The 142,968-nt window shown below is 45.3% G+C and overlaps 2 protein-coding genes across 5 annotated transcripts; both read left to right on the plus strand.

The window, feature by feature from the left end:
- Nucleotides 1-9,338: 9,338 nt before the first annotated feature.
- On the plus strand, nucleotides 9,339-86,484 carry MARCHF6 (membrane associated ring-CH-type finger 6). 4 transcript variants are annotated; one of them, XM_032861869.1, is made up of 26 exons: nucleotides 9,339-9,579; nucleotides 31,036-31,132; nucleotides 31,896-31,969; nucleotides 35,916-36,059; nucleotides 41,161-41,233; nucleotides 45,270-45,438; nucleotides 47,823-48,012; nucleotides 49,643-49,704; nucleotides 50,250-50,282; nucleotides 51,426-51,477; nucleotides 55,360-55,418; nucleotides 56,610-56,690; nucleotides 56,937-57,005; nucleotides 57,086-57,160; nucleotides 58,643-58,777; nucleotides 59,987-60,106; nucleotides 60,860-60,960; nucleotides 63,884-64,021; nucleotides 65,243-65,447; nucleotides 67,234-67,303; nucleotides 70,237-70,433; nucleotides 72,066-72,200; nucleotides 77,998-78,087; nucleotides 80,297-80,429; nucleotides 81,460-81,595; nucleotides 84,366-86,484. In XM_032861869.1, the coding sequence occupies exons 1-26, from the start codon at nucleotides 9,561-9,563 to the stop codon at nucleotides 84,454-84,456; spliced, it is 2,748 nt and encodes a 915-aa protein (XP_032717760.1). In that variant the 5' UTR covers nucleotides 9,339-9,560; the 3' UTR covers nucleotides 84,457-86,484. The 4 variants fall into 4 exon arrangements, with proteins under 4 accessions (XP_032717760.1, XP_032717762.1, XP_032717759.1 ...); XM_032861868.1 differs by lacking the exon at nucleotides 9,339-9,579 and adding an exon at nucleotides 29,344-29,431; XM_032861870.1 differs by lacking the exon at nucleotides 9,339-9,579 and adding an exon at nucleotides 29,346-29,431 and having other exon boundaries at nucleotides 70,252-70,433.
- Nucleotides 86,485-93,875: 7,391 nt separating this feature from the next.
- ROPN1L (rhophilin associated tail protein 1 like) lies at nucleotides 93,876-107,042 on the plus strand. The gene is made up of 6 exons (XM_032861872.1): nucleotides 93,876-93,918; nucleotides 94,108-94,282; nucleotides 98,067-98,190; nucleotides 99,659-99,820; nucleotides 105,191-105,366; nucleotides 106,866-107,042. The coding sequence occupies exons 2-6, from the start codon at nucleotides 94,152-94,154 to the stop codon at nucleotides 106,924-106,926; spliced, it is 654 nt and encodes a 217-aa protein (XP_032717763.1). The 5' UTR covers nucleotides 93,876-93,918; nucleotides 94,108-94,151; the 3' UTR covers nucleotides 106,927-107,042.
- The last annotated feature ends 35,926 nt before the right edge of the window (nucleotides 107,043-142,968 follow it).

The raw sequence follows: 142,968 nt of genomic DNA on the forward strand, positions 1-142,968 counted from the left end.
CAAGAAGGAAGGAGAATTTCACAAACAAAAATACCATGTATGTCACACGCTTTGACGGTTTGTGCTCAAAAAGATTTAGGGACACCTGGGTGGCTCAGTCAAGTGTCTGCCTTCAGCTCAGAACATGGTTTCGGGGTCCTGGGATTGAGTCCCCACATCGGGCTCCCTGCTCAGCGGGGTGTCTGATTGTCCCCCTCTCTCTGCCCTGTCCCTGCTCTTGCTCTCTCTCTCTCTCTCAAATAAATAAATAAAATCTAAAAGAAGAAGAAGAAGAAGATTTAAACGTAAGAAATCCTAGTTAGACTTCAGAATTACATCTAAACAGTCAGAACGGAAATCATTACATGGGAGCCCCAAGTGAGGTTGTGATGCTTTCCCGGTAAACCTAGAAAATGTTTTTGAATTCAATGGCAACTTCTTCAGGGACAGGAAGTAAGTCTTTGATCTGCCTGATCCGCCTGACCTGCTTATCTCCAGGATCTAACAAAGCAGATTCTACAGAAAAACCACTCTGTGAATGTTTGATGGTAACGAAGAAACTCAATGGGGAAGCTGAATGTTTTCCATAAACGAGGAGGGTGAGGTGCTAGCCGATCCCTAAGGATTCCTCGGGGTTCCGTAGGGCTAGGATAAAATCTCTAAGGGAGAGCCTCGGTTTAGGGCAATGACACAATTTCAGGATAGAAGCCAATCGACTGAAATGTATGTTTCAAGGGACACTCCAGAGAGAGACTCCCCTGGGGACCCGGGAGCTGCCCCAGAATGCTGGGCAGAGGGGGTGTGGCAGAGGGACTTGAAACTGGGCACAGGTTGCAACCAGCCGGTCAGTGCTGAAGCGGACCCTCGTGCTGGAGCTCGAATATTCCCTGACCACCATGTCAGTTTTCTGCGGTTGCCGCAACCAATTACCACAAACACAATAGCTTCAGACAACAGTTGTTATTTCACATCACAGTTCTGGGAGCCAAAAGGCTGAAATCGAGGTGTTGGGAGGGTCACGTTTCCTGCAGAAGCTCCAAGAACCCGTTCCTCGCCTCTTCCAGTTTCTGGTGGCTCCAGTCGTTCCTGGCTGTGGCTGCACTGTTCCAACCTCTGTCTCATCTTCACAGGGCCTCCTCTCTGTGTCTCAAAGATCTCTCTACCTCACTCTTTTTTGCTCTCTCTTCTTTTTTAAGATTCCACTCATTGAGAGAATGAGAGAGAGAGAGAGAGAGAGAGAGCGAGCATGAGCAGGGGCAGGGGCAGAGGGAGAAGCAGGCTCCGGGCTGAGCAGGGAGCCCAATGCAATATGGGGCTTGATCCTGGGACTTGGACTTAACTTACTGAGACACCCAGGCGCCCCTCTTTGCCCCACTCTTTTTTATTATTTTTATTAATATATAATGTATTATGTGCTTCAGGGGTACAGGACTATGAATCATCAGGCTTACACATTTCACAGCACTCACCATAGCACATGCCCTCCCCAATGTCCGTCACCCAGCCACCCTACCCCTACCCCCCCACCTCCCAGCGACCCTCAGTTTGTTTTGTGAGATTAAGAGTCTCTCATGGTTTGTCCCCCCATGATCCCACCTTGTTTCATTTTTTTCCCTCCCTACCCCCCAAACCCCCTGCCCTGCCTCTCAAATTCCTCATATCAGGGAGATCATGTGATAATTGTATTTCTCTGATTGACTTATTTTGCTCAGCATAATACATTCTAGTTCCATCCGCATTGTTGCAAATGGCAAGATTTCATTTCTTTTGATGGCTGCAGAGTATTCCATTGTATATATATATACCACATCTTCTTTATCCCTTCATCTGTTGATGGGCATCTAGGTTCTTTCCATAGTTTAGCTATTGTGGACATTGCTGCTATAAACATTAGAGGGCATGTGCCCCTTTGGATCGCTGCATTTGTATCGTTAGGGTAAATACCCAGTAGTGTGATTGCGGGGTCGTAGGTAGCTCTATTTCCAACTTTTTGGGGGACCTCCACACTGTTTTCCAGAGTTCTCTGCCCCACTCTTATGAAGACATCTGTCATTGCATTTTTAGTCCACCTGGGTAATGCAAAATGGTCTTCTCATTTCAAGAGCCTTGACTCAATCACCCTGCAAAGACTGTTTTTCCAAATAGGGTAACATCCACAGGGGCTGGGGATTAGGGCATGGACGTATCTTGTAGCCTTCTATTCCACATCCCAAAGGTCAGAACATGACGTTTATAGCTCATTCCTGAAAATGCTTGTGGACTGCCACAGAGCTCCTGTGATACTCCGGAACTGACTCTGCAGTTTACACCAGGCAACCCAGCATCCAGAGATGGGATGGGGTTTATTACCAGCCTGGGGTGTCTGTCTTAGTGTGGGAAATCCAACACAGTTTCAAGGAATTCCTGGGCTATGGGATCCTCTGGATGTGGAAGATTTCATGGCCAGTTGAGGAGCTTTTCTACTCTTAAGGGTGGACCTCTTGGTTCATTTATCCTTTGGGTCCCATGGATGGGTCAACATTTTGCAGAGTGCATGCTTGGACATTTCAGCTGCATGAGATGGCCTTTTAGGGAAGGGTTCAATGGCCAGATACTTGTGGACACTGCTGGTGACATTCCCTTTTTTGCAAATCCTCAACACATTTTGAGAGATTAAAGGCACCCAGAAATCTTACAGTAGAGAAGAACTAGTATTTCCCAACTTGCTTGGAACAGTTGACAACTCATACCTTGCTCTGGAAGGGAGACCTAGTAAAGAGGAAATGTACGGGTATGGATTTGGCCTGTGTGTCCTCTGGGTTGGCAGCATGAGCGAATGCCAGATTATTCCTCATTTCTGATCCTCTTTGCCATCCCAGGGCTGGTGCCAGCTGCTGACTCTAATGGGCTCAGGTCCCCATTAGGTACCTGCTCACCGGCTGACGTTTCACTTCGTCCCAGGATTCCGCCGTGCTTGCCCAGGACTTATTGATCCTGCTTTGATGTTGCAGCACAGAAGGCACAGTCCTTGGTTGTGCTGAGTTCTCCCGGCCCTTCCCACATTCTGCCCTTTCCCCACAGCTGGGGACCTTGCCTTGTTTGTGGGTGAACTTTTGCGTACATGGCATTAAAAGGCCTCTTTAATCAGGCTTCATTGAGTAGTAAGGTCGGAAACGTGGCAGTTCAATCTGAATTTGTATGTGGCTCAGAAGGGGTGAAGGGGTTCCTAACTTCTCCTTTCCCTTCTTTGGTCTCTCTAGGAGGAACTCTCAAGGCCTGGCCTCCATCACATGGAGAAGCACTCAGGGCCCAGTCACTCAGGAAGACCAGCGGGAGTCAACTGTAGATTGACTTCCTTCCTTCTTTCCTTCCTTTCAGAATTTTATTTATTTATTTGGGAGAGTGCGGAAGAGGTAGAGGGAGAAGCAGACTCCCTGCTGAGCAGAGAGCCCTGTGTGGGACTTGATCCCAGGACCCTGGGATCATGACCTGAGACAAAGGCAGATGCTTAACTGACTGAGCCACCCAGGCGCCCTTTCCTTTTATTTCCTTCCTTCTTCCCTTCCTTCTTCTCTTCCACCCTCCCTCCCTCCTTCCTTCCCTTCCACTTGCTTGCTTGGTTTCTACAATTAGGAGATTAATACAAATTAGAACAAGGCTTTATTTCACTGGAAAAATTAAGGGAGAATTTCATTATAAAGAATGCAGGAGATCTTGTCAATTATACTTGTTATTGGGAATATCAAGAATGTTTTTAATGATAACATGCAATTTCAAATATAAGAATAATTTTAAAACCTAGCTGTTCTCCTTAATGAGGGAGATATGAATAAAAGGATATGAAGGACTGTGGCTTTTTCAATCTGTTATTCAACAGATTGTTAATAAACGGTGAGACTTGTAACCGTCACTTTAACTGAAGGATCGAACTCAGTCGCATTAGTAGCGGCTCAACCTGACTTTTTGGCCTCCCCGTGTGCTGTTCTAAGAAAGATATGACACCACCTATGAGATATTCTTTCTAAAGAAATGTTTACTATGGTGAGCGCTGTGAAATGTGTAAGGCTGATGGTTCACCTGTACCCCTGGGACTAATAATACATTATATGTTAATAAAAATAATTAAAAGAATATTTAACCCTAATCAAATCAAGCCTCTAGGCCAACTTCCAGTTTACAGGAAACAGGGGTTAAAGTAACCAGTTCAATGACAACAGGAAGAAGCAATCAGACAAATCTAGAATGAGAGATATTCTATGAACAGCTGTCCTGTGATCTGCCAACAGACATGTCATTAGAAAACAAAAGGTACAGGGACTGTTTTATTTTCATTTTTTCTTATTTTATCTTATTTTTATTGTTTATTTTATTTTATTTTTTTAGAGAGAGAGAAAGCATGAGCATGTTTTGGGGGGTGGCAAAGGGAGAGGGAGAACCTCAAGGAGACTCCATGTCCAGCAGGGAGCCTGATGTTGGGCTCAGTCCCATGACCCGAGATCACGACCTGAGCTAAAATCAAGAGCTGGATGCCTAACCTCTTGAGTCACCCAGGCGCCCCCTTGGGACTGTTTTACAATAAGGGCGGAGACCATATAGACTTACACCAGTGGTGATGCATGAAGCTAGATTGGGAGGATCCTTGTGTTACAATGTTTTTTTCCAGGGGCGCTTGGGTGGCTCAGTCCTTTAAGGGTCTGCTTTTGGCTCAGGTTCTGACTCCAGGGTCCTGGGGTCAAACTCAGCATGGGGCTCCCTGCTCAGCGGGAAGCCTGCTTCTCCTTCTCCTTCTGCCCCTCCCCCACCGCTCCTGCTCTAGCTCTCTCTCAAATAAATAAGTAAAATCCTAAAAAAATTTTTTTTTTTTTTTTTCAAAACAAAACCGTAAAAGGCCCTCTTGGGACAATTACAGAAACTTGAGATTCTAGATATTATTATGGGGTGCTAAGGATTTTAAAGGATATTATTCTAACTCTGGGAGATACACCTTAACCTGTTCAGAGGCAGGATTGTTCAGACAGATACTACCAAATGATATGGAAAAGAAAAACTATAGTTAAAATACATATGGCTACATGTTAATAATTGCTGAATCTAGGTTGAGGACGGATAGTTGCTCATTGTACCATTTCTTTACCTTTTCAGTATGTTTGAAAATGTTCAGAATAGATATCTGGGAAAAAAAGGAACTGTGATCTTGAAGGCCTTTTTCTCAGCAACATTGTGGCTTAAATTGTGAAGGATTTTTACGTGAATTTCATACCCAGATAATGTCAGTAATACAAAACTCCTGGGCCTCTACTTGATAGTTTGATTTGACTCACTGTACATCCTTGTTGAGAACAACTGCGTGAAATATTGAAATTGAACTTATTACAACCAAGAAGTGCAGCTGTAAAAGAACAGACCCACTAAGGTAATAATGTATGAGTGTTATTCAAGGTGGGCTATGATATGAATTCATCTCTTCCTAAAAAAGGCCTTTATATACCTATTGTCATTCCAGCTCGGAAAGCATCTCCTGAAAAAGTATACTTAATTTATTCAGCCAATGTTTATTGACATGCTACTACATGTTAAGGCTTATGTTGGCCTCGAGGATCCATTGGTAAATGAAAAGTGACTAGTGAAGGACCACAGTCTACAGACCTCCGTAGGCACTAGGACAGGAGCAGCCTCATTCATGCTAAAGTACAGAGTTCTCTCAAGATTTTGCTTGCATACTCCCTCAAAAATTATGTATACCTTTATTTCTTGATCAATGAAAAAATGTTCAGTTTTTGGTTAAATGGCGGCAAAAGATGTCATTATGTTATAAAATTACCATTTTAAAATAAAATTGTTTCATCACCTTTTAAAAAATATCCTAAGTGTAGTTTCTTTATCATCTGTGTCTAGGAATTTCCGTATCTGTAGTTTTTGTAGGGTGGTTTTGCTGTTATGTGAGTTCTTGCTCAAGGCATCTTGTGACATATATACAACACATATATAAACATACACACACACATACATTTGTTTAAGTTTATTGTGTGTAGCCCATGGTCCTTGTAAACTTATTCAGGGAGGTTCTTTGAGGGCTGGTGTTATGGACTGAACTGTGTCCTCCTAAAATTAATTTTTGAAGCCCTCAGTCCTGATAGGACCATATTAGCAGATAGAGCCATCAGGGAGGTAATTAAGATTAAATGAGGTTATGTGGGTAGGGCCCTAATTCAGGAGGACAGCGGTCCTTGCAGGAGGAAGAAGAGACACCAGGGACATGCACACACAGAAGAAAGACCATGTGAGGACATGCAGCAAGAAGGCAGCCATCTGCAAGCCAAGGGGAGAGGCCTTGGGAGAAACAGCCTTGACGGCATCTTGACCTTGTACTCCCAGCCTCTAGGACCATGACAAAATAAATTCCTGTAGTTTAAGCTACCCAGTCTGTGCATTCTTTTATGGCAGCCCCAGCAGAGCAAGACAGCTAGGAAACAGTGCATTCCTCTAGAGGGAATCCACATCTGCTTCTACCAGGCGCTTGGGGCTCCCAGTGATCCAAGATCATTTTGAACTGAATTCACTGTCAGAGATTATTTGGTCACTGGGGTGATAGAAATTTGGGGTACAATTTGTGCCAGGCCTGGTTCATGGGTATCATCAGCAGACTTTTCCTAGATGTCTTGGAGGGGGTCAGATTTACTTCTGGCTCACCATTCCCCAGAGATAACAGGCCTATGGGCCTTGGGAAGAATCCTGGTGGAAGGTCCCTTAACACAGTCTCGTGCTGGGCAGGTTCTGGGCTTCCATGATTTTTCTTGCTTCTGGAAGCTGTCAAAACACAAGCTCAAGTTTGCCTTGCTCAGCAGAGCATAAGTAACTTCCACGTTCCATTTATCTCCTGTCCTTAGATTTTGGCCCAATAATTTCCTTACCGTTTTTCTAAACGTGTAACAATATGTTTTTTATATTTCACCTTTTAAAAAAATATTTATTTATTTATTTGACAGAGAGACACAACGAGAGAGGGAACACAAGCAGTGGGGGGTAGGAGAGGGAGACACAGGCTTCCCGCTGAGCAGGGAGCCGGATGCGGGGCTCGATCCCAGAACCGTGGGATCATGACCTGAGGCGAAGGCAGAAGTTTTAACCCACTGAGACACCCAAGCGCCCCCCCAAATATTTTTATATAATGTTGGTGTTCTCATTTAAAAAAGGTGATTCTAACATAATGAGCATCTATTATTTTGTCCTCTCCTTTCTCAGGGGAAATGTTCCTTTCTCCACCTCAGTAATGTAGTTCAATGACAGTGTTCATGTTCTCACAGATCTTAGCTCTTCAGCACAATCATTTGGTTCAGGGATGGGCACCTACCTGGACCAATTACCTGTCCTTCCCTGGGACAAGTTAAAAAACTTGGCACTAGAGATCGTTACTCCCTGCCCATCCGATGGTGAGGTTGAAGATATAACCTTGAAAGCTACCGGTGGCCTTTTCTCCAGCGACGTGGAGGAAGCGGGCCTGACAGCATGAAACTCACATGCAGAGAGAAGCAGAATTTAGGGGTGGAGGCAGAGAAAGGGACTCTGGTTCTAGTAGTCCTTCAGGCCCCCCGGACCACTACCCCATTAATTTGCTCAGATCAACAGTACATTCCTCCAACATTGTCTGCAAGTTTAACTGGGTTCCTGCGAATGGCAACCAAGAGAAGTGTGACTGATTTATGTGTCCTAAAAGGCTGTTGTGAGGACCAGTGCTTGGCACAGAGCAGGACTCAACAAATGTTGGTTCCTTACTCTTATTTTTAACTTCCAAATGCTTAACGAAAAAACGCTGGGGCAATTCTCAATTCTACAAGTAATGTTTTTGAGCATCACTAAGCAAGACACTTAGAGATGAGAGGGAGCCCTCTACCCTACCACATACACACATTTCCCTCCAGTCCTACCTCAGCTCTGCTGTCCTGAGGTTCAGATACCTGCCCTGAAATATTACCAGTACTTCTCAGCCTGTCTCACACAATCCCTCCCCGCCTGTGCATACAACATGAGACTGGGTTTGGTGTTCCTGAACTGTGTCCCTGGTCTGAGCTCAGGGAGAAGTGTTCCACCACAGGCCTTACAGGGGTGAGAGCTCATGATGGGATTGGGTGGGAGGGATGCGGGTTGGGGAAAGAGCCTCCTTCAAATTCAATTTTCTCGGGAGAGAGCATCAACATTTTTAATTGATCACTTAAATGTGATCAATTCTTAAGTTCAGCCCTTGGAATCAGTGGGTCTCCATTATCGTGTCAAGAAGAATTTACCTTCCTACGTTGGGTAACGAGTGAAATCCGTCAAATCAGTGACATTAGTTTTCAAGGGCTGCTCTGTTTTTGGACTACGTTTCATTATTTGTATTCTAAATCTCATTCTGATTTAGGAGGCTTGGAGGAGGGATCTTTCCAACTCCTTTAGTCACACAGATGGAAATGGGATTGCTAGCATTCTGGAACCTATTTCTACATATCATCTGCATATTGTTTAAAATATTTGGGGGCGGAGTTGAGATACAACTTTGCTTCTACTCAGGCGATTCTATGGTGGCCTTTCTAAACCGTGTTTTCTAAACAGATCTTCATTTAAAGAAAGGGTCAAGCTACGGTGAGGAAAGATGGACTACTGACGGAGCAGAGGTCAGCCTCTCCTAAGGCCGAAGCAGGTCAGCTCCGGCCAGGCAGGCGTCCATAATTCAATACACCAAATCCTGTTCGCCTCCGAACCGACAATAGAGGTGGATGTTTCAATCTTCGGCCCAAGTGGTTTACTGAAGTCCTTCAACCAAATGCGGAAGCCTCCCCGGGAGGCATTTTGGCGACGTTAACGCGCGTCGTCTTACATTTCAGGGCTGTTTCAGTGCTTCTCGAAACGCGCACCGGAACTACCCGGGTGCCAAACAAAAACGCGTATTCCGGGGCCCACTCCAGGCACGCGGGACTTAAGCGTCTCGTGGCAGGAACAGGGGGCGCAGAGCCCGTATTTTCGCCCAGAAAATCCCTAAGCCTCCCAGGGACCGGCCTCTGTCGTGCACGGCGACCGGGGCCCTCGCTGCGCTCGCGGCCAGGCGCCTGCTCACGCTGCTCTTCACCGCCCCCCATCCCGCCCCCGGTGTGCGCCTCCTTTGTCGCGGTCCTCGGTGCCACCAGAGCTCGGCTCCCGCTCAGGTTTCCGCCCCGCCGCCCACAACACCGAGGTGGCCCGGAGCCCGGGGTCTCGCAGCCCCGCCCGCGCTCAGGGAGCTCAGCCCGCCCCGGCCGCGCGACCGCCAGCGGCGGAAGTGACGGCACGCGTCGTTGGGGCGCTCCCGCCCCTTCCGCCCCGCGCCCCGCCCAGGCCTGTCGGCTCCGCTCTCCCCGCCCCTCCCCCTCCCCTCTCACGTCCGCTTTCTGTCAGCAGGTCTCCCTTTCCCTCTCCCCCTCTCTCCTTCCTTTCGCTTCCTCTTTCGCACCTGAGCACACGCACCTGCCCGGGCCCGGCTCCGCTCCCTCCTCCCTCCTTCCCCTCCCTTCCTCCCCGCCCCGGCCGGAAGGCTCCGGCCCCGGCCGCGGGAGCCTCGCGGCTGCGTCACCGCCGCCCCCCCAGACAAGATGGACACCGCCGAGGAAGGTAAGCGGCGGCGCCCGCGCCCTTGCACCGGCGCCTGGGTTCGGGCCAGGCCCGCGCCCCGGTCGCGGAGCTCGAGGCAGGCGGCGGTCCCCCCTCCCCCTGGAGGCGCGGCGGGGGGGGCCCTCGCCTCGGGGCGGGGGCGCGCGGTGACAGCGGCGGGGCCGGCGCCTGAGGCCGTTTGGCCGCCGCGCTGGGCGCGAGGGGCGGCGGGCCGACGGGCCGCAGCGGGGAGCGAAAGGTGACCCCTCGGCGCCCCCCGCCGTTTCCCGCCGGTGCGCTCGGAGGGCGGGGATCCGCCGGGGTCGGGGGCTTCGGGCCGTGGGGATCGGGGCCGGCCTGGCCTCCCCGCCCCCTCTGTCCCCCCCAGTGCCCGGGGGACACGCTGTGGTCGCTGCTCCAAGTATGGGGGCGTATTCCACGCCCTTCCCCCGCCCGGTTTTGTCTTTCTTACTGTCGTTTCGCGTATTGCTGCTGTACGGGCCCTACCCCCCGACAACAAAACTTCTTTGTTGACTCTGAAACTTCGCGAAAAATGCCCCGCCAGGTGACGGCTGAATGCAGTGGACTGAGCCCAGTTGAAGAACCTCGCTCGGCGTCCCTGCTCCCAAATAACTTGCTCACTGACCGAGGAAGAGTCAGGTCCAACGAGGGTATTAGGAGGAGGGAGGTTGTTGAGAATTCTTTTGTTTCGGTAGTTTATTTTGCGTGGAGTCCCTGACTCCGGCAGGCAGGGTTTTCTGTGCTTTGTTTCGTGAGCGCGTGTGTGTCCGAACTAGCTGAGCCTCGTAAACGGAGTAGGTAGGTACGGACCTCTGTGGAGTGTTTAAATGCATTTGCTCGTCCGCGGAAGGCGGGCTGTTTCAGCGCGCTTTTATCCTTGTAGGATGAGCAAGTCATTTCGTGAGTCTGTAGAGGAAATTAGTAAATTGCCCTGCTTCTTGCTGGTTTGGTTATCAGTGAAGATACATTTATGCCTCGGGTGTACTTATGTGGGGGTATGTCTTTCAGTCTTAATGGGTTTTGATTTGGGTGGTTTTAGAGGAACATCGTCGAATACTGCCATGGTTGTGCAGTAGTGAGTAGTACAAGTCTGATACTGCCTGTGTATGGAATGGATTGGTAGATCTCAGTTTCTTGTGTTTTAACGAAGTCTGTCTTCAGTAAGAACTTCAGCTGTAATGACGTTTGTGTGCGACGGTTTACAGAGCACAGTCACACGCGTGTACGCTTGATGTTTCAGAGCCGCCCCAGCCAGTGGGTAGGTGGTAGTATCTTTTACAGATGTGGAAGTTCAGGCTCAGTTATTTTAACAGCTTGTTCAGGTGTCACACACTAGTAAGAGATTTGAACCTAGATACTCTGATTATAAACAGAGTTTTCCTCTCATTATGCTTCAGTTGTGTTTATTGTACACAGTGAGTGAAAGCTAGTGGCTGCAGGAGACTCCCTTGGTAAAAATAGTAAAGTGCAACTGCTGAGGGGTTAGGAATTATTTGTTTTTGACAGTTGGTCCGTGTGTCGATTTCTGTCTGCATAGATTTCGGGTCATTTTGGATTCACATTTTAATGACTCAGTCTGGTAAGGCAAGTACTTATTTATCCCAGTGTGTGCAGGCGTATTCCATTATATTCTGTTCTTCGAGCCTGGGTACTCATAGCACTTGCATACACACTTACGGTGCTGTAGTTAGTGGAAACTCAGGAATTGCAGGATCTCAGAGTTTATATGGACTCATGAAAAAAAAAATTTTCAATGTACTTCTAATGCTTAAACGTTTTTTTCCTTGTAAAATTATAATCAGGGTAAGATACAAAGATTTTTCTTTAGTGGCTTGAACCCCGTTTCCTATTGAAGTAACTGTGAGCACGTGTGTATGGCATTTATTTTGCTAAAACACTTTATACACATCTTACTCAGTTCTCTCAACATTTTAAGGTAGGCAGTATCCACTCTTTATGGAGAGGAGATGGCCAGTTGGTATTATTAGTGACTGGCCTAACTTACAGGGAACAAGGTCAAAGGTAAGATTCAGACTTGGGTCTGTCAGACCCCGTTGTTAAAATAGATAAAATAACTTATTTTTGTTGCTCCCTTTATAAGATGAATCATTTACAAATTTTGACAGAACCTTTTTTTTGGCATTTGTTTTATGAAACTATTAGTCATGAAATGAAAGTGAATTTTAATACTTCTCATGCCCACTTTTGCTAAATTCCAAATCAGAAGACTTCTGAAGTTTTCAAAATTAAATTTAAACTTAACTTGAAAAACCATTACAGAGGATTTCATGATAAAGTGCGGAACAGCTTGGAAATAACTGCTGTTTGCTGAATTGGTTATTACAGATTATTTCTTAAATTGAAAAAATACAGTTGGGTTTTTTATGTGATTACAAAAGAAGCGTTTTTTTGTTTTTGTAGGAGACTTAGTAAAAATGGAAGAAAATTATAAAAATATGTATAGAAAATTAAATTTAAAAATTGTTACCTATTAAAATCGCTGATAATGTTTATTTTTCTATTTTTTAAATATGCTAATCTGAGCCAACAGACTAAGAATGTTACTAAAATACCAACCATACAAGTAGGATGTAACTCTTCCCAGTCTTAAAAATAGCATCTTGCATTTCCCTAGAGGACTATATATGATATTATAATGCTGAGAATGTTTTGTGTTTGTAGTAAACAGTATTGAAATCAGTTAGAAAATTATTTGCCAGGTGGATTTTGGCCCTTCGTATTAAGTGTTTGCTAGATTTTAAAGGTCTCTAAAAGGTGCTTGGTGTGTTAAATTTTATTTTTGTAAAATCAACAGGTTTATAATCCATTCTCATTGCACAGGATATATGAGTCACTCATACTGTTTGTATGTAGTTTGTATGGGTGTAGATAGTTTATATAAACAGTTGTCATCAAATCTTTAAACTTCAGAGGATACCTTAGATATGCAGCTTCTTCATTTTATGGATTAGGAGTCTGATCCTGCAATGCGCTGAGATTTTTCAGCTTCAGGGAAAAAAATACGTCTTTTGCTCAAGGATACTCATTTTTTAGAAGGAAAGCACCACACTGTTGGAATAGATGTTGGAAGCAAGGGTTGGTGTATGAAACCCTCATGAAGATATTAAATACATTTTGCATAGTAGAGTGTTCTCATTTCAGTCCACTGATGCAGACCTGACTTTTTAAAAAAAATTTGCTAAATCTCTCCTTACTGTAGCAAAACGTAATACAAAATCTCATCAGTAATTTTTTTATGGGGTACCAGAAGACTTCTTTCTGCTTTATGAGATGTCCTGGGGAGGTACGGGGTTGAAGTGCCGTGCAGTTGATCATGTTCTGTGTTTACCGTGGTAGAACCTCAGGTGGCATAGATTCGGAAGAGATGAGTTAAAGGGATGGGAAGTTGTCAGAACCAGACAGCTAGTTATCATCTTTCTAGAACCATGTGGTCTTTCATCTCTGCTTTCAGACATGTCTGCTTCATTCTTCTCACCACGGATCACCTTTCACTGCTTTGGCATGCTTGTGACCACCAGGCAGACATGCACTTATTTGACAAATGCTTATTGAGCACCTGTTACAGGCCAGGCACTATTTTATGCTTTTGGGCTAGGCAGGGAACAGAATAGACAAAATCCCTTATTTCGTTGAGTTTACATTCTTTTTTGTTTTGTTTTGTTTTTGTTTTTTTGAGTTTACATTCTTTTGGCTTGGTAGGGGAGAAAGGGAAGACAAAAAATAAGTTATATAGCATAACTGGAAGGTTATAAATGCTGTGGAGAACAGTAAATCTGTAGGGATTAGGAGTGCCAGGATAGGAGGATGGTGCTGCAGTTTAAATAAGACAGTAAATGAAGGCCTCACGGAGAAGGAGCAAAGTAAGACAGGGAGTTAGACATATCTGTGGGCAGAGCATTCTAGGTAGAGGCAATAGCCAGTGTGAAATATTTAAGATGGGAGTGTGCTGGGAATGTTTAAGTAATAACCAGGAGACCAGTGTGAATGGAGCAAGTTAGTTGGGTAAAGAGTAAGTAAAATATGAGGTCAGAGAGATCATGGGGCCAGGGGAGTGTAGAAGGGGGGAGCACGTATGTAAGACTTATCTTCACTTTTACTTTTCTGAGGTAGGGTTTTGAGCAGAGGTGAGGCATTAATTGTCTTGCCATTCTGTTACTGGCTGTTTCCTTGAATATATCTCTTTCCGGACCAACTTAATCTTAAATCCAAATTTCTGGTAGCTAGAATCTGATTGGCCCATGTTGGGTCAGGTGCCTGCCCATGATCCAGGTAGCTGGGTGGTGGTGGGGAAGATAGTGGAAGAATAAAAATCATGTCAAAAGGCACAGACTGGGGTGCCTGGGTGGCTCAGTGGGTTAAGCCTCTGCCTTCGGCTCAGGTCATGATCTCAGGGTCCTGGAATCGAGCCCCGAATCAGGCTCTCTGCTCAGCAGGGAGCCTGCTTCCCCACCTCTCTCTGCCTGCCTCTCTGCCTACTTGTGATCTCTCTGTCTGTCAAATAAATAAATAAAATCTTAAAAAAAAAATGGCACAAACTAACAGTTATAAGGCCTGAAGATAATAGTATACAGCATGGTAACTATAGTTAATACTATCTTATATATTTGAAAATTACTAAGAACAGATCTTAAAAGTTCTTACCACAAGAAAAAATTGCATGTGTGATATATTTAACTAGACTCATTGTGGTGATCATTTCACAATATATACATATGTTGAATCTGTGTCATATACTTGAAACTAATGTCATATGTCAGTTACATCTCAATAAAAAGAAAATGAATAAAAGTCATGAATGGCTACCTCTGTTCTTGGTCAGGGCAGACATCCCAAAAGGTGTCTGTCTCTTCCATCGTTGAACTAAATACCTTCTAGGCTGGAATGCTATGAGTGGTTAATATGGGGCTTCCTGGGTATTATCTTCCAGACCAGGCTTATTTTTGTTGGGCTTTACCTCTCTCCTGTACGGACATGAAGATCACTTATTTTTAGTGTAATACGGGTAAAATGGAAAGAGTTCTTAAAAAGAGAACAGGAAGTAAAACCGCAAGGGAAAACTTTACTAATTCAGTTTATATTTTAGAATGCTTTCACACTGGGCAAGGCAAGATATATTACAGGAGTTTAAGTTCAGGCAATGGAAATGGAAAGAACGAGAAAGAAACAACATCAGGTTAGAATTAATAGAATATAGTGATCGATGAGATGATAAAGGGAGGAGGATTTGAAAATGAATTCTACTGCAGTTTCATTAGCTCTGAATGGGAAGAGAAGTTCGGTTTTGGATATTGTATTTGTAATGGGTGCCATAACAAAGTAGCATAGACTGGGTGGCTTCCACAATAGAAAGTTACTTTCTCACAGTTCTTGAGGCCAGCAGTTTGAGAACAAGATGTCTGCAGGGCTGGTTTCTTCTGAGGTTTCTCTCCTGGGGTTGTAGATTTTTGTCTTACTGTGTCTCTATATGATTTTCTCTCTCTGCATGTCTGTGTCCTAATCTCTTTACACAGAGGCACCTCATATTGAATTAGGGCCCACCCTAATGACCTTATCTTTAACTTAATTATGTTTTTAAAGATCTTGTCTACAAATACAGTCATTCTGAGGTTCTTGGGATTAAGACATCAATGTATGAGTTTTGGTGGGGCGTTTGGGTGGCTTAGTTAAGGGTCTGCCTCTGGCTCAGGTCATGATCCCAGGGTCTCAGGGATCCTGGGATTGAGCCTGGGGTCATTGGGCTCCCTGCTTAGCTGCGTGTCTGCTTTTGCCTCTCCCTTTGCTCCTTCCCCCCACTTAAGCTTGAGTGCTTTCTTTCTGTAATAAGTTAAAAAAAATACATATACACACATATATATGGGTATATATGTGAATTTTGGTGGAGCTGGTGGAAACAACACAATTCAGTACATAAGAGACATGGTGAGTTCTTGAAGGCTTGGAAGACATTGAAACATTTTCTGTATGCTCATTTCTTGTAACAAGTTCATTATAATCTTACTTTTTTCTCTCTCTCTTCCCTACCCTAGTTGAGTATTCTTTGATGATGGGTTAGTGAGGTATAATTTACATGCAATCAGATTTAGCATTTTCACTGTAAAGTTCTATTATAGCACTTCTGAGATAAAAGATTGGTTGGAGATTCCTTTTTTTTTCTCTATTTATCAAATATTGAATACTTGCTCTGTACTTAGGCCCTGTGTCAACTGTGTTTCTTGCGTGAATTTCATTTCCCCCATTCCTAGCCATTTCAAAGTTTTTGTTTTTTTTTTTTAAGATTTTATGTATTCATTTGACAGACAGAGATCACAAGTAGGCAGAGAGAGAGGAGGAAGCGGACTCCCCGCTGAGCAGAGAGCCCCATGCAGGGCTCGAACCCAGGACCCCGGGACCACGACCCTAGCCGAGGAGGCAGAGGCTTTAAGCCACTGAGCCACCCAGGCGCCCCCTTGAGGCACTTCTATTAAATGGACCAGTTTGAAGACCATTGCTCTTGGGATTCCTTTATACTTTTAAATACTCAAGACCCATAGGACTTTTGTTTATGTGGAGGATATCTTTTTAGTATATTAGAAATGAAAACAGGACTTAAAAATTTTATTTTATTTTATTTATTTATTTTTAAAATATTTTGTTTATTTATTTGACAGAGAGAGATCACAAGCAGGCAGAGAGAGAGGGGGAAGCAGGCTCCCTGCTGAGCAGAGAGCCCAATGCTGGGCTTGATCCCAGGACCCGGAGATCATGACCTGAGCCGAAGGTAGACGCTTAACCCACTGAGCCACCCAGGCGCCCCAGAACTTTTTTTTTTTTTAAAGATTTATTTATTCATGAGAGAAAGAGAGAGAGAGAGGCAGAGGGAGAAGCAGACTCCCTGCAGAGCAGGGAGCATGATGCAGGACTCGGTGCCAGGACCGTGGGTTTATGACCTGAGCTGAAAGCAGACACTTAACCGACTGAGCCACCCAGGCGCCCGAAAAGAACTTTAAATGCAATACATGTTAAGAAAAATAACTTTATGATAAACGTATTTTCCAAGACGAAAACCTTAGGGACAAAAGTAGCATTGTTTCAGTTTTTTGCAAATCTTTATGTCTGACTTGTTAGAAGACATTTGGATTCCTATCTCTGCCCCTGCAGTTAGTCTTGTGATATGTTTTGGTTAAAATGTATGAAGAAGATTGGGCTTCACACAGATAATTTGAAAATGGGAGTTGTATTTTTAGGTAATTTTTGATGTCCTCTGATACTATGGCAAAATTTGACAAGTGGTCATTTCTTTTTTCTTCTTCTTTTTTTTTTTTTTAAAGTGGTAGTTTCTTTAAGTGCTATTAATCTGAAAGCGTACACATCACCTTTTAAAAATTAAATCAACTGGGGCACCTGGGTGGTTCAGTGGGTTAAAGCCTCTGCCTTTGGCTCAGGTCATGATCTCAGGTCCTCGGGGCTTGGATCAAGCCCAGCATCGGGCTCTCTGCTCAGCAGGGAGCCTGCTTCCCTGTCTCTCTCTGCCTGCCTCTCTGCCTACTTGTGATCTGTCCGTCAAATAAATAAATAAAATCCTTTAAAAAAAATTAAATCAACTTAAAATTTATTGGTTTGATGTGTCAGAATAGTTCAGAAATAGACTCATATATATGTGGACAATTGATTTTTGATTAAGATACAAAAGCAGTTCGGTGGAGAAAGCATAGTTTTTCAGCAAATGGTACTGGGATAATTAGCTGTTCATAGACAAAAAATTAACTTTGAGGCATACCTTTCACCATATACCAAAATTAACTCAGAGAGATGTTAGACCTAAATGAAAAACCCAACTGTGAAACTTTTAGAAGAAAATACAGGAGAAAACATTTGTGATTTTGGGTTAGGCTACGATTTCTTAGATAAAACACTAAAAGCCTGATCTGTAAAGGAAGAAATTGATAAATTGGATGGCATCAAAATTCACAAGTTCTGCTCTTTGAAAGACACTGTTAGTAGAATAAAGACAGGCCACAGAATATGTTTGCAAAATGTCTGTCTGATAAAGGACTTACTGGACTATATAAAAAATTTTCCAAAACTTAAAAAGAAAACGAATGACACAGTTTAAGAGGCCCAAAGATTTGGACACCTCACCAGAGAATATATACATATGATTTATAAGCATATGAAAAAATGCTGAGCACCACCGGTTGTTAGGTACATACATGCACATTAAAACCACAGTGAAATGATTCACACCCACTAGGATGACTATAATCAAGAAGAACATACAGAGGAGAGGGAGAAGCAGACACCTTGCTGAGCAGGGAACCCTGTGTGGGGCTCGATCCCAGGATCCTGAAATCATGACCTGAGCCACCGAGGCGCTCCCCCAGTGAAGCTGTTTTTAAAAAATACATTGGTTTGTTTTTCAGTCATGCGTGGTTTTGTAACATCATGTGTTGTCTTTTGGTGGATAATCAGTCATTGAGTTATGCAGGTCTTCCAAATGTTGACAGGTTTCATGTGTATTATAAAAGCTTACATTCCTTAACGTCAATACCTGTCTCATCTTGAAAAGCCTTTTAGCAGTTGGGGAAGCAATCATGCTCATTGTGGTGGATATAAGTTTTCTAAAATCCTAATTTTTGCTTGAAAGATTGATTTTTATTATTGGCAGCAAATATGGTCGGTTTCCTTGGCTCCTAGGCTCACTTCATTCTTTTGTGATAAAATGTTTGCGGAATACCCAGATCTGTCTGAATAACTTGTTGTTTTTGTTTTTCTTTTCAGTTTTTTTTTAGCCATGGTAAAAATTATGTTTCAAAAACAAACATGATGTTTCTTGGGAGGAAAAAATAGTTCAGCTGGTAACTCCAAAGAATTGTACAAAGTACTTTTTTTTTTGAGGCAAACATTGGTGTTGAGCTCAAGTCCAGGAGTGATCCCACACTCCCTGTATTTTCCAGTTCAAAACTTTCAGTTGGTTCTTCTTTAAGTATGTTTTTTTGCGGTCTTGATCTAGTGAAGAGATAGATGACACACAGTTAAGTTAAGCAGAGGAAGTTGAATTACTAAACTATGGGAAGAAGGTAGCTGTAGAGATGTAAACAATACAGTAAAGGGAAACTGGGCAAGAAGGGAAGTATCCAAGTAGACACAGACTCGGAAGAGGTGGGGCAACTCCTCACAGTTGTGGTTTAGACACGAGTGGAGGAGTGTGGAGTTGTCCAGAGCTAGTTTGCAGTTTCTGGGCTAGCAGGAGGCAACCCTCCAGGGTGCAGGAGAGTCAGAGGTGGTGGATGGGCATGTGGGGGCAGTTGGATACCACTGTTGGGTACAAGACCTGGTGTGTCTTATATTCTTGGTGTCTTGGATTCTTACCAGTAGTTGTGAAAGGTGGTCATTATAACAAACCTACTGACAGTGAAGCAGGAGCCAGAAAATCACTTCCTCCTGTGTTGTCCCTCCAGTATCTTCTAGTGACAATTTTTTTTTTTTTAAGATTTATTTATTTATTTGACGGATAAAGAGAGCACAAGTAGGCAGAGTGGCAGGGAGAGGGAGAAGCAGGCTCTTCATGAGCAGGGATCCCGATGCAGGGCTCCATCCCAGGATCCTGGGATTGTGACCTGAGCCAAAGGCAACCACTTAACCAACTGAGCCACCCAGGTGCCTCACAAATTTGTTTTTAAAAAAAATGTTTTGAGTTCAGTACCTGATGAGGTACTGAAGGAGAGATTGGAACTGAGGTGAAATAAGTTGATACCTGGCACACTCTTCCTGTAACTGTTGGGAGCCACTGCCTGTGCTGCAGAACTCAGGGATGCCCACTGCTCCTGGCCGAGTCACCACAGGAGGCGCCTGGCTGGCTCAGTTGGAAGAGCATGTGACTCTTGATCTCAGGTATGTTAGTTCAAACCCCACGTTGGGTGTAGAAATTACTAAATAAATAAAACTTGAAAAAAAGAATCACCACCAGGATCTCTGTAACTACTGCAGGAGTTCAAAGCATTTGCAGTTAGCTGCCACTGCTGTTTTTAGAGCCAGAAATAGAAAATGGCTTTACCTTTTCCCACAAAAGTACTCCCTTTGATTCAGTGCAACTCACGCCTAGTCAGCAAAGAGGCCAAAAAAATGTAGGTTTCAGGCTTCTAGGAGCAACAGTACAGGTGAATGTTAAGTTTGTAATTACCAGTAATCTGGAGAGAGAAGAAAATAACTAAACTTTGGGATACATGTAGATTTGGGACTTTATGTTTGCAAGGCCTAATTAGCACATGCATATTTTTTAATAGGTAGTATTTTCTTGTAGTTGTGAAAATAGCGATGAAGCACTAGAAGCTTGGGGAGAGAAGGCAAGAAAATCACCCATGTTCTCATCTGACCAATTATAATGGCTGTTTTTTTCGTATTTTCTCTTTTAGGCTGTTTTGATGTTTTTACCTAGTAGGAAGTACAGTGTGTATTCTGTTCATTCTTTATTTTTGCTTTGCTTATTTAGCATGGATTTTTTTCATGTTCTGTGTAGTCAGTGTACCACAATTTAGATCCCCACTCGCCTGGTTTGGGATATGTAGGTTATTTACAGACATTTTGAGTAATAGTTTTCAATCATAGATTCTTAATATTTACTTACTGTGATCAGTAAGTAAATACTGATCAGTAAATGTGATCAGCTACTAACTGTAAAAACTTTTGTTGGTGGGGCGCCTGGGTGGCTCAGTGGGTAAAAGCCTCTGCCTTCAGCTCAGGTCATGATCCCAGCGTCCTGGGATCGAGCCCCGCATCAGGCTCTCTGCTCAGCAGGGAGCCTGCTTCCACCCCTCTCTCTCTCTGCCTGCCTCTCTGCCTACTTGTGATCTCTGTCTGTCAAATAAATAAATAAAATCTTTAAAAAAAAATTATAAAAAAAAAAAACTTTTGTTGGTAATCAGATACTAGAAACCCTTGTGACTTCAGCCAAATGAATCAAAGCCAGCAGTAGCCGTCATGATTCATGGTAATGGTTTACGCTTGATATGATGTGATGAAAATGGCACTTTGCCTCTGTCCTTTACTTCCCTCAAAGCCATAGCCCTGTTCTAGTCATGAGCGAAACATAAGACCAGTTCTGTTAGGGGGCATCTTACAAGGTGCCCGACCAGTACTCCTTAAAATGACCAAAGTCATCAAAAACAAGGAAAGCCTGAAAAACTGCCAGAGCCAAGAGAAACTGTCTTAGTCAAACTAGGAAGACATGACAACTAAATGTCAGGTGGATTTTGAAACAACAAAAAAAGGACATTAGGTGAAGACTAAGGAAATCTGAATCAACTGGATTTTAGTTAATGATACGTGAACATTGGCTCATTAAGTTTAACAAAAATACCATGCTAATGTGGATGTTAATAATAGGGGGTACTGGGCACTGTGTATATGGGAACACTGCACTATCTTTTCACATTTTCTGTAAATATAAAATTGTTCTGAAAAATAAAGTCTACTGCTAATAATTTAACAAGTCCTTTGTTTATTGAATTATTACCGGAAGGATAATTACGAGAAGGAATTTGCATACACTTTGAAATCTAATGTGGAAAAACTTCCAGGTTAGATAATGACCTAAAAATTATGACATATACCTAAAGTTTTTAGGTTTTTTTTCTTCTTTTTTTCATAGTTGGTACTTAGGACATATTTGGTGAGCTGAATTGTTGGCTAGAAAAACTGATAGCATGAGCCAAACTAGCGTGGGTGTGGACTTCCAACAGCTGGTTCCAACTTGAGAACCTACTCTTACTGATTGTTCTTTTCTCCTCCCTCTCATTTCCCGGGCAGTCTCCATACTCAGTCACTAAGGATTTGAGATTTTTCATTAAAACATACAAACGAACAAAAAAACCTTTATATTTATTGAGCTTTAGGCACTGTGCTAGGAACTTACAAAAGGTATGCCTTGCGAAGATATTAGGTATTCAAATAAAGCAACAAAAGTTCCCACAGGATTAAACAGAAGAAATTTGCTTTCGAAAAGCAGGAGGAGCCTGGAGAACTGGAGGGGGAAAAAGCAAAGCAAAGCGGGAAGAGTTGCTTTACTGTTTCTAAGTTGATTTGCATTAATAACAAGTGCAGTGCTTTTATTTTGACCTGAGAGAGATTTGTAATTTTACTGCATGTAAATCTAGCAGGAACCTTATCCTACCTCAAAACTTCATTATTTCGGTTTTAGTAAAGGGCCTCAGACTGCGCCTTTTGTAGATAGTCTTCTTTTATAACCTTGGTGGTGTTACTCTGTTGAGGTTTTGGGTGGCGGGATTGGTCTTCATATACAAAATAGGTTTATTCTCTCATTGACTTTCTGTGTTGGTAGTAGTTGTGCTTGTTTTAGTCCCCCCTGCCCACCCCCAAGCTGGAGACCCTTTATGAAACACTACAGGCTAATTTATGTCTTTGTTACAAACCGACCCCAAACCTCAGCAGCTTAAAGCAACAAAAGGTTCCTTTCTCACCGAATATTATGTCTACTGCAGGCTAGGGGGAGATGCTGCTAACTGTAGTCACTTACCGACCTAGATTGGTGGAGGCTCCATCTTAGGGTATGTTTTCTTCCACAGTCATTGAGGCAGGAAAATGTAGTGTGATGTGTTCACTGGCTCCCAGAGTTTTCTACCCAGGAGTGATATAGGTTACCGTAGCTTGTATTTCATTGACTGAAGCAAGTTGCCTGTCCGTATCTAATTTCCAAAGTGTCAGGGAAGTGCAGTCCTGCTCTTAATCCAGAAAATGGAATGCCAGAAATACTTGATGTCCAGTGCTAATGATTTCCTCCGCAGTCCCTAACAGCATTAATTCTTATCTGGCTGGATGAAATTAATGTGCTTATTGGGATATATTTCAGTGTACAACTTCATTAGTGAGGAGAACAATAGTTGCTTTTCATGTCATTATCCTTTCTCATTTGTTCTTATATGTCTATTTAGACAGTCTTTAGAAGTGTTTTAAAAATTAAACTGTAATGTAAATATAGTAAAACTTACCTTATTTAATGTTCCTGAGGTTTTTGTTGTTGTTTTGGTCTGGGATAGTTTGATTTTTTATTTTAATTCCAGTGCAGTTAACATACAGTGTTACATTAGTTTCAGATGCACAATATAATGATTCAGCAGTTCCATATATTATTACTCAGTGCTCATCAGGGGAAGTGGACTTTTAATCCCCTTCACCTATTTCACCCGTTCCCCTGCCCACCTCCCCTCTGGTAACCATCTGTTTGTTCTCCTGTAGTTAAGAGTCTGTTTTTTGGTTTCTCTCTTTTTTTCCCCTTTATTCATTTCTTTTGTTTCTTAAATTCACATATGAGTGAAATCCTACAATATTTGTCTTTCTCTGGTTGACTTATTTTGTTTAGCATTATACCCTGTAGCTCTGTCCATGTGGTTGCAAATGGCAAGATTTCATTCTTTTTTATGGCTGAATAATACTCCATTGTATATGTGTGTCTTACACACACACGTCTTATATTTTTACATAAAAATATTTTTATATATACACACATCACATATATATGTATATATATCCTTTATCCATCTGTCGATGGTAGTGTCCATGAGTTTTTGACAAATGCATACAGTCATGTAGCCAGCACATTCAAGAGGTGGACTAGTTCATCCACCTCTCAAATATTCCTCTTCCCTTTTGTGATCACTCCCACCCCCAGACCCTAGCAGCCACTAGATTTTTCCAATGGAACATGGATTGGCAGGGAAGAAGCTTCCATTCCTTCCTAATCCACAGAGAGACTAGCTCAGGAAATTTAGTTGAGGATATAGAGTGAGAGCAGGTGCAGTCTTTTACTTTGGCCACTTTTCCCAGGTTCCAGTTTCCTAATAAGGTATGACTCTGCCCCTGGCGCAGTCTAAGCTGGGGTTGGGGCCTGCTAAACAGCCAAATGTTTGCCTTAACAAGTATTTTATAGCTAGGGCTTATTGGCATTCTAGTTTGTTTATATCAACAATCTATCTTCACCTTTCCATTTAGGGTGATACTTATATTTGAGGTGCTTTTGAACAACACTCAGATCTTCGTGATGTGGGAAAAAACAGGGTCAGTACTGCAAAAGAGATTAATGATATTTTTTGGACCAAATTTCGTTTTAAAGTCATTTAGATTGGGACGCCTGGGTGGCTCAGTTGGTTAAGCAGCTGCCTTCAGCTCAGGTCATGATCCCAGCGTCCTGGGATGGAGTCCCACATCGGGCTCCTTGCTCTTCAGGGAGTCTGCTTCTCCCTCTGCCTTTGCCTGCCGTTCTGTCTGCCTGTGCTCGCTCTCTCTCTCTCTCTCATAAATAAATAAAATCTTTAAATAAATAAATAAATAAATAAATAAAGTCATTTAGATTAAATGGTTTAGATTAAAGGCATTTGGATTAGGGGCACCTGGGTGGATCAGTGGGGTAAAGGCATTTAGATTAAATGATTTAAATTAGAATTGGGCTGTTGGTTGCACAAAATGAGGCTTTTAGGAATGTTGAGACCTATTATTTAAATCTTACTCTGCTTTCCCCTAATGAAGATGTAGCCAATGAAAGCTTTATCACATTTTTAAAATTGTGATTAGTGAAATAAAATCTAACATGAGTTTTCAGGTTTGTGTGTGTGTACAAGTGTGCACATATGAAACACATCACATGCTGGGCCCTTGGGTGGCTCAGTAGCTAAGTGTTTGCCTTCGGCTCAGGTTATGATCCCCGGGTCCTGTAATTGAGCCCCACATCAGGCTTCTTGCTCAGCGGGAAGCCTGCTCTCCATCTCCCACTCCCCCTGCTTGTATTCCCTCTCTCACTGTCTCTCTCTGTCAAATTAAATTAAATTAAATAAAGAAACCCCACATGCTAATAAGCCTTCTTGTTGAAGAACTTCATTGATAAAATTGGACTTGGTAGTGTCAGTACAATGAAAGTTCAACTGTGATATTTGTAAAGTGCATGGTTAACCATTGCTTATTTTTAAAAAGTTTTATTATGTAAAATTTTACTTTTAAGATCTTATTTATTTACATATTTAGAGAAAGAGAGCACGCACGTGTGAGCCGGGAAGTAGGGCAGATGGAGAGGAAGAGGGGGAGAGACAATTTTAAACAGGTTCCATGCTCAGTGCGGAACTGGATGCAGGGCTTGATCTCATGACCCTGACATCATGACCTGAGCTGAAATCAAGAGTTGGATGATTAACCTAATTAGTCACCAAGGCGCCCCTAGAGATTTGATTTGACTGATTTTCAGAGGTAGAATTTCGTGATTCATCAGTTGCATATTACACCCACTGCTCCTTACATCAAGTGCCCTCCTTAATGCCCATCACCCAGTTACCCCATTGCCCCACTCACTTCCCTTCCAGTAACCCTTAGTTTGATCCCTGTAGTTAAGAGTCTCTAATAGTCTGTCTCCCTCTCTGATTTCATTTTATCTTTTCCTTCCCTTCCCCTGTGTTCAACTGTTCTATTTCTTAAATTCCACATGAATGAAATCTTATGGTATTTGTCTTTCTCTGACTGACGTATTTTGCTTAGCATAATACCTTCTGGTTCCATCCATGTCGTTGCAAATGGCAAGATTTCATTCTTTTTGATGGCGGAGTAATTTTCCGTCATGCATATACACCACATCTTCTTTGTCCATTCATCTGCCAGTGGACATCTGGGCTGTTTCTGTATTTTGGCTTTTGTGGACATTGTTGCTATAAACTTTTCAGTGCAAATGCCCCTTCAAATCACTATGTTTGTATCCTTTGGATAAATACCCAGTAGTGCAATTGCTGTGTCATAGGGTAGCTCTATTTTTAACTTTTTGAGGAACCTCCATACTGTTTTCCAAAGTGGCTGTCACCAGTTTGCATTCCCACCAGTAGTGTAAGAGGGTTCCCCTTTCTCCACATCCTTGCCAACATTTGTTGTGTCCTGAGTTGTTAATTTTTGCCATTCTGACTGGTGTGACATGATACCTCATTGTGGTCTTAATTTGTATTTCCCTGATATCTAGTGATGATGATCATTTTTTCATGTCTGTTGGTTATTTTTATGTCTTCTTTGGAGAAATGTCTGCTCATGTCTTCTGTCCATTTCTTGCCTGGATTTTTTATTTTTTGGGTGTTAAATTTGACAAGTTTTCTTTGTAGGTTTTGGATACCAGCCCTTCATCTAATAAGGCATTTGCAAATATCTTCTTTTATTTGATAGATTGTCTTTTAGTTTTGTTGACTGTTTTCTTTGCTGTGCAAAGCCTTTTTATCTTGATGAAGTCCCCATAGTTCATTTTTGCTTTTGTGTCCCTTGCTTTTGGAGACATGTCTAGCAAGAAGTTGCTGTGGCTGAGGTCAAAGAGTTTGCTGGATTTTGATGAATTCCTGTCTCACACTTAGGTCTTTCATCCATTTCAAGTTTATTTTTCTGTATGGCTTAAGAAAAAAAATGGTCCAGTTTCATTCTTTTGCATGTGACTGTCCAGTTTTCCCACCACCATCTCTCTCTCTCTCTCTCTCTTTTTTTTTTTAAGATTTTATTTATTTATTTGACAGGGAGAAACACAGCGAGAGAGAGGGAACACAGCAGACAGTGGGAGAGGGAAAAGCAGGCTTCCTGGCAAGCAGGGAGCCTGATGTGGGGCTCGATCCCAGGACCCTGGGATCATGACGTGAGCGGAAGGCAGACGCTTAACTGACTGTGCCACCCAGGTGCCCTTCCAACACCATTTCTTGAAGAGACTTTCTTCTGTTGGGTATTTCCTGCTTTGTCAAAGATTGGTGGACCATAGAGTTGAGGGTCTTTTTCTGGGTTTTCTGTTCTCTTCCATTGATCCGTGTGTCTGTTTTTGTGCCAGTACCACAGTCTTTTGATGTACAGCTTTGTAATACAGCCTGAAGTCCAGAACTGTGATGCCTTCAGCTTTGGTTTTGTTTTTCAGGATTGCTTTGGCTATTTGGGGTCTTTTGTGGTTCCATACAAATTTTATTGTTTGTTCCAGCTCTGTGAAAAACGTTGGTGATATTTTGATAGCGATTGCATTGAACGTGTAGGTTGCTTTGGGTAGCATAGACATTTTAACAGTATTTGTTCTTCCAGTCCGTGAGCATGGAATATTTCTCCATTTTAAGTATTTTATTTTTACGTAATCTCTACACCCATTGTGAGGCTCAAACTCATAACCCTGAGACCCAAGAGTTGCATGCTCTACTAGCTGAGCCAGCTAGGTGCCCCATCATGTAAAATTTAAAACAAAATAGACTAATGCAATAACCTCTAATAACCAGCATTTTATTCAACAGATAAAGCATATGGCTGATAATTCTTGCAGCTCAACCCTTTTCCTTTCCCATCTCCACACTTCTCCTGCATCATTTTAAAGCACATTCCAGGTATTAAATCTTTTCACCTGAAAATATCCTAAGAGATCACTTAAAAAATATACACACAACCATAATACCAGCATCATACTACTTACTGGGTGTATCCTTCCAAGTGTTAAAATTATTACCAATATTATTGCTCTTCACACCATGATTACTGAATTCTGTTTAAGGTTTAATTGCAGTTTCTTCTGTCTTAGAATATAGCCTGCTAGGCATATGTGATCATATTACTGTTTTAAAGTTTCAAAAGTAATTCTTTTCTGTGGTTAAACTTGAGATATATTTATTATATATATATATACACACACACACACACACACACGTATGGTTCATTTGTTGTAATTTGTTTTTGGTTTAGGGGTTGCTTATTTTCCATTTTGTTATAATTTTGTTTTGTAATTATGTAAAAAATCTCCATGGTTCTAAAATGAGGCAGTTGAGATGTCTAATGTTCTCTTCCCCTTTTTTTTTTTTTTTTAAGAATCAGTGGAGGCTTGTTAAACTCCTTACAAAATAATGAAAATTTTGTCTATTTGTGTATTTTGAGAGAACCATAGTTATTCTGATTTTTTCCAAAAGTTTCACAAGCACACACACAAAAAACATTCTTGAAGTTTTTGGCCTCAGGATCCCTTTACACTCTTAAAAACATATCGACATATCGTAAGAGCCTTCATTTGCCATTAGAAAATGAAACAAAATTTGGAAATACTAATTCACTTAACACACCTGTTATATGTTAATATCTTTTTTTTTTTAAAGAAATAACTATATACTTCAGACCTAAAATATTGGTGAGAAGAGTGGATTTGTTTTATATTTGCAAATCTAAATGTTAGATTTAATGGGAGGCTGGTGGATTTTTTTTTCATCTTGGCTGCATTCAGTCAGTTGTGTTAGGTAGCATGTGGAAAACTCCACTGTACCCTGGCAAGACAATGAGGATAAAAGGCAAAGCCTTAGGGTTACGTTGAAAATGGTTTTAGCTTTATAGAGGTGGGTGGGTCCAGTACTCTGTACTGTGTTAAGCAGAGCCCTGCAGTCAATGTAGATTGTTGTGCTTGCTGAGTTTTGTGTTTGTTGGTTTGTCGTTGAATGTGGTCTTCTGGAGATCACTGTCTTGTGCACATGTGTTCCCCCGTCTCCCCCCCCAACCCCCGCACTGTGCCTTCTGCAGCCCCCCACCCCAGTCTGGCCAATGCGTGGGCCTCCCCATAGCTCTCCTGTGCCACCTGGGGCTGGGCCACCCTTGTGAGGCGGGGCCCCTCACAGGATGAGCTACTGGCATCAGCCGTTTGCACTCGTGGATCTTCTCCATTGTCCCTGCATCTTGTTGGCAGCTGTGTGCTAACAAGGAGAGTCCTTGCCCAGTCAGTCACCTTGTTTCTGGAGGGCAGCATAGCAACCCGCATTTGTGTGAGCGCAGCATTGTCTCTGCTGCTTTCCTCTACACTGTGTCCCAATGCAGGACACACCTTGCCAGAGTTTCGCTGCTGTGCCCTACTTCTGCAACCGCCTGAGCACTGGCTGCGGAGACAGGACAGTGTGGGACTGCTTCACCCTATGTCTGCACTGGCTCACCCATATTTGCCCCCAAACCACCCTACCTGGATAACCCCTCACTAGCACCTGCCTGTCTTTTAAAGTTAATCTGTAGGCATCCTGGCCCTTGGGCCGGTATGGTCATGTTCCAGATGGCTTTAAGTGCTTGTTCTGCTCCTACCTGGGTAACTATGGTAATTGTGGAACTAATGGATGCCCCAGGCACCGGCAGCTCCGGTGAGTCTGGATAACCAGGATCAGTTGCATGTTCCATGGGCCTGTCAGCTGTTTTAGGTGGAAGTCGTAGTGTCTACAGTGGCAGCCATGGCGACTGGAAATCCAGGTTCGGTACCATAAAGGGAGCTCGATGATCAACTTCCCCATCCAAGAAAGGCAGCAATGTGCAGATTACCCACTTCAGACCTGGGAGAGCAGTGATGAAAAATGACACCGGACTCTTGTTGAATGAGTGCATTTTGAGTGCTTTAAGGAGGATCCGTGCAGGGCAAGCCTGGTTGCTGGCCGCTGTGGTCATCTCCGCTCCAGGGCCGGTATTGAACCCGGCGCCGTTAAAATGCTAGCTTGACGCTGGATCTCCCGTGCGGGCAGCGGCAGATCCACCACAGGGGATGGTCCTTCCAGGTCTTACCCGCCCCCTTGGGTGAGCTCCTGGCTCTTAGTCCAGTTTCCCTAGGCTGAAGTGTACACTTGGAGAAAATTCGAGTGTTCAAAGCAGACTCAAGCTGCCAGGATACGGCCCTGAGAATCATGGAATTCCAGTGTGGTTCTGTTTTATTTGTGTCAGAACTTTGCAGAGGCTGCTTAGGCAGGATCGTTGGGACATTCATACTGTGTTGCTAGAGCCCAGAGTCTTAGACTGGTGCAAGACGGACCAGAGTGAAAGCTTTTGCCAAAGATGTTTTCATTAATCAAGGACGAAGGTGAAAGTGGGCGGTTGGAAGAGGCTTGGATCCCATGTATCCTGTGTAGTTCTGACCGTAAATGAGGCGGACGCCAGCATTGTTCTCATGACCCACAGGTTGCTTCCAGGAGGCCGGCTCCTCGGCTGGCGGTAGTAGGGGTGGGGGGGTAAGGTTCTAAAGCTCACTGAGAGACACAGCCCTGGAGTGTGCTTGATTTGACTCAACCTGGACAACCCTTCCTGGCTCTCGTGTAGGGAGAACCGGCACAGCAAAAGCTCTTCTGTGGGTGCTGGTGTGTGGCTTCTCCATGTCGGCAGTGATTCGCCTGGCTTATGGATAACTCTTGGGATGAGTGCGCTCACCAGTTAGGCAGCCCGAGTAGTCATTATCCCTCAACTTTGATAAGTGGTGCTCAGCCTTCCTAGGTTGAGGAACACACTGCTTTTTAACATTGGGGGCCGAGTGCCACACTGCTCGGTGTATGTGCACCCCAGTCCCACCGGGTGCCGGGGGCTGGTTAAACCCATTAACAGTGGGCTTGGGTTGCAGTTATTCCCCACGAACGAGGAGCTCCCTTGAGAGAGTAGATCAGAAGTTTTCCTTAAGTCCCTGTCTCTAATACACTGCTTGTTGCCCCTCACGTTGCCCACTTGGGGTGGGCACTTAGCACTGCAGATCACAGAGAAGAAGGTCTAAATAAAAGTTGTGACCAGTTTCCATAGGTTGTCCTGCAGAGGGAGCATTACGGAACCTGTGAGTGGGATGGTTCTTGGCATTTTAGTTTTTCCTCAACATATCATGGGTCACCCCAGGCAAGATGGGCAGATGTGCTCAGAACCATGTGGGGCAGAGTGTAGGGTGCGCTCTTGCCTCTGGCCTCTGACCAGGTAGTCCTGGGCTCCAGTAGCTTCTCCTTAAGGTGACCTCTGGCTCATCTCTCTCTGACCTGGCACCTTTGTAGTTTTGGGGTGCAGAACTCACCCTATTAGTGTGTGTCTTTGTATCTCTGGTGGAGTGAGGGGAGGCTACAGGGGTGTCTCCAGTGCTGCCCACTGCCATTAAGTCCTTGGTTGTGTTTTGTGGAGTTTAAACTGTGAGGACTGGACTTAGGATTTTAAATTGTTAGGATTGGAGTTTAAAACTATTAGGATACGAGTGGTGACTTGATTTTGTGTTTTTCTATTTAGCATTAGTTATGGAAGAGTACAGTTAATGAGTACAGTTCTCACTGAAAGGAACAACTGGCCTTTTTATATACTAGGAAATTTTTTGGTCTTGGAATATATATCTATTTTTGAAAGATGCTATTTATTTATTTGACAGAGAGAGAGAGAGATCACAAGTAGGCAAGAGGCAGGCAGAGAAAGAGGGGGAAGCAGGCTCCCGGTGAGCAGAGAGCCCGATGCAGGGCTCGATCCTAGGATGCTGAGATCATGACCTGAGCTGAAGGCAGAGGCTTAACCTGCTGAGCCAGCCAGGCGCCCCTAGTTTTGGAATATACTTGCTTATTATCATAACCCTTTCATTTCTCTGCTGCTGATGGATTCTTTCTTTAACACATTATTTTTGTTTTGGGTTTTTTTTTTTTTTAAGTTTAATCAATTTATCTTTCTCATTCACAGACATATGTAGAGTGTGTCGGTCAGAAGGAACACCTGAGAAACCTCTTTATCATCCTTGTGTATGTACTGGCAGTATTAAGTTTATCCATCAAGAATGGTGAGTCATCCTTTTAGAAAATTTTATGTCTGAGCTTTGGTTTTGTCATTTATATAGTAAGGGGATTGTTTCAATGAACTTTTTCTATAGTAGTTTTTTTTTTTTTTTTTTAATTTCTCTTGTGAAAATTTGGAAATTACCCATATTCCTTCTTACCATTCCCTGTCATTTTGGTGTTACTGTTTTCCAGGTGCATTTGAGTACCAGTTTGTTCGTTTCTACCCTGGAGAGCTTATTTTGTTCATTGGAAGTGTTAAAAGTTTTCTGATTCTGCTTGACATGACAATACCTTACGTTTGTATAATGCTTTGTGCCAGGTGGTGCTCATGCTTTTATAGATCTTAAATCATTTAATCCTTAGAACCATGAGGTGGGATGTTTTTATTATTATGCAGATAAGAAAACAAGCATTAAGTAACTTGTTCTGGGTACACAGCCAACAGGATTCAGACCGAGCTACCCATGGTAGCAGTGTCATCAGCCCAGTGTGAGAACTCGGGGATTCTTTCATAGTTGAGATTAGCCTTGAGGACATACAATTTAGTTAATAGAACTTTTTAAATAGTAGAAACATATCTGTTACAGTTCTGTACTTTCAGAAGGCATTGAGTTATAAAAAGTAAAAAAGAATATTATAAATACGAAACTGTTGAAATTGTAAAAGCTCTGTAAACCTTAAGTTTTAATAGAACATTGCTTTTCAGTGAAACCTTAAAATATCTTCATTGTAACACTATACTTATGAATATGTTTGTGATTGCAGCTTAGTTCAGTGGCTGAAACACAGTCGAAAAGAATACTGTGAATTATGCAAGCACAGATTTGCTTTCACACCAAGTAAGTTCTTTAGAAGTTTACAATGCATTTTTGGGTTATAACTGGGTGCAAAAAGGTTTTTAAGCAGTTTTAAAGTAACTATTTTTAACTTTGTCATTGATCATAACAAAGTATTGCTGTAACATTTGGAAAATATTTTTTAAAAACTACATGTCAGTTTTTAATACACAGACACATATGTATGTGAGAAAGTGATTTAATTTGTAGAATATTTCTTTTTTATTTTATTTATTTTTTTATTTTATTTTATTTTTTTGAGAGAGAGCATGTGTGCCACTAGTGGGGGAGGAAGGGGCAATGGGAGAGGGAGAATCTTAAGCAGACTCCATGCTCAGCACAAGCCCCACTCACGATTTGATCTCAGGATCCTGAGATCATGACCTAAGCCAAAATGAAGAGTTGGACGCTTGATGGACTGAGCCACCCAGGTGCCCCTCTTTTTAAATTTTTTATTATGAGCAAGATCAAATGTATAAAAAAGGTGTAATGAGCCCCCATGTTCATATCTTTTAGTTTGACTCCTTTTTAGCTCATTGCCTTTACATGGTATTCCTTACCTATGTTCTTGTTCCCCACCTCTCTATCCATTTTAAAGCAAATGCCATCATTTATAATTTCATCTGTACATAGTTTAGTATGTATCTCAGTCAGTAAGGATTCTTTTTAAAAACAGCAACTATGATACCACCATTTACTCAGAAAAATTAGTAACGATGCCTTGATTTTTATCAAATATCTCCTCACTGTTCAAACTTGGGTTATCTTTTGAGTTAAAATTGTGTAGGTTGGAAAATAATAATAAAGAGAAGGTTCAGGAGTCACATGTTCTACTTATTGAGCCAGGCGGATGCCCCCTTAATTCACTTTTTAAAAATGAGACTTTCTAAGCTTAATATTTTTGTAAGCCAATGGCACATACTTTGTAGGTCTTTAAAATTCCAGTTATATTTTTTGATTCCCGTGCCTACTGCTTGATATTTAATGTTATTCATCTTAAGTAGAGGACTAAACTGGCAGCTTGTCAAGAATTTGAAGTATACTTTTCATTCTGGGAATATAGTACATTGCCCTCTTCTTCCAAAGGTTTTTTGTGTTTTTGTTTTTGTTTTTAAATAGTATCTTGAGCTGCTGAGTATAAATGCTCTAACTCCGTTAACTGAGTCTAAATGTTCTGACTTAGTTTTACTTTGTTTTTATGTGAGGGATTATAAATGATTAAAGTCATTATGGTTTTATTTTTGGAACTTTATTACCATCTAAGAAAGGTCAAGTCATTTATTTTGTATTCTTTAATTTTCTATAGGGTGTAAAAACTCTACAACTTAAGGTTTATAGCAAACTAATTCTAAGTAATTGAGTATTTTCATGACGTTTCCTAGGAAATACTTTTGTGAGTTTTTTTGAGACCGATAAAAGCTTGTGTTGGTACATTTTAGTTAGGATTTGACATAGGCCATTCTCTTTATCTTTCTCAAAAACTTTATTTAGTGGTTTAATGACTTGTGTATCAAGTATCCTCTTAAAATAGGTGATCTTTGTGGGTATATTGCGAAATTGCTTATTCCTTAATGTTTGCAGCTGTGAATAGTTTTTATAATAGTTCATTCATTAGTTTTAGATCATTGATTTTAAAGCTTTACACATCATAATTCCTTATGTTGGCCTCACTGGAGAAATGTGTTTGTTCCTCCCATGTGTTCTTTCTGAGACCTGTGGTAGAGCAGTGGTTTTTTTCATTGGAACCATTTAAAAAGAAAGTCTTTCTCAAACATGGCAAAACCTTTCTCTGAGTGTGTTGAACCACATCTTACAGAGAGATGGGAAGATCTGAATTTACTGGTTGGAATATTTATTACTGTTTGAAAATTGGGCGAGGGGGAATGATTGGCCAACAAATGTCAGTAGATGATTTGCTTCCACATGAAATGACTTCGCTACAGATTGTACTTTTTGAGTGCTGGGTCTAAGGCTTGTATTTGGGAGGAGGACTTACTCTTTTTTTTTTTTTTTTAATTGAAGTATAGTTGAGACACAATGTTAACATTAGTTTCAGATGTACAGCATAGTGTCCTTGATGTTGTGCTCGCCACAGGTGTGGCTCCCATTTTTCACCATACAGTCCTTGTATAGTTTCCCTCTGCTCTACCTTTCATCCCTGTGACTTATTCCCTTGTACCCATTTTGCCTGCCCCCCCTTTCCCTTTTGCATCTGCCAGTTTGTTTTCTGTATTTGTATGTCTGTTACTGCTTTTCTGTTTGTTCTTCTCTTTTGTTTCTTAGATTCCATATGTAAGTAAAATAATATGTTCTTTGTCTTTCACTTACTGACTTAATTTCCTTAGCACAGTACCCGCTAGGTCCATCCACGTTATCACAAATGGCAGGAGTCTTAATATTTTTCATGGCTGAGCAATATTCCATTGTGTGTATATATACACACTATTCTTTCTTTATTCATTTATCAGTGGATGCTTGGATTGCTTCCATACCTTGGCTGTTATAAGTAATGCTGCAATAAACATAGTGCATATGTCTTTTTGAGTTAGTGTTTTTGTTTTCCTTGGGTAAATACCCAGAAGTGGAATTACTGGATTGTATGATACTATGTATTTTTAACTTTTTGAGGAACCTCCATACTCCTTTCCACAGTGGCTGCACCTGTTTACATTCTCACAACTAACAGTGCACAAGGTTCCTTTTTCTCTACCTCCTTGCCAACACTTACTATTTCTTTCTTTTTTTTTTTAAATTAAAAGATTTTATTTATTTGGCAGAGAGAGACACAGCAAAAGAGGGAACACAGGCAGGGGTAGTAGGAGAGGGAGAAGCAGGCTTCCCACTGAGCAGGGAGCCCAATGTGGGGCTAGAACCCAGGGCCCTGGAATCACGACCTGAGTTGAAAGCAGACGTTTAACCCCTGAGTCACCCAAGCACCCCTATTAACTTTTTGATACTAGCCAATTGGCCCGTATATGGTGATATCTTACTGTGGTCTTTACTAAGGAGGGTTCTTTCTTGGTAACATGTCAACAGCTTTACCTTTTGCTCCTGTTGGCTTTAATCTGATACTTTATAATTTGGGAAGCCAGATAATTGCATTGTTTAAATGCTAAAATATGTATATGTTAGCTTTGCATGAAGTTCATGACGATGACTGAGGGTTGTGAACTGTCCTTGAACCTTTTTTCCTGCACAGAGGCCTTTTTTGTTGGTTTCTACATTTCACGTGTGATTTGCTTTCAGATGACTTTTGGGTAAATGTGGCATTGTTTAAGTATTTTATTCACTTTTTTCTTTAAATTTCTAAAAAGATTTATTTATTTATTTATTTGACACAGAGAGAGAGAGATAGAGGGATAGATTACAAGTAAGCAGAGAGGTAGGCAGAGAGAGAGGGGGAAGCAGGCTCCCTGCTGAGCAGGGAGCCTGATGTGGGGCCCGATCCCAGGACCCTGAGATCATAACCTGAGCCGAAGGCAGAGGCTTTAACCCACTGAGCCACCCAGGCACCCCTGATTCCCTTTTTTTTTTTTTTTTTTTAAGATTTTATTTTTTTGACAGAGATCACAAGTAGGCAGAGTGGCAGGCAGAGAGAGAGGAGGAAGCAGGCTCCCCGCTGAGCAGAGAGCCTGATATAGGGCTCGATCCCAGGACCCTGGGACCATGACCTGAGCCGAAGGCAGAGGCTTTAACCCACTGAGCCACCCAGGCGCCCCCTGATTCACTTTTTTAATAGGAAAAGATATTCAAGTGAAATAGAAAGATTGAGAGTTAAGCTAGCTGTACATGCCTATTTTTATATTTATGAATTAAACTATTATTGAATGTTTATGATTCAATATGTCAACTATATGTATTATGTTTTATATGTATTTATATTTATATTATATTATGTATTGTATGTATATGTCAATTCAAATTATATGTATTTTTTTTTCTCTTCTAGTTTATTCTCCAGATATGCCTTCACGGCTTCCAATCCAAGACATATTTGCTGGACTCGTTACAAGTATTGGCACTGCAATACGATATTGGTTTCATTATACACTTGTGGCCTTTGCATGGTTGGGAGTTGTTCCTCTTACAGCATGTGAGTATTCATTTCTCTGTGATTGGATTTATACAACTTAAAAAGTTGTATAAGTATTCGATTTTGTGATATTACATCATATTTTTGTTTGATATTTATTTGATGCTACAATTTCATGTATTAGGAAAGCCTCACTTAGAAAACATTGTCCACCTAAATTAAGAACTGTTTTAAACAGATCATTTTCTTGAATGAAAGTGGGAATGAAAAACAGTATACAGAGGCTAATAATGAAAGTTCATGAAAGAATTGAAAAAGCAAAACCAAATTATAATTAGAAGGATCTTGATTTTTATTCTTTGAAGTGTATTAGAACTTTCAAGGATTGCAGAAGTTGGATTATTTTTGAGATTTTTTTTCCCCTCCCTTTTAAAAGACAACTCCTGTATCTGTAATAGTTCTGAATAATTGGGAGGCTTATCTTTCAAGATACAGGAAGTTTTCTGGGAGGTTGGTATACTATCCCTTAGTTGATCCCTTTTGGGTTTTTGTTTTTAGAGATATGCAGAAGGGTAGATAGTAAATGGTGCCAGAGTATGTAGCTATGATTCTTTGGAGTTAAATGCAAGTGAGATTTAAATAAGTATAATTAATATCCTTGAGTCCCTTTAAAATAAATAAAATTGATCATTTATGAAGATGAAAATCTTTGGGGATACATTGAGTAGCAGAATAGGTATTGTTGAAAAGTGAAGTAGTGAACTAGGAGATTGAGCAAGGGCTTCTCTTGGATATAACTCAGAGACAAGAAGTTGCAAGTGTGAGGAGGAAAAAACCGGGAGGTGAAGGCTGCATCCAGTTGTTTCAGCACCTGTCTAGGAAGTACCTTCACAAGGTGAAGGATCGTGGACATGAGGAAATGACAGGCATCTTTTTGACTGAAAGAGAGAGAGCTCACCATGATGAAGGACGGCGCCTCACAAACCTAGACAAATTCTTAAGTTTTCCAGGACAAAATAAAGTGGTAGATGTTCTACTTGCACATTATCCTACAAAGTAAAAATCACATTGGTGTCAGACTTAAAATCAGCAGTTCTGAATGCTAGAGGACAGCAAAAACTTTAGACTTTGACGTTTCTGAATCTGAAATCTACCCATAAATTATCAGATGGAGGGACAAAATAAAGACATGTCAGTAGATGCAAGGGCATGAAAAGTCTGCCACCTCAAACTATTTATGAAAAAGAAACTGTTTGAGAATATACTTTCCCAAAATAAGTGAGGAATCAGAGAGAAAGGCATGAACTGCAAAGAAAGAGAGATAGGTGCTTCCCCAGCTAACTAGTAGTTCTTTTAATCTACAATGACTGGTAATTTTTAGGTAGTAGCCTGGAACTAAAATTGGGAGAAACTGAGGAGAGGGTAGAAATGAGAGCTTTTCAAGTTGCTTATCTTATTTGTGAGGAGACTGTAGATGCTCTAGACAGAGATAGGAAAACACTGTGTGACTCTACATTAAAAATTACGGGGTAATCAACTGGAGTTCAGAACTAGACCCACATCTGCATCATCACCTGATTCATAACAAAGGTGCCACTGCTGTTCAGTGGAGGAAGGACAATCCTTTCAGTAAATGGTGTAGTGTCAACTGGATGGATGGCCATACGAAGGAAAACGAATCATGTCATTATCTCACACCTGACACAAAAATTAATTTGAGATGGATCATAAGCCTGAATGTGATTTTTTTCTTTTAGAATTAGAACTGTTTTATTTTTTATATAAAAATTTTTAGGATTTTATGTATTTATTTGACAGAGAGACACAGCGAGAGAGGGAACACAAGCAGGAGGAGGAGGAGAGGGAGAAGCAGGCACCCGTTGAGCAGGGAGCCCTACGTGGGGCTCGATCCCAGGACCCCGGGATCATGACCTGAGCTGAAGGCAGACGCTTCACAGACCAAGCCACCCAGGCACCCCCTGAATGTAAATGTTAAAACCAAAAGATTTCTAAAAATATGGGAGAATGGGATACCTGGATGGCTCAGTCAGTTAAGCGTCTGTTTCTTGATTTTGGCTCAGGTCATGATCTTAGGGTTGTGGTATTGAGCCCTGCATCAGGCTCCAGCTCAGCACATCCTATTTGCTTGAAATGCTTTCTCTCCCTCTCTTTCTGCCCCTCCCCTTATTCATGCGCGTGGGCGTACTCTCTCTGAATAAATAAATAAAATCTTTTTTTTTTTTTTTTAAGATTTTTACTTACTTGAGTGAGACAAAGGTAGTGAGAGAGAGCACGAGCAGGAAGGAGAGGGAGAAGCAGGCTCCCCACTGAGCAGGGTGCCTGATATGGGCCTTGATCCCAGGACCCTGCAATCATGACCTGAGCCAAAGGCAGACGCTTAACCAACCGAGCCACGTAGGCATGCAAAATAAATAAAATTTTCAAAAACAAAACAAAACATATATATATATATATATATGTATACTTGTATGTATATATATAACCATAAGAGAAAATACTGAATAAATTGGATTTAATTAAAATTCAGAACTTTTATTCATGCTTTGATACCTTTAAGAGAGAAAGGCAAGCCCCCCTGAGTGAGAGAAGATATTTGCAATACACACATCAAACGAAGGACTTGTATCTAGAGTATGTAGGGAACTCCTAAAAATCAGTAAGGAAAAAGTAAACAATCCAAATAAAAAGACAAAAGTTTTGAGTAGGTGTTTCCAGAAAGCTCTAAATAGCCAGTAAGACAAAAAGCTGCTCAGCCTCATTAGTCATGAGGGAGATGCACAAGGTACTGCTACATACTTAGCAGAATGACTAAAATTAAAAAACAAGACAATACCAAATGTTTCTTAGGATGTGGAGCATTTGGAACACGCTTACATTGATGGTGGGAGTATATATGGTATAACCACTTCGGAAAACTGGCAGTATCTACCAGTGGTAAATATTATAAACACTTTATGATTGAACAGTTCTGTTTCTAGGAATATAGCTGATGGAAACCAGAGCATTGTGTCCACTAGAAGATGTTTAAGAATGACCACAGCGGCTTTGCTACTAGTAGTTAAAGACTGGAACCAACCAAATACCTATCAGCAATAGGAGAGCAGGTGCATCGTGGTTTTTCGGTATAGCAGAGTAATACTTAGTGCGTAAAGAGCTCATTTTCGGGACATGGAATAACGTGGATGAGTTTTACTCTGAGAAAAAGGAACGGGCACAGAAGAGTATAGATGTGTATGATTGCATTTATATGAAATTTTGAAGTAGGCCAAATTGATCTGTGGTGATAGAGATTGAATGGCGGTTACCTTTTTGCTGGAGATACTGACTACGAAGGGGGTTGAGGAGCCTTCCAAGAAGCTAGAAATGCTGACTATCTTGATCTAGGTGGCAGTGTCCTGGATATGTTCACATAGAAAAATTCACCCAGACATACACTTAAGATTCATATAAATTTTACCTTAATAAAAAGTAACAAAACTTAAAGCTAAGTGCTGGAAGAATAGAAATGGGATTATGAGTTTTTGTCTTGAGAAGTCAGAGTATGAAACAGTAAATATTGGAAAGTCCATCAAAAGACAGGAAAGACAGGGTTGGAGGGCGGAGGGCAGAGGAAGGGATGTAAGAGAGGAAAGGGTAAGGCTTAAGTTCTGTGATCATAAGAGTTTACATAGTTGTGTACAAAGGAACGTGGTTTACTATGAGAGAGAAGTACAGAGCAGCCCAGGTTAATACTAGAGAGATGTTAGCAAATGCTGACAGAACACAGGAACAGCAATCATCAGCCAGATGTATTCAAGATGAAAAACTTTAAATGGAAGCAGAGCATTGTATTTCATACTAGTAAAGGCCATGGTCATAAGAAAGTAAAACTAAAGAACTTTATGCATCAGAGTACGGCACTTTGAAATACATAAAGCATTCACAGTCAGATGGAAGACTAACACCTCTCCAAAGTCACAGCAAATAATCACAAGTTAAGTAGAGACTCAGAGGATGTAAGTAATGCAGTTAACAAGCTGGCTCTCTGTTCTGACTTGTTGACATGCGCTTATACACAGACTTGTAATTAAAATTTAAGTTCTATCACAAAATATGTAGTCTGTAGCTTTTTAAAGTTAGCAGTGTACCCTGGTATCTACTGTATGAGAATGTGTTGAGCTACTGTACTATTTTTTTTTTGAGTTACCTTATATTTTTAATGAATGCGCAGCACTCTGTAGGAAGGAGGCCTGTAATTTCTGAATCCATTTTCTGATTTACAGACATTTGGTTTGTTGTTGGTTTTACTTTGTTACAGGCATACTTGCTTTTACTATTTTATAAACATACGTAATTTCTATTACATATGTAATTTCTATTACAGAAGTTTTTTCTTACCTTTTCATTTTGATTGGACTTTTTGAAAACAGCCATTGAAGCCACTGAAAATTTCTGATACTAGGCTATAGGGGATGCTTAAACTAATATACAGGTTTTGGTTAGAAAGAAAATCAGCTGTTTCCTCTTGGGCCCTATTTCTGTTCTTGCCTTTCTGACTAAGGATGAGGGGATGGCTGTGCTTTATCTTTCTTCCCCTTCATGGCCAAATTTAAGAATCTTTTTTTGAGGACCCTTGAATCTGTGTTTTTAAAAAATTGGTTGTTAGTTTGCCATTCATGTTATTGGACCATTATTCTTCTGAAAAGTCCTCTTAATTTCAAATTGTGTAATCCCAGAACTGAAACCCCTTATTTTCATGAGCAGACTCAATGAATTTTAGAGTTCTCGGTTAAAAAAAATCTCCATATTGTAATTTAGAGATCTTTACTTTTTTTTTTTTTTTTTAAGATTTTATTTGATAGAGATCACAAGTAGTCAGAGAGGCAGGCAGAGAGAGAGGAGGAAGCAGGCTCCCTGCTGAGCAGAGAGCCCGATGTGGGGCTCGATCCCAGGACCCTGAGACCATGACCTGAGGCGAAGGCAGAGGCTTAACCCACTGAGCCAGCCAGGTGCCCCAGGGTTTTCTTTCAATGTCGTATTTTAGGACAGCATTGCGAAGACTAAATATTTCTAGGGGCTTACACTTCACCTGTTTAGTTGAGTACCTGTCTCAGTTCATGCTGTATGTCGTAACCGAACGCCATCTTGCCCTTCTTGGCAGGCCGTATCTACAAGTGCTTGTTTACTGGCTCCGTGAGCTCACTACTGACACTGCCACTGGACATGCTGTCCACGTGAGTACTTGTGAAGCTGGAAAGCTGCACAGAAGAGCTAGTGCTGGGTTTTCCTGCACGCTATTATTTGTTATAATTTGAAAAGTCCTTTTGTTTCGAGGACAAAGCGTAATTTATGTTTCTTACTCTGACAGTTATAGCTACAGTAGGAGTAGCTGACATATGTACGTGTTTGTTCTAAAACATACCTGTTTTAAAGACTGTTTTGTACGGTGGGACGATCTGTTAAGCAGGCTGCTGTGCGGTGTGAGACGCGCTATCATGTTCATGTGCCGAGAGTCACTTGAACATGTATTTTTTTTAACAGCATAGTCATTTGAATTCAAAGTTAGTTTTTAAATGTTTCTTGTGATTATTAGAATATGTACTAAAAACTTGTTCACTGTCATTATTTTACTGTATCTTAATTTGACATTAAGCATTGTTAACTGTTTTCTTGGGAAAGATGTGTTTTTATTACCGATGTCAGAATTAGAAATGCTGTAAATGATTAACTGTATCAAGATCATTAAATATTAAGCCTGCCAATTGCCAATGGTTGCACCTGTATTTGCTAAATCTTTTTTATCCAGCTGACCTTCAGTTTCTGACGGCTGTGTCAGTAAAGACAGAGAGTAATACAAAACCATCCCACGGAACAGAAGTATTCAGAGTATGTCACCATTAAAATAAGCCACAAGGCAAAAGAAGAGAGCAGAGGGGCATACTATATTTCTGATAGAAAAGGAAATAAGGAGGAGTTCTTTTAAGTCTCTTGCCTCTGCATCATTATTTTTAATCATGTTTCTAAATATTTAGAAACATTAGATGTATCTGTGACTTGGTTTTTCTGCTTGCTGGTAATACATTTTTGGGACAGGTCAGGTATTTCATTTCTGTCTGTCTTTAGGAGTGTAGGGAATAATAGATAAAAGGTTTTCACCTTGAGCTTATTTACATTAGAATTATTTTTTGTTCTTATTAATAAAGAACAGCTTTGATAAAGTAATGTTTAGATGTAGTCAGGGGCCTTAAAAGAGGGTGCTCTTAGCTGTGGCTGTGACAAAAAAGAGAAGCAGTAATTTAACACATTTGAAAGTTTGGAGCTAGTGTAAGAAGATAACCCTTTGTGTAAAAATACAGGCCTTTTGTGAAGTGATGCAGTAGAATCAAATAGGACGGCATTCCCATTTCTGGACATCAGGTTTTTATCTCAGCCATCCAGAACATGGTCTCAGTGTAGAAGGGTAAGAAGTTTGTCTTGAATGGCTCAGCTGCCATTCATTATTATGTCTTCGGCATATGACATCGCTCACCTCTGGCTGGCATTTCGGAATCGTGTACATCACAGAGATGCACATTGGAAGTAGCGAGAGAAGTCCGATAAGAGCAAGGGTGACTGCTAAGAATGGTGGATGTTTTATTTTAATATGTATAAGCTAATAAAAGAGCCATTTCACATAGGGTGTTCTTGTTCCGTTTAGTTCAGGCTAAAATTTTCTAAACCACAGTAGTTAACGAGTGTGTATGATAGCGGCCAGTCAGTATCTCAGTTGTTTAGAAAAGGAGACTTGAGTTCCGATCTTTGCAGTTTAATGAAGCAGAAATGCATTATTTTTCTAATGATTTCTGTTTTGATTGGCTATGTTAACATTTACCAAAGCCTAAATATGAAAAACAGGTGTTTATGGAAGGCATGTCAGTGAAATGCCAGACAAACAAGGTGTAGTATCCTGCTTCCCTACTCTCTTTACTGCTTGTCGGTGCAGCTGTTACCGTCTGGTTGTTGGGCAGATGTGATCACTTAGGCGATAGAATGAGGTAGTTGGTTGTAACAGAAGGAACCCTAGCATTCGAGCACAGTGTTTGTATCTGCAGGTTATTTGCCCAATGACTTTGGGCAAATCATTGGCCCTTTCTGAACCCATTTCCTCCTCTGTAAAGTGAGGAAGATCGTGCCTCAGGGCTTTGAGTGGGCTGTTTAAAAATTAAATTCACATATATACGTAAATACTATATATGAATTTTGAGTATTAGGTTAATGTATAGCAGAATTTTCACTAAAGCTCAGAGCTGTTGCTTGTCTTAGGTTGGCGGGCTCCCCTTCTGTGTCTAACCTGGTTGGTTAGTGGGCTACCGGCACTGCCTTCAGGAGACTGCTGGTTGGCACAAGAGGAACACCAGAGGCATGGCTGGGGATAGTGAAAAGAAATTATAAACGTGGTTTGGTTTTGTAATCCCATGCTGCATTTTTACAGTTTGAAGACTTGAGCCGGTTTTCCTGAAAACTAAAGTAGTTTAAAAAAACTACTTTAAAAGTACTTTAAAAGTAGTTTAAAAACCTAAGTAGTACCCTCCCAAAAAACCCAAGTAGTTTAACTAAACTACTTTTTTTAATGAGCAGTGTTTCATTTGCTCAGTAGTATTCATTTTATTTATGAAATTTTACTTTAAATTTTCTTAATATTATAGCAGCTGCATACATATCCTGTAGCTCAGTTCTTTAGATCATCTCTAGGCACAACATATCAATTAATTTTGCTTCAGAGCATACTGTCCCCAAAATTTACTGGCTTAAAACAGCAGAAATTTTATTGGCTCATAATTCAGGGCTCAGCAGTTTGGGCTGGGCTCAGCTGACGAGTCCATCTGTTGGGCTTTCCTCAGTTACTCAGGTATTTCCCTGTAGTTGGGTGGTCTGAGATGGCTCCGGCTGTGTGCCTCTGTTCTCTTCCGTGTGGCGTGTGCCCTCTCACGTCTCGGAGAGCCAGCAGGGCTTCTGTACATGTGCTCGCAGGGCAGCATTCCAGAAGGGTGACAGTTGAAGTTCACCAGCTCTCTTCTAGTCCCTAAACTCAGGCTGCCTCACGTTGGTCCAGGCAAGTCACAGAACCAGTCCAGATTCTAGGTGTGAGGGAAAAGATCTCTACAAAGGGCTTGTCACTGTTTAAAATCGTCATCAAACAGTTGTTATTGCTGATGACGAGTACGGAGTAGAAGCAGTGGGTATTTTAGTCTGAGGTTAACAAAGTTTTAATAACCTGGAGGGTTTCTTAGCATGGGAATGGTTAGATTCCTCTTTTGATTAGGATACATTTCAGGTCATATCTGTGGGCCACATTAATTCATTAAGTTTGGAACCAGTAGGCTGAGGTCTTTCAAATGGACCCCTCTCAGATTTTCTGTGGTGGAAGAGTCCTTCTGTTATGATAAAGGATTTTCTGAAGGCCACCAAGATTCTTGAGTTATCCTTGAATTATTCTGAAATCAGACATAGACTGGAGAAGGACAAGCCCCTTCCTTCCTCCTTGAGAGGAAAAGAACATAAGGTCTTTGGTGTTAGGATACTACAAGTATCATAACATAATTTGTCTATCTGAATTTGTTGAGGAACTAATAACATACTTATGATATATTTGCAGTTAGCATCAAAATTTAATCTGCTTTCCAAGTGATACCTAAAGTATATTATAGACTTCTTTGTCTTGCACGTTGCGTACTGAGTATCTCTTAGCTTGCTTGCTTTACATTGTCATTAGGTCTCTCTGGAGATTCTTCTTTTCTGATTTGCTGATTATCTTTATTTGTGTGGGTTATCAGCTAACCAAGTTTATTAAACTTGTGTGTAAAATAAGGATAAGGAAATTCTTAGGGTGGGTTGGACAGTCATTCACCTTTCATAAATTACATACATACTTGGCCTTTGTCAGTGTTTGGTTGCTTTTGGGTTTTGCCTTTTGCCTGCCTGTTTCTAAGCCATGTTCAAAGAATGGCTAGGTAGCTAATTTCTGTGTAGTTCTGATGTTATTCTTCACTTATTAAAATATAAATAGATATAATACAATATATAAATAAATATATTTGGCCAGCTTATAAGATAGATAGAATTTCCCCAGTCTCAGAAATGATTCTGAGAAACTGATTTTTACCCAGAAAATTATGACTCATTTTCTGGCTCTTCTTTCTGACATTGTAGTTTAAGATGAAATGTTGTTACCTTTGGTTTCTTAATTTTAAGTATTCTTTGGAGTAATTCTATATAATTTTTTTTTAATAGGGACAATTTATTGGCGGATTGTTTGCAGGGTTGTTTTGTGGTGACATGCACGCTGTGTGCATTCATCAGCCTTGTGTGGCTGCGAGAGCAGATCGTCCACGGGGGAGCTCCGATTTGGTTGGAGCATGCTGCTCCGCCCTTCAACGCAGCAGGGCACCACCAAAATGAGGTAACCCCTCTGTCCCTGAAGCAGTTCTGTTTGTGTAGGATATGGGAATTGCTGTCATTCTCTTGCGCCTCCTTGCAAAGCAGGATAGTGGAAGGTTTGGGAGATTAAGGGAGATGCAAAAGAACCGGAAGAAGGCACTTCTACTTTGCTTCTTAATTTTGGAGCGAGATCGGGAGCAGTGTTGGGGGTGTACTGAAGTGCTCTTTCAGCCCCATTGCCGGATTGACTGCTTCGTGCCGGCCTGTAAGCAAGCATACAGACTCCCCGGTGAAGATACCGACGTGCTGCAGGCCGCTGAGGAGGTGCCCTGCTTTCTGGGCTCATCACTTTCTTCTTACGCAAAATGCCTTGTGTTTGCTGCTCCCAGTAGCAACGGTACTAAAAGTAGAGTCAGGGGAACACTGTTACACAATCTGGTGCAGTTTCACTTTTTCTTTATGAGAGATGCATGCTTAATGTTAGATGCAGGAGCATTTGCTAGATGTGTTAAGAGAAAGAGGATTAGATAAATGACTTTTAGTGTCTTGCTTGCTGAGAAATTACTGGGCTGAAAATGTTAAGATTTAGCTATGTACAAAAACTATGCTTTGTAAAATTTTATTACAAAAAAATGACTCTAAGATACTCAATATGATAATTAACAACTTAATTTTTCATTTAAGGACCTTTTGCTGTGTCAGTGTGTAGTTCGATTTCCATCAGATTCTGCCATACTTTTTTCTTTACAGGGTTGAGTGTAACTTCATAGCAAATCACACATCTGAGAAATGAGACTAGAAAGAAAAGACACTTCTTAACCTAGTATTAATACTTTTATCATTGTATCTCATATTTTGAAGCATTAGTGCGTATTTTGAAATATTTAATGTTGCTCTTTTAGAATCTTCATTGACTCCAGGGCATTCACTGTTTTCCTTAACTATGTCTTTGCATTCATTGGGTAGGTAGCCAAACTCCATAAAAGCCTGAGGAACTGACAAAGTCCATACGGACAGGTTTACCTACTAAGCAGGAATTAGAAATTGTTTCCTTAACTGTTTAACGGATAACAGAGAATTAAGTTACAGATCTGTATGGGTATAAACAAATAGGTATGTAGGTAAATACGTCTTCATCCCTGAAGCAGTTGGTAAAGGCAGGAGATGCCTTTTGAAGAAGGATTATGGCCCAGAGTTGGTCGTGGGGTTTGAGTCTCATCATGAGCTGGCCCCCATCCCTGTGGTCCCTGCCCTCCAATGTGGCACATGTGCTAGAGTCTGAGTTCTGTTTCCCCAAAGTTAAAGAATGGAGACTGAACAGTACCAAAGACAGAAAGAAACAGAGAAGCCCAGAATGATCAAATAAAGTCACCACCAAGTGAGATGATGGCTGAGGAGCCAGAGGTCATCCTAAGAATGGCTGCCCAGGTCCAGGTTCCACGAGAGCTTCCTGGGGTTCCACCAGATAGCCTTGATGAAGACCTTGAGACCATTCCATGAAGGAATCCTCCCAACCCTATAGGCACAGGTTGCAGCTGGGCCCAGGGATGTCCTCAGACATTTACAGGAGCTTGCTATACAGTGGCTGAGAACTAGTGTTCACAGAGAGGAGCAGATTGTGGAGATGCTGGTGCAGAAGTAATTCTGGGTTGTCTTGCCTAAGCAGAGACGTCAGCCTGGGGTCAGAATCACCGGCTGAATCTCATTGCTCCCTTCTTGCTCAACCTACTTTTGGTGAAAAGTAACCAAAGTTCTCTTTGTTGCAAGATGCAACTGTGGTCATGGGAAATCTGAACCTTGGGTTTCTTTGAATTTGTTCTTGACTAGTTGTAATAAGATTAAGTCAGAACTTCTATCTGGACCTCTTTTTGGCTGAGGCAGCTCTAGTTCCAGAAGCTGAACTCCAGAAGGAGTTCCTCTGCCCTGTTGTTAAGACAGACAGCCTGCTGCTTGTTTTTACTCTGTTGAATGCCTTCTTTTTTGCACTTTGTGACATGTTTTAGTGTATTGTTTTTATGTATCCAGAGAGGTAGTGGCTTTAACTTTCTGAATTCTTGATTCTTGCTCTGCTGGCCTGAGTAGAAACTTCTGTAACTCTACCAGTAACTGGTTTGGGATGTGCCTGAAGTGTTAAAAGTTAGCCACATTTGTTGACCCATTTTCTGTAATACTTTGTAAAATCCCTAAATTATACTGAATGAATATACACTGTGAAGTGAGTTTATGTTCTCATATGCCGAGTAGATCCAAAATCAGATACTTGTAGAAAAGATAACTTTGAGAGTTTTTTTTTTTAATAGTTTGTGTTTATTTGCTAGTTTTGTTTTTTTTTTAACGGGAAGAGTGCAATTTGGAAATAGAATTGAGACAAGTTAGCTACATTTCTGGGCTCTTCTATCATTTTAGGCTCCAGCAGGAGGAAATGGTGCTGAAAATGTTGCCCCTGACCAGCCTGCTAACCCACCAGCTGAGAATGCGGTGGTGGGAGAAAACCCCGATGCCCAGGATGATCAGGCAGAAGAGGAGGAGGAGGACAATGAGGAGGAAGATGACGCGGGTGGGGAGGATGCAGCCGATGCCAACAACGGGGCTCAGGGTAATGGCTGCTGGCCCACGCTTACCCTTCCTTTGTGACCATGAGTCCATTTACAGTTTTCCTTGAGAAGGACTGGAGATTTCAAAATTTTGTGGGTTTGGAGTTCTATTTCTAACCTGTTTTTACTTTATTTTGCAGATGTGCATTTATGGATATACATAGGTGTAAATTTTTTTGTGTGTGAAGCAGGGCGCATTTTGTGTGTTATTTTTTTAAAGATTTTATTTATGTATCTGAGAGAAAGAGAGGACGAGAGCAGAGGAGAGTAGGTAGAGGGAGAAGGAGAAGTGGACGGACTCCTCGCCGAGCAGGGTGCTGGAGGCAGGGCTCGATCCCAGGACCCTGGGATGGTGACCTGAGCTGAAGGCAGATGCTTAACTGACTGGGCCACCCAGGCACCCCCCATTTTGTATTTTAAAATCCTGCTCTACACAGGACATTTATAGGGTGGATAGGAAGAAGTTATTTGTAAGTTGTACTGGACTTGAATATTTTTAAAGGAATTTGATACAGATTTCTTTATTCCCCTTCGTTTCTCTTGAAAAGCACAACTTTTAATATCAAAGAATTCTTGAAGTGTACACTGCAGGTCAGATGTCATTATGAAAACCATTTTCTCATTTTCTGGCAGTGTAACTCCAGAATGCAAAAGATGATCCAGGACTGTGCCCGCCAATCAGCTGGCAGTAACTCACCACCTCTGCTTGTCTCCTCCCGCCCCAGACTTTTCCTCCCCAGCGCTGCCCTGTCTCCATCCACTGGAGATCGCTGGGGGCTGAGTGGCTCCTGGGTGCCAGGCACTCCAACAGGTTCCTGCCTTCATGGAGCTCCTGGTCTAGTGAGGAAGCAGGAGCGCCCAAGGGCACAAACAACCTCGTTACACATTGTGATAAATGTGCGGGTCGCTCCGAGGATGCTGTTGGGAGAGTCTGTTCGAAACAAGATTCTCCAGGTCTAGCTCAGAGTAGGTGATACTTGAGGTGAGCCTGAGGGATCAGAACCAGCAAGTTGTGTACAGGGCCGAGGGGCCTTTGTAAGGGGCAGACGGTCTACGGGCAGGCGCTCCGAGAAGGTGGCCTGCTGCCACTCGTGCAGCCGTCCTTTCCTCCTCTTCGTCTAACACAGTAGCGCCCGATCGCGTAGCTTCTGTCTTCCACTTGTGCTCCACATAGCGCTCCCGGCGCTCTCCTGCTTTTGAAATCCGATCGTGGCTTTTCTGTTACACTAAAGAAACAAAATCCACATTTAACCTCCACCCCCCTACCACCCATGATCTGATCCTTGTCTGCCTTTCATATTGCATCTTCTACCTTTCCCTCCCCACCCCCAGAGAATTCTTGTTCCTTGGCTTCCTTGTTTTTCTTAAAATTGCCAGATTTGTTCCTCACTCAGAGCAGTTAAGTTTCCGCTTTCACATAACCCTATTTATTTCCTTTCTGGCACTTAACCACAATCTAGAATCACGTTCTGTGTGTTGTATTTATGTATTTGGGTTCTTATTACCTAACAAGCAAAGAATGTAGTTCAGCTTCTTATCGGCAGCTTACAAAACACCAAATTAAAAGCGTATGTTTTATTACTTATGGTTCAGGTTCCATCAGTAATCTTTCAACTACAATTCTGTTTCCAGATGACATGAACTGGAATGCTTTGGAGTGGGACCGAGCTGCAGAAGAGCTTACGTGGGAAAGAGTAAGATTCTTTTTATCATGCATTCTGGTGTTTTAACTTTAAACTGTGTTGAAGTTGGGCATGTTAGATGCATACACCAGTTTCATAGCTACATTCAGTGGAAGCTGTAGTAGAACTTTAGTTTCTAGAGAAAAGTGATGTGTTGTTGTGAAAATATTAAAAATATAATGTTGACTATTTTTCTATTTTCTGGCCTTTAATACAAACAAATTGTGGACTTCTGTAAAATGAAGTAACAATTTAAATTGAAATATTCTGATAGTGCAGTTGATATACCATGAAATCTTGGCTGGCTCCTTATTCAGTGTGAAAATTAAACCCATAATAGAACTGTTTTTACTTTATAATCGTATGATTTGGAGTAAAAGGTGGCCCAAGTATAAAATTCTAATAAACAAGCTTTTTACTCTCTGAAAATGATATGCTGTATTGGAAAGTAGTGGGTAAGGATTATGTTTAAATATAATTAAAAGTGAGCCTTTTTTTTAGATAGAATAAAAAATCCTGTTGTGTCTTGAACTTGTGCATATTGTTATTTATTTCAGATGCTAGGACTTGATGGATCGCTAGTTTTCCTAGTAAGTAAAGCTGATATTTTTTAATAGAGTTGTGACTTATTTAGCTGATATTTTTTAATAGAGTTGTGACTTAATAAATTTCAAATTTATAGTATGTCCACACTTTTTATAGTAAAGATCAGCATACCCTTTGATTTTTGATTACTGAAGAAAGTCTGTTTTGTGTATTGAAAATACTGGCAAAGAACAAATGTAATAGTATTTAAAAAGGTCATTATTAAGTACTTGATTTTTAAAAAAGAAAATGAAATACAGATTTAATAGTAGTTAAGAACTTGATCTTCTTTTAACCTTGCAGTGTTTAATGCTTTTCAGTGCTCACAGTGAGACCCAGTTTCACGTTAGGTTTCTACTGTTACCCAAACCTCACCTATCTTTACCTTATTAGCAAAGAGTACAAATTCAAAGGGGAGGAATAATTCTGTAAAGAACCTGTTCTTTAGGAGAAGTGATGCTGTTTCCAGGTTCTGTATTATAAAATCACTTGGGATTTTTAAGTGGCTTTGGGTGTCACGATAACTTAGCTACTGGTCGAAGAACCCTCCGCTGACTGAAACAGTAACTAAGGTAGCAGTCATCTTTGAGGTGATAACACATAACTGGGGGTGGTGGAGGAAAGGCCGAGAGAGAATGAGTATTCTAAGACCTCTACTGAAAAAACCAGGGTGCCATAGGCAGAAAAGGGACCAAGGAAGAGAAGTGACCTTGCAGAAGCCGTGAGAACAAAATGGACACTGGAAAGAAGCACTGTGTGGTTTATATTGATGTGGAGTTCTAGAATTAATGCAATTTTCCAATTTTCCTCCATTTAGAATTTTTTTTCCCCTCCATTTGGAATTTCTCAGCATCATTTGATTTAAATGAAATCTGGCTGTTATTTCTGAGAATCTATGTAGTTTGTAGTGGCATACTAATTTCTGAAGAGGAAATGTTTATGGATTGATTTTTTTTTCTTGCATGTAACATTATGAACTCGAATTTTACTAGGTTTAGTTTTATGAGCTATCTAATGAAAAATGAGAAGTTGCATGTAATGAAATCACAACATTATTGAGTGAAGATTTCAGTCTTAACTAAGTGGAGTAGTCCAGTTAGACATGGAAGAAGAATTGAATATGTTTTATTAATGCTCTTTTCCTTTAGGAACATGTCTTCTGGGTGGTGTCTCTAAACACATTATTCATTCTTGTTTTTGGTAAGTGGTGTTTATGATGCTGTTATTTATGGTAGTGTGATAGAAATTTAGTTTTCAAGGAGCCTTGTTACAGGTTTTGTTTTTGTTCTTAAACACTGGAATATGTGAAATGGTTGCAGATAGTCATCCTGTATAGGAAGGCCCCAGGTACACAGATACATTTCTTTCCCAAGCAACATTGACTACAGTTACCTACCATCTCTGCTTCTTTTGGGCATCTCCATCTGTTTTTATAGAAATTGACTTTAGGGGTGTCTGAGTGGCTTAGTTGGTTGAGCGTCTGCCTTCCACTCAGGTCATGATTCTGGGATCTTAGGACAGAGCCCCTGCCTGGGGGCTTCCCTGCTCAGTGGGAAGTCTGCTTCTCCCTCTCCCTCTGCCACTCCCCCTGCTTGTGCTCTCTCTCTCTCTCTCTCTTTCTCTCAAATAAATAAAATCTTAAAAAAAAAAAAGTTGATCTTAGACTGACTTGAGATTATGCAGCATCCTTTCCCTGGAACTAATTTTGTGCTGATTATCTATTTTCCCTTTGGCAGAAGATCTTGTTTCTTTTCTCAGAATCTTGACCAAGGCTTTACCAGAGACCCTGTCTTGGGAGCTGTCACTAGGGATAGATAGAAGCTTGAGGAGAGTGAACCTTTCCAAAGTTTGAAATCCCTGTAGAGCCAAATTCCAGTAAACTCAGAGTCACTTCCAAACCCTTTTCCCAATTGTGGCTGTGAGGATTCTTGTGACCACACAGGAGTCCCTGACGTTGGGACTAATCAGGGAAAGGAAGAGAGGGGTGGCAGGTTTTTCCCGCTTTGAGAAAGATAAAAGAAACTGAATCAAGCAAAACAATGTCTTAGAATTCAGTTCCTGCATCTCTCAAGGGAAAGAAAGTGGAAGTGTGATAGAATCAGACTCTTGTTAGATCGTACTACTACTATGAATTGTGTCTCTTAGAGACACCTCAGGCTACAGGTAGCTCTGTAGGAATGAACTTTGATAAATTCCTTTTTTATGCATATGAGTTAACCCTCATTCCTGCTGAGGAAGAGAAATAAAGATTTTCCAAGGTTTTTCCACTGGATTCCAAGTTACTTGCTTTGGGTTGGGGACCACATTGTGCCTTAAAAAGCAGTTGTTTTCAACAGGAAACCATGTAGTCAAAAACTGAATTATGTAAATGAGAATGAGACAAAAAATTAATTTCTGAATATTACCTATAAAAGAACAAAATAAATTTACAGGTGTCTTGTTTAAACAAAATTATCTTGAAAAAGTTCCATTAATTCTTAATTTTTAGTAGCTATTTAAGATGGTGCGAGTTAATAGGAAACTCCTTTTGCGCAGGGGGCGGGGGCAAACACGCAGATTATTCTGCCTGCGTTTTCATTATGTGAAATAGTTGGTCAGTCTAGAGTGTGCGTCTGTTTTTGGTTCTTGCCAGATTTTGAGAGGAAAAAGTGATCTGTAGATTTAGTCTTTGTTCTTAGAAGAAAAGCTTAATGCTAAATTAATGTTCGGAGGAAAAAGTCACCTTTAACACGTGAATTGTAGTGGGGCACCTGGCTGGCTCAGTCAGAGGAGCATGCAGCTGTTGATCTTGGAGTTAAGAGTTCAAGCCCCACGTCGGGTGTAGAGATTATTTAAAAAAAAAAAAAAAAGAACTTTAAAAAAAAAAGAAAAAACCCCACATGAATTATAGAAAAGATAATTAACATTTATGTAAAGCACATCACATCTTAAGTAAATTTGTTTCCTAATCCAGCCTCCTAAACTTATATACTATGAAGAAGTAATCTTCGTAAATCTGTATTATACTTAGGATCTTTTGAAATGAACCAAGCTGTTTTCCTCTTTTTAGGAGTATATTTTCCCTTAAAGGTGAATGGTCATTGGGATTAAGCACACTCCTGTTTCTTTCCTACTTGGGTTGCTGTGTTGGAATTTTCCACTTGCATATTTGGAGTCTTGTGGTCATGTACTTTGCAGAATTATAAACTTAAAATGTGGCTATCTCCTAATAGAAGGGAATGTTACTGAGAAAGTGACCTTAATTTCAGGAAACTTAATCTGATGGTTGCTGTGTAATGGGATAGAAAGGGATTGTTAAAAATTGGTGCTCAGGTTAATATTTTCCTATGTAAATAGAGTTGGAACTTGAAAACTTGCCTTTCCCGGGGGCCAATTTGAGTCATCCTCAGAGTTGGGTGAGACAACAAAATAGGAAAATTCTGCAAATAGTTTTTTCTTACTCATTAAGAATTTCTTGTGTTTTATAATACACATAATATTACACATAATATATTAGTAAAATGTGTGTATGATTTATAAATTTCAATATGTTGGGAATACTTGTTCAGAAAAATTTGTACCCATGGAATACTTGATTAAAAAGGTTTGGTGGCCAGATCCCTATGGATTCACTCTGACTTTTGTCTTAATGATTGAATCCCCCTCCCCGCTTTTCTTATAATCTATGCTGTTCAATTAATTTTGCCATAAGGAAGCCACAATTAAATTTTATTTTTAAAAAGTAAAATTTTATTAACATGACACAAAGACTTGAAGAAAAGAGACTATAAAAATTTTTACTATGAAAATGTTAAGGATATTTTTTTCATTTAACTGTAGTAGTAGTATTACACCATACTAAATTGAGCAGAATTGGGACGCCTGGGTGGCTCAGTTGGTTAAGCAGCTGCCTTCGGCTCAGGTCATGATCCCAGCGTCCTGGGATGGAGTCCCACATCGGGGTCCTTGCTTGACGGGAGCCTGCTTCTCCCTCTGCCTCTGCCTGCCATTCTGTCTGCCTGTGCTCGCTCTCTCTCTCTCTCTCTCTCTCTCTCTCACAAATAAATAAAATCTTAAAAAAAAAATTAAAAAAAATAAATTTAGCAGAATTTAGTATTTCCTAACAACTCTTCATATTAAAAATTCCTAGATTATCTCAAATGTCATTTTACAGTTGGTTTGAATGAGGATCCAGATCTGCACGTTACTTTCGGTTAAGTTTAAGTTCCTCTTGATCTAGAATGGTCTTCTCTTTGCTCCCTTCATCTACTCCTACCCTATTTTGCCATTGATTTGTTGAAGTGACAAGTCAGCTGTCTGTCTTGCATTCTACATTTGTCTGAATTGCTTCCTGTACGATGTCCACTACCTCGGTCTTTTGTCTCCATATTTCCTTTAAACTGGAGGGTCTAAGTAACATCTTAGTTACCCTGAACCTGTTTGTTCAGAAGAAGCGAGACAGGTATGCAGTCCTTTACCCCAGTTACCAGTTTTCAGGGTAAACAATTGATGTGCTATTTCCAGGGGTGAGGAAAGTGTTATTCCTTATGTTTTCTTTTTTCCCTTTGTGTTTTTTGCTTTTGGCTTTCCCCTTTTTGAGTATTATGAACTCATGGATTTTTTTTTTTTAAGATTTTATTTATTTATTTGACTGACAGATCACAAGTAGGCAGAGAGAGAAGTAGGCTTCCCGGCAAGCAGAGAGCCCGATGTGGGGCTCGATCCCAGGACCCTGAGATCATGACCTGACCCAAAGGCAGAGGCTTAACCCACTGAGCCACCCAGGCGCCCCGAACTCATGGATTTTTAAAGCATTCTGTGTGTTTCCATCCATTTTGGTCATTCTTTGAGGCTCATATCATTCTTTCCTTGGCCAGTAAGACCCTCTTCATGACGGTTCCGGTCCTTTTGTCATGAGCGTATTAGACCTTGATATCTTTGTTCTCTGGTTAAGGAGGATGTCCTAGGCAGTGCATTTTTGGCCCCAGTTCTGGAATCTTCCATTTCTCCAAAAAGCCCTGGTTTCTTTTACTGTGGATTGGTACTGGGAGTGTTCATTGTTTTGATTTTGAAGTTTTCATTTAATTTTTCTCCCCCTTTTAGCATTTTGCCCTTACCACATTGGTCATTTCTCCCTTGTTGGTTTGGGATTTGAAGAACACGTGAGTATAATACTTTTACAAGCTTACTTTCATTACTTGCCCTCAAACTTGATGTTTGTTGAGTAAATGATAGTGTTGTAAAGAGTTACGTCATCTCTCAGTTTGCCTTATGCAAAGCAATGGTTACCCAACATGAGCTCATTCTTTTTTTTCAAACTAACAGTCCCTCAAGACATAGTAGGTCATGTTGCCAGCTAAGAAAAATGTGTTCTGAATCCTATGGTACATTGCCTTCCTGTTGGGCAGGCCAAAGGCATGCTACTGGCAAGTTCTCTTATAGGCTGATTTTTGACCCATTCTGTTAACTTGCTCCCTTTTCTCCCTTTTCCTCAGCTTTCCCATAGTGATTTAGAAAAGTAATAGTATATCAGTCAAGTTAAAAAAAAAAAAGGGTCTGTTTTGGAATGATGGGCTACAGTGTTTTCTAAAGAATTTAATTTTGACATTTTGTTCTTGTTTTTAGATAGATAAATATTTGAATGGTCAAACCTACAACTGTTTTACAGGGGCTCCAGAAAGAACAGTCTTTTAAGGAAATCTGACATTTCTGGAATGTTCTGTTCAGTTTGTGTACGTGAATCCTGAAAGATCACATTCTGAAGTGTTCTGAAAGAGCAAGGAGATGTGTTCCAGTATTTAATGTAGCTCTCAGTTTTCATTGAACACAAGAACTTGGAAAGTTCAGATAACATGCTTTGATAAATTTGAATTTCCAAACTATCAACCCTTGCTGTCAGAAATTTAGGAACCTAAAAGATTTGTCATTGTCCAGATTTGTACTTTCTCTAAGCTGAAAATGGAATGGATTTGGAGAACAAGGGAAACTTAAAGTCATTCCTGGGGTAGGAGGTGAGGTGGCTGAGACTTACCTGGCAGGTGGGCTGCTGGGACGGTGTGCTGCTGCTTTCATTGCTCAGCCTGCAGTCCCCCGCAGGATGGAGTAGGTGCAGACTAGTGTAGTGCAGCTTTTGTTTGCGTAAAATTTAAATCACTGTATTCTGCCGGCTTGAGTAGATTGCTAACAGTGGGAGAATCTGGTTTGCAGAGATGTCGTTCAAAGGGACTTCATAGTTGTCTAGTTGTAAGTTGCTGGGACAGTTCACTTTGAGTCTGCTCAGATCGTTTAATACATTGTTAAGCTGGGAGGGAGGCCGTATGGTAAAATTAAATTCTATTTATTTTTATTTCTAGGTCCAAGCATCTCATTTTGAAGGTCTAATCACAACCATTGTTGGGTATATACTTTTAGCAATAACACTGATTATTTGCCACGTATCCTTTAATGAACTAATAACATGGATGTTTGGTGGTATTATTATTCACACCAAAGAGTTGTTCCTGATAGGGACAAAACTGTTTCTCTTCTGTCCTTTCAGTAAAAGTCGTAGCTATTTGTAGTGAGGATGAGGGCAGATGAAGTATGAAATTAATTCTGTCAGATAATATGTGTTGCCTAAATAAGTACCTGTTTCTTTGTACCTTTAAATGCTCGATTTTTTCCTTGACTAGATGCTATAGGGCTTGGCAACTCTTGTTAAATTTCATAGGTCTCGTCGTTTGCTGGGAGTCTGCTATATTGTTGTTAAGGTAATTCCTGTTAGAAGTTAAAACTGGAAATAATTTCTCCCCATTTGGATGGTATTTGACGGGTTTTGTTTTTACTTAAGGTTTCTTTGTTAGTGGTGGTAGAGATTGGAGTGTTCCCTCTCATTTGTGGCTGGTGGCTGGATATCTGTTCCCTGGTAAGTTTATTTTTCGTTAAGATATAGTCAAATAATGTAAAGGTGTCGAAAAGGGAGGTCCTTAGAATGAATTTCTTTTAAAGGAAACTCTGTGTGATAATAATTTGCTTTGTTTCCCCCCTGAGAATGGATCATTGTGAAGTCTTAATGTTACTAATTTTTTTTTTTAAAGATTTTATTTATTTCTTTGACAGAGAGAGATCACAAGAAGGCAGAGAGGCAGGCAGAGAGAGAGGGAGAAGCAGGCTCCCTGCTGAGCAGAGAGCCCGATGTGGGGCTCGATCCCAGGACCCCGAGATCATGACCTGAGCTGAAGGCAGAGGCTTAAACCACTGAGCTACCCAGGCGCCCCATTAATGTTACTAATTTTTGAGTACCTGATATTTTTTGAGGCGTTGTGAAAATTTTTGATGTTAGAATATTTTGACTAGAACCTTTCTAGTAACCAGTGAAAATTTTCTTACTCATTTTACTCTTCTTAATTTTACAGTAATTTCAAGACATTATACACATAAGGAGAACAATCTGATAAGAACAGTCTTTGTAATAATAAGTAAATTCAACTCTAACCATTTCTTTTAACTAAGATGATCAGTCCTGATTATAATTTTTAGTTGCTGTCAGTGGTAATCAGGTTTTGACTTTTCAAAAATATTTTTTATGTAGAAAAGCTGCCTTTGGTTCTGAGATAACATTTTCACCTGTACCTTACTATTAAAACTTGTCGGGGGGGTGGGGTGCCTGGATGGCGCGGTCTTTTACGCATCTGACTCTTGGTTTTGGCTCAGGTCTGGATCTCAGGGTCTAGAGATCAAACCCAGTGTGGGGCTCCATGCTCAGTGAGGGGACCGCTTTAAGAGTCTCTCTCTCGCTTTGTCCTTCCCTCCTGTGCTCTCTCTTTCTCTGTCTTTAAAAGAAAAAGAAAAAATTTTGTCATGAATGCAGACGTGTAACCATGTAAAGGAGATACTTTTTTTCCCTAAGATATGTTTGTTTATTAGAGTGCACACAGCAGGGAGGGGCCGAAGGAGAGGGAGAGAGAAACCCAAGCAGACTTGGCGACAAGTGCAAAGTGCAACGTGGAGCCCAATGCGGGCTTGATCTCATGATCCTGAGATCAGACCTGAGCCAAAACTAAGAGTCAGATGCCCATCCAACTGTGCCACTCAGGCACACCTGAAAGAAGTTATTGTTAACCAAAAATGGTTCTTCTCAGTAGCAGCAGTATTAAAGTTCTTATTTACCAATTGCTTCATCAGTTTTCTTATAGTTAAAATGTCAAATTGTCATTATACATTTTTGACATAGTATCCAGCCTTACTTATATTTCTTGGACACCATGAAATGGCATTGAAAGAACTGGAGTCCTAGAACATCATAACCCACGCACATGGTGATTTATTCACTTCCTGGAAGATGGAGATGTTAATTTGGCAAATGTGAGCGGTACACCTCTCTCTCACCTGTTCTGTCTTGATTTAGGAAATGTTTGATGCTACCCTGAAAGATCGAGAACTGAGCTTTCAGTCGGCTCCAGGTACTACCATGTTTCTGCATTGGCTAGTGGGAATGGTGTATGTGTTCTACTTTGCCTCCTTCATCCTGTTGCTGAGAGAGGTAAGTTCTGCAGGGAAATGCCAACACTGTAAATTTATGGAAAGTACTTTTGTTTTAACTGCAAGTCGTACATCAAGGGCTAATGATGATTTCCTGACTAATTTTCTCTGTTATTTAGTCTAAGAGATAGATAGTTTGATAGATGAGTCTGGCTTTTTAAGATTTTATTTATTTGTTTGACAGAGAGAGACATAGTGAGAGGGGGAACACAAGCAGAGGGAGTGGGAGAGAGAGAAGCAGGCTTCCCACTGAGCAGGGAGCCCGATCCCGGACTTGATCCTAGGACTCTGGGGTCATGACTCGAGCTGAAGGCAGACACTTAATGACTAAGCCACCCAGGCGCCCTGAGTTTGACTTTATTTCTTTAACTTCTTTTTAGTTATTTGTCTCAAAAATGGACAAGTTTTAATATTTCTGTATATAATTAGTTATGAGTTTGAAAGATGAGTAGATTAAGGGAAAAAACTAAAAGTACTTGCTTTACTTGATAGTTATTGTGACCATCCTCTCATACCAGTTCTTGGAATTTTATGTGATGTGAGTCTGTCTTGGACTCCATTTAAGGAAATACAGTACTGGAAATACCCAAAGCAGGGAATATGGTTTTGCAGGATCAAAACGCAAAATACATAGTCAAACACCTTAAGCATGGAATTACAGTGAGGGGCCTTTATGATTCCAGTTCGCTTGCCTGATGGGTACCAGTTCTCATCCTGTTTTTAGAATATAGTCCTGGGGCGCCTAGGTGGCTCAGTGGGTTAAAGCCTCGGCCTTTGGCTCAGGTCATGATCTCCGGGTCCTGGGATCGAGTCAGCGTCTGGCTCTCTGCTCAGCAGGGAGCCTGCTTCCCCAACCCCTCTCTCTCTGCCTGCCTCTCTGCCTACTTGTGATCTCTGTCTATCAAATAAATAAATAAAATCTTAAAAAAAAAAATACTTCTCACCTCAGAGACTTAGATTTCTTGACAAATTGCACTTACTAAATTTTTTTCATTGAATGATTAAAAGCACCAAAGACATCAAACACAAGATGGTTTCTGTACATGTTCTGATTTAGGAACTTGTTTTCATAGGAAAACCCTGTGAATTTCCTGGGGCCCATTTTATTAAGAAGCTAAAATTTTAAGAATCTATTTTTATGTTAATATTTTAGCTCATATTACAGAGTCTGAAGATATTGGTATTTATAGCATTTGAAATACATTTGCAGGTACTTCGACCTGGTGTCTTATGGTTTCTAAGGAATTTGAATGATCCAGATTTTAATCCAGTACAAGAAATGATCCATTTGCCCATTTATAGGCATCTCCGAAGATTTATTTTGTCAGTGGTAAGCATACCTTTTTATTGTTTTTTAAGTAAAGTGTGTTACCCTTTTGTTTTGTTGGGGGTGTTTTGGTCAGGGATTGGTAAAGTAGATCTATTGAATAAATTTATGTTTATCAAAGCTTGTAGAACTTTGTTGTCAAATAGTTTTATTTGTTACTTTGATAAAGTAAATAAAATGTTTGCTAAGACAAAAATGTCCTCCAGTTCTTAAGTAGTGTAATTGCCAAATTATGGGTTTTAGAATTCCATTTCATTTGCATTGGAGAAGTGGAGATTTGTTAATAGCTTTTACATTAAACTCTTTAACAGAACTATGTCAAAGCTTATTCCCTGCCTGGAAGGAAAAATTACCTAGTTAAAACTAAGTTTTTCCAAAATAAAATTTAAAAAGCAGTCTTATGCCCTTTGGAAAATTTGTAGCCACTAATATGGGTCACGTCTTACAATACTTGCAGGTGATTTAAGTTGCAGACAGTTCTGGTGCTTTGTTATAAGTTTCTGACTCTCCTCACACACCATGCAGTGATTATCCTTTGTGGCTCCTGTTTGAGCCCTGGTGTTCTAGAGAGAGAGGAGCAGCCTCCCTAGGAATGCATTCTGTCCACAGAGTGACCCAGGTTTAGTGTGTGGAGTGAGAACACTCTGGACCCTGGGTGGGTGTAGACTTGGATTGTGTGTTGGTTGGGTATGTTCAGAGTGCTTGTCTCTCATGGGAGTGACTTATAGTGCTGTCATGTCTTTTGTCTTACTGCAGATTGTCTTTGGCTCCATTGTCCTTCTGATGCTTTGGCTTCCTATACGTATAATTAAGAGTCTGCTGCCCAATTTTCTTCCATACAATGTCATGCTCTACAGGTGAGTTTTTGAAATTTGGAAGCTTTACTAAGTTCTGTTGATACCCGTTCATTTCTTAACAGATACTGGGAATCATTTGATAGTTGCATTTTGCCATTTTAGATTATATAAGCATTAGTTTAACATTTACATTTTGCAAAGGAAGACTTACTTTTCTGTAAATGAAGTGCACATTTGTTCATCATTGAAATGTTTACCATACCTAACGAGAGCACGTTAGCCACAAACATCTTTATATGAAAAGCACATCATATACACCACAATTGTGTATTTAACTATAGATTAAAAATAAGACATAAGGCTTACAGATGTAAAATCTTTTTGATTTAAAAGTTTAAGTCACCTAGAAACCTATGTTCTACCACTTCTCCTTTATTCCTTTTTTTAGTGACTTGCATTATCCTTTCAGTTACCTGAACAGAAATCTGCTGGGAAATTGGGTTTCTTCCTCAGATTTCTTTTCTTTTTTCAAGATTTTATTTATTTGAGAGACAGAGAACACAAGCAGGGGGAGCAGCAGGGGGAGAAGGAAAAGTAGGGCTTAATCCTAAGACCCTGGGATCATGATCTGACTGAAGGCAGATGCTTAACCAGCTGAGCACCCAGGCACCCCAGTTTCTTCCTCAGATTTGTTTCTCATTGGGCTTTAAATCTTTTAAATCTCGTTTTTTAAAAAAGATTTATTTATTTTCAAGAGAGAGCAAGCATGCTAGTGAGGGACGGGGCAGAGGAAGAGGGGGAGAGAGAACCTCAAGCACACTCCCTGCTAAGTGTGGAGTCCCACACGGGTTTGGCCCCAGGACCCTGAGATCGTGACCTGAGCTGAAGTCAGAAGTCGGACACTTACCCAACTGTGCCACCCAAGCACCCCGAGTCTCATTTTTAAAGCTCTCTTATCTAATCCAACTTGGTATGCCACTTACTTATGCCACTTACTTCCTTAGTTTAGGCCTTCCTCTTTTTCTCCTTTTCTAACCCATCCTTAACACCCTACCTTTTCCTCCGTAATCTCCGTGATAATGTCTGGGTCATTTAGAGAGACCTGCAAGCCTTGGTGTAATCTCACAATGACTTTCCAGCGTCTGGTCCCAGCATTGTCTAACTTGAACTCTGCTCTCCAGCCATACTCCCTTCCATTAAGTCTCCCTAAAAAACAATAGCTAAAATACTTAGCTATTTCTCTTTTTTCCCTTTCTGTTTGTAGTAACCTCCCCCATGTTTGCCTGGCAAGCTTTTGTTATCTTTCCTCAAAATCCAAATTAAGGTTTTATTCTCTGAGTTTTTCCCTGAAGTATATCATCACTCCCTCCTTATGTACTTGGATCTGGTCATGGAACCAGGGAAGCACAGGTTTTGGCTTTAGGTATTGTTAAGATAGACCCATTTTGGTAGTCAGTTATACCTAGAAGTTTAGCAAAGTTTTTGAACTACATAGTGGTTTTTATTCTATTCTTCCATTAAAAATAATTGAGGACCTATGATATGCCTGGTACTTTCCTGTGTACTAGGTATATAACAGTGAACAAAACAGAATCAAGAAAATTCCATTCTTGTGGAGCTTATGTGATGGGGAGACAGCCATAAAAACAGATAAAAGATAGTGAGGTGTATCAGGGGTCATAAATAGTATGGGGGAAAAATGAAGCAGACAAAGGGAGTAGAGAGAATGGTCAGAATGGGGTTATAACTTAGAAGTGATTGATGACCTGGAGAGGGGACAGTTGAGGAAGCTGTGAAGTAGGTGATAAGGGAGTGAGCCATGTGGTTTCCTGGAGGTAGAGTGTCCTTGCAGGTGGTTGGGCAAGTGCAGCGACATTGAGGTCTGTCGGAGGAGCAGCAGGAAGGCCATTCTGGCCGGAGTAGAAGAAGGAAAGCATGGTAGTTGGCTGTGAGGTCAGAAAGGTCATGGAAAGTCAGATCCTAGAGAGGCTCATAAGCCAGTGTAAGCACTTTGGCTTTAACTTGAGTGATTTAGGGAGTTCTTGGAAAGGTTGGTATAGAAGAGTGATCTGATGCATGTTACCAAGTGTCACCGTGGCTGCTCTGATGAGAAGAGACTGGCTCAGGGTAGCCAGGGCAGGAGCAGGAAGCCAGCTGGGAGGATAGTGCAGCGATCCTGGTGAGAGGTAAGGGTAGTTGAGGTGAAGAAAGTGGCAGTGGGGGTCATGAGAAGTGAGATTTAGGGTAGTCTTAGGGTCCACTCAACAGGACTCTGGCTGTTCGAGTGTAGAGTGAAAAAAAGGCAGTCAGGGATCCACGTTTCTGTCCTGAGCACCTGGAAAGATGGAGTTGCCATTTACTGAGGTGCGGAAGGCTGTGGGGGAGCAGGATTAAAAGAGAAGAGGAGAAATTTGCTAATGATCAATTTAAGATGTCTCAAGTCTGTAGGAGACACCGAGTTGGCGCTTTGGATATGAAGTTGGGAGTTAGGGAAGATGTCTGAGTGGTACGTAGACATTCACAGAAATGTGGTATTTTAAGCCACAGGAGTTTGTATTTGTCCAGAGAGCATGCGTAGATGAGAGGAGAGAGGACAGAGCCTGGGGCCCTCCGTTGTCTCCAGCCCAGGGAGCTGAAGGGCTGCTAACAGATCTAGAAAGACATCTAGTGAGAAAGTGTTCTGAGGGGCATGGAGTGACCAGCTGTGTGACATGCCGCTTGCAGTACTGCAAGTGAGGTGGGCACGAGACTGATCACCAGATTTAACAACACCAAGGTCGTTGGTGACCTTGTGGGGAACAGTTTTGGAGGAGTCGGAGGGGGAAGCTTTGCTGGCTTCAAGGGAGAGTGGGGGGGAGGTAATAACGGGTGAGTTCGTAAGGCGATCTTGAAGGAGTTTTGCCCATCAGATGTTTAACATTGATACAGTTATAATGGGAAAATAGATCACAGTGTAAATTATAACTGTTTGTAATTGTCTTAGTGATGCTCCAGTGAGTGAACTGTCCCTTGAGCTACTTCTGCTTCAGGTGGTCTTGCCAGCGCTGCTCGAACAGGGACACACGCGGCAGTGGCTGAAGGGGCTTGTGCGAGCGTGGACGGTCACCGCCGGATACTTGCTGTAAGTGGGCCGTGGTAGCCCTTCTGATGGAGTGTGTTCCATGGCCCACTCCGGAAATGTAGTTTTAAGAAGAGACCATCGGTGGTATCTGCAGGTTGTATATAATACTTCTTTTAATTAATTCTCCATTTTTCTTATGTTTCTAATTATTGTCTGTTCTTTTATGGAGAATGTGTGCATGTTTTTACCCTCTTACAGAGGTTTGGTTCTGGCCCAGGTTCTTTGATTTCATTACACAGGGTGTAAGTAAACATTTTTTTCAGTGCATTAAAAGCAAACCAACTTAATCCTGGTTTTTTATTTTACTTTAAGATTTTATTTATTTAAAAGAGAGCGGTGGGCGGGGGCGGTGAAGGAGGGGGAGAAGCAGACTCTCTGCCAAGCAGGGAGTCCCAACAGGGGCTGCATCCCAGGGCCCCCGGGATCATGACCTGAGCTAAAGGCAGATGCTTAACTAACTGAGCCACCCAGGTGCCCCATCCCTGATTATTTTAGAAGCCTTATCCTGGCAGGAGGTTTCTCGGGCATTCAGTCAACATGTTGCCTTTATTTTTTTCAAGTTTCCATGTTACATACTTATTTTTAAAGTTGAATCTTTGTAATTTAAATGTTTCTTTCATAAAATTTGTGGCATTCTGCGGAGACCTTACTGTGAAATGTGCATCTGGTTGTATTGGATTAAGCAGGTGCCCTTCTTTGCCTGCCCCAAGCTGCTCCCTCCGCCACTACATGTTTGCCATGACTGACGTGCGCTCTGGAGGGTGTAGCCGAGCTCACGCCACAGCGGACACAGTAGCTCAGCTGAATTCTGGGGAATTGTGGACATTAACATTTAATTAGGAAAGGTTTGCCTTTTTTTTTTTTTTTTAAAGATTTATTTATTTATTTGACAGACAGAAATCACAAGGAGGCAGAGAGGCAGGCAGAGAGAGAGAGGAGGAAGCAGGCTCCCTGCTGAGCAGAGAGCCTGACGCGAGGCTCGATCCCAGGACCCTGGGATCATGACCTGAGCTGAAGGCAGAGGTTTTAACCCACTGAGCCACCCAGGTGCCCCGAAAGGTTTGCTTTAAAGCAGGTACCAACATTTAGACCACAATGAGGTGTTTAATACTGCTGTGTACAGATACTACTTGTACATTTTCTACTGTAAGTAATAATAAGAAAGTTAAGTCTCTTTCTGCTGTTTTATTCTGATCAAGTGAGAATGTACTTTTTCCACAGGGATCTTCATTCCTATTTATTGGGAGACCAGGAAGAAAATGAGAACAGTGCAAATCAACAAGTTAACAATAATCAGCATGCTCGAAATAACAACGCTATTCCCGTGGTGGGCGAAGGCCTGCATGCAGCCCACCAAGCCATACTCCAGCAGGGAGGGCCTGTTGGCTTTCAGCCTTATCGCCGGCCTTTAAATTTTCCACTCAGGGTAGGTACTGTAAGTTAAGCAGAAGTCAAGTTTTTTCAAATTCCTTTTGAGAAATTGGTGCTGTTATTAGTGCTGTTAGCATGTAGTCCTCTATATAGACATATCTTACAGTCTCCTGACAAGAACCCCTAGTCCTCCCATTAGCAGGAGAATATATGTAAATGTCAGAGAACTTTATCAGATTTTGGAGATGGATCATAGGGGTTGAGATTCTGTGTGCTTTTGCTCCCTGTTTGAAAGTAGCAGTGTTGAAGACGCTAGTGAAAATAAGAAATTAACGTTACTGATCTATGTCCGCTATGTGTCCAGAGCTGGAATGGGCATTCTAATGTTTTTCCCATTTACTGTCCATCCCACTACTGCAAGGGAGTAGTCATCTCATGTTTACATCTGATGTAACTGAAGACAAGACTGGTTAACGAAGCAACTGGCCCCAGACTCCCACCAAAACTGTTCCTGACAAGGATCGTGGTGGGGGCTTTTGTGTTGTTAAATTTGATCGTTAGGTCTTGGTCCTCACCTCACTTGCGATATGGTAACTTGTTGCACAGTTAGTCCTTACTCCACAGAATGCTTTCTCCAAGGGGATCCAGGAATCTTTGTGGAGGAGGTGATGCTTTTAAGTTTCTAAAGCTAGGCCAGACAGAGAATAAAATGGAAAAATGGAAGGGCACTCCAGGCTTGTGCCAAAGCAAGAGGCAGGCTGGTAGGTTTGGGAATTAAGTGTATCTGGAGGGTTGGGTGTGTGCAGGTGAGCACAAGAGATGGGAGGAGTCCTGGGAGATCAGGCTCTTAGATGGGCAGAAGGTACTTTCTGGCCCAGGTCAGAGAGAATTGATAGGAGGTTTCTCAAGCAGGGAAAACCCAACAGCCTTAAAGGCTCCCCTCAGAGTGTGACTATAGGTCCTTCTCCGTCTTCCCCCTAGAGCTCTGCCTTCTGGGCAGGGGAAGTGGGGGGGGCTGGTAAGGTAGAAGGCGAGCAGCAGTTGCTCCTTTTCTGCCCACGGCCGCTGCTTTCCTCTTAGTGTGCTCCCTTTTATCTGCACTTCTCAGTACAGGAAGCACCAGCTACACGTGGCTGTTTACGTTTAAACTTAATTAAAAGTGAATACAACTGGTAAGGATGTGGTATGGTGATGTGTTAATTACTTTAATGGTGGGAATCCCTTTATAAGGTGTACTTGTAGTAAATCCTGTTGCACAATTTAAATATAATTCTGTGAGTTATAACTCAATAAAGTAAAAAAAAAAAAAAAAAAAAAAGGAAAAAAAGTACTTTTCTAGTAGGATTACACACCAAATAAATACAGTGTAAAATTTCCTGACTCGTTCCCACTGACCCTGTGTCAGGTGCTCAGTGACCACTTGTGCCAGGGGCTGCTGTGTCGGCCAGCGCAGATCCCATCGGCACAGAAAGTTGTAATTGGACAGCATTTTCCTTTCATGAAAACTTGTTTTTGAGAATTTGATTAAAAAGTGAATGTTTTTAGTTTTAATTAATAGGTAAAATTAAAGATGGTTTTATTTTTATGCATTCTGATTAAAAAATACATCTACCTGTTACTTGCAGATGTATCAGATTATATGAAAATAGACACTTATCTTGGCTGAAATTATAGGTAATTTTACCTAAAATAAAAATTCCCTTTTATGTGAAATGGAAGAAAACCTAGAAATACAGGCAATTTCTTTCTGTTGGGGGAATTGTGCTGATTTTTTGAGGGGTGTCATGAAATAAGTTGAGCACATATGAACCATTTATGTAGTCTTATGTTTTGCCTTGCAGATTTTTTTGTTGATTGTCTTCATGTGTATAACCTTACTGATTGCCAGCCTCATCTGCCTTACTCTGCCAGGTATGAGCTAATGATGTGAGATGCTTTGTATCTCTTTCATTGAGTATAAACTTGAAATAGTTTGCCCTTTAATTTTGATTGAATATGGAATATGATCTTTCTAGGGTTCTCCCTCTCCTTGGAATCATTTGTATTAGAACAGAGGGGAGAATAATATCAAGACAAAATTACGGATTCATTTTTAGAAGTAAAGTATGTGTGGTGACTCAGTTTTTTTGGAGATAGTCTCTCTATATAGTATGGGTTTTCAAAAAGTTACCTGTGTCGCTTTAATAATTTTTTCAAGCCAGTCTTTTGATGTTAATTATGTTTGCCCTCATTGTATCTTTCTGGTCCACTCTGTGGTGTTACTAGATACTTTATGAAGCTATACTGTTTCCCTTTATCATCTGGTATTCACAGATAATAATCTTTAAGTTTCAGCTAGACACCGTTTCCTTCTCTAAGAAGTAAGACACTATGGGTGAATATAATAGTTTATCATGTTCTGCAAAGGTCACAGGTAAATGGGGTTGAGTCTAAAGCCAGTAACAAAGTCTCAGGAACAGCTTGTCACCCCCACCCTCCCAATTAGTGTGTATAGTAAGCCAGAACATTCTAAATCATCCTGATACATGTTAGCTGCTTAAATAATCATTAAGTGGAAGATACTTTTCATTTCTTACAAGCACATAAATGTATACTGAGTTGTTATCTTGATTATCGCACTACCTCTACACTTTTATAAATTAAATTTGTATTAAATACTTGAGTTTTCCCATGAGGGCTAATAAGGTTAGGAAAGAGCAAGTAGGAAATACAGTTTCAAGTGAGGTTTCTAAAAATAATGAGAATATTCTCTAATCTGTAGGAATTGTGATTTAACTTAAAGTGGTGGCAAAAAATAAATTTTTTTACGTTTCTGAATAAAGACTTTAATCTTTAGACCTATACTACTGAGAGCTCACTATTCCCCGTAATCACTGCTCTTGAGATGACAAAGTGTGATTAACGGTTAGGTGCAGTGTAGTAAACATACTGCTCAGAAAACTTCATTTTTGAATTTTGGACTGCTTTTATTTGTGGTTTTTATGTTCCATGTTCATGTTTTTATCAGAAATATTAAGAAAAATTTAAAAGAAGAGGGCGCCTGGATGGCTCAGTGGGTTAAGCTGCAGCCTTCGGCTCAGGTCATGATCTCAGGGTCCTGGAATCAAGTCCTGCATCGGGCTCTCTGCTCGGCAGGGAGCTTACTTCCCTCTCTCTCTGTCTGCCTGCCTCTCTGTCTCCTTGTGATGTCTCTCTGTCAAATAAATAAAAGAAATCTTTAAAAGAAAAAATAAAAGGAAAAAAAAATTTAAAAGAAGAAAACATAGTAGTACCTGATTTTGGCAGTGAAAGTACAACCGAGTCCCACCATCTAATGGGAAGAACACAGTCATATTTAATCCTAGAAATGTTTGGTGTCATAGTATGCATTTAAGGTAGCAAGGAGGCTGTTTCCCCCCATAGTTTACTTTTCTGATGATATTACTATAAATAAAAACCATAACCCTGTTCTCTCAAAAACACTTTATTAGAAGTATGTGAAATTATGTCTGTCTCTGCAACAGTCTATCCTAATCTATCCATCCATGTGTTTATTTCACATAACATTTATGTGTATTTGTCTTTAAAAATAACTTATCTTCACACCCAAACCCTTTTGTGAGGTTGCAGAGAAGTCTGGTTGCCAGCATTGCAACTTGTAAGACTTAACTATTGAGCTGCTTTAATTCACTTGGAGGCAGTGTGGTGCAGTTTGGTTCATTGGTCAAGAGCGTGAGCTTTGTCACGTAGGCATGAGTTCAAATGCAGCCTTCACTCTCATGTGACCTTGAATAGTGGCTACTTGGGGGATTTGGGGAGGATTCATGGTATGATATATGGGAAATGCTCAGCGTAGCCACTAGCGCCTTTTAGGTATTTGAAAATGATAAATAGTACTGTATTAAGAGGAAGTTAATCCGTAGAAAGATACACAGGACATTCGGACCTTGGTGTTCTTTCTGGCCTTATGGAGGAGTGACCATGTGAAGAAAGTTACTTTACGAATGATCTTGCCTGAGGCAGATTTATCCATACATTGTAGAGTTTATTTGTACTAACTTTATCTGAAGCAGTTCTTTAGACACTTCTCAAATCTTTTATAAGTTTTGGCATATTTGGATCTTCTCTCTAAGAAAATTAATATGATGTTCTTTGATTATTGTGCTTTAAAATGTTACTATGCCCACTTAATAAAATAAGCTTAGTTTTCTTTTTTTTTTTTTTTTTTTTTAAGATTTTATTATTCATTTGACAGAGATCACAAGTAGGCAGAGAGGCAGGCAGGGAGAGAGGGGGAAGCAGGCTCCCTGCTGAGCAGAGAGTTTGATATAGGGCTCCATCTCAGGACCCTGGGATCATGACCCGAACTGAAGGCAGAGGTTTTAACCCCACTGAGCCACCCAGGCGCCCCTAGTTTTCTGTGTTGATGAATGAGTTAATTGAAAGTTAATCTAAATTATTTGTAATGTTCCTAAATGATGAAAGTATTGACAGCAAAATAATAAATAAATTCCCCACTTTTGTCATATTATGTGTATAATGATTTTATTTGGTGATAAAAACAGTAAGAACAACCTCCTCAGTCTTTGTCATTTTGAAAGAACAGGTGATTGGCATGGCCAGTCAGAATAATGTCATAGGAGAGCTTGTCCCCAGTGACTTCCTGTGCTTTGGTTGTGCCTTAATCAAATAATTGCATTCTTTAGAGTTTGTGGGGGTTTTTCTTGTTTGTTTTTAATGAAGATATGTTATATCCAAATGTGATCTTTTTGTTAATGACATAAAATGATGGAAATAAATTGAAAATACTAAACATCAGGATTATAGTTCTTTTTACATAGATAGCTGTATATCTCATTTATCAGCCTTTCTGTTTTCAGTATTTGCTGGCCGTTGGTTAATGTCATTTTGGACGGGGACTGCCAAAATTCATGAGCTCTACACAGCTGCTTGTGGTCTCTATGTTTGCTGGCTCACCATAAGGGCAGTGACGGTGCTGGTGGCATGGATGCCACAGGGACGCAGAGTGATCTTCCAGAAGGTTAAAGAGTGGTCCCTCATGGTAGGTTTTTCTAATAAAGAACTGATCATCTTTGACAGGACTAGTGGAAATTTTCTTTTTTTTTTTAATCTTTTCTTTAAATCTTTTCACTTTCGTTTTTTCATTATGCTGGTAGTGTCAAGAGAATTGATTTTTTTGAGTTAGAAGGAATATTCCTTTAAGACGATAGTAGCTTTCTGGTTAATTCTGAGAATCATGGTCAGATGTAGTCAGTGTCCAAAGAAAATCATCCTATTAAGTGATCCAGTTAGACCCGTAAGTAAGTAGTGCAATTAGCAAGGTTGTTTTGGAAATTTTTAAGGAATAAGACACTCTGTAGAATTTAAAATCAGTTTAAGTGGAAATTTCCCTTTAAGATTTTTTTTCTAAAATTTGATTTTTTGATCTATTTGAATATGTAAAATCTTGACTTCAGGATTAAGTTTTGCATGTTTTTCATATAAATGGGATTCCTTTAATTTCACGTTCTATTACTAATTCAAGAATGTCTTGGCTAATGTGAATGTGTAGTAAGTAATGGAAATAATTATTCAATAAAGTATTTAGTTGCATGAAGGTGGGGAAAAATGTCAGTGTGGGATCATTGTCCAGGTGTGGTGACTTATTGATTGATTGTGATGTTGGATAGTTCACTGTTATGCCACTTCTTTCGTATAGCTCGTTTTATCTTAATTTAGATTTTCATTTCACTGAAAGGTTAGTATTAGTGTTGAAAGAAAAACACGAGATTTATTGCATACTGTGAACAAAGGGCTTTAATTACTATTTAATTCCACAAGATAATGGGACACGTAACTATATTTAAAATACAGAAGCCAGCTAATACCAGTTTCCCTTTGATATTCTTCTTTATCTGTAGTATGCCATATAAAAAATCAAGTACTGTGTTTTCACCCTCATCATATCAGTCTCTTGTTGAAACAGACCTATGCACTGAGGCTACCTTAAGAAAAAGGGAGGTCCCCAGACATCAGAGCCACTCTAAAGAATCCTTTCTTCACCAGGATTCTGTAGTGATGCTTTCATAGTTTCTCTTTTTTTCCTCTTTGCTTTGACTTTATTTTTATTTTGTGTTGCTTTGTTCAAATTCTAGAGCTCTGGCTCTAGCCATGTGGCTAATGGCTACCATAACACAGACAGAGGACATTTCTGTCATCATAGTGAGTTCTGTTGGACCATAGAGGGTTCTGGAGGGAGCCAGTTTGATCAAATTGATTAATTACCTTCTCTGGGATTATGCACAGCCTTCCTATACCAGTCCACCTCAGGGGTCACAAATTGGAATAGGAGCTTGGGATAATCAGTAGCTCTTCTTGGACAAATAAAAGCCTGCCCCTGAGAATGAGATTGAGAAAAACAGCACAGCCACCTGATTAATATATGTAATCAAGTGAATTTTGTAGAGTTTTATAGCAAAAATGCATAATAATTTCATGCTTCCATTATAGCTTGAGCTTGTATATACGTATTCAAATTTCATTTAATGGTGTAACGTAAAATGTATGTGTGGTAATAATATATTTGTTCTGCTAGGCATCGGGTTAAAGAAGAAAAATAAATTTCCAAATGGAATAAAGAGTTTAGCTAAAAGTCAGAAAGACTCCCTAGTGACATGGCCTCGTTTCCCAATAGATCATGAAGACTTTGATAGTTGCTGTGCTGCTGGCGGGGGTTGTCCCGCTCCTGCTGGGGCTCCTGTTTGAACTGGTTATTGTCGCTCCCCTGAGGGTTCCCTTGGATCAGACTCCTCTTTTTTACCCGTGGCAGGTAAGTGCATGACTTTTGCTCATGATTTTTCTTTGTGGACTTGGAATCAGAAAAAATCCTTGTTTTGTTTTGTTTTGTTTTTAAATGATTATAGGCGGTTTGTGTAGAAAAACTCCTTAATTTTTTCTATTGTAGGAACCTTATAAAATTGATTAAGTAATGCATTTTAATCTATTGTCTTCAAAATATGCAGGTCATAAAATTCCTTTAAAAGGTCTTTATAGGTTAAAATGTCACTGTTGATTTAGGGTTCACCTGATATTTAAAGATACAGACTAACATGCATTGATCTTTCCACTTTTTAGTTAAGGTGAGAGCTCTTGCTTCATTTAGGTTTGAGACTTTAAGTAGTAACTTAGAGTTTTTAAGTAATTATAGCATGTTTTCCCCAGAGTAATAGACTTATTGAAAAGAGGATTCTGACGGAACCTATGTAGATCACAACAAAGACCTTAAAGCTAGTAGGGAAGAAAAATACTACTTTTCATTAGTATTTAGAGCCAGAAATTAGCATCACAGACTTCAGGTGCTTAAGAGATCCTATAGGGGAAAGAGCTAGGCACCGACTTCAGTCATTCAGCGGCTTTTCAGCCTTCTTTGTTTCCTCACATATATGATAGTGAATTTACTAGAAATGAAAATTATGTGGGGCGTGTTTCCCTTCCTCTACTCTCCAGATGAAGAGCCTCCACAAAAACTTCATTGAACAGCACATATTTACGTTAGTGCTCGAATGTGCGCTACAGCCCTGTCTCCTGTAACTCCCTCAGACGGAAATGAGGCCAGTGCAGGTGCTTCTTTCCCGCCTCACAGGCTGGTGGCTGCTCTGTGGCTGGGGCAAGCACAGGTTGCTGTGGCATCACGTGGGAGAGGTGTTTATCTTGGTTTGGGGAGCTGGGAGTTGGTTCTCTGTAGGAGACAGTGTCTCGGACAACCTGGTACAGAGGAGTGGGTAAGAAAGGAAGACGATATTCCAGGAAGGAGCGAGGGGGCCCACCATGCAGTGAGACAGGGTGTATGTGTGGAGCTGCCTCAAACCCCTGTGTTGTCTGGATCAGACTTGGGGAGCAAAGTGGGAAATAAAGGGAGGTAATGAAGCCCATGTGACGTCTTCGTGTAAGAGCCACATCGCAGTAAAGTTAGGTAGCATCAGGGGTTGAAGGAAAGCTGTTTTTTACAGAATAAGGCCAGCTGACAAAAGAAAATCACTACTCTGCAGTAGTTAACAAAATAAACGATTCCAGCACGGATGGCTGATCAGTGGATACGGAACCCATCAGGGGAAGATTGATGGGTCTTCAGTTACTACTGCTGTCTAGCAAGTTACGTCAGGACTGTGTGGCTTAAAACAGCCATTTATCGTGTCCAAAGCATCTGCAGGCTAGAAATCAAGACAGGCCATATTGTCTTGTCTCTGCTTCATGTTACCTGGGGCCTCAGCTGCGAACACTCAGTAGCCCAGTGTGATTTGAGAGCTGCGCCAGGAATCCAGAAGCATCATCGCTCACCTGTGTTGTTGACATTGGTTGTTGGTTTCCCACCAGCTGGGTTGTTAGCTGTAGCTCCTGGATGTACCTGGCCTTCCTCACAGCTTGGTAGTGTCAGGGTATTGGGATTCTTACACTGCACTTGAGAGAAATGAATGTCTCAGCTAACAAGGTAGGAGCTGCGCCACCTTTTATGACCTCATTTCAGAATTCCCACAGTACTGCTTTTTACTGCATTCTGTTGGCTACAAGCAAGGCACAGTGGTTGGCCCAGATTCAAGGGAAGGGGCTGTAGACCCCAACCACTTGATGGGAGAAGAATTTGCAGGCATGTTTCAACACCACTACAGTGCAGAAGTAGTTAGTAGTTATTTGAATGGTGGCAAAGTGTCATCTTCAGGTTACTTGATATCCCAAAGGAAAACACAACTTTACTTTGGAAGGAAGTCAGGCAGATGCTGCCTTAACCCAGTGATCACTGCACATGCAGTAGATAGGTACTGTTTGCGTCTCAGTGTTATGCAGTGTGTCGCACTGAAAAAGAGCAGGTAGCCCCCGATACCCAGGGGCTGGCCTGGCATCATCAGCTGGGCCTTGGTGTTCTTCTGTCTGGCAGAAACAATTTCACAGAACATCAGCATCACACAAGACCACTCTGTGACTGTGATGGAGCCAGACAGAAGCAAGACTCTTTCATAATCATGTCTGAACACAGGCAAAACACGAGCATTGTCCAAACCACAAAAATTAGAAAACCCCCATCATTGGCTGCTGCTTCATTCCCAGCTACTGTTTTGGCCTCAGTCAATCCCTGCTTCTGGATAGATTTAATAAGAGACCCAATATCGATTACCTCACTTTCTAAAGGATTGGACATAGAGCAAAGCCCTGCTTCCATAAATTTCTCTCTCTTCACCTCAAACAAACTGAACTACTATGATAAGCTCTCTCTGGCTTACTGAGCACCCCAACTTCCCCACACCGTGTGTTCTTCCTCACTGCAGTGGGTAGTGACTGCAGCTGGCATGGTTACCTGTGTGTCCTTGGTGGTCTTGACAGTACCCAGCCTTGTCGTTTTGCAGAGTAACTGGAAGCTGTCCAGTTTTAAGAATATTTATGTATTATGACCTAGCAGTTCCACTTTTTCAGATCTGCTGCAAAGGAACATTTACAAGCGTGCAGGAAGCACAGCCAAGGCTGTGTCCACCGTGTCATTTTTTTTTTATATTGTCCAAAATTATAAGCAACCCAGATGTCCATCCGCAGAGAATGACTAAAGAAAGGTGATACATTTTTGCTTTGGCCCTTAGTGCAGCAGTTAAAAGGAGTGCAGTGGAGCTGTGTGTTTTGCTGTAGGTAGCTCTCAGATATGTTTTTAAGTAGGAGAAATATTCTGGTTGTAGATGGATATGAGCAGCATGGTATCCTTAAAATTCTGGATAAAACTCTAACATTTGAAAGAACAGTTTGCTTTTTCTCCATTCCTGACTCTTAGTTACTTGCCTTCCCTCTGTCAAGCAGTTGTAGCATTATGGAGACTAGACTCTCGGAATTCTAGCGGAGGAACCAGTGTTGTGTGTCCTATCCTGTCAGAAAGGATTGGATATATCAGTGGATCTTGAAAGAGCTTGAACCTGAGCAGACTGTGGACTTCCTCAGGTGAACATGAACCTCACCTGGGTGTATTCTGGACTCCCAAAGGCCAAAGGAAGGCTGAATTTGTGGGTTGAATCTTCCCTCCCTGGGAGCCTGGGACAGTACAGAAGCCTCAGAGAGGCTCTCACCATGTTCTCTGCAGGGGATTGGCACCTGCTCTCCCAAAGGTCTAAAGGGCTGAGAGGTCCTTTTGCAGCCCTTTAAGTTATACTTGGTCTGACCTGAGCCTCATCGAACCTCATAGAAAAACAGCAAATGCTTTATCTAGGGGCTGCGCAGCAGTGACAGAAAGGCCAGGCAGAGCAGTCAGACCACGTCCCCTGTGACATGGAGCTGCTCCCCGAGCCATGAGTGTCCAGGTGGAAGAATGAGAACGCAGGCGATCAAGGGGAGTATGTGTTCATGTGCACACGGTGGCAGTAAAACAGCGAAACTGTGATGCTGTATAGCGTGGGTCTTCAGACATTCAGTAGCTGAACTGAAGATGTGGGTAGTCACCACTGAAGTTCAGATTGGGCTCCCGGAAGACCACTGCCGAGCACAGAGCAAAACTGAACAAGTTAGGACGTTACAGGAAAGCGTAAGGGTCTTGGAGAATACATCCAGGGGATTTAACATCCCCTAATAAGAGCTCCAGAGTGCAGAAATGAGGCAGCATGGAATGAAATAGAAAAATTAAGCTGAATTGAAAGTCCTGATTCTGTAGGTTAAAGGACTCATCAGATTTGGTGAAGTGGACATTGAAATGAAAATGATAAGAAAAACACATATTTGAGGATATCTTGGTAAGATTTCTGAATTCTAAAGGTAAGGAGAAGTCAAACTTCAAAAAAGAAGATCATACTGGTAATGGACTTCTTTCTGTAGCATCACAAGCCATCTAGCAGAAGAGCATCTATAGACCATTGAGTGGAAAGGGACAAAAACCAAGCTTCCTATACCCAGGCAAAATGTCATTCAGCCATTGGTCTGTAGAGTGAAGAGCCACTTTTAGGATGTGCAGGAATTCAGAGCATGCGTCACCTTTGAGCCCGTTTGAAGAAGATGCTCAGAATCCTGGCCTGCCGGATCAGTAGATCAGAACATTGGCCTCGAGATGGCGGACAGCGAGAAGGAAAACCAGTGTGAGCAAAATCCGTATAAAAATGATACGACCTCTTTCCTATGGGATGTATATGTGTAGATACAGGTAAATGCTTCGGGGGGAAATGTGGAGGGTACGTACCACTATTAGTAGTGGTCATTGCTGGGGAGGAATCAGGATTTAGGCTGGTGGTAGTCACAGAGGACTTCAGCCTTTACAAATGGTTTTGGTTTTGTATAAGAATAGATCAAGTGGTGCCAGGGTGGCTCAGTTGATTAAGCGTCTGCCTTCAGCTCAGGTCATGATCCCGGGGTGTTGGGATTGAGCCCCGCTTTGGGCTCCCTGCTCAGCGGGAAGCCTGCTTCTCCCTCTGTCACTCCCCCTACTTATGTTCCGTCTCTCGCTGTCTCTCTCTGTCAAATAAATAAACAAAGTCTTAAAAAAAAAAAGAATATATCTAAATATTACGTTACTTTTTAAAAAAATACATTAAGGGGCACCTGGGTGGCCCAGTCATTAAGTGGCCCAGGGTCCTGTACATCAAAATCAGGGATCGAGCTCCGCATTGGGCTCTCTGCTCAGCAGAGAGCCTGCTTCTCCTCCTCCCTCTGCCTGCTGCTTACCCTACTTGTGCATGCTCTCTCTGTCAAATAAATACAACCTTTAAAAAATAAATTAATTAAATTAAAAAAAAAAAAAAGACAGACTCCAGGCTATGCAGGACTTTGTGTACCATGCTGAGGACTTTGGGGTTGTAAGCAGGGAATTGTCCTCGTGTGGTCTGATTTGTGCTTCAAGACGTCACACTGGGGGTAGGGGTGGAGGTGGAGATCTCTCTGGCTTCCTGGCGGAGCAGGCCAGAGGCACAGTGGGGAGCCCAGTGTGGCCATGGAGGTTCTAGTAACAGTTCAGCAGTACTAGAGCTAGAAGCTCTCTGTGAGCTTTTGGGATAGTTTCTTTAGGCCAAACATGGCTCCACAGGCTTCTTCTGACACAGTTAGCTTGGCTAAAACCAACATGGCAGTCCAGGATGGTTGACAAAATAAAAATAATGGCGCTGTGTTATTTATTTGCTTGTTGAGATCTCCGTTAACATTGACACAAGTACCATAAGTTTCTGAAAGATACTAGAATTTGTTTTGTTGGAAACACTGAAATTGAGCTTTGGAGGGGGGTGGCGTGCAATTTCCTGGATTTTCTAGTGTATGTTAGTCTTCTGTAAAATTGTTATCGATCCCGCAGAACTGCTGTTTTGAAGTTAAATATGCAAGAAAATTGTATAGCCTCTATACTGGGTTTATTGCTGAAAATGAAAATCTGTTAAATGGTTTTTATTTCCCAGGGTGCCTAGGTAGCTCTGTCAGTTAAATTAGACTCTTGATTTCAGCTCAGGTCACCATCTCAGGGTGCTGGGTTCGAGCCCCACAGGGTATCACAATATCAGGCTCCCTTCTCAGTGGGGAGTCTGCTTGTCTACCTCCCCCTCCGCCTCTCCCTCTCTGCCCCTCCCCCTCCCCTCTCTCTTGCTCTCAAATAAATAAATAAATCTTAAATGGTTTTATTTCCCTAGGACTGGGCCCTTGGAGTCCTGCACGCCAAAATCATTGCAGCTATAACACTGATGGGTCCGCAGTGGTGGTTGAAAACAGTAATAGAGCAGGTGAGCAGAGTCGGCTTTCAGGAGAGACTGGGAGTGGCGGAGGGTTGTGCTTGGCCATTGAGTGCTTATGTTCCATATTTCCACCTTCCTGAGTTTCCTGCACATTTTCTCTAAGAAGCATATATAACTTTTTTTTTTTTAAGAAGATAGTTTGCTGTTTTATTGCCATGAATTTTCATCAACCAGTCTTTTAAAATGTCCCTTGTCTGAAGTTTAACCAGTAGCTTAAAGTACCTAAAACCCTGTCTAAAGTAAGGCAAAAATTAGCACATGTGGTTTCTTTTCAGGGCAGGAGTTGCGATGTAGACCAGGTACTCAGTTTTCTCAGTGTGTAGTTGAGTGAAGAGGTCACTGCCCAAGACCGCAAGTGGACCGCAGGGGCGCCTCAGGGGCGTAGTCGGCTAAGCGTCTGGCTCTCGGTTTCGTCTCAGTCGTGACCTCAGTGTTGAGAGACCAAGCCCTGTGTCTACCTCCACACTCAGTGCGGAGTCTCCTTGAGATTCTTTCTCCCTCTCCTCTGCCCTCTCGCGCGTGCACACGCCCTCTCCCTCTCAAATAAATAAAGAAGTCTTCTTAAAAAAAGTAAAGGGCAGAAAAAAATAGATTGAAAAAGCAAAGCTGATACTGTATACCTGAAACTGATACAACACTATGTTGTTGACTAGAATTAAAATAAAAACTTAGAAAGTATATATCCCTGAGCCTTAAAAAATAGTAAAAATAAAAAATAAAAACACCGATATTTAAAAAAAAAAAAAAAAGCGCTGTTTAGGAATATTCTAGCTGCCTAGCACCTGAGACTGTTGTATTATGGACCTGTCAGACAGCGTGATCGTTGTGGTGATAACCTTGAAAAAAGTAGATGGTGCTTCTGCACTCTGATAATAAGGCTGGAAAGTATGATAATTCACTTCAGGAAGATTTCTGTCTAACATAACTAACGTAACAGATTTTGGTATGTATTACTTTAAATTTTAATTGCCTAGAAAATATATTTGCGGACAATCCTCTTATCTTTAGGTTAGTGCCAAATGAACTAGGTGTTGCAGTTCTGTAGCAGTAAAGGTACACTTCCTTTTGATGTATAGAAAATAAAGACAGTAGTTCTCAGCTCAGTATGCACAAGAAACTGTCAAAAAAAATCCTGACCCAGAGATTTCTGGAGATAGGGTGAGCCAGGGAGTTGCTGTATGTTTACATGCGTCTCTCCACTTTGGGGTCGCCAGGTGAGACTCTGACCTTTGCAAAGGAGGTAGAATAAAGGTTTAATCACAGTTGGAGGCTGTGAAACATTGTTGACCTTTGTAATATTTTGCTGTCTGATGCCTTCTTTTCTCCTACATATGTGTAAGTTTGAGTAAAAGGATTGAGAAACACTGGGGTGCCTTGTTGCACTGATTTAAATGCATTTGGGGTAAGTAGGTTTCTTTGGGTTGGAAGCATGCCTTTGGAGGGTTAAGCTTGTCATGCACATCTGAGTGCTCTGGCCCATTCCTGAGGGATTGGGTTGAGTTGCAGGGTCCTGTGACTGTGTCCAGGAGAAGTTCAGGTGCTGAGGAGAAAACAGGAACAGTACTCTTCTCTTTTGTACCCCTCTGCATACCATCTTTATTTTCTGTTGTTTCCAGAGTTTCCCCACTTGCATTTGTTCTTTACTCTGAAGTTCTATTCATTAGAATTTTCTGGATAAGATGATGAAAATATTGTAGAACTTCTTGGAAGTAAACAAAAGTTCACTGTAGAATTCTTTCACAAATCAAAAATATCTTTGATTGTCAAAATTTCATTTATACAGGCTTTTCAGAAATGTGTTTCCGATAAAATGAATGAATTTTTCAGAAAAAATGAACGAATAATACAGATCACTCTTAGACAAGATATGTGTGCAGTTGTTTCAGATTATGTGGTCTTCATCTAACGTTATTGAATATCCTGGTATTGTATGGTGCAGGGCTCATGTAGTTAGGATTCTAGATTGGAGTCCTATTTCATCCCTTAGCAGAGTTAACTACAAAGTCTAAGGAAGTAAATGCATTTCTGTAAAAACTTGTGAGCACCGTACTTATGTTTGTGTTCAAAATATGTCTTGAGTTTGGGAAAAATAACCAACAGATTAAACTTGCTGTGCCTTGGACTCAGTAGAGATTGCTCTGTTAATTGGAGGAATTTGTCCTGTATCCTTGTTCTGATTTTCTTCCTCATGTTTCAGGTTTATGCAAATGGCATCCGGAACATTGACCTTCACTATATCATTCGTAAACTGGCAGCGCCCGTGATCTCTGTGCTCTTGCTTTCCCTGTGTGTACCTTACGTCATAGCGTCTGGCGTTGTTCCTTTACTAGGTGGGTAATGCTGGCTGGGGAGCTCGAGAGAGCACCTTTATGACACCATTGTATAATTGTCACTTCCTGTATCATAGGCTGTCTGGCTCCATCCCATTGATTTGTAAATATAAATCTAGCTAAAACAGTGATTTCAGAAGGCTGTTTTTCTTAGACTTGATAACTTAGGGCAAGATTTAGAGAATCATAAAGCTCTTTGGTATCGTTTTTTTTCTCTAGGCAGGTGAGATGGTATTAACATTTACACTGTCCCCAAAATAGGAACAGATTTCCTTCAGGTTGTCTCCTGATTAGAAGTGCTATGGTCCCATACTTGTAAAATCAAGGGAAAATGTTGTTATATTTAATTTTCAGAATGTTCTTTATCATAAAAGGAAAGGCAAAGAGGGGATGGTATTTAGCAATACCTCAGCAACTAGATATTATCAGTTGTGTGCAGAAGAGTCTCACAGGACCTTAAACATAGCATGTGTTGTGAGTGAGAAGCACAGAGTTTCCCCCTCCAGACCTTTCTTTTCTGAGTTCCCTCTCTCAGTGACTAGTGTTATCATCCAACAGTCTGCATGAGTCCAAAACCTTGTAAGTCATCTGTGTCACCTCAGTCTCTGCCTTCCCTACTCAGGTGGTCCCGGGGTCCCGCTGACCCAGCCTCCAGAACCCATTCTTGAAGCCGGCACCTTCCCCAGGGTACTCACCTTAACCACAGTGGCCTCCTATCTGGTTTCCCTAATTGGAAGCCACCAGCACTAATTCACTCTCCACAATGACCTTTCTCTTGAATGGGTCCCACTGTTCCTCTTCAGTGAACATCCTCTCATGGGTTCCCGCGTGGCCTTGAAGGCACCATCTTGCTCCTCGGCATGTTCACGAGGCCCCTCGGGCTGCGACTGCCGCGCTCTGGCCTTGTGCCATTCATATAGCGAGCTTGTTTTGCGGTTGGGCACCACCAGCCCCTTTTTCCTGGGAGAGGAACATGCTTTCATCTCACTGTCCTTCCACTGATGCCTGAGTTTGTCTTTTGGTTTTACAGGTGTTACTGCGGAAATGCAAAACTTGGTCCACCGGCGAATTTATCCATTCTTACTGATGGTTGTGGTGCTGATGGGGATCCTGTCCTTCCAGGTCCGCCAGTTCAAGCGCCTTTATGAACACATTAAAAATGACAAGTGAGTCTAGACTTCATTCATCTAGCTTAAGATGTCTCCTCTATTACTTGTTATTTCTAATATGATAAATCATAGTTGGGAACAGTGCTCAGATTCTGGATATATTTTGAGGTAGAATTAACAGGATTCACTAACAGATCGTGTGTAGGATGTGAAAGGGAATGTTATCAAGGACTCAGGCCAAGCAGCTGGCAATACAGAGTTGTCGTTCATGGAGGTGAAGACTGGGAGAAACTCGGAAGGTGAGGAAGACTTTTTTAAATGCCTGGTCCGAATAGTTTTATTCTGCTTCCAAATGTTTTGTTCTGACAATCTGTTAAATAGTTGTGGATAAAAATAAGCCTGCATGAAGACTCAGCCTGCTTCAGCCCTGCCTGCAGCCAGGGGCCCCTGGGGCGCTCTGGCCATTGCTGAGGGGGCTGTGAGGCCCCTGCAGAAGCATCTTGGGCCTGTCCTTGGGGGATGGGATGCTCTGTGACCTGACCTTGGTGAGAGATAGACGGCGGCTGAGGGAAACACCTTCCGGGGATAACGGTCCTCTGACCTTCCGTGTCCTGACAGAAAGCTGAATTCTCTTCTGCTTTCATGGTGTCCAGCAGGGAAAGGAGGTTTGTAACTCTCCATCCAGGTTTGCCTGCAAAGTCGAAGTGTACACGTGCCGTCTCGTGTCACTGTTAACAACACCTCCATTTTTTTGTGAGTTTGTCCCAGTTAGATAGCACATTCTGTGGTTGACTTCTTTACTCTGAGGATTCTTAAGAGTTTTTAAGAATGAGATTGAGGGTGTTAAGGCTTTTCCAAAGCATTTACTGGCAGTGAAAATACAAGTACACTTAGGTGGTCAGGGTATAAAATTCTGTCCACCACAAAAGAACAGAGGAGGGGGGGTGTAGGTGATGAATGTCAGTTTGTGTCACTTCCCTTGTTTAGGCTGACGAGTGAGTTCTGCGGGCAGAAAGCAAACACGACACAGCCTCGGCTTCTGATGCTTCTTCAGGGCTTGTCCCTCGCCCTGCTCGGCTGCCCCCATGTCCTTTCCCACCACCCTCTCAACTTTTCTTGTTATTTTCTGCAGCCCAGTGTACTGTTTCCTCTCTCCCCATTTGTTCCTTCATGTAGAAAACTTGGAGTTTAGGCTCGTTGGAGGCCATGTTGTGGGGTGTGCATGGGGCCGGCTGGGGCAAGAGCGGGTGCTGGGCATCAGGGAAAGTGGGGGATGGGCTCAGAGTCTCCTTTTGCTGCCACTGAGTTACTTTTTGGTCTTGGGCAAGTTAATTTATACCACGTCTCTCATACCAATGGATATTGCTTATTCGTTGCCATCATGCTAACTCCATTCTTTACATGACTTGGTATGTTTTGTGATGACGTGTATGTCAGGTAGAGCCATGTGTGTTACGTTAGCGTCTGTTCAGTTGTCATTGTTTAAAACATACATAATATCCACACAGTTTAAAACTCCACTGGTTGGTTGGGGAGCAGTGTGGAAAGGAGTAGTTAACTTCTGGAGAAGAATTGGTAAGACAGAAAAAGTATTAAACAGTAGGATCATGGATGAAGCAGCAGTAGGATTAGCAAAATGTTCGAAAAAGTGACATGTTAAGCTACTTGGCATAAACTGCAAAAAGATCTCATTAGGCTCGTTTTTGCTGTCCGGAAAGTGGGATGTGACAGTCAAGGTGGGAAAGGTAATGGTGAAGAGTGAAAGTTAACTTCCCCGAGTCTTTAGCACATGCCAGGTCTTTGTGGCCATGGTTTCTGTAGGCTTCCTGCTTCTTACAATGAGCACGGGACACGGTGCTGTTGTTCTTACTTTATTGATGAGTAAACTAGGTCTCAGAGACCCAGCTCCCAGCCACCCTGTCACAGGCGGGCTGCACTCTCGCGCTCTTGCACTCCTGCACGCTGGCTGAGGACTAACGGGGCACTCTGGAGTCTGCAGTGCTGATCCCAGACGGGCACCTGTTACCCTGGCCTCCTGGAGCTCGTTGACACTGTCGGCTTGGTCACCCACTGTCCTTCGAGGGTCAGTCAGGCTGCAGGCCGTTCCCATTCAGTGAAGCACGCCACTGCTTCTCCGCAACTGCCGCTGTCGTCCTGGGGGTGTGGTATCTTGTCATTTCAGCCATGGTCAGTCTGTCTCTAGTTCTGCAGCCCTTCACCTTCTGTCCTGTCCTCCCTCTCATCCCAGCACGTGAGTTAAGTTCCGGCGCCACAGCCTCCTGCCTTCCGTCCCTTGCGTACGCTCACCTCTCCGCCACCTCCTCTCCGACCTCATTGAAAACTTTGCCCTTCGATTTCTCCTTTCTCTAGAGTTAGAGCTTTTCTGGTCTCCTTGCCTCCCTACCCAGCTTCCCGAAAGTCATATTTCTAGTCTGTTTCTTCAGATCTGTCCACTGAGCTGTTTTATAAAATGTCTGTAACAGATAACTCCCCTGAACAAGCTTACTGTGCCTTACCTCCAAGTATGCTCGTTTGTGAGAAGCCTCTGACGTACAGACCAGAGCCTGTGTCCAGTGCCCAGCATCCGAAACCTTCCGACGTTTGCCGTTCTCCTGCTTTTCCCACCAGCCGACGCCTCACTGTGAGGTGCCTGCTGGTGTACCGTCTGCCAGGTGTTCATTCTAGAGTCCTCTTCCACCCAGCTGACCACGGAAGGGTTTTAAGTGAGAGTGATCTGATTTGCATTTAAAAACTGGCTGGTCTTAGGAAGGATGTTTAAATATGTAAGATCATGTAAGAGAATAACCACCCTGTTTTTACAACCTAGATACCTTGTGGGCCAACGCCTCGTGAATTATGAACGGAAATCTGGCAAACAAGGCACATCTCCGCCACCTCCACAGTCGTCCCAAGAATAAAGTGGTTGTCTCAACTACCTTGACCTTCCCCTTGCCTTTACGTGTCCTTTTTTGTGGACTTCTCTCTTTGGAGATTTTTCCCAGTGATCTCTCAGCATTGTTTTTAAGTTAACTGTATTTGACTTGCGTTCTCGGCATTCAGAGAGCGGCAGTGCAAGGCTCTGCTGCCCTTCCTGCATCTTCCGACATCATAGCTGTCTGAGATCTGTACATGTGTAAATAGAAGTTCCTGGATACCCTAAAACCTTGGATTAAACAGAATGTGCATTGTACATCTTTAAACAAAATGTATATTAATTTATTAAATCTAGTTGTCACTTTATTTTGGACCTGCTGTGATCTTGACAGGAAACGTGCCACAGAGCCGTAGTGCAGAGGCAAGACATTTTCATGACGTCTCTTGGAGCGCAGTACCATGGTGTTCCTAGCAGTTCTTATTAAGTAAACTGTACATTCTGTCTTTCTTGGCTGTTCAGACCTTACCAAGAACTTGAAAGGAAACAAGTAGAAATCAGCAGTGGGGTGTCTGTGGTAAGAGAACATGAACTCTGCTTCACTGTCAATCGTTTTTTGGAAGTTATTTTGTATAACACCAAAGCTGTTGTACATTTTCTACTGCCTGATTTTTTTTCATGTGTCTGTGTTTATAATATTGTATAGTATCTTGTGCTAGGTGAGGAAATTATTTTTAATTTTGATAATTTAATATTCCTAGTGATCAGCATTAGGGGGTTGGGTTTTTGTGCTTGTTAGGGGCATGTCTATATTTAGAGAAAACAAGTCCACGAGAACATTTTCATTAGTTCCCTCCAACCCCCCTTTTCCATGCACAGCTAGCTTCTTTTCCTTTTTGGAAACAATGGCCAAAAGTCATGCAGGATCACAAGTCTTATAAAATAACATCACCAACAATGCATCATACTGGAATTAGAACACACTGAGATGTTTCTTCAATGTAGATGTGGTTTGTGGCCTTCGACCAGCAGCATTAGAGAAGACTGGTTAAAACACCTGGTCCTGCTGGTTAGTGCACCATTGGGGGAGGGTGAGGAAGTACATTTTTCCTCGTTTTCCGTGAGTACATCCCAAAGTTTCTAGAACTTTGTGTTTACAGACTAGAACTACAAATAAAACCAACTTGATTTTGCTTGTCCAGAATTAAGCTGGCTTGAGCTGGCCTTTTAACATAGGAGTAAGGAATGTCTTTCATTGGGTATGTGCTATAAAATCTCAGAAAACTGGATACTTATAAATCTGGTTTCCCCTTATAACCAAAGCTTCAAGTAAGCAGTTTAGAGAAATGGAACAGTTGGGCAATGATCCAAGTATTTAATGGGAATGGTAGAGTGTAAGGATGGTGTTTGTTTGCTTTTGAATGATAACCAAAAGTTCTCAGAGAAAATGGATAGCATAGGTCTTCAGGAACTCTTAAAGAGTTTCCATATAGTATTAAAACGTCTATATACTCTAATCTGAAGATTTTTTAAATATTGAAGTCAGCTAAGCATAAGCTACCAAAAAAGCAAACGTGTTCTGGTTGTTTTACATTTCAACAGTTTTTCCTGAAGTGGTGATTACTTTACTTTAAAAATACATTTTAAAACATCAGTATAAAAAAAAAAAAAGCTTGACATAGGGTTCAGTGTTACACTTTTTGGCACTTTGTAGCAGTCCTTTCTCTTGTATTTGAAATAAGGTCTTTGCTAGCCCTAACTTTACTTAGAAATTTAGTCCTACTTTAAAAAATTAGGAGCATTTTAAAATGTGCCACCTGTTGTGGTGTATGTCTATATAAATTGTTCTCTTTGGGAGAAAAATATCAATTGGGCATATAACTTGATTATATTAATTTAGTTTCTTTTTAAATTTTTCAGAGAATTTGTAGATCTTGATATAAAGTCATTGAAACATTTATCTGTTTTACTGGGGGGAGATCTAGGCCGATACCATAAAGGATGAAAAATTGTTATGCTACAGAATTTTAAATGAATCTTACCAGGTATTTTGTAAAAAAAAAAAAACAAAAAACAAAAGAAAAAAAAAAACACCAAACCAAATTTACATATATGAATGTGTATGAATGGTGAAAAGTTGCCCTCCATTTCACTGGCGATAATTTTATCTTGTTGTACTTAAGGATTTCCTCTTGGTTTTCAGTTGTGCGCTGTCCTTTTTTCGATCAGATGAATACTTCGTAAGGAAAGCATTTGCTGGCATAATATTTACATGGGTGGCATCAGGATTTTATTATTAACCAGTAGTAGTCTTACAAACATTTTAAACCTCTAGTTCAGAAAGGGCTAATATTGCTGCCCTTCTTCCTGTAGATTTTTTTTTTTTTTTTTAATAATAGCGTAGTTTTGCTTCAGTTTACATTGGGCTAAAACAGTCTTTAAGAAAGTTAATTAGGAAAGACCTTTCTGCTTTATTTTTAACTGTTTATAAATTGGAGACAAATCAACATTTGGGAGTTAGTTCCACATGACCAGTTATCAAATGGTCATAGTATGAAGTGTGCATTTGTTCCTTATTAGCAAATTATGTTTGATTTTTAAACTATTAATACTAATAGTTGAGCCGAAAACTGAAGAAAAAATGCCAGTGTGATGTTTATGTATAGCTAGCCTTAAAAAGTTCCATATTTTAGGGAATTTTTTTCCCTGTTTGCAGGGGAAACAGTGGAAATTGAACATCTCAATTCCAGATGTAAACAAAAAGCAGTTTTTATTTCAACATCTAATATAGCTGTTATTACTGTGGATTCTTGTCTGTATTTTTTCTTTCCCTTATTCAGGTAATAGAGAATAACTTTCTTAAATGATCTGGTCTTAGAGATGTCATTTCTGTATTGGCAAATGCTATTATTAAAGTGCAACTCTTAAATTGAGGTTGAATTTATGACTTTTTAAAACAGAGTGGACATTTCTCCACTGTATTGTGAGCAGCCCCCACCCCCGTACACATACACGTGCGCGCACAAGAGTGTAGCGCGAGTCTAAGAACACTGGCACTTTTTTCACCTTCACAAGTTAGCTCCTTATTGTCACTTTCAGGATTGAGTATTTTAAGTTCTGTCCTTACTGTGATTTTAATTGTAAAATTAAATGATTATGTTTAAAAGACTCCTTTAGAATGTTGCCTGCTCAGTTCCCATGGAGAAGAGACAAAAGTAAAATGTCTTACCACCAAAGTATTTTTAAAAACCTTGTGTGTGGAGGTCCTCTGACTCCCTTAGTTGGGCTGTCTGTATCTCATTAATTTACCTGTGGACCCCCCTTTTCCCCCTCACCCTCCTAACTGCCCTGTGTCATTTTTAAAAACAGCCATTTTGAGTAAGGGTTTCATTCAAGTCTCCAGCAATACGTTCGGCATGAATACAACGAAGTTAGGACAGTATATGTCGGTTTTCAGTCCCATCTGTTCTGTATGAGTGCCTCATTCTGTCATGAGAGTAGAGTAGTACCGTAAATGGAAATGTAGTGACTGTAAGGCCTAGGAGTGACTGTCTTCGAGGATAAATAGAACACTTAGTTATTTGGGACTTAAGTTTTCTATTAAAGCAAAAACCTTAGATACCCAGATCAATTTTATGTGTATATATTCTTTAAAATGCTCCCTTTTTTATGTGGTTGTTTGTTGCCTTCTAAGTCAAGAGAACAAAATTGAATAAAGTGAATGTTAGTTGTAGCCTAGATTTTTGGTTTGTTTTTGCTTTGTTACAAGATTGCTTCAGAGTTACAGGAATGTGCATTATTAATCAGCATATATAGATGATCTAGGTATTTTTTAATATAATAGTTACATGAGAAAAAGAACTAAGTTACCTGTATTCCTCTATTCTGTTCTGAGTTTTAAAGTATATTTGCAGAGAGCACATCCCTTCCGCCTTGTCCTCTCACCGTACCAGTAGACCATCATCACTAGGAATAGTGAAGGCCCCTCCTCCCAGCTGCTGGCAAGATGCTACCCATTTCCGCACCTGTTTACAAGATCCATGTGCCGGAGCCTCACCAGGTTTTCTCTTTAAGTGGATACTTGAAATGGAGGAAAACCAATCAAGTCAATTTTATGTAGTTGATCATGAATCTCAGAGAAAAACGAAAGTATTGCATCAGGCTTTTTTTCCTTCCTGTGTGCCCCATGTGAACAGATTCTTTCGTTTCTAGGTTCAAAACTTTCTTTTTTATCAAGTGCATTTGTATTTTCAGTGCAGCAGTGGTAGGTGAAATGCTATTTGAACCACAGGGCATCTATAATCTGTGATTTTGAAGTTTCACAGCAAAGGAAATGGCATGGTGAATCTCAGAAAGTGGCCAGTAATTCCCCCTTGCACCCCACAGTGTATAGCCGCTCTTTTTGCAAACAGAGCACTGATAGCACCAGTGGGTTAAGGGTCTGAGGGGGCTGACCTCTCCCCTCCTCGTCCCACAGTGTTCTGGTTTGGGGGTCTGCTTTCTTTCCCACACTTTTCTGAGCACTAGAGTTGAATCGAGGTACGGTGTCTGCCTTCAAGGAACCCTTAGAGTGGAAAAAGCCAGAAAAACAAGCAGAAGGTTCTAGTCCAGGTATGACTAGAATGTCCTGAGGAATACAGAGCCGGGTCCCCCTGGACACTCTGTACTGTGCGCCGCCACACCCAGGCCCCCCTCCAGCCTCCTGTGGTGTACGTCACTCCGCAACAGCCAGGAGCCTGGGGAGAGAAGGTCCCCTTTCCAGTGCTTTATACGGTTCAATCTTCTTTTTGAAATTTCTCTTTTTACATGAGTAACAGTACGGTGTCTGTCTCTGTGCTGTTCAGTAACTCTTTCAGGCCAAGAAACTTCACAATGCTGGGAACCCCGTGCAGTCACTCCTCTGTTCTTTGCTCAGTTGTAGCAGTCTCCTGGCGGGTTTACAGACCCACAGAACCGATGGAGCGGCACAGAGTCCGGAAGTAGACCCCCGTGTACGTGGACGGTTGATGCTTGAAGGTGTGGAAGTCGACCAGGGGTGCTGGAGTAATTGGACATCCACATGTGAAATTAAAAACTGATCCATATCTCAGTATATGCAAAAATTACCTCAGAATGGATTGTATTCCTAAGCAAGAAACCTCCAGCCAAGTAACTTCTGGAAGCAAAAGGGGAAAATGTTCAGCCTTGGGTAAGGCAAAGATTTAGATTAGATATGAGCAAAAGCACAGTCCAAAGGAGAACAAGTTGATAAGTCGGACGTGTCCAAGACTGAAAGTGTCTGCTCTGTGATACATGCTGTTTAGGGGACAGCAACCACAAACCAGCCGTGGACTGGCAGCAATTACTTGTGAAACATTTCAGATAATAGACATGCATTCAGAATAGACACGTCTCAAAACTCAGTAGTTTTAAGAAGATCCATTTGCCCATTTTTTTAAAAATGGGCAAAATATTTAAACATTTCATTAAAGAGGATACACAGATGGCAAATAGGCACATGAGAAGCTAGCTGTTAACATAACCAGCCGCTAGGAAGATACAAATTAAAACCACAAGTTACCACCACGTATCTGTTAGAACGACTAAAATTAAAAATACTCTTCCGTGTGTTGGTGAGGATGTGAGGAACTGGAACTCTTACCCTCTCCTGGAGGGAAAGTGAAGTGGTATAAACTCCTTTGGGAAATAGCTGGGCAGTTTGGAAACCATTACAGTGAGTCCTTAGCACTCCTAGTTATTGACCAGGAGTCAGTCCGTACGATGACTCCTACATGAACGTTCCTCGTAGCTCTGTAATAGCTCAAGGCTGGAAACAGTCCGCACGCCCAGCGGCAGGTGAATAAACAAATGATCCTGCAGTGAGATACTGCTCAGCAATAGTAAAAATAAATAACTTGATACACGCAGCATGGACAAGTCTCAGTGCTAAGGGAAAGCAGACCTACCAATCGGTGGGAAGGGGCTCGGAGGGATTTCGAAGGGGCATAAAGACATGGATTGATGTATCCGTTATCTCGATGTGCTCCCGGTTTGACATGCACACATGTGAAATTGTACATTTTAAAGTTGTGCAGTTCATTGTAGGTCAGTTACATCCCAGTTTCAAAAAGGAATACCAGCGTATTACATGCTCTTTAAAGGATCATTTCATACTTTATCTTTCTTCAGAGTGCCCCCTTCTCTCTCACTTTGGGCTGCTGAGTTCATTTCCGTCTCACCAAGAGGACAAAGCAATCAGAACAAGTCTTCACAGGTTCACTTCGTCGGATTTGCCGTCTTACCTGCACCTGTGCCCACACGCTCACCAGGCTGTGCAGGCTCCGGCAAGGGCGCTCTGTATGCACACTGCCCCCGGGCCCACGTGCGGTCCCTGGGTCCCCCACCCTGCGCACGCTCACTAGGCCACAGTACTCCGCTACCCCGAAGCACTGCTCTGCACTTCTCCCTCTCCCTCATAGTGCTGTCGGGTCGTGCCCATCATTTCAGATGTTGCGTCATTTGGGAAAATCTCCACCCCACTGATTCCTTCAACTGTTCCATTTCACGTTCCTTTCCAACAAAGCCCTTCAAACAGTTCTCTGTACTCTTTCCAGTTTTTCCTCTCCTTTTCCAGGCCTGCTACAATCAGGTGTTTGCTCCACTGTGCTCTGGAACTGCTCCTGTAAGTCACAAATTGGCCACCACTAATTGACGTGGTTCCCTCTCAGCTCTCACCTGAAATGGGTGGTTCCTCTTCAGTGAAACCATTTTCCTGGTTGTCAGGACACAGCGTTCCCCTCATTTCCTTCCTGCCTGTCTGGATTCTCCTTTCCAGACTCCGTCGCTGACCCTCCTATCCTGTCAGCCCAGCCCAGCGGGGACCTCTGTTCTACCGACACTCATTAACTTGGTGATCTGACTCTCTCTCATGGTCTTAAAGGCCATCTGTATGCTGGTCACTCACGTATGTATTTACTCCAGGCATGTCTGCACGCCTATCTGTGTAGACTCTTCCAGACATCCCAAACTTAGCAGGCCCAAAAAACTCATGATGCTCTTACCCCAAATCTATTTTCTCGAACGTCCCCATTTCAGTTGGTAAGCAATTGGATGGATTCAAGTTGCTAGATTAAAAATGTTGCTAATAGCTTTGGCACTTGTTTTTCTCCCACACTTATAACATTGGACAGGAAGTCTTCAAAAATGAATCGGATTCTGGCTATGTTGCACCCTCTACTGCTACCTTCCTGGCGCAAAGCACCATCGTCTCTCTCCTGTCCAGGCCACTGGCAGTTTCTCCTGAGCTCCCGGCCTCTGCCCACGCTCTCTTTCTTTTTTTTTTTTTTTTTAAAGACTTTATTTATTTATTTGACAGACAGAGATCACAAGTAGGCAGAGAGGCAGGCAGAGAGAGAGAGGGAGGAGGAAGCAGGCTCCCTGATGAGCAGAGAGCCCGATGCGGGACTCGATCCCAGGACCCTGAGACCATGACCCGAGCCGAAGGCAGCGGCCTAACCCACTGAGCCACCCAGGCGCCCCACGCTCTCTTTCTTTATTCCAGTTATTTTCAACATGGGATGCAGAGTGATCATGTTCGGATCTAAGATCACAACAGTCCTCTACTCAGCTAACCATCACACTCAAGAGTCCCAAGTTCACAGTCACCTTCCTGTGCTCCAGGCAAGCCTCCTTGCTTCCAGAACAGGTCAAACCTCGGGGCCTTTACACTTGCTGCGCCTTCATGTTCTTCATCTAGGCTCTTCATTTTGTACTAAAGTGTCATTCTTGGGCTTATCTAAAATTGCAGGAACTGGGGCATTCCTGACTCTTCTGCTGTGTCTTATCTCTCATATGTTTTAAGATATCATGGTTTTCCTGTCCTCCTTATATTTGTATCTTTTCCCCCACTTAAATGTAAGTGATTTTTTAACGATTTGGGGATTACTACTATATTTCAGAACAGTTCTTGGGACATACTTAACATTCAATACTGTTGAATAAATAAATGGATGAATCAGAATCAAAATAATGTATATATGGTTAAAATAAAACCTGAAAGTCATGTGCCATTCTCCAGAAGTAACCACTGTCAGGAGTTTAGTGTTTGCTTCCAGAATGTGCTATGGGCAAACATACATTCACAGACTCTGCTCTGTGGGGTGCTTTTTTTCGCTTTATATTTCATGAACATCTTGTAATGTCAATACTTAAGTAGCTACCTCATTTATAAAATTATGGCTGAATTCTGTTGTGTGGATAAGATTATGGTTTAAGTTTTCTGAAAGAATTTACCCATTTTGCTATGTGCTTTAGTAAACATTTTTGTCCACATTATATATACTCAGGCTAGTATTTCTGTAGCATAGACCTGTTGGTTGCTAAGTCATCAAAATGTAGTGCCAAATGGTCCCCAAAATGTACTAATTAATACTCTTCTCTCATCACTGTATGAGATTCCTTGTTTTCCCATATAGTATCAGCATTAAATAGTGACTGCTTTCAGGTTTTGCCAGTGCTGTTAATTTGGAAATGCTGTTAATTTGGAGTCATGGTTGGGGGTGATGCCTCTGGGGAGGAGGAGAGCTTGTCCTTGACTCCTCCTGGCAGTAGCTCGTTCTAGTTCTCCATCTTCTGGCTGGAGGTGAGCAGGGGAAGGCGGGCTTCAGGGCTTCATTCATTCAGAGTGGGTTCGAGGGTAGCCACAGCCATGATCGACACTTCGTATGGTGCCCTGGTCAGGATTCACCAGAACCGAGCAGTTCTCTACCATTCGACCCAAAGCTATTGTAGCAGAAGACGCGGCTTATGTCCTTCGAGACCCAATCAGGCTCAACCATTCTGTCTTACTTCGAACAAGTGAAACAGAATCTTCCTCGAGCTGAAAATCGCCACGGTCCGAACTCTTCATGGCTCTTACATCGGAAGAACGGGCGGGCACTGAGAACGCGGGTGAAGGTCTGGGCACCGGGACGCTTTGCTTCACGGCAGGGGCTCGAGCAGGACCAGCGAGGCCGCGGAGGAAGGAGGGCCGGTTCCTTCTTGGGGAGGGAGGGGGCTCGTGCCACCTGCACCGACCGGCCCCATGATTATAACGGCTTCCTTCCGAGGACGACCGTCATTTCGTCCTTAAGCTTAACGTAGCCAGAGCAATGGGAAGCGCGGGGGGCGGGTCCCTTGTGAATTCGCCCCTCACAGTTGGCAGTGGGAAATCGTTCAAAAGGTCCTTTTCTAAGTGAAACGTTCAGCTCCTGCATCCCTTTACTACCAGGTAGTGGCGGGAAAAAAAAGGCGCGGGGCGGAGGGCGGAAGCCACACTGCGCAAGCGCATTGCCTCCCAGGCCCGTGCCGGCGATAGCCGGGCCTCGGCCCGAGGCGGGTGCGCCTGCGCGGAGCCAAGGGGCGGGGCCCTCAGGCGTCCCGGTTGCCTGGATACGTCTGTACAGGCAACAATTGCTGCCGCGGGCGCTTCCCGGCTGTAGCTAGAAGGGGCGGTTGGCCCTCACTTTCCGAGGAGCCCGAGGAGGAGCGGGTGAGAGCCCCGGCCGGCCGCCCCGACCGCGCGAAGCCGGCCTCTTGGCCCGCCCCCAAACCCGGGGGCCGGGCCCCGCCACAAACCCGGGTCCCCCCTCCGGGCTCCAAATCCGGGGGAGGCAGGGCGGCCCCGCCCCCGAGCGCCCGCTCCCTGAGGCTCACGGGCCGGTCCTCCCCCTCCACGCAGCACACCCTGATTCTTCCCAGCCTGGTCCCGGTCTTCGGAGAGCGATGCCGCTTCCCGACACCATGTTCTGCGCGCAGCAGATCCACATCCCCCCGGAGCTGCCGGACATCCTGAAGCAGTTCACGAAGGCCGCGATCCGCACCCAGCCCGCCGACGTGCTGCAGTGGTCCGCGGGGTAAGCGCCTCGGGGGCCGCCTGCCCTCCCCCTGCAGCGCTGCTCCGCGCTCCGCGGGCGTCCGCCCCGGCAAGCACCGCGGTCGGCTGCCCTTCCCCGGAATGACCACAACCCGTGGCCGGAGAGCGGCGCTTACTCGGACTGACGCCTTAAAGCAACTGCGTGGGGTAGAAAGTGGCTGCCTTGTGTGACAAAATCAACCCACTCCAGTCCCTTGACTTTATTTCCAAAATGATGTTTGTAAGAAGGAATCCTGTAAGGCTAAGTTCCTCACCCCAGAAAATCCTCCCGGGGTTCGGTACCTGGTTGAGTTTGCTAGAACCAAGACGACTGAGGACACTTCGGGAAAATTATCCCGAGACCGCTGTAAGGTTAAACGTCGCCCAGCTTAAGAAGGCGAAGGAGGCTTCACTGTTTCTTGTAACAAACATCCTAACTATTTTCAGGAACAGACATAATTTTAAAGTTACAAAATCAACAGACCTTAGAACCATTAAACCCATTTAGTTTTTTTTTTGTTTGTTTGTTTTAAGATTTTTGTTTATTTATTTATTTGACAGAGATCACAAGTAGGCAGAGAGGCAGGCAGAGAGAGAGGAGGAAGCAGGCTCCCCGCCGAGCAGAGAGCCCGATGCGGGGCTCGATCCCAGGACCCTGGGATCATGACCTGAGCCAAAGGCAGAGGCCTTAACCCACTGAGCCACCCAGGCGCCCCAAACCCATTTAGTTTTGAAAGGAGAGCTCTTTGCCCCTTTTGAGTAGACAGACTTAGAAACTCAATTTTATGATCTCATGAACCAGTATAAAATTAAATGTTTTGGGGCGCCTGGGTGGTTGGTGAAGCATCTGCCTTCAGCTCAGGTCATGATCCCTGGGTCTGGGAATCGAGCCCCGCATCCCCGCACCAGGCATCCCCCCCCCCCCCGCCGCACCCCCACCGCACTGGGCTCTGTGCTCAGCGGGGAGCCTGCTTCTCCCTCTGCCTGCCGCTGCAGCCTGCTTGCGCACACTCTGTCAAATAAATAAAATCTTAAAAAAAAAAAGTGTTAGTAACTAGCAAGTTAGATTTCACCGACCCTCTCTAAACTGTATATCCAAGGTGCATTGGTTTCCTGTGGCGACTGTCACAACCACAGAAGCTAAAGGATTAAAACAACAGGCTCGCGTTCTCTTTATGGCTCGCGAGGCCAAACGTCCAAAATCAGTTTCGCCCGGCTAAAGTCGAGTTGTCAGGGCTTCTCTCCAGAGGCTCTAGGGCGAATCCAATCCCTTGCTTGCCTTTTCCAGCTTCCAGAGCAGCATTCCTTGTATTCTTTGGGTCCTGGCCCCTTCCTCCATCTTTAAGGCCAGTGGTGCGGCATCTTCAAGTCTCTCTCTGCCTCCCTCGTCCAAGGATACTGATGAGTGCACTTAGGACTCATCAAAATAATCCAGGATCATTTTCGCATCTCCAAATCCTCTCTCCCATCTACAAAGTCCCTGTCACTGTGCAAAATAAGATCCACAGTCTCCAGGATTAGGGCCTGGATGTCTTTGGGGCCCTTCTTGAGCCCCCCACATAAGGCTACTCATCAATCCAGTGATGTCTTATGACAAACACTTCTGTCAGTTGCTTCTGATTCTCTCAAGGTTCTTGCCAAAAAAAATGATGGCCTGCGGTTTTAACCACCATCCAAATGTCGGTAAAGATGGGTCAGATGAAAGTTTGTAGTCGACGGGACATTCCAAGATTGAATCATTTTTTTTTCCCCTCTTGGGACATAAATTATTTTAACTTAAGCTTCACTTTAATTTAAAAGGCTTAATTGAGAACTTTCTGGATGTTCCATGCACCGAATTTCTTCGTGCACCTAATTTCTCTCAAGAGCAATTTTGGAGTTTAGGAGAAAAGCATTATTCACTATGCGGTGTGTGTGACATGGACTCAGATGCCACAAAAGAGAATCTTTTAGAGAGGGATGTGGCTCAGAAGAGGGTGAATTGGTCTTTGAGACAAGGCAAGGGCATTCCGGGAAGAAGAACATTCCAACAAAGGGGAGGTGACAAGAAGAAGAAAAAAAAAAACAAAAAAACAACAACTCAAAACAAAGCAGAGAACCGGGAATCACAGGAAGGTACCAGCCTTGGGGAAACTCCAGGAGGCATGTAGGTTAACCTCTTCACGCCCCCCTGCCTGTGTCCTCTGCTGCGACACCCCAGTTAGGTGGCTGTACTATGTTCTGTCCCAGGTGCCTCCTGCAGTGTGACCGGAGTGAAAACTGGTCCAGTGTAAAGGCTGCTTCTTGCTCCCTTGGGCCCCAGGGAATTAGCACAGGACGGGGGGCTGGGGTGGGGGGCTCACCCCTAATGCAGGCTTCCTCAGCCTTGACACTGTTGACACTTTGGGCAAGATAATTGCTTGGGGGGGAGGGCGTATGTGGGGGGAAGATGGTGGTGTCTGGGCATAATAGGACTGTTAGCATCCTGACCTGTCCCACAAGAGGCCAGTAGCACTGTGACAACCAAAAATGTCTCCAGAAATTGCCAGCGCCTTCCTGGGGAGGGGGTGAGAGAATTATTGGGATCCACTGCTTTAGACGCTGTGGTTTGATCGGTGAGGAGGAGGAATAAAGTCCCCGGAAGAGGTGAAAACCCTAATTAGGAACAATATGGTAACACTAAGACCCGTGCACCCTCCCTGCCCCTGTCACCTCGGATCTTCCTGTTCCCCATCTCCCACACTGCTGCCTTTGTTTTGACTTTCCCTCAACCTGTTAAGTCAACAAAATATGGATGGCGAGAGAAAAGGTGATGAGGTGTAACATTTCATTTTGCTCCTCAAATATCTATCAACAGCTACCTTTGTTACATAACCAGAGATGTTTTTAATTATTCATGTCTTTCACATTATGGCCTGTGGCCCCGGGGTTGTGTTGGTCATTAGAGTGGCCAATGATGCGGCTGCAGCAGCCGGCCCCCTCCGGCCCTCCTGGCACCCTCTCCCCCTCCCCACCAACCAGAAGCTGCTGGGTGCCCCCTCCTGACTTGTTGCCCTGTACTCTTTCCATGCCCGCCCCCAGCCCCCAACATCAGCACCAATATCTGCATCCCAGAAGGGAACACTTGAGGGGAAAAAATACTAAATAAAATTACTAAAAATACAGGAAAAGTGAAGCATGGGGGAGGGGTGGCGTCTGATGTCGTGGAGTGGGCAGTTGGTCCCCCGCAGGGCAGACAGGTGACTTCCCTTCCCCTGGGCCCCGTAGGGTTAAACAGAGATGGTTGAAGTCATCCCCCTTGGAAAGCAGCAAGGCCAAGAGCAGGGAAGACCAAACACTAATTGTCAAAGTAGAATGACTAGACCATGACCTTGCCCTTGGGTCATTGCCATCCTGAGTCTCCTGTCTCCTTTCCCAGCCTTCCAGGACCCCTCCTAGCGTGGGCTTGATAAGAATAGCACGTGTTTCGGGAGCCCCCCTCCCTCCCACCCCACCCCCGGCCATGGCTCGTGGCCGTGTGGCGTGTCCAGCCCGTTGGCAGCTTGAGCTTACTGCTCCTCGGAACCCTATGACAGGGGCCGCCATTGTTGGCTTTGCAGACAGAGAAACTGAGGCACGCAGAGAAGGTTAAGTTGGAGAGCTGAGCGGAGGAGCCAGAACCGCAGCCTGGCCTTCGGACTGTGGTGTCCCTGGAGTCACGCTCGTAGCTGCGGGCACTGTCATGCTCACAGCTCCTTTGGGAAACCACGCGATTTCCCGTGCTTTCTGGGTCCTGACGTGCCCTCAGACGTGGCTGTTGCTCTTAGGTATTTTTCAGCTTTGTCCAGAGGAGATCCGCTTCCCGTCAAGGACAGAATCGAGATGCCTGTGGCCACTCAGAAAACAGACACAGGCCTGACTCAAGGACTCCTGAAAGTTTTGCACAAGCAGGTAGGAGGGGAGTGTCTCTGTTCTCCGTCAGCTTCACCAGATAAAGCGTGGCCGCCGCAGGGACAGGGGACAGGCGCGCCAGCTCCCCTTGGCAAGACATCTCTCCCCGGGGCACACCTGCTGGATTTCTTCAGAGCAGGAATCTGCTGCTTCAGTGCCTCTCTCTAGTTTGAAGAACCCAAAAGACCTATTCGTGATTAGATTGTCAGCAAGTGACATGTAATTGCTTTTAAATACCCAGTTAAAACCCTAGAGGCTGCCTGACTGAAAGTCTGGAAATCCGACTCCCAAAATGGGGGCTGCGAGTCTCTTCTGGAAATAGGCTTACAAACATAGTGTACGCGCTAAAGAAACGATCTGCTGTCACCTTCTTCCGAACGACAGACTGCTCTTTGGCGTCTGGTACGCTGTGGGGTCCCAAGTGCCTGGGCGTGGGCGAGATCCTTGCCCCAGAGCCCAGGCCGCCCTCACCCGCCCCTCCACCTTGCTTGTGGAGAAACAAGTAAATTAGGGACTGGATCACCCGGGTTTGGCCTTCCCAGTGACTGGGTCGGTTGCTGAAACTGACATCAGTGCTATAACCGTGAGCTTTAAAGTGGTTTGCCCCATGCATTGACTTCTGACAATGGGATTATTCCACAGTTTTCTCTAAAGGGAAAACGAATAACCATCGGAAGGGGTAGCTTGGGGAAAAAAACACACTAAAATTGCTCCAAGCTTTTCACATAGAATGCTATTAGCATATCATCATCGTGACCAATTTTCACAGGTTATTTAAAATAATGGAAGGGGCGCCTGGGTGGCTCAGTGGGTTAAAGCCTCTGCCTTCGGCTCAGGTCATGATCTCAGGGTCCTGGGATCGAGCCCCCGCATCGGGCTCTCTGCTCAGTGGGGAGCCTACTTCCCCTTCTCTCTCTGCCTGCCTCTGTGCCTACTTGTGATCTCTGTCAAATAAGTAATAAATAAAATCTTTAAAAATAAAATAAAATAAAATAAAATAACAGAAGAAGTGAATTTATTTTCAATTTTAAGATTTCTTCCACTTAACTATGAGCACTTTCAGCAGATTGGATTTTAAATGTTTTTATTTCTTGATGCTTATTTTTTGTTGTGAAGTGTTTTGCACAGACAGCCCAGAATCCTATATCCAATCTGTGGGCCCGGTTCACTCAACCATAACATCAGGCCCTATTTGCTTTTTCCTTTTGAGAAGTAAAACAGGACAATGTCAGCTTGCAGCATGCTGCCTCCCTGCCCTGCGCCCCTCCCGCCGCACACCTTCATGCCCTGCTTTCCTGGGGCTGTCTGTGTTGTGAATCCAGAGTCTGTCTTTTCCCTGCATGTGGTTGGGCACTGGGGTATGTTGAACTATTTATAAGCACTATATTATTTCCCAGGTTTCTAAAACTTAAAATATTTATAGACTGAAAAACTTCCAAATGTTGTCATCACTGTGTTTTCTCTATAGTGCAGCCACAAGCAGTATGTGGAACTAGCGGATCTCGAGGAGAAATGGAAGAATTTGTGCCTGCCGGTAGAGAACTTCAGAGCGCTGTTGCAGCTGGATCCTTGCGAAGACAAAATCGAGTGGATAAAATTTTTAGCGCTTGGATGCAGCATGCTTGGCGGGGTACGTACCTTCCAGTTGCGTTCTGAGTAATTCTGTGCGATCGTGGCCTGGCTTAAATATGCTGTAGGTGGGGGCGCCTGGGTGGCTCAGTGGGTTAAAGCCTCTGCCTTTGGCTCAGGTCACAATCTCAGGGTCCTGGGATCGAGCCCTGCATCGAGCCCCACATCAAGCCCCGCATTGAGCCCACATCGGGCTCTCTGCTCAGCGGGGAGCCTGCTTTCCCCTCCAACTCTCTGCCTGCTTTTCTGCCCACTTGTGATCTCTCTGTCTCTGTCAAATTAATAAATAAGATCTTAATAAAAAAAAAAGTACTATGGGTGTTTCAGTAACCGAAGGAAACACTTTCATTACTTTAGTAACTGTCAGAGAGAAGCAATTCTTTTTCAGGTGTCTGTTGTATTTCTAGGCTTACATTTTTTTTTTTTTTAAGATTTTATTTATGGGGCACCTGGGTGGCTCAGATGGTTAAGTGTCTACCTTTGGTCCAGGTCATGATCTCAGGGTCCTGGGATGGAGCTCTGCATTGCGGGGGGGTGGGGGGGGTGTCCTAGCTCAGCGGGGAGTCTGCTTCTCCCTCTCCCTCTGCCTCTGCCTCTCCTGCTTATGCTGTCTCTATCAAAGGAATAAATAAAATCTTTAAAATTTATTTATTTATTTGTTTGGGATAGAGAGAGAGCAAGAAAGCTGCAGAAGGAGAAGCAGACTTGCTGCTGAGCAAGGAACCCAACACGGGGCTCGATCCCAGGACCCTGGGATTGTGACCTGAGCCAAAGGCAGGTGCTTAACCGGTTGAGCCACCCAGGTGCCCCATAGGCTTATAGTTATTTTAATTTGCAGAAGTTAAATACTTAGGAATGCTTCAATTTTAAAATTGTTAACAATGGATAAAATACAGAGATGCTATGACAATGCATTTAGGTGTTAGAAGAGAACGCATTGGTGACTTTTTATGGAACTACACATCATTTGGGAAACAGTTACTCTGTTTTCCTCATCTATGGGAAGAGGAGTAACATTGTTTTATATTTGACTTAAAGTATATGATTGGTAGCTAATAGATATAGTGCAGCTTTGACGATGTTGAAGGTTGACCCTTGGGAATGAAGACAGAGATAACCTTCCGGTTCCCAAGGTGAGGCGTCTCTGAACCAAGGAGGGGTGGGGAGGGAAGGGGTGGAGTATGATGATTTGGCAGGACTTCTCCTCCTCCTCCTCCTCCTCCTCCTCCTCCTCCCCAACCCCTCCTTTTTGATGTTCAGTTAGCCACAGTATAGCACATCTTTAGTTTTTGATGTGTTCAGTGATTCATCAGTTACGTGTAACACCAGTGTTCATCAGATCATGTGGCCTCCTTAATACCCATCACCCTGTTACCCCCTCTCCCCACTCCCCCTTCCCTCTGAGACCCTCAGTTCATTTCCTGGGGTCCATAGTGTCTCATGGTTCCTCTCCCTCTCTGATTTCTCCCCCTTCAGATTTACCTCCCTTCCCCCGTGGTCCTCCGTGCTATTCCTTATGTTCCACAGATGAGTGAAACCATATAATTGTCTTTCTCTGCTGGACTTACTTCACTCAGCATCATCCCTCCAGTCCCATCCATGTCAGTGCAAGTGGCGGGTGTTCATCCTTTCTGATGGCTGAGTGCTGTTCCATTGTATGTGTGGACCACATCTCTCCATCTGCTGAAGGAGATCCTATTGTGGACATTGGTGCTATGAACATTGGGGTGCAGGTGCCCTTTCTTTTCACTACATCTGTATCTTTGGAGTAAATACCCAGGAGTGCACTTGCTGGGTCGTAGGGTAGCTCTATTTCCAACTTTTTGAGGACTCTCCATCCTGTTCTCCAGAGTGGCTGCCCCAGTTTGCATTCCCACCAACAGTGCAAGAGGCTCCCCTTTCTCCACATCCTCACCAGCGTCTGTTGTGTCCCATCTTGTTAAATTGTTTGGCAGGACTTCTTTGGGAATCTGGAAGCTCTCTTTAGCTCTGGTGTCCGAGTCTCTGTGAGAGACACTGGGATGTAGGGAAGGAAGCGTTACTGCTTTCCACTTGCAAAGAAGGGGTTTTAGAGGTGGCCGCCTTCGCTGCAGAGCCACGCGCTGGTTTCACCCCCTCCCTCCTGTCTTTGGACCACAGAGAACGTAGCTGGAAAATTCACAGTCGTCGCTTCCTGGTGCACACTCAGCTCCCATTTTAGTTTTTAGAAGTCACTTTGTGTAGGAAACCCCAATGGACACCACATGATCACGGACACAAGGACATGACTGCGCGCTCTTCCTCCGTCCCACCCCCCACCCCCTGCCATCTCCCCGGCCTGAAGCAAACGCCTTCCCAAATCTCCTGCTTCCCATGGGCCGCATACGTACCCCAAGAAATACAGTATTTAATTTTCATGGGTTTTAACTTCATGCAAAGAGAAGTCTGTGGTTCATAATCTTCTGGAATTTGTATTCATTCCCAGTTAGATTTCCATCTCCCTCTGCATCATCGCAGACAGCAGTAGGACGTTCATTGCCTCCGCTGTCTAATAGCCACTCCGAGAAGAGACCACCTTTTACTGGTTCTATTAATAGCCCCCGTGAGAGCCACTGAAGCCCCAGGAGAGCCAGGTGCTGGCTCATTGCTGCGTAGGGAGTCACGTAAGTGCCCAAAGGTGCGGTTTGCGTCAGCGGCAGAGAAGACCGGCACCCTGGGCTGGTTTGTGCCAGGGACCGTCCTGCGGCAAAGCGGGGATCACACGTTAACCGGGGAGTGGGGTGTTGGGGTGGGAAGGACAAAGACAGATGTGCCTACGGAAGATAATGTCGCATCGCTTTGTTCATCGGGAGCTCTGCGAAAGCAAGATTTTTAATACTGTGAAATGAGTAGCTAAGATTAGAACAGACATTTATGGTTTATGCCTTTAAACTTAGCTGTGAAATTTAGAGTTTAGCAGTGGTGAGAAAGGATATTTCATATTTTGGGGATCCGTCTTCGTAATGTTTACTTCTCCAATCGTGAAAATAAGTGCTGGATTTAAGACCAAGCCGGAGCAAGAGAGAGGGTTTCTTGTCCATGTGTCGTGTAGGACACTAGGTGGAGACATTCGGTCACCTTCTGGACTGAACGCTGGGGAAGGGACAGGAAAGCAAGCAGCAGCCGTGCCCCTCCTTTCCTCTACTGTTTCTCATCCTCGCTGGGCGGGTGGGGTCCTGGCCTGTCCCCTAGCTGGGCCACCTCGACAGTCGTGTCTGCTGTGGGCTGTGGGCTCTGCAGCCCGGCCGTCCGGGAAGGTCTTCTCTGGTTCACTGACCATGTCTGTGTTGGGGGTAGGGTTGGGGGAAGGGTGAGCAGGGAGGTGTCAGAAGTGGGGGTGTCGCCTCTGCCCTGACCTGCCCCCCACTCCTGCCGTTAGTGCAAACAGTCCTGGGGCGGCCAGGCCGGAATGGGGAGAAGCCACTGTGCCCACTTGGCTGGGGTAGCCTGGAGGTTCACCAGCACAAAGCTGTGACTTGGAGGTGACCAGGTGGCAATTTGGGAGTAACTTGGCAACTTAGCGTCATCTTTATGCTGTGGTTGTGTTTTAGGGGGGCGGGGGGGGCGGAGGGAGAGAGAGTCTGAGGCCGACTCTTCACGGAGTGTGGAACCCAATGCGGGGCTCCATCTCCCGACCCTGAGATCAGGACCTGAGCCAAAATCAAGAGTTGGATGCTGAACCGACCGTGTCACTCAGGCACCCGGATCTTTATGCTTAAAAAAAAAAAAAAAACCTTCAAAAAAAGGAGGAGACAGAGAAGCAAAGTGCAGGAGGGGTAACTTACAGGGGCTCATTGCCTGCTCCCTTCTCCACGCGGGATTTCTGTTACGTTGGAATCTAGTCGATCTGTCAACACAACAGCCACCGTTTCTGCCTCCTTCATCCCCGGCCTCTGCGTGGCTGGTGGCAGACGCGTCCTCTGAGCTCTTCAATTTTTCTTCACAGTCTATGGTCAGATGAGCCGAGTGTAAGGTCCCTGCTTACTCAGAGTTGTCCATTTCCTTCCTTCCTTCCCTCCCTCCCTCCCTCTTTTCCTTCTTTCCTCCCCAAATATTTGCTGAGTGCTGCTTTGTGCCGGCGCCTCTCCTGAGAGCGGAGGATTTGGCCGTGAACACAACAGGCAGGCGGCCCAACCCCCCGGAGTCGGAGCCCGCCGTCCCTCCGTCCCTCCGTCCCTCCGTGTCCTGCCCCTGCGTGCGGTGTCGGGAGCTGGGAATGGGGCTGCCCGGGCCGGTGGACTTCCTGGGGAAGCCCCCTGCCATGCGTCCGGCATCTGCCAGCAAATTTGGTGAGGGCGGGAGCAGGTCCGTCTCCAGTCAAGCCTCCGGAGGAGGCCCAAACCCTGGCCACCACCCCGACCGGAGCCTTGGATGACCCAGCTAAGCAGCACCCGGACTCCCGTCCCGCAGGCACGTCGGGTTAGGAACTGTGGCTCCAGCCATTTACGCGTCCCTAAGGATGTCGGGTTCGTTCCCCTCCCAACAGTCACGGTCAAGGAGGTCTGCGCGTGACTCTCCCCACGTGGGAAGCTCTCCTCTGTGCCTGTCCCACCTGTGTTTTCCTCGCTCCTCCCTCTAACGGCCGCCCCCTAAGTCTCCACAGCCTGCTCTCTGCAGGGGCAAAGGGCCCTGACTTGCCCCGGGAGCCCCTGAATGAGATGTGAATGCCTCTGCCTGGCTGGCCCGCAGGCTCTTGTGAGATCTCCAGGGACTGGACACAGTCCCTGTGCCCTCCTGGCCTGGAGGGAGGGTCCTCGCTCTCTGAGCCTGTGCCTTGTGGGAGTGGGATGGCTTCTCCAGGGACCAGCTTTCAGGCTGAAGGTCAAGGTGTCAGCCCGGGTGGGTGGGGTGACTGAACCAGACAGAGAGAAGGGGCAGGGGAATAAGTACTTTTGGGAACCAAGACCAGGCCCAGAGCAGGGCCAGCCCCATGTGGAGCCTGCACGGAGCCTGATCGCAGGTGGGCGTCAGGACGCGTCATGGGCCATCTGTCCTAGAGCCCACCCACCCCGGCCCCCTCAGTGTGGCCCCAGGTACGTCCCAGCACTGAAGGGGCTGGAGGCTTCTGGGCTGGCTCCGGGCTCATCGTTAAGGAGACTGATGCTTCCTCATTCCCATTTTAACATAAAACAACATCTGTGGATTAAAATTATTTTCAGGCCACAGGCATCTTGATGAAAACTTCAATTTCCTCACTTACAGCAAGTGTACGTAAACCTAGTTCACGTCGATTGAGAGCATACCTGATGGAGAATTTCTGTGAAACGTACCCAAGGGCTGATTCTGCTGGTGTCTTATGCTCTCGCTGTGGTGATTCTAGGTGGTAACTGTCCCCGGTTTGTGGTCTTTCCAGTCGTTGAACAGCTCGATGAAGCACCTGTGTGAGATCCTCACCGCCGACCCCGAGGGCGGGCCGGCGCGCATCCCTTTTGAGACGTTCTCCTACGTCTACCGTTATTTGTCCAAGTTGGACTCGGACATCCTCCAAGGGGACACGGAAACCTATCTCGCCACTTTAAAGGACACTCTGTAAGTACGAGCCCGCCCTGGTGTTCCTGTGCGGGGACCACTGGAGAAGGTCCTTTCTCTCCTCCCAGATGGCTTTGCTGCAAGTAATCCAGCCTTGGCGGGGAGGGAGAGCCACACACACTGCGCCCCAGGTGTCCCCAAGATGTCGCCAAGCTGTGCTAAAGAAATTTGAATGGCAGGAGGCCGCTTTTCTTCATGAGTGATACAGGGCAGTGCCGGACGGGAGTCTGGTTCTTTTTACCCCATCTTTGAGAAAAGTTTATCCGGAATTGATCTTGATTCTTAAGTCCACTGTGTGCAGTGGTTTAAACTTGCAGCCTGTTAAAGAGTAAGCTCAAAGGCACATCTCAACAGCCCCGCAGGTGGAGGGTGCGACTTCACGCCTTTGTTCCCTGAGTGTTTGCGCGGTGTGGGCTCCTGCACGCCCTTCTGCTCCTCTGGGGGTGGACAGACACTGGACGCACAGAGGTCCCACAGGGTCCGATGCCTGGCCCCCTGCGGTCTCACTCCTCTGCCTAGCACTGCACAGGTCCCCGGCTCCCTGCACCCCAACCGCACGGGTCTGGGGGTTTCAAGCCAGCCGAGCTCCCTGCCCCCCCAAACACACTTCAGGCACCGCACGTGTGCTTTCGGAACACCCCGCCCCCTTGGCGCTGCTGCCCGATGTCCCCTGCTCCTGGTCAATGGCTCTTCCTTAACGGGGGAAATAAACACACTCGCGCTAGGCCGTTGGCACAGCTGACACTGCAAGCCCACTGTCCCTCACAGCCCGAGGAGAGCTGTAGGGCCCGCCGCGGCAGGAAGTCCTCCTGCCCAGGACAGCGAGGGGTCGGGGGACAGGCAGACTTCTCCAGCATCCTGTTCTTCCCCTCTAAGCGGCCGCAGCGGGAGACCGTTGGACACCTGTGATTTCCCTAGGGCTGTGAGAGGTGGTCGCTGTTTATGGCAAAATATGGGTTAGAACCTCGAATGATCCTTTTACCTTGAAAGGATGAGCCCTCGAGAGGGCTCTCGTTTTCCCCGCCGGCCTAGAGAATGAATATTGTTCGAGTTCAGTATTTTTACATCCGTGGATGTTGGCAGTAGAGATGTACTAATGCTCACCATCTCTCAGGAAGTAGAAGTGTCTGCAGATAAAAAAAGAAAAATTGAGAGACATGCTGTTGGCGACGCCAAAGTTTTAGAGACTCAAGACAGTCCTTGAGTCTCGCTGGACCGAATTTCCCAATAGAAGGAGACTTTTGTTTCAGTAGTGACTAAAATTTGAGTGGTCAGTGAGGAAGAACCTATAAACATGTCCTGGTTTTTTCACCTAGAAATAAATGCCCGTTTTTGTATAAGAAAACAGAATGCTTGATTTTTTGGAGGTAAGAATAATTAAAGATTGAAAATCATTAATTCTTCTAGATAAAACCTTTAAATTATGTTGCATTTCATAAAAATTGCATTGTTTTGCTGTAAGAAATGACTAAAAGGGCCTTCATCTGTTTCCATTCTAGAGAATCTAGAAAGAATGGCATGATAGGACTTACAGATTTCTTCATTCTGAAGAAAGTTTAGAAAGCCTCGAGAAGAACCCTTAGAAGACAGAGGCCATTATTACAGAGAAGAACACTTTTTAATGTCAAATAGTGCTTTTTAAAAGCTCGGCACCAAATACAGCTTATCTTACAGCACGTGGGTGTGCTCTGTGAGTTTTTCTCATAGCGGGAGCTCAGTATGGTTCGTGTGTTTTGGGGTCTGCTCTTTGCCATGTTTCCTGGAAGACCCTGGAAAGGATTCGGAGCAGGAAAACAGTCTTTTTGAGTAAAACCATCTACTTGGATGCACAGAGTGGGGGTGGGCAGTGTAAGACTAGCTGTTCTTTTTCCACACTGGGGACCCCCTATGAGCAGAAACGCTGATGTTTGCTCCCCAGACAACCACCCCAAGACCCCTAGGCAGAGAGTCTTCTGCTGAAGCTGGATCTATTCTGGGAGGGGTGGGCCGGGGGAGCACCAGCAAGCTGGAGGAGCATCATGGCCCCAGGAAAGAAAGTAGACTATGTATTTATTTATTGAAGATTTTATTTATTTATTTGAGAGAGCGAGCAGGGGGAAGGCCAGAGGGAGACGGAGAGAGAATCTCAAGCAGGCTCCATGCTCAGTGCAGAGCCTGACATGCTCGACCTCACAACCTTGAGATCATGACCTCTGCCAAAGTCAAGAGTTGGACGCTCAACTGACTCAGCCACCCAGGTGCCCCCAAAGCAGACAAGTTAGACCGGCACGTGGTCCACAGAACAGAAATGAGCATCCCAGTTCCTTTATTTGCTATCTTTATATTAAGTCTTCAAAATGGTGATTAATACACCTTAGATCATTTTTTGGAGAACTTAAAAATGGCTTGGCCTGTGGGCTCTCTGTAGACTGGCCACCCTGCTAATAAAAGTTATCCGTGTTCAAAGGCTTGTGAGAACCTGAAGTTATGAGAAACAATTTGCTTCAGGGAGGAGAGAGCCCCCTCCTGTGTAATCGCTACCTGAGAGCCAGGAACCCTGCCTTGTCCTGGCTCTTTCCCAGGGGACCCTGTGCCTGGCCCAGCTGGAAGGCCAGCCGTCGATGTCACTGAGTCAGCCCTGGAGAGAGCGTATCATGCAACGTGTCCATCTGGGGGACCGAGGACCTGATGACTTTGGGGCCTGCTTGCTAACAAGTATCTGTCCATTTGGTAGAATGTGGGGTGAGACACGCTCTCATTCAGTGAGGTGGTAGGGAAGGGACATAGCACCCCTGTGTCCTGTCGTCCCTGGAGGCCATCGACATCTACCAAAAGAACTTCATGACCAGTCACACTGGCTTATGTCAAGAAGGTCAATTTGATGGAGTTTAACGAGACAGAGAAGAGATAAATATGATCATGAATAAACTTGCTAACACAGATCTCTGAACTAACAAATGGAAGTCGGGACACCTTTTCACTCTACCAGAAAATCACAAGGTGTTAAGGGAATGAAAGGGAATGAAGCAAGTGAGGGGATAAGCTCGGGTGCGTCCGGACACTGGGCTGTCATCGGCTCTGAAAGAAACGAGCTGTCAGGTGGGGAGAAGACGCGGGGGAGTGTAAGTGCACGTTATCAGGCGAGAGACGCCGGTCTGAGAGACGATTCCAACCGCACGACGCTCTGGAAAAGACGAACTATGGAGCCCGTACAAAGACGGCGGCCAGGGTGGGTGGGGGTGATGCAGAGGCGGAGTCCGGGGGGCTGTTGGGGCTGTGGAAATGCTGTGTGTGATCCCACGATGGATGCACGTGCTGATGCCGTGTCCAAACCCGCAGAGCGCACAGCGCCGGGAGTGAGCTCCCAGGGGGGCTCTGAGCTTCACCGGCTCTCCCGATGCGTCCGTCTGGCGCTGGACATTGCCCGTGGGGGAGGCTGGGCGTGTATCTGTGCAGGGGTGTATGGAACGAGCTACTGACACCTGCTACAGCGTGGGTGGGGGTAAACAGCCCCTGTGGGTGAATGGGCTCTGTGTTTGACCTTTGTCTTAAAACGTGGGTCTTTTTTTTTTTTTTTTAAGAGTTTATTAGAAGAGAGCGTGTGAGAGTGAGCAGGGAAGGAGCGGAGGGAGAGGGAGAAGGAGAGTCCGAGCAGACGTCACACTGAGGTCAGAGTCTGACACGGGGCTCGATCCCATGGCCATGAGGTCACGCCCTGAGCTGAAACCCAGAGCCAGACGCTTAACCGACGGTGCCACCAAGATGCCCCACAAAAGGCAGGTCTTCAGAATGACCTTTTTAGAACTGGAAATCACATTCCCTTAAAGGAAATTTCCAGCGCCTCAAAATGGTTTTGGTCTGATGAGATGCCCCGCGAGTGCCCTGACGTTCAAACAAAGAGAACCAGGCACAGAAGGCTGAGCCCGGGATGACCAGAATGCAGCTTGCGTTTCTGGGAGTAACAGAACAGTCAGATTCAAGCCGGGTTTCCAGAACATTCTTTAGGGTGGCCCCTGAGCAGAGCGGGAGTCCTCTCCCCTTCATGCTGGCCTGCTGGCCGTCCCAGTAAGGACTTCGAAGGGAGCCGGTTAGACTGACCCCAGCCTGCGATCTGGGGCCTCTGTCCCTGTCCCTCCCACGCCATGGTGAGGCGGGGGGTGTTCCTCTGGTCACTCTCAGCTTAGCCTCAGCCCCAGAAGCTGTCCCTCTGTGTTGACAACCACCGCGGGCTCCCAAGTGCCCAGACAGAAGGTGGAAAATGAACTAATTTTATAAGTAGCTAAGCATACAAAGGGAGGCACTTTCTGTCTTGTTTTTGCCCGAGAGCCTCCAGCAGCTTGTTCTAGCACCTAATTAAGCAAGGATGCCGTGTGCCAAAACCAGATCTTCGCTTCTCCACAGCCAGATTCCGACCATGCGGCTAGCGGGCCTCGTCTCATTAAAGAGAGCATTTCCTATTCCCTTGCTGGTCTGGACTCTTCCTGTCCCATCGCTGAACCGCCTTTCTTCTTCGTCATATCCCGTACTTGTTTCTTTTTGAAACAGCCATAAGAGGTTTGGCTTTGTCAGACTGTTAAGTGTCCTTGGGGGGCTCACTCAAATGATTTAATTAATAACTACCAGCTTGTTGCAAGCGTCATTAATTACCCTGTTGGGTGAAATAAGTCATTCAAGTGACTGGAGTGTTTGAACAAAGGCACTCCGGAGGGAGACCCACAAAAATGCAGGGAGAAGGGTGGGGTTCCTGGGGACCCCAATAGGTTCGTTGGGGGTTTGGGACCAGGCTCTGCACACACGCTGAGAGGAGGCAGATGGCCTCATCTGGATTCAGCACCTCAGGAGCCAAAAAAGATTATTCCAATTAAAGTCACTTAAAAAACAGACTTTACAGTGACAGAGAGTGAGCATTGAAAAAAAAAAAATCCCTGGCATTGGTGAGGTGTGGGTTTGGAAAGTATCTGCTTTCCCTTCATCGTAGGAGAGTGAGTGGGTTGGGGAAAAGCAGGATTGGAAAAGCCACAAGGCGCACGTGATGGCAGCTTTGACCTTCTGACTCAGGAGCTCTCCGTCCTGCGGAGATGCACGTCCAAAGCCAGTGTCCCCGCACCTGCAACCAGAATCGTCTGGTCTTCAACCTCGCTCTCTTTGTCGGCTTCTGCATTTTTCATCTTTAGAGAAAGCAGGTTTTGTTGATTGGTATTCGTGATGCATGAGAAAGAGAGAAGGCGGAAGAAGAGACGATTCTGGAATGGGCGATCACCTGGCATGATGAGGTCTGAGGGAGATGGGCAGGGCCATGATCGTGTTTGGAAAATGATTTGGCCGTAAGTCGCTCGTTTAACTTACAATCAGCTGTTCCTTGCTGGCCGTCACGTGGCCTACTTACAAATTCCTGTAACATGAGAAAGTCTAACTTTACAAATGGTTTTCAAATGTAGGGAGATTTGTATGTATACTCAATGTCACAATTAATGAAGAAGGAATAGATAAAGTAATCACTGTTGAGTTCCATATTGCTATTTCCATATTTTATATTTTTATTTTATAATTATATATAATTTATAATTCTATAATTTTATTCCAGTCCTAAACCTTTCCAAAGGTCCTTGAAACACTCGTAGGCCTGAAGCTCCTTGTCTTGGTCTCTAAAGAATGAAAGGCATCAGGGGCGCCTGGGTGGCTCAGTTAGTTAAATGACTGCCTTCGGCTTGGGTCATGATCCTGGAGTCCAGGGATCGAGTCCCAGTCGGAGTCCCTGCTCAGCGGGGAGTCAGGTTTTCCCTCTGACCCTCCCCACTCTTATGTTCTCTCTCTCCCCCTCATTCTGTCTCTGAAATAAATAAATAAAATCATTAAAAAAAAAAAAAAGAATGAAAGGGGTCAGACCCTCCCTGGGGAAGTTTCTCTCACGCAGAATTAGTTCTCCCTGGTTACCAAAGCACACTCTCCCTGGAACCCTCTGAGGTGGGAGGAGAAATGTAATTAACCCCCTTTTCTTGGAGACTGAACCACAGCTAAGAAGCCAAAGGCAGCCTCGATACCCTGACCTCACACTTCTGTCCCCCTGCCTCCCGCCTTGTATCCGCCCCATATCCCTGGTGCCGGCTCTCGGTGAGGTCACAAGAGCCAACAGGGAAAGGAGACCAAGTGGGCATTGATGCCACAAAGCTCCATCTTTCCCGGCTGGCACCTTCCCAGGAGGGGCGTGGCTGGCTGGTGTGTAGCCCACCAGAGTGGAGGGGGTCGCAAACTCTCCCCCGACTGGATGGAGCCAGCGTAGATCTGGGATAGAGAATGGCTCCCTTCTGGGCACAGGGGCCACTCGGTCACCCCCCACCCCTGCCAAACCCCAGTGTCATGCTCGGATCCAACGTGAAGCGGAGCGAACAGGGGTGTGACCAGAAGTTGGACAGCTGGTATCAAGTGCCCTGGCAAACGCCGTCCAGTGAGGCCTCCAGGGCTCTTGGGTTGGGATAACACCTGCCCGAGATGCAAGTGCATTGACCCAGAAGCACCTGGTAAGATCTGGACCTGTGCTGAGGGTTTTCTGGCTCGAGGACCCGCATGGCAACCACAGGAGGCAGGTGCTGGCATTTCTGGCACATGAGGACGGTGCGGAGTGGGCCAGCCCTTGGGGGCACCGTTTCACAGAAGACCATTCATCAGCCCAGGGACCTCATCCTCGAGCCCACCACCCCACTCCTGAGGGGCAGGGGCTGCTTCTGGTGAGATCTGCTCTTCGATTACTCTCCAGCGTTCTCCGCCTCTCACCAGCCAATTCCTCGTACCTCTGTCCTGTCAGTGACCAATTCTTACATGTGGTTTCTCTCTCCTGATTAGAGCCACACTGTGGTCCAATGGGGAACCCACAGACTCAGAACCCGGGGAGCTCCGTGGGCTGAGTGCCAGGTGGATTCTTTCAGAGATCTGAGGGGACGCAGGCCTGTTGCCAAAAAGTAAACATCGAGTCCACGTTGAGTAAGTGGCAGAGCTCTGGGCTATGAGGTCAGAGGATGGTTCTAGACCATGTTCTGCAGCTGAGTATGGGATTTGGGCTGGGGGTGGGGATTGCCCAATCAGTCTCCTCCCTTATAACCCAAAGCAAGTGGACTGAAGGGCTTTGTGTCTGTTAAGGGTAAAAGCTAAGCTCCTGTGACAGTGACTGAAGACTGATGTTGACTCTCAAAGAAAAACCCTTCCGTGAAGGGTCCAAGGTGACAGGCTGCTTTGCTCCACATGGTCACTCAGGGACCCAGGCTCTGTCCATCTTTTTGTTCGGCAATCACTTAGTGTCTCTATCATCTGTATGGTTCTCGGGAAGGCGGAAGGCACGGCGGGGCACCGGCTTGATGCCTTAAGGCCCACGAGCCACGATGGTGCCTGTTACCTCCTTCCTAGCGGGGGTGCATTTAGTCACATGACCACGCCCACCTGCCCGGTGTGTCTCCAGCAGAGCAGTCAGGAGCCCACCCATGACTCAATCCCATGGAAGAAGCAGGAGGAGGTGGGGGATACCCTCAAAGCCCACCGTCCACGTGCCTGCTCTCCCAGACTCTTCCATACACCAACCCCACCACCCACAGTTAAGGAAGGAAAACATCCTTGTCCTCATGGGACATCCAGGCTTCATCATCCTGCTCTTGCTTTGGAGTCAAGATCCGCAGGGCTTCCAAAAGCATCTTTTAATGCTGGAGAATAAGGAGGTGGCGTCTGTCTGACAAAGCCACTCTGTGCACCTGCTGGGGAAGACAGACTTTTTTTACTCTGAGGTAACAAGTCAGAACCCCTCTGGGATTTGGGAAGTCTGAGCTAAGGCTTCCTGGATCTGTTTGCATATGGAGCACTGAGGAAAAGCGAAGGAAATGCTATGTTTCAAGAGCCCTTGAGTGTCGAGTAGAAGGAAAGCTTAAGAATTCTTCTATATGGGGGCACCTGGGTGGCTCAGTGGGTTAAAGCCTCTTCCTTCGGCATGGGTCGTGATCTCAGGGTCCTGGGATCGCACCCCACATGGGGCTCTCTGCTCAGCAGGGAGCCTGCTTCCTCCTCTCTCTCTGCCTGCCTCTCTGCCTACTTGTGATCTCTCTCTGTCAAATAAATAATTAAAATCTTTAGAAAAACATACATTAAAAAAAGAAGAATTCTATATGTTACTCTGCTATGGGACGGTGATGTTTAAGAATCTGGGGAGACTGGAAATAAATTTACTCATCCTTGGTATTTCTGTGCACCGGGCACACACAATTCATTGAATCCTTACGGGGATACTTTGAAATGAGGACTATTGTGCCCATTTGAGAGACATGGAAATTCAGGGAGAGACAGAGCGAGAACTTTTCCCCAATCATGCAGTGGGTAAGCAGTGGATCTAGGGTTTGAAGTTAGACAATTTGGCCCCGGAGTCTGTGCCCACAACCTTTCTCATAAGCATGGACTAGTGCTTATTTTAGGCTCCATGGGTCATGGGTCTGTCACAGCTACTCTGGCTTGAGGCTGAAGGGCAAAAGCAGCTCCACCCACAATGGGGAAGCGAACAAGCATGGCCCTGTTCCAATCAGGCTTGACTTATAGACACTGAAATTTGAATTTCCTATCATTTTCTCATGTCATGTTTCTTTTATTTATTTATTTATTTTATTCAACTATTTAAAAACACAAACACCCATTCTCGGCTTGCAGGCCGTTTCCCGGCCCCTGGTCTTTGAAATTGACCGTGATGCTGCCCGGATCATTTCCTGAGCCCGGTTGTCCTGGGTGCCCTGCCCGAGCTTCCTGAACCCCGCTCCCTGTTCTGTGTTCCCTGAAGACCTGCTGCTTCCACCGAGGAGGCAGGCACGCCAGCTGAACTTAGCGGATGGAGAAGGCCAGTGTCCCTGCGACAAGGCAGGACAGGCTCATGTGGCTGATGGGGACTGGGGCTGAGATCTGCTGATGGCCAGGCAGGAAGGATTTGGGTCAGCATTCAAGGCACTTACAGGAGCTTAGCAAAACGGGGAAATCAAGGAGTGAGAAAAAAGGGAGGGAAAATGGTGCAGAAAGGAAGACAGGAGGCAAAGACTCCGGACTCTTCATCTCCGTAATTCCCCAGGGAGAGAACCCACAGCTGGGCAGTCTTCCCGGCAGGGAGCACTCAGAGCTCAGAGAACACACACCACAGTCTTTCCTTGTCTGCCCCGCCACTGGTCTGGTCGGAGGGTGCTTCTCCTTCCACAGGTGCAAGCAGACAGGCGGGGAGCCAGCCTGCTCAATGGGGGCAGGGGGCAGAGAGCACAAAGGCAAGCCGGCTTCATGACTATCCCTGGCTGCTTCCTGCCCTGGGTCAGATGGGACCAGCAGAGGGACCAGAGTGACCAGAGCCTTCTCCAGGTGCCCTGCTTCTGCTGCTGAGTGTTCTTGAAGCCCTTGGGAGCTCCCTTTGGGGCCCCCTCTGTCCCAGGTCCTGGGTCCCCTCTGTTTTGGTTTCAAAGTGTCACACTGGGGGAGGGGGGCCTTCCCGCAACAGAAGGATATTGTCACAGCTCTGGGGACAGGAAGTGCCAACTGAGGTGTCTTCAGGGCTTCGCTCCCAGCCAAGGCTCCAGGGAACACTCTTTCTTCATCTGTTCTGGGGTCTGCTGGCCGCCAGCGATCCTAGGCTCTCGGTGGCACCACCCCAGCCTGCCTGCAGCTTCTGATTGCAAAGATCGATGATCAATGGTCTCATTCGCATCAGTCCTCACTCCTCTCAGCCATCTCCTGTCCCCACGAAGCACTGAGAGGATGAATGCCCTGGAAGTCTCCTCTCTTCCTCTCCTGCATCACCACTGCTCCCTGCTCTCACTGCCACTCCCCGGTCTGGATTTGGAGCGGCTGCCTTAATTACAACTCCTCGTGTGGATTCTCGCTAGAGACGTCACGAATGATGAATGATGGAATGATCGAGCCCTGCATTCATCACCTGGAGCCTGGGAAGCGCTTTCCAGTTCCAGGACTCTACCGGGGGCGGGAGTCTCCGGTCGGTATTCCCATGCCATTCTCAGAGAAACGGAGACCCGCAGAATTCAGCCTTGCCCAAGTTCCTCCAGCGAGTCAGAGCTAGAAGACTCTCCAGCCCAGAACCCTGGGTGTGACAACGCTCCTCTGGCAACCATTTTTACAAGGGGATTCATGCTGGGCTCCCACACCCCCCACTTCTTAGGGAGCAGCTTAGAAATGATTGTTTGGTGAGTTTGCCTTGGTGGCCCCACACCCTGGGAGCAGAAAGAGAACAGGGTGGGCAGAGGTGGGGCCCGGGATCCTGTTCCTTGGAAGCCCTGTGAGACGGGGTCAGCCAAGGTCAGAGAGTTGGGCCTTCTGCAGGGAGGCTGCCTCAGGGACAGCTTTGTGGACTCTCCAGGCCCCTCTTTCTGCCCCGTGAGCTGCTGAGGGCCGTGGGAGAGGAGGCCTCTTCCCCGAGTGGCTGCCTCTGTCCCCCGGCCCTGCACGCCCCCCCATCTCCTCCTGTTGAATGCATGACATGACTTTGCAGTTTATAAGCTGGGAATTGTCAACTTTTTAAGAGAGCTTGAAGAGGAAAAAAAAAAAAAAATCCGTGCCTGAGCATGAGAGGTGCTAAAAATAGGGGTTCCTTGGTTTCCAGAAGAGCAGATAAATGAACAAACAGGCCATAAGCAAATGTGGTTATTTCTTCTGGGAGGTTTCTTTCTTTCAGGGGTCCCCTGGAGCTATAACATACACAAATACAGGTTGATAGATTTTTCTCATTCATCCAGAAGCCATTTATTTCTTGGACCCCCATCCATGAGTAAGGCGATGGGCACAGCAGCCTGGTTTCTGAGAGACTGGAGGTCCTCCAGGAGACGTTAGGAGGGGAAAAGAGCTCGAGACCCTTCTTTGTTTGTTCTTTTTAAAGGTTTTTTATTTATTTGAGAGAGTGAGAGTGAGAGAGAGCTGGAGAGAGAGCACAAGCTGGGGGGGGGAGGGGCACAGGGAGAGGGAGACGCAGACTCGTCACTAAACAGGGAGCCCAGCACATGGGGCCTTGATCCCAGGACCCTGAGATCATGACATGAGCCCAAGGCAGATTATTAATCTACTGAGCCACCCAGGCACCCTGAAAGAGATCAGAACCATTCTGAGAACCCCAACTTTAGTTCCAGAAATTTCCTAAGGTCCCTGGCAATCATTGCCACGAATCACCCATTTTGGTTGCTGATTTATTGCATACTTTGGAATGGGGACTGTGTGATTTGAGGTGGGGATGGGACTATGGGACTCGAGACGGGGTGGTGCAGGCTGGGCACAAGACAGTCTCTGTCCCATCCTCCAGGCTCACAGCTAAGGGTAAGCCTTGTGCTGAGTGTGTCCTTCAGCCCCTGCTCCAAGCGCAGGCCAAGGTCAGCAGCCTCAGGCATCCCCCTGGGAGCTTGCACACCTCCTGAATCTGGCTGCCTTTTCATGAGCTCCCTGGGGGATGGGGTCATGTGAGAATTAAAGCCTCCAGAGACTCCTCTGGACTCCACATGCCTGGTGCTCGCTTCTGACCTTACACTCCTTCCCCCTTTTGGAAAAGCCAGAAAGCGGGGCTCCCCAGCCTTAGCTCCTCCAAGAGGATCTGCTTCCTCTCATGCCCAAACTGACCGGGGCTTGGGCGTGGGGGTGGGGCATCTTCCTGCTTCTAGACCTTCCATTGCTTTCTTCAAACCCCGTGGCTGCCACTACAGTATCAGGCTTGGGTCTGACCAGACTGTGAGCACTCTGAAGTTTTGCCTGCTCCCACGGGTGGCCTGTCCTTGGGTGTCCTGGACACTGCCAGGGGACACATAGCTCCTGGGGCAGAGACAGAGGGGCTTTGTTACTCACAGCAGAACAAGCAGCCCAAGGTTAGCTTTAAAATACAGCGTGTTAGTAGAAGACCGGAGATACAGTAAGGCCGACAGATGGGAAAGGTAGGTTGCTCCCACATTTACTAGCAGCAGGGGGCCTGCCCCCAATGGGGGCCACATGGGGAAGCATCAGTGATTGGGGGGGTCACAGGCAAGAGACAAGAACCTTTGTTGTGGTTTCCATGGGGAGGAGGAAGGCAGGCAGGTTAGAGTTGGCTGGTTTGGGTAACTTCCATGGGCTCTGGGCAGAAGGGCTACCCCTAGGAGTCTCGTACCCGGCCCCAGGAGGCTGAGTCTGTGGACTGCCGGCCAGGATGGGGGCGCGGGGCAGAGGAACGGGAAGGACTGTTGGGATCAGGATCTTGTTGCAAAGTCAGGATTCCCAGCCTCACCAGGTGTGCAGAAGAGGGAATTTAGGGGTCCCCCTACCCAAAACAGCCAACGAGACTGCTTCAGAGTGGCTGGATCTGGTCATTCCAAAAAAGCCATCTAAAACCTTCCTTTCTCCATCTCTTGGCTCAGCCTGAGACATTGGTGCACTCAGGAGCCTCAGAGTGGCCTGGCTTTGGGAACCTGCCTGTCCAGATGTGGACCATCTGAGTAGCGAGACCTCAGTCCCACTCACACCCTTGCACTGACACTGGGGAGGGGAGTTTCTTCCCGAAGGAAAAGTGGGGATGTTGTGACTAAGAGAAGCAGACAGGGATCTGAACGGGCAGAAACAACACAGGAAGCACTCCACGTCTCTGCCTCTGCGTCCCTCCCAACACTTTCACCCACAAGTGACAACACTAAGGGTCGTGTTGAACACTCAGTGTTTGTGGGACTTGGCAGAATGATCCAGCTGTGGTGAGCGCTATTCCAGATGTGCTGTCTGCCGCTGACCTTGGGGAGGGGGCAGTGAAGCTCCACTAGGCTGGCCTGTGCCCAGCCCAGTGCCCTGATCATGGGGTCAGGGCGGTCCCAGTGGATGACATTTACTCAGAGAGTAAATCCAGACAGTCAGCACTGACTAGCCGCATGTTAAAATTTCCCAGGTGAATCTGAATGGGGAGGATATAGTAATCAGAGAGGAAAGATGTTGTACAGGAGAAAATGCATCCTTTTACCTTTTGAAGACTCTTAGGGACCCGGGGAGCTTCCAGAGGCTGTCCTGATTCCTTCTGATGCACAACCACCCAGCGTCTGCGGTGGGGGGTCTTAGACCTGCCAATCCTGGGGATAAGCTGGGGATTATGTCTGGGGGATGAGGACATCTGTGTCCTGGGTCACCTGGCTGGAAAGAGACTCTAAATTGGGGGCAGTGGGGTGGGGATGGAAAAATGGAGGGGGAGGGGTACTTTTTTCCTACTTAAGGGGCATCTCAGCACATGTCAATGACCAAACAGCCGCCCTGGAGCATTCCCCTGGGGTGGGGCAGGTGCCAGGGTAGCCATTCCCCGCCCCCCCCCCAAGCAGAGAAGAGGTGTGAAGAAATGCCAGGAGAAGACCAGAGGGAGGTGAGAGAAGGCAGAGGAAGTGGTGGTGGGGGGGGGGGGTTGGAGAAGATGGACAACACACAAGCGAGTCGTCGGCGATGTTTCCTGGACCCCAGACGTGGTCCTAAGAGCTCCAGCAGCATGGCTCCTGACAAGCCCGCGAGGCGGGAGCTGTGATTCCCCCCTTAGTTTACGGCCTGACAGTCACCGAGCGTTCCCTGAAACACAACGTGGTCACGAACCCGGCGTTGAAAAGCCACGTGTGGAATCTGGACGTTCCCGCCACAGTATTTGCTGAACTGTTCTAGGATTGTGAAATCCACCGCCCCCCAGGCTGAGCGTCCCTCCGGGATGCTCACAGCCTAAGGAGGACACACACAGAGCCGCAGGACTGCGGGGCGGCTCGAAGATGCTCTTGCTGGACGCAGCCCCGGAACTCGGCAGGAAACAGAGGGCCTGGAACTTCCCAGAGGGCGTCAGCACCTTCGGAGAGTTCCCAGTGCGGGAGTCAGGGCCAGCGGGGGGAACTGATGGAAAGGAGTTAAATGGGGGTGGGGGTGTGTGTGTCTATGAATACTCGTGCGAGGGGAGGACCCTGCCCCCTGGCGTGGCAGACAGTGAAAGGTTTGAAGGTGGGAGGCTTTACTCAGGACTTTTTCAGTTGCAATGGACAGAAACCAAACCTAAACCAGGGGAGGCAGAGAAAGAATGTGTCAGGACCGCTCTGGGGCCAGTACGGCAATGACGGCAGGACGAGAGGGGGCGCTGGGGAGGAGCCAGGACTCCCTCTTTACTTCGACTCTGATCCCGGCTCCTCCGTGATCCGCAGAAGTCCTCCCTCGGGGATGCGTACTGTCCACGGCGTGGGAACCTCTGTGGGGCAGGGTACCACGAGGCCGGGGCATCCATGTGGCTGGGGGCCAGGGCACAGGCTCCTCTGTGTGGAGGCTGCCCTGACTATACCTTGCGGTGGTGACACTAACATCGTGCGGGCTCAGGGAACCCTGAACAGAGAGAACAGAAACCCGATTTCTCAGCTTCAGTAGGGAAAAACCCCACGGAAGAACTCTGATTGGTCTAGTTTCCGTCACGTGATCAGTGCTGGACCAATCACTGTGGGCAGGAAAACAGAGTGTCCACGCAGGCTCAGTCATGTAACTACCACGTAACTGGGTCCTGCGGGGGCGCAGCGCGGGGTGTAGAGGTGCGCATGCGCGGACTGGCCAGCTCCTCGCGGGAGGAGGCCTTTTCTGAAGGACCGGGGCGAAATGCTGGTGTTCGTAGCAGGGAGGCCCGACCGGCTTGGTTTCCGAGTTTACTGGGCAGGTGGCCACCGGGGCTCGGGTAGGCGGGTGGCCGGGCCTGCTGCTCCCGGATGTGGGCCGTCAAAGGCAGCGTCGGTCAATGTCGTGAGCACAGCCCACAACCCCTCCGAGGAATACCAGCCCAGGCCCCGCTCTCGATTGGCCTCTGAAATTTGAAACAAAGTGTTGGGAAGATAAACTAAAGGAGCCGGGCTTTGCTTGCGAACGGAGCCCGGCCTCCCGCTGCGACAGAAAGGAGAGAAAGGATGGGAAGTTGAACGGAGTCCCTAACCCTGACCCTGACCCTGACCCTGACCCTGACCCTAACCCTGCGGAGCCCGTCAAAGGGCAGATCCTGACTCAGGAGATCGGGCAGGGCCTGAGAGTCCGCTTCTCCGGGAGCTCCCCCGCGATGGCGTCGCCACGGTCCCCACGCCCCTCTGCAGTCAGAGGACTCAGCGTGCGGAACCACTGGGACCGGTGAGCGCAGGACGAAGCTGCAGCTGCGAGCCGCCCGTCCTGGCAGCCACCTAGACGGCGCCGCCCTGTGCCCGCCCCCCCAGCCCGGCGGAACTGGGAGGTTGGCAAAGCCCGGCGGGTGGACTGGCCTTCCCCCAGCTGGCGCCAGTCCGGGTGCTCGGGGCCACTCAGCTGCCCCCTGGACGCACGGAGGATTTGAGGAGAGCAGAAGGGAAGGGGGGATCGGCTTTCGCCCTTGGATCGGAGCCTAAGGACCTCAGTAGGGTCCCCCTCCGGGCACCTCTGCGGGTTGAGAGACGGCGGGGCCCGCGAGCTCTTCGGGGCAACAAGGATGGGGGCCTCCCTCCGAACCTCGCTATCGTATGATGAATAATGACGCCCGAAGATACAGACTGTCTTCTCCGGAACCTGAAAGCGTTGCTTGATGTGGCAAAGTCCCTGCACATACAAGTGAATTAAGGAGCCAGAGGTGGGGAATCACCTGGCTTATCATTGGCCCTAGCCCTTATTAGGGGGCCCTAACAGCAATCCCGTGGCTTAGTATAGAAGGGAGGCAGACGGAGATTGCCACGGGAGAGGGACCCGTGGGACCAGGGAGGCAGCCAGCCACAAGCCAAGAAATGCGGGCAGCCTCCGCCCCTGCTGCCCCACTCCCCCACCTCCGCTGAAGCTGGAGGAAGGAGGCCAGGGGTTCTCCCCCAGAGCCTCTGGAGGGAGTGAAGCCTCTGACACCTTCATTCGAGGCTCCAGAACAGGGAGAGAATACACTTCTGTTGTTTGAAGCCACCAGGTGTGGGTCTCTGTTTCTGAAGCCCCGGGAACTGGGTGCTGGTGGAGACCGCCCCTCCTCCCCACCACCGGCTCTGCAGAGCCCAGGTTCGCCTTCAGGCTACAGACAGTGGGGGTTTCCCCACAGGCAGAGAAGCCTCAGAGTGTGGAGAAGTTTCCCAGGATGAGCCACAGGAGGCCTGGATAGCTGCAGGTGGAAAGAGCAGGGAAGGGATGCATGACCTCTTGACACCCACACCCACACAGGGAAAGGCTGTGCCCGGCTCAGCTTCCCCTGGCTCCCACTCCGCCTGCCATTGTCAGGCTGTCCACACTCAGTCTTCTTCCCCTAACTCCCACGTTCCCTGACCCAGCAACACACACACCCCCATCCCTCCCACCCCATCCCCACTCTGCCCCACGTCCCACCCCCATGACTTCTCCCAGGTGTCAGTGGGTGGGACCACGGCAGTCCCTTTGTTTTTATTAGGACTTAAACCTGCTCCAAAGCCCTCCTACCTTTCCTTCTGGGTCTCAAGAGCCTAGCGTATGGATTAAAAGCCCTACCTGTTAAAAGCTCTCTCTTTTGTGTTCCTGCGGTAAGGAGCCTGTTCCGTGTTAGAGACAATGGGAAAGAAAAAAAAACCCACAAGAATTTTATTTTGAGATCTTCTGGGGCACAACAGATTGGATCTCCGAAAAAGGACTTTTTGGAATGGTGTAGACATACAAATAGTACCTGAGGCCGGACGGGCCTCTTTAGCACCATCCTGGTCGTGACAAAGGTGGGGTTATGATTGAACTGTGCCCCCCCCAAAAAAAACTGTGGTGAAGCCCTAACCCTTAGGACCTCTGAATGTGACCTGATTTGAAAACTGGGTCATTGCAGATGTTGCTAGTTGAGATGAAGTCCTCCTGGAGTCAGGTGGGCCTGAATCCAGCAGGATCGGTGTCCTATAAGAAGACAGCCACATGAAGACGGGGACATACAGGGAAAATGCCTGTGATGTCAGAGGCAGAGATCAGAGACCTACATCCACAAGCCAAGGGATGTGGAAGATTGCTGGCCAGCCACCGGCAGGTAGGTGAGAAACAAGGGAGGATTCTAACTAGAATCTCAGGGACGCTACTAACGCCTTGATCATGCACGTCTAGCCCCCAGAACTTTGACAATGAATTCCTGTTGCTTAAGCCACCTGGTCTGTGGTACATGGGAGAGGAACACAGGTAGTGTCGACCCTGTCATTAATCACCCCTCTGCCACAGTTCCTGGCCAGCCCCCAAGGGTGGACCCTCTTTTCCTCCTTGTCACGCACAACAACGCCCTTGTCCCCTGTCTGAAAACGGCTGATGACCATTAGGGAACCCAGCTGAGGGTGGGAGTCGGAGAAGGGGAGCATGACAATCAGGGGTCCGATTTTTTTTTTTAGGGATCCAATTTTTGAGAGAACCTCTTTAGCCCTTCAGAAGAAGTCCAAGACCAGCAGAAAGTCCAAGCTTCCCTTGTGCCTTTGTCCTTGCTCAAACTGCCTTGGGAATTTTGGAAGAAAATGCCTTTAAAACCAGATGACAACACACACGAAGAAACCACGAATGTCACGTTGCAGCCGTATCTTGGATTTCCCTTCTAGCAGGGAACGCTAGTAGGGTTCCATCACCCGGCTCGCTCTCCTGACCCGATTCTGAATAACTTCTGGCCATTTCCAGAAATCACCTCCAGACTGGGAAGGTGAAGGGCACCCGTTGAGACATTAGAGTCCCATGTCCCTGGCAGCTCACGTTGGGACCACGGACTATGACTGAACAGCTTTCTTCTGCACAACTTTTGTGGTCTCAGAAATAGAGGAAACAGCACTTCCTTTTGGTTAACGCCTTTCTCTTATTTCATTGTCTCACCTCAAGGCTGAAACCAGTCCATTCTGAGCAAGGAAAGGAAGTGGGTGCTCGTTTCCCCGGGCTGGGCTCAATTCCAGTGGGAATGACCCAAAATTTTCCACTGAGCTTCCCTGCTGTGATTCTTGACTCACCAACGCATGCAGGCTCCCAGTTAACTGAGCTTTTTAAATCAAAGAACAGGTGAAACGCGCTTCTCGCTCCTGGCCTATTTTTATATCTTCCTTATCCTTGTTTCTGCTCTTCCTTTCCTACATTTTTAAATTTTGTTTGCTGTTGGTGCCTGAATTGAACGTTCATGTGAGCTGTCTGTATTGTCATGGGAGGATGGAGTGTATCCATTTTATTTCTGAGCGGAACCCCACTGTTTGAGGAGCGCTTGGGTGGCTTAGTCAGTTAAGCGTCTGCCTTCGACTCAGGTCGTGATCCCGGGGTCCTGGGATCGAGTCCTGCATCAGGCGCCCTGTCCAGCGGGGAGCCTGCTTCTCCCTCTCCTCCTACTCTTCCCCTGCTCATGTGCTTTCTCTCTCAAATAAATAAATAAAAGCTTTTAAAAACTAGGGTTATTAGAGATGTCATTAGGTGATACGAGGCCATACTGGAACAAAGCCATCTTAATCCAGTATGATCGGTGTCTTATAAAAGGTGGAAATTTGGACAAAGATATAGACACCAGGAGAATGTCATATGAAGATTGGGGTAAGGTATCCACAAGCGAAAGATTGCCAGCAAACCTCCAGAAGCCAGAGGAGAGACCTGGGACACAGTCTGTCTCCCAGCCCTCCCGGCAAATGAACCCCGCTGACCCCTTGATCTCGGGCTTCCAGACTTGACAGCTGTAAGACATTCAGTTTCGGTTCTCTAAGCCACTGACTTGATGGTACTTTATTATGGTAGCCCTAACTAATGGCATATGGAGCGATTATTCACTTTTAGAAAGATGTCTGTTTGCTAACGAATGCTCTCACCATGTTAGCGTTCCTTGAGGTAGCCTGACTAGCTATTGTGCTTACAATATATTTTGCCTTTTAATGGGGCATCCGGGTGGCTCAGTCAGTTGGGTGTCCGACTCCTGATTTCGTCTCTGATTGTATCTCAGGGCTGTGAGATCGAGCCCCACATCGGACTTGGCAATCAGCCCAGAGTCTGCTTGAAATTCTCTCTCCCTGTGTCTCTGCCCCTCCCCCCAAAATAAGTAAATAAAATAAAAAAAGAATAAATAAAATTTATTTAGCACAGAACGGCAGACACAGGCGTGTGGCGGGTCCCAGCATTCAGCCACTGGGCCTTCCCTGGTGTCCCGGTCTCCTTTATGGCTGGGATAGCCCTTGCGGCTCCCCCTTCCCCTAGGCTCCCTGGACGCCCTCTCCCTTCCCCCTCTCTGCATCTGGGCCTCGCACACTTTGTGGGCTTCACTCCATGCCAGTCTAACGTTGAGTGTGGCCCCCGCTAGTCACCACCCGAAGCATCTTCAAGGAGGGTTACACATTGGTGGGTAGTCTGGAGGGTTAGTAGTTTCCTTTGGCAGAGAGCTTGCCTGCCCTGGAAGCAAGTCTGGGCAACTCAACCCCTAGGGGATTTCTCTGGAAGGCTGAGAGGAGGAGGGGAGGTCTCTTCCCCAAGGTCTGCGCTCACATCCTCCGGCTGGAAGCCCAGATTTAGGATGCGCTCTTCCTCAGAACACATGACCCAGAATGGGGCTAAAAATAGCACAATTTCTTAAAATTCCACAAGGTTTTGATTATGGAGTATCCTGGCTTCCCCCGCCTGCCGTAATGAGGCACCACAAACTGCGGGTAGGGGGCTTAAAGCAAGAAATCTATTCTGCAACCGTTCTGGGGGTGAGACCTCCCTTCCCGCTTCCCCCTGTGGTGGCCGCCGCCAGTCCTGTGGGTTCTCGGTTTAGAGCCGACTCACTCCTGTCTCTGCCTCTGCTTGCACGTGGCCTTGGCCTCTGTGTGTCCGTGACTCCGTGTCCAAATCTGTCTCTTCCTACAGACGCCAGTCACATTAGAGGCAGGGGCTGCCCGAGCCCAGGATGACCTCGTCTTGACTTGATTAAGTGTGCAGAGACCCTACTTCCAAACAAGGTCCCATCCTGCGGCTCTGGGTGGGGGTGAGTTTGGGGGATACACTGTTGAACCGGTACACAGAATATCCCCTGTTTCGAAGTCAAAGTTTTGCTTCGTTAAATGTGTTACGTTTGAGAATCTCTTGCCCCACTGCCTTGAACTTGGATGGTTTAGATAGTCAGTGCACATCTGTGGGTGAGGATAATCTCTGTGTCTTAGTGGCTTTACATCATGTGAGTTGTAACTTGGGAAGCTGAGAAGGGGATTCTGATGAGCGGGTGGCGGCCAGCTGAGCCATGGTCTGGGGACCTGAGGTCTTTCTATAGGCTTCCCAGGTCTCCCTGCTCCGCCGCATCAAGCCTCAGCAGGAAAGGGCGCGCAGGGACGGGCTTGGACAGGTTTTCCCGGGCTGGGCCTGGAAGTGTTGCCCATCACGTCCACGTGCGTTGTGCAGCACAGGCCATGCCGAAAGGCAAAGGTAGTTGGAACTGGAGGGGCGGGGCTGGGAGAAGAAGAGAGGGATGAGGGGAGCAGCTGGGGTTCACAGATCCAGGGGGAGTGAGGACAGGCTCATCCCGGCAGGAATTTTCCTTTGGCTCCTTCTTCCCGTAGTTCTTCTGTCTTGCTAAGCGCGGGCTGGTCGCCCCTTGGATGTCCCATTCTCAATACCCTGAAGTCCCTTGGACACCAAAGGGACTGGCACTGGCCCTTTAAGGAGCCACTGGCCCTTTAAAAGGTAACCCTCACTGGATAAATCTTAAGTCCGTGTTCTTGGACATGGCCTAAGGGAATCTGGACGGCCTAGACCCGGAGGAACCTGTGGGTGAGGGGAAGGGAGCTGTGGCTGGAATTCATGAACTTCCGTCTACCCCTGCCTCCGGCTCTCACCAGGGACTTGGCAATCCTACCGTCTGAGACTGGGGCCCTGGCGGGAGGTGCTCGTGCTGCGGGACCCGGGGCCCAGGTAACCGAAGGGGGTGCTGGGGACCACACCTGGGCACCTCTGCTCCAAAGATTAACCTCACTCTCCCGCTTACCTGGCTCGTGGTTTTCAAACTGCCACCCGAGGCCAGGCGGAAGCCAGTTCCTAAAAATGAAATAAAATAGTACCAAATAGAAAAATAGCAGGGCGCACAGAACAATAGAACATAGGAAGAGAAAATATGCTTCAGGAAACTTTGATTTCCCTTTATATAGATCTTTGTTCTGTGCGTTATGATGTAAAACATTCCTTACCAGAGGCTGCAATCAAAACGAACTGAAAGCAACTGAAACTTGAAAGTAGACGATAAACAGACACCAGGGAGGTGATAATGATGGTCTGATTTTCACAAATGCTCGGTGCCTCCCGGCAGGAGAGACAGTGTGAAGTGGAGGACCAGCCTGGGCTGGGCCTGGAGCCACTTCCCCCACCCAGGAAGGACTTGGGAGGGTTGCTTCATCCCCCACCCCCAGCCTGCACTTCCTCGTCTGTAAAATGGGTTACATAATTACCTTGATGAAGAGGAGGAAGAGGAAATCGCGATGCACATTTCTCAAGCGCTTTCCATCGTGGAGGTCGTTTTGAGCATCGTGTGTCCGTCTCTGTACCGTTCCTCTGATTAAGTCCCAGCACAGACCGGGAAGCCAGGGCATGGGGAGGTCAGGGGACGGGCCTGAGCGACCTGATGTGCGTGGAAATGCCTGACACAGTGCTTGGTCCCCAGAACTGAACAATTTTCAATTTCTTTGCCACGAATTTTGTTTTGAACGCTTTAAAGAATCCTTAAATATAAGCAGATGGGCACTGCGGGAAGGCCGTGGGAGAGGCTGGCTAGCAAGCTGCAGGAAAACCTGCTTGAAGAGGACTCTGGAGTCTGGAGGTGTCAAGTCAGCCCCCCTCCGCCACCTCCAGACGAGGGCTGCTGTCCCAAATTTTCAGCATCAGAGGAACCACGGGAATTGAGAGGACGGGACCCTCGCATCTCACCCCAAGGGGAGGCCTCAGCTGTGGCTTCCAGAAGAAAAGATAATGATGGGCCTGCATGTCACCACACTGGCTTATCGCAGTTTTTAAAGACTAGAGACCCAGGAACCCGCAGGCCTCCCCTCCCTCCAGAGTCAACACTCCCTGGAGGTAAAAGCCCTGTGATTCAGACACAGCTGGGGGGGGGGGGGGGGTGCCCACCAGAGAACCTCAGGGCTGAGCTCCCTTTGAGGGCATCAGACAAGTCATTAGACCAAACTGCGAGCTGCAATTACATCTTTGTTTCACAGAAATCATAAACAGAAAGCAAAGAGAGGATTGCATCAGATCCTCCCAGGGGCAAGGGGACATTTGCTCTGAAAACAAAAGTCGAGCCCAGGGGACGTGCACTGGGGCCCCTGGAAGCACTTTCTCGGTGGTTCTGACCCATTCAGCTCAGAGGGAGGGCTGCCCCCTCCAAGTGTGCTGCTCCCCCTCCAACAGGCGCCCCTCTGCCCTGTTCTGACTCCTTCGAAATAGTCTTTCGGGATCATCTTAAAGGGTGTAAGGTGCTTTATGCCTTATGTTAATACACTTGGTTTTTTGTTTTTTGGTTTTTTGTTTTGTTTTGTTTTTTTGTTTTGTTTTTTAGTTGAATCCATGATTTGTTTTGTCTTCATTAGCAAAACTCAACAGTTTATCTCGCATGATGCTCAGCTAGGAGTGGGCATGAAATGAACGTGGAATAAAAAGGTGACGCTGCCTATCACGACGCACACAGTTACGTAATTAATATTAAAGCTCCTCATGAAAGGAGAGCTGACTCTCGCTGGAGCGCCTCCTCTGCCTCCAGTCCTGCCCGGGGAAGCCCCCCAGTGGGTGCTCCCCAGCTTGCAAGGGCTGCCCCTCCCCGCCTCCCCTGCAAATAGCATCCTTGCAAACGCTCACACCCTGGAAATGAGGGCAGGTGGGGTGATGGCGGGGTCAGGGGACAAGAAATTAAGGGGTCTCCTATGTGAACGCAGAGCAGAGGCACCAGACCCAAGTTCCCGCGTCCCTCTCCCCAGCCTACCTGGAGCAGAAATTTGTCTCCCAGAACCCGAAGTCCCCAGGTACATGCCAGCTACAGCACAAGCCCTAGAGCTTGTGCTGGGCTTGGGGCTCAGGGTCCCCAGGATGAGGGATGGGGCGGTGTACACAGTCATCTGGGGGGATGGGGACAGGCTCCTTCCTCGGGGCAGGACAGAGGAGCTGGCCCAGGGTCATGGGGAAACAGGCTCTCCCTGTCTGCTCATTGGGGGAAACATCGTCATCCTAGCTGGGACTGTCCCCTCCCCGCCCCCACAGCCTCATCGGGAGCCAAGAGCCAGAGCGGGATGAGCTCTTCCCAGCTCTCCTCCAAGAGAACTGCCTTCCTGGGTGACAAGAAGTTCTGCGCTGGGACATACGTGGCTGCAATGTCGCTTGCTATCGCCTACATTGCTGCAAAGCCGTCTCAGGGAAAAGTCAAGCCAAGGGATTACCTGAATACAGTCTCTCTCTCTCTCTCTTTCTCTCTCTTTAAAATCCTTTCCAGAGGTAGATTGCCTTAGAAATATCACAAACATTCCCTTGGGTGGTGGGATGTGTCAGGCCCCAGCAGGGCCAATCAGAACCCTTCCTTGGATTTCCCAGCTTGGGTGGGAGCAGTGGATGGTGGCTGTCCTCTGGTGGTGAACACCCAGGGTCCTGGCTGGTGGCCGAGCCTGGCAGGATTGGGGGGTTGGGGAGGCTGTAAGGAGAACGTGAACTCAGACAAAAGCCAAGATAATCCCTGGAGAGAGTTTCTGCTTTGTCCCGGGTGTCTCTGAGGCCCCGCCTACACCGTATCCCGTTTTCGGGTGCTCTGGGCCATCTGTCGGGTTTCACCGGGAAGCCCTCACTGATACAAAGACCACCCTTCATCTTCCCTGCGTCTCCAGAGGGGTAGACAGTGGCGGAGCCCACACTCCATGTCACTCGACCATCGAGTGAATGAAATAGCAGAGTTTGAGGGACACGCTGTCAACATCACAGCGTTTGCCATCTCTGCCGTTCAGTTCCCACTTCTAGAACCTGGTAAATCAGAACCGAATCCCACTTTCTTCTTAGGGGGTCATTTCACACATGTTGAACAGCATTCGTTTTAACCAGCACCTGTGAGACACTGTCTAGGTGATTTGCAAAAACAATCTGCTGGCCTAATGAAATCAGAACGGCCTTGTTTTCCATCCCGAACTTGGGGATTAAAGAGGAAAAGCCGGTGTAAGCAGGGCGCCCGGGTGAGCGCAGCTGTGGGATTGAGTGGCTCAGCACGGCCCAAGCCAGAGGCAGTCAGCCAGCACACGACCTCAAATGACAAAAATGAGTTCATCAAAATAAAGGGAGTCCCGATTTGACTTCTCAAACAGCTCATCTTAAAAGAGAGAAATAATCCCAGACAATGAGTTGGTTGGACAAGTTGTTTCTACTTCATGGCTGTGGCCACACTAGGGACAGAAATAGGACCCCGGTGTGTATTTTGACAGAACGAGACCCTCGTTTGCTTGTTTAACATGAAGCTCTTTTCGGAGTGCCTGGGTGGCTCAGTCAGTTGAGCGTCTGATTCTTGATTTCAGCTCAGGTTGTGATCTCAGGGTTGTGGGGTCTCGGGCTCTGCCTCGGGTGTCAGCCTGCTTGGGATTTTCCCTCCCTCTGCTCCTCCCTCCCCTCCTGTTAGAAGCCCCACTGCACCCTGTACTTCCCACCACCCCCCCGCACCCCTGCACAGCACTGACAACAATTCCAGTGACTAATGAACTGTGAAGTGTCTGCCTCTTGATAGGGTAACCAGCCATCAGTTAAACATGGCGGCCAACCTGTCTGGTTTGTCTGTGGTTTCCTCAATTTCAGCACTGAGTATGCTGCACCCCAGAATCCCCCCCACCCAGTCCTGGGCAAACCAGAATCCTTGGTCACTTTCCTTTGCAGACAGATGGAAAGTTCCACAAGCAGGGCCCTGATGTCTGTTACCTGTGGCCTCTCCTATACCCCCCTCGGACAGAGGGTGCATCCAATAAAATATTTGCCAAATGGGAATTATGATTACTGGAAATCCGCAGTAGATATTTGCGGAATAAATGTCCCCTTGCCAGTAAATGAATTGTTTTCCATATGATAATATATTAACACAAAATGGGACAGACTGGATTTCCAGATTTGTCTGAAAGGAAAGAGATTTTTGTGTTAAGTAGAAAGTGCCGAGGAGGATGAGTTTCTCGGAATCAATCCTCTAAAAAACATCAGCCCATGGCCTCGAGGGGGTTGGTGCAGATTTCTTGAATTGGTCTGTAAGCGGAGATTACGGACATCCAGATCCCCTCAGATACAGGAGCCAAAGCAGGAAAGACAGATGTTAAGCGAGTGTGACAGTCAGTCAGAATAAGAACTTTCCATGCGTGTCATTTGCCTTAGAAATATCACAAACATTCCCTTGGGTGGTGGGATGTGTCAGGCCCCAGCAGAATTGGAGAGGTGACGTGATTTCCTCAAGGACACATACAGAGTAGAGATTTGAAAGCCAGGCCCTGTGTGCTCGTTTGTTGCCCAATTCTCCTGTTTCACATTGGTCAGGGCCATGGCGATGACGTCCAGTGGCCAGTAGATGGTTTCCAGAGGCCACCTAAGCTGGACGGACGCGTCTGTAACTGTAGGCTGATGGCCACTTGGCCAATGTTAAAAATGTGCAGAAAAGAGCCAACACGGCAGGCCTGGTTGTTGGCTCCTTGCACGTTTCCAAGGAAACCTGGAACCATGATGAACCCTTGGGCAATCCTTGGAAAGGTGGCTCTCAGAAGGTTTATGATGTCAGCGATGGATGATTTTGTTGTGTTACACCTAGAGCAGTGGACCAGGACCCACCAGCTTACTGGGTTGTTGTCACAGGTGCTGAGATTGATGATATATTCCTGGTTTCACTGTGGGGAGTCCTGAGTTTGAGTGGCCTGGGGCGACTGCTAGCAGGATAAGTCTATCCTGCAACTCCCTACCCCTTTTTGGAATTTTTGGGATTCGTAGCCTCAGGTCAATGTACGTACCTTGAGCTAAATCCACAAGGGCTTCCCCAGACCTCTGTAACTCAAAGGATGCTCGCAGACCTTTCCCCAAAGATGATATACGAAAGCCCACGAGCAGAGGAGACTCAAACTTAAGTCAACATTACCAATAAACAGACAAAATTGCCATCAGGCACCTCCGTGTGCGAGGAAATGAGAGGGACACCTCACTATATATTCTTACCAAAAACACATAATCCGAATCTAGTGATGAAACCCAAATTTCAGAAAATCTGGGTGAAGAATCTATGAGAGTTTTTATGCTATTCTCTTATAACTCTTTGGTAGCCCCTCATGTGTCCCCTTCAAAAATATCATGGTCATGCAAGATTTTTTTAAAAAGGTAAAAAATAGCTAACAGAAGATGTCAGATTAAAGGAGACCGAAGAGAATTGGCGCCCAGATGGGACCCTGGACTGGGAGAAAATTCCGTGGAGACATCATGGGTCACTTGACAATCAGGTAGTAGTGCTGGATCAATGATGAACTTCCTGGCTGGGATACCGCACTTTGGCTTCGTGAGAGGACGTTCTTGCTCTTAGGAGATACACACGGGAACATTTAGGGGTAATTGCATGATGTCTTCAGTGACTGGGGAAAAGTAATATGCACACTTATCTAGAAAAAGAGGGGTGATGTGGAAAAATAGAGCAAAATGTTAACAACAGGTGTGTCTGGGTGAATTTTTCATATTATTTTTGCAACTCTTCCCCAAGTTCGCTATTTAAAAACAAAAGTTGTAAGATAAAATATATACAAATCTTATTTTATTTATTTTATTTTTTAAAGACTTTTTATTTATTTATTTGACAGAGAGAGAGATCACAAGTAGGCAGAGAGGCAGGCAGAGAGAGGGGGGAAGCAGGCTCTCTGCTAACAGAGAGCCCGATGCAGGGCTTGATCCCAGGACCCTGGGATCATGACCAGAGCCGAAGGTAGAGGCCTTAACCCACTGAGCCACCCAGGTGCCTCACAAATCTTATTTTAAAAAGAAAATATTCATAACACAAAGTTAGAAAAACGGAAGGATCTCTGCCATACAGACTTTGGGGACAAAATCACCCCAGCCTCTAGGAGGCAGTGCAGTGCTCAGTGGCCAGGGTGGTTGAAAATGAAAGAAACAGTACGCTTGGCACTGACCCTGACTGAGAGTGCCCGAGGCCCGGAGCCTTACCTGGAAGAGAAGAGCATCATTTCCTGGCAGAAGATGAGGAAGATGAGAAAAATCACTTCTGGGACCAAGTGAGCTTCTAGAAGAATCCAAGGAGCTGGAAGCTCTGGCTGTGTCCTCAGAGGCCTCAGTGAAGGCAACTGTGACCTTTCTAAGCCTGTCTTTCCTGCCCCAGGCGATCAGAGCCACATTATTTCAAGCCAAGGTGCAAAGGTTGAGTGTCTCCTGGGTGTAGGATCCTGTGGGACCAGGGAGGCCACCAGGAGAGGCCTGTGTATGTGCGTGTGCATGTATGTTTGTGTACACACGTGTGTTTGAAGTGTGGAGGTGGGGGAAGCCCTCAAAGCCTTGCAGTTACCACTACATTGGGGGCAGCGAACAACCTCACTCCCGGAGAAACCCACGTGGTGGCCATGACGATTTCAAGATGGCAGGGCGACAGCCAGCACTTCGTGGGGACTTACTCCGTGTCAGGGAACACTTGAAATATTTCACCCCCATGAACGCTTAACCCTCATAACAACCCCGGGGAGTACCACTATTATTTCTTACCTTGCACGCGAGAGGTTGAAATGACTCTCCTGAGGAGATGGGAGGTTCTTGGCCAAAGTCAAGGTGGCCTCCCTAGCGCTTCTCACACACCCGTTCTCGATCTTGCCCTCCGGGAGCATTGGCTGAGTCGCCGGTAGGAAGCAGCTCTGAGGAACCGTCCCCGGTGTTCTCATCACTCCGGGAGACGAGCCAACGGTTTGGCGCGACAGCGAGTTCATACACGGCATCACGGCCTCACCCCTCCCTCGCGCCGTGCGCTGCGCTGGTCACGGTTCTATCCATCGCTCAGGTATGGACCAAGCGCTTCAGCTGGCATTCGTGCGTCTCACACCAAATTGGAAAAAAAGAATGGGTTCATCCAGTTGGCATGTTGGGAGTATCTTAAGATATTTAACTGTACCAGCTCAAGCGTTGGTGCCTTCCCGTTAAGGAAAACCAAAAAACAAAAACCCCAGAGAGCTGCCAAACATACTCTGAGAATGATTTGTGCGCACTGCCGGAGCCTCCTTCTGTCTCCCTCTGGAGGGTCATTTCAAGGTGAGTAGTCCTTGGGGGAAATGCTCTTGGTCCCTTCCGAGTTCTTATAAAGGTTTATAGCCACACCATGAGTCTGCGTTTTGGCTCGTCTATAGGCCACTGCAAAGAAACACAGTAGTTAAGCAGGTTGCCTCTGCTCCGTAATTTTTTCTTGTCTTTTTAAAAAATTATTTCTATTAACATATAATGTATTATTTGCCCCAGGGGTGCTCTGTGAGTTTTCAGCATGAATAGCTGCTTAGCCTTGGCCAATGGGCCAAATTCTTTAAATGCTTTAAAAAGAGTCTGTCGTATCTGGGAGCCAGTGAAAGCCACGCGCACCTGCTTGGTGTCAGGAGACGGAGGGGTTCTAACCCGACAGTCACAAAGCTCTTCATCTAACACAGGTGTCCTCCAAAGCAAGTGTACAACGGCGTCACCTAGGGACCCTGCCCAGCCCCAGACAAGTTGACCAGACTCCGCGGACAGGCCCTGGAACCTACGTTCCCAAGCAACAAAATGGGTGAATGGATTTAGGTCAGAAACGTACAGAGTCCATGGAAAGGCCCGCTCTTCTTGTCTTCCATCGCCCAGCTACTGGCTAAGACTCCAGGAGCCACTGTCAGGAACGGGGGGGTCTTCTCTAATGAGATCACAGTTTTAGGTAAATTAGTCCCCCTAAAATGCTCAGATGTTACCCATCTGTGGTTGTTTCTCATTCGCGGGAACAAGACAACCAGAGCAAGTAGTTCATATCTTGAGGCCTGAGGTCACTAAAATTGAGACGATGTTTCTGCAGTAGGCAGGTGTGTGGCAAGCCGTGTTTTCCACAGTGTTCCCTCCTGTCCTTCATGCTCTTGTGCAATGTGACCTTGTCACTCCCCCGTCAAGAAGTACAGTGTCTTTCTTCCAGGCCCTGGAAACTGGGCTGCCTATGGTTCTCTTGTAACTAACAGAACGTAGTAGGCGTGATGCTGTAGAGGTCGGGTCAGAACAGGTCCCAAGGCTTCTGCCCGGTTCTCTTGGAATAGTCCCTGTTGGGGTGCTCCTGCTCAGACCCCAGTCGCCATACTGGAAGAAGCCCAAGCCACGTGCGTAGGCTCCACCAACCAACTCAGAAGCTGGCCTTCAAGTCATCCCAGCCCATGTGCCGAGAGCCGAGAAGCCTCCAGATGGCCCCAGCCCCAAGCCACTTGTCTTCCCTCCTGAGGCTTCCATCCATCCCCATTCCACTCCATGCACCTTCCTGACCACAGAACCCCAAAGCATGAGAAAATGGTTCTCGTTCAATGCCATTAACTTTGGGATGCTTGTTCTACAGCAGGGATAACCGAAATAATGGGGCTTTCCTGCGTCCTGTCATGAGGATTCTTGGGTGATGGATCCCTGAGGATAGGGACCCTCAGGGTGGCCAGGCCCTCTAGACTCTGGTTAAGAGACTAGCTCCACAGGTGCCTGGGTTCAAATCCAATCTCTTCCCCTTACCAGCTCTGTGACCTTGGGGAAGTTACTTAACCTCTCTGTGCCTCTCAGTTCATCTGTGTAGTGGACATAAGAATAGCAATCATGAGTAGGATGTCATGAGGATTAACTATATTAATGTACAAACAGCCGCTGGTTTGCCGGCAGAGCTCTAAGTGTTGGCAACATTGGCAATTTGCACAGGCCTTGGCCCGAATTTGATCACTGGAGGGTTTACTCTGATCGCGTGGGCATTTATACTTGGAGGATAGTCCTATTTCTTCATCTCAGGTAGTGTGTGTCCCTCCTTGTCTGTGAGCTGGCAACTCGGGCCATAAAGAAAGATGCTGCCTTCCCGCTGGAAGGAGCTGGAGGGTTCCCGGGGAAAAGCACCCCGGTGGGATGGAGGATAAAGTGAAGCAGGGGAGAACCGGGCAAAGAAGTGGCAGGAAGCGAGCCTGACCTGGGTGGGCGGATTGGTGTGTTACTGGGGTGTGTGCTTGTGTGTGTGCACGTGCGTGTCATGTGTGCGTGCTGTGTACATGGATATGTGCATGTGTGTATATGCGTGTGCATGTGGTGTGTGTGTACACATGTGGGGGGGACCCCAGGGCGGGATGGAAGGATGCCTCTGGAGAAGTGAGCCAGGCTTAGCCAGCGAAGGGCACACGAGATGTGACCCCTGCACGCCGAGGTTTAGGACTCGGGGATTTTACGAAAGGTGGCAGCCAGCTCGGTGATGGGAAGTCCCCCTGAGACAGGGCCTCTGGCAGTGGGGAAGGGGGCACGGGGTGGGGGGCCCAGAACAAGGCACAGGCGTGACAACCGGCGTGGTTCCCGAGAGCGGGGTACTGTCCAGGTCCTTAGCTCACGCGGGGACAAGCCCTCTTCTGTGTCCTCCAGCCTGGAGGGATCGAATCCAGCTCTCCGGACGTGGGTGTGCGTGGACACACGACTCCGTTCTCGGGCTGATCTCTCTTGCGGTCTCTCTCTTCCTAGTGAAGGAGACGCGCCACCGTCCCTGGTCACCACACTGAGGAGCCCTCCTCGCCCCTTCCCTGTTCCGTCTGCTGATCGCCCCCGCCCCTGCCACCCAGCAAACCGCATCCATGCGCGTGGACCGATGAACCTGGGGGGAGGGGCTGCTGTAATAATTTTAAAGACTTGACATTACTTTCATGAAAGCGCTGTGTATGATGAACGATCGTGGCGGGCAATCCGCAGGGGCCGGCGCCTTCGTTCCAGACGCCAGCGGGTGGTCTTCCCGCAGAGGGTCCCAGCCACGGCCCCGCTCGGCCAGAAGAGCAGCTTCAGGTCGTAATCACCAAGCGTCATGATGCCAGGGGTTGGCACATCGTGGGTACTTCATAAACGTTTGCGGGACGAGCGTGCATGAAAAATGGAATGGAAGGCACCGGCAGTTACGAGGCCCTGATTAAAATTGTTCTCACTGAAATCTCCCAGCCGGGAGCAGCTGCGATTTCCAATGTCACCCATGCTAGACTCAGGCTTGCTCGTACCTGGGTACTCCAGAACGGAAGAAAAAGAGCAGAATAAGGGACCAGCTAATGCTGTGCACCTGCCTCAGGCAACAGGACCTGCCTGTCTCCATCAGCCTTGGCAACCCCCACCCTCTTTAATGGCAAGTTCCCAGCCCATGGGCCAGGGGCTCCAAGGGTTTTAGAATGGGGTCGAGCAAATTCGTGCTCCCAGAAACAGTACTTGAGTGGCAGGTGTGGCCTCTTAGGATGTCCTCGTGCGTGACCTTACCTGGTCATTGGCCCTGTGCGTTGGCTGCCCCCCACACCGGATGGGCCTCCGTGTGCAGCCCGGTCCCCCTGTCTAGGTAAGCGCGGTAGCCCATTAGTTCCCACGTCTGCGTCTTTCAGGGGGATGCAGACTTCTTTCTGGCTTCCCGGGGGCATGTTTTTGGGCCTCCAGGAGCCACCTCAAGCTCAGTGGAGCTCTCCTCCGGCAGCGTGGGCCTCCCCCGTGTGACCGGCCTCCCCCGTGTGACCGGCCTCCGGCAGACCCGACAGCCTTCTCTGCGGCAGGGGAAGGTGCATCGCGATCCGGCAACTGCTTCTTCACCACCTCCGGATGCCCAGGTCCCCCAGAGGAGTGACCTTGAGAAGCAGAGATGCATATTTCAGCGTCCCTGAAGCTTGAACAGCTTTCAAACCTTGCAGCCAGTTCTTCCACATAGATTCCCATTAAAAACAGTGGAAACCGTCCACTGCTAAGGGCTGATTTGAATGGGAGAGAAAGCTGAGTGATTCCGAGCGGAGTCCGGGGAGCAGGGTGGATGATCGAACTGGAATAAATAAGGCATTTTTAGGTGAGAACTAGGGCTGCCTTAAAACAACCAAACTGGTTTTCGTATGTGACTGTTCACCTGAACTTTCCAAGTACCACGTAGATGTCTTGGGCAAAGACAGCTGTATTGCTAGAAAGCATTTGTTTGTTTGTTTGTTTGTTTTTAAAGATTTTATTTATTTATTTATTTGACAGACAGAGATCACAAGCAGGCAGAGAGGCAGGCAGAGAGAGAGGAAGGGAAGCAGGCTCCCCACTGAGCAGAGAGCCCGATGCGGGGCTCGATCCCACGAACCTGGGATCATGACCTGAGCCGAAGGCAGAGGCTTTAACCCACTGAGCCACCCAGGTGCCCCTGAAAAGTATTTTTTCCCCAAGCTTGCGCACAACGACATTCACTTAGATGGACGAATGTAGGTGTGTTTGTTTTAAAAGCCGGTCTTACTCATTTATTGCCACAACAAGCAAGGTCTAGAAACAAATTTGAATAAGCCGGAATGATCAAGGTGATGTCGCCCAACGGACAGCAGCCCACTCGTTCTGTACGGGGTCTAGCTTTAGAAAGTAATAGTTGTTTTGTGTCTATAGGGACTGTTTCCCCTTTTCTTTCCTTTTGGTCTTCACAAAAGTAACAGGGACCTCTGAGTGACTGATACTCTTGTAGGGGACTAGCCCTAGTCCCTAAGATCCCACGGAGGCTTCCCTGCAGACTATTTCCACCCTCTCTCCTAAGTGGCTACACTCGGGTCATTTGGAGTTTTTATGGCAGACTCACTTAGCAATCCACCCAGCACCCATCCCTGCCCTCCGCCCTGTTGGCAAAGAACCACCCTTCAGCCCAGATAAATGCATTCCTCTTGCAGCCAGAGGCCCACCGGATGAAAACAGAAGTCACCTGGCTTCTGCAAACGTCTAGCTTTCCCGATGAAAGGCACAGACATGGCCACGACCGCCCCTTGTCTCCCATGATGTCTGGGGCTGCAGCAGCCCTTTTGAAACCAAGAGGAAACAAGACTGAGGATGAAAAAGCAAGTGGAGGGTGCTTGGGTGGCTCAGTGGGTTAAGCCGCCTCCAGCTCGTGTCATGATCTCAGGGTCCTGGGATCGAATCCCGCCTCGGGCTCTCTGCTCAGTGGGGAGCCTGCTTCCCTCTCTCTCTCTGCCTGCCTCTCTGACTACTTGTGATCTCTCTCTGTCAAATAAATAAATAAAATCTTTAAAAAAGAAAAGAAAAGAAAAAGCAAGTTGATAAGGACAGGGACGAGCCTGAGTCCCTGACGCCATTGTTCAGCAGTGGAAGCAAGGCCAGCCATCTCAGGCTTCTGGGCTTCTTAGCATCCAAGAAGCACAGGATCATTTGCTGCGGCAACTAGGCTGTCTGCTCTCACCAGCCTGACCTAACACACCAGCCATCCCTCATGCAGCAAACACATGACAAGCACAGCTGTGCGGCCGGCAGGCAGGGTGGGAAGAGCCATGGATGGAACACTGAGGCTGGTAATTCTTGTCTGGACAGGATTCTGGAATCAATAGTTATAACATAATTTTTAGTTTCCTATGTAAAGTGCACTAAGGCAATTGTGTATTAATAGTTTAAATTTGCAAATGACTCATGTGCTTGGGAGGCCATAATCTTTAGTGGGTGGCGGGGGAGGGGATCCGATGCTGTTAAGACCCCTGCTCAGGGGAGACGGGAAAGGAATCGAGTTTAGCTCTCGCCTGCTCTGTGCCCACACTGTGCCCAGACTCCTCCTACATGGGTCCACTGAGTTCCCACACGCACTTTGACAAAGAGGCCGTATTCTCTCTTTTATACCTTTTGAACACCAGGCTCAGAGAAGTTAAGTCATTTGTGCAGAGTCACACAGCTGGTAGAGTGGAACTCAAGGATGACTCATGCATGATACACTCGAGTCACAATTTCTTGATGGAAACCTATCGGAGAAGAGCCCCGTCCCCACCCGAGAAGCATGCAGTTTCTTGGAAGGGGGCAAAATTCCTAATGTTAGAGGTTCCTGAATTCCTCCCTTGATGCATTAGCTGAAGGAAATTGCTGGGTTGCTCTCTGGAATATTTAAGGAGAATGTGAATTAGGAGCTGTTGAAAGAGACATTAATAGATGTGAAGTTTCTGTCATGATTCAACCAATGCCTTGTTCATAAGTAACAGACCGGAGAGTCCATCTGTTTAATTCTCCTCTCTTCTTGCGAGGGCAAGCGGAACCGTGATCGAGTCCCCATCCCCCAGGACAGACTGCGAAGCCCTCCTCCTGCTACCTATGTGGAAAGGGCTCGGGGTCCGAGTCTCACGTGGTGTAGGCAAATAATCCGTGTCCACACCATCTGTTCGGTTACCTTCATCTCTTCCCAGAAAAGTCCTGAGCGCCGTCCTGTGCTGGAGCGGGCCGACTGAGGGGGTCTGCAGGCCAGTGGGCTCAGCTGACGTCTTCTTCCGCCACTGTCCCTAACGCCCCCTCGGGAGGAAGAGGGGGGAGATTGGATTGCTCCAGGTCATGAGCCAAATTGTGTGGTCGCCCTCCCCGCCCCCCATTCATATACAGAAATCCTGAGCCCCAGCACCCGCTCAGGGGACCTTGTTTGGAAAACAGGTGCAGACAGTACTTAGTGAAGATGAGGTCGTGAGGGTGGTCCCCAGCCCCATCACACAGGTGTCCTTCGGGAAGGGAAATCTGGGCACAGACACAGGCACATGGAGCTGGGCACAGGGTGAAGGGCCCACGAGCCAAAGGAGCGTGGGAGATGCCCTGCGTGCCCCCAGGAGCAGGGGGGAGGCATGCGGCAAAATGGGGTACACACCTATGTGTACATGCGCGTGTGTACATGTGTGTGTCTATGTGAATGTGTATGTGTGTGAGTGTGTACGTGTGTGAGTAAGGGTGCGTGTGCAAGTGTGTATGTGTGCGTGTGTATGAGTGTATGTGTGTGTACATGAGTATGGGTGCACGTGTGCATACTGTGTGAGCGTGTATGAGTGCATGTGTGTATGTGGGATCATGGGAGTCTAGGTAAGGGTATAAGTATGTGTGTGTGCACACGTGTGGACGTGTGGGTGAGTGCGTTAGCAGGTGAGAATGGTGTGTGAGTGTGTGTCTGTGTCTGCGTTTGTGAATGTGTGTTAGCGTGTGTATATCTGTGTGCACATGTGTGTGAGTGAGAGCGAACACGTGGGCAAGAATGAGTGTCTTGTGCCATAAATATGTACACAAGTGTGATGGTGTGTGTGGGAGCGTGTGAGGGAGTGAGTCGTGCACCAGACGTCACAATAAATCTGTCAGAGGTTTTGTGGCCTGTCACTCTCCTAGCGGAGTCTGAATTCCCCACTGGAGAAAAGAGCACTGAAGGGTCCCTTGCTGCCCCTGGAGAGGGTTTGGGTCTCAAAGGGGCTGAGGGTTTCTGAGCCTCCTGATGCCGGGCGCCTGTAGACAAGGTGGGTCCTTGGGAACAGACTCTGGACATGCACCGCAAGGAAGGGAAGAGGCTGGTCAAGGCATTTTTATGGGATGGAAACACGGGGAACGCCTCATTGTTCCACACTGGGAATAATTTAATAATTCACCATCCACCCATATAATGCCTACCACACAGATTGAAAATCAGATTTTCAAGAATTTTTAATGCCCATGAAATCTGCTTGTGGGGTGCCTGGGTGGCTCAGTTGGTTAAGCATCTGTCTTTGGTTCAGGTCAAGATCCCAACGTCCTGGGATCAGAGCCCTGCCCCTTGCTCAGCGGGGAGCCTGCTTCCCCCTCTCCCTCTGCCTGCCCCCCCTTGTGTTCTGCTTGCTCTCTCTCTGTCAAATAAATAAATAAATACGATCTTTAAAAAAAAAAAAAAGGAAAGAAAGCTGCTTGCGATGGTGGAAAACACCAGTATTGGAGCGACAGCTGTGGTGTCATGAGACGCCAGAGCCTGGAATATTTTCTGGGCTTACTTCTGGAGTTCGAAGTCAAGGTCACCACTTGCTAGCTGTGTGACCTTGAGCAGGGAGCTTCCCTCCTTCACTTGGTTTCTTCATCTATAAAATGGGAATGACAAGAGTGCCAACCCCTAGGTAATGGTGTGAAATTAAAAGATGTCCTGTTACAAAACACCTCCCCACACACCTAATTTGTAGCGTTGCTGACTATTTTGGGAATAGACACAGGCTGCTTCCACTATCCCAAAGTGGAGTGTTCCTGTGAAAACTCTACTAAGCCAAAATGCAAAACAAAGGAGCAATTACCACTAATTGATGTGAAAATTTTTGAGCCATCCCAGACCCTCCAAAATAACCTCTCTTAGGCTTTTCTGATACCTTAGGGCACCCTGCTGATGGAGGCACAAAATCCATGGAGATAAAGCCCAGATGCTCACACAGAGTCACAGCTGGATACTGAGCCTGTTTCCAGGGGATGGAGCTGGTGGGGTGGGGGTGGGGAATGGGGGGATGCGGGGGTGGGGAGCACTCTTGCTGCTGCTGGGGGTGGGGGGTGGGGAGGGCACACTGTTGCTCCTTCCTTTACAGGCTCATGTCTGTGTGAAACTGAAGCTGGACACTCTTGCCGCTTTTCACTTTCTCTCCTACAAGTGAAAATCCTCTTTGGATTTCTTTCAGTTACCGAAAACAGGTTTCTCGTGAAAGTGAAGTGAGGTCTTCCATAACACAAATTTTCCAAAAGTGAGAGGCACTGGGCTCCCGTCATGGCCACTTTCAAGCTCTGGATGGTTTAACAACCAAGTCACAAAATTTTTGAGGACTTTGCTGTCACCCTCCCAAGCTAGCTGAGGTGAAGGGAGCAGACCTCTGCCAAGGTCATCGCTGGGAATAAAGTCATAAATGTAGTAAACGCTTGGAGCAATGCGTAACACAAAAGACAAATACCACCCCCACTGCGAAGCTATTGTATTTTGAAACATGGAACAAAATAAATCCGTAGGAGGAGTGAGGCATGGGCAGGTGACAGTGTGATGGGTCCGGGGCGATGATCGAGCAGTTCTGTCCATCTGAGGTCCGAAAACCAATTTTCAAATATATATGTGGCTAAAATGAAGTTCACCAACGTGCCGAGGGGTGGGATTGTGGGCAACATGCATAAGTTTGAGGGTTTACCCAAGGTTTGCACAATCAGCACATAAAATGATGTACTAATTTGATTTAGTTTAAAGGTGGGAGGAGTTCTGAAGGTGATAACACCATCTCTTGGGAGGAGGTTGGGGAGACCCGGCCAGCGGAGAGTGCCTGCGGAGGGCTCCCTCCACACGGCCCTAGCCGCTGGCCCCTGTCATCTCCCAGAAGTGGCTCAGGACACCTGCATTCCTTCAGATCCAAAGGGTTGATGTTTTATGGGCACATCCCGCCTCCCAACACAGCGAGAGAAAACCAGCCACCTCTCTATCCCGGGGCTGTGAGCATTACTGTTGGGGGTAGCAGGTTGAACGGTGCCCCCTCCCCGCTCCCTGCCCAAGTCATGTCCACCCGGAGCCTCAGATGAGACATCATTTGGAAACAGTCTTTGCAGATGTAATTAAGATGAGATCATTCTGTGTCCCGCTGGAGTAAGATGGGCCCCTCACCAAACACAACCACTATCTTTATAAGGAAGAAGATAGCCATGGGATGTCAGGGCAGAGATTGGGGTAATGCAGCTGCAAGCTAACGAACCCCAAGATTTGCCAGCAATCCCTACAGCCCGGGA

The sequence above is a fragment of the Lontra canadensis genome, unplaced genomic scaffold (assembly GCF_010015895.1).
Source record: "Lontra canadensis isolate GAN:19392208 unplaced genomic scaffold, GSC_riverotter_1.0 scaffold22, whole genome shotgun sequence".
Lineage (NCBI taxonomy): Eukaryota > Metazoa > Chordata > Mammalia > Carnivora > Mustelidae > Lontra > Lontra canadensis.

Excerpts from the sequence above, each read along its gene's own strand:
- ROPN1L (XM_032861872.1), top strand. The coding sequence starts at position 94,152 with ATGCCGCTTCCCGACACCATGTTCTGCGCGCAGCAGATCCACATCCCC. Across the intron at positions 94,283-98,066 it reads GTGCTGCAGTGGTCCGCGGG|GTATTTTTCAGCTTTGTCCA; the intron begins GTAAGCGCCTCG and ends TGTTGCTCTTAG. Across the intron at positions 98,191-99,658 it reads TGAAAGTTTTGCACAAGCAG|TGCAGCCACAAGCAGTATGT; the intron begins GTAGGAGGGGAG and ends TTTTCTCTATAG.
- MARCHF6 (XM_032861868.1), top strand. The coding sequence starts at position 29,407 with ATGTTTTCATTAATCAAGGACGAAG. Across the intron at positions 58,778-59,986 it reads TCATCCTGTTGCTGAGAGAG|GTACTTCGACCTGGTGTCTT; the intron begins GTAAGTTCTGCA and ends ATACATTTGCAG. Across the intron at positions 65,448-67,233 it reads CTTTAAATTTTCCACTCAGG|ATTTTTTTGTTGATTGTCTT; the intron begins GTAGGTACTGTA and ends TTTGCCTTGCAG.